At 35.4% G+C, this 142,773-nt stretch overlaps 17 protein-coding genes across 24 annotated transcripts in view; 8 read left to right on the forward strand and 9 right to left on the reverse strand.

The window, feature by feature from the left end:
• Nucleotides 1-2,321, reverse strand: part of LOC109711896 (probable phospholipid hydroperoxide glutathione peroxidase) — a 4,883-nt gene extending 2,562 nt beyond the window's left edge. For all 3 annotated transcript variants that reach the window (XR_002216715.1, XR_002216714.1, XM_020235250.1), the window contains exons 1-3: nucleotides 1,938-2,321; nucleotides 281-357; nucleotides 76-137 (exon numbers count right to left, since the gene is read on the reverse strand). Coding sequence is in view for 1 of the 3 variants with exons in the window: in XM_020235250.1 (XP_020090839.1) it covers nucleotides 76-137; nucleotides 281-357; nucleotides 1,938-2,210 (412 nt within the window). In the remaining 2 variants the exon portion in view is untranslated. The remainder of the gene's footprint in view (nucleotides 1-75; nucleotides 138-280; nucleotides 358-1,937) is intronic.
• LOC109711349 (pentatricopeptide repeat-containing protein At4g30700-like) lies at nucleotides 3,651-6,139 on the forward strand. Its single transcript, XM_020234348.1, has one exon. The coding sequence runs from the start codon at nucleotides 3,686-3,688 to the stop codon at nucleotides 5,978-5,980; it is 2,295 nt and encodes a 764-aa protein (XP_020089937.1). The 5' UTR covers nucleotides 3,651-3,685; the 3' UTR covers nucleotides 5,981-6,139.
• LOC109711342 (hydroxycinnamoyltransferase 4-like) lies at nucleotides 9,646-11,226 on the reverse strand. The gene has a single exon (XM_020234340.1). The coding sequence runs from the start codon at nucleotides 11,148-11,150 to the stop codon at nucleotides 9,822-9,824; it is 1,329 nt and encodes a 442-aa protein (XP_020089929.1). The 5' UTR covers nucleotides 11,151-11,226; the 3' UTR covers nucleotides 9,646-9,821.
• Nucleotides 26,488-28,120, forward strand: LOC109712002 (hydroxycinnamoyltransferase 4-like). Its single transcript, XM_020235408.1, has one exon. It carries the CDS (start codon nucleotides 26,599-26,601, stop codon nucleotides 27,925-27,927), a length of 1,329 nt encoding a protein of 442 aa, XP_020090997.1. The 5' UTR covers nucleotides 26,488-26,598; the 3' UTR covers nucleotides 27,928-28,120.
• On the reverse strand, nucleotides 37,001-45,294 carry LOC109712000. 5 transcript variants are annotated; one of them, XM_020235405.1, is made up of 10 exons: nucleotides 45,165-45,294; nucleotides 43,314-43,411; nucleotides 43,071-43,187; nucleotides 42,679-42,987; nucleotides 42,187-42,282; nucleotides 41,845-41,904; nucleotides 41,638-41,707; nucleotides 40,230-41,155; nucleotides 38,850-40,061; nucleotides 37,002-38,710 (listed from the first exon to the last, which is right to left on the reverse strand). In XM_020235405.1, exons 2-10 carry the CDS (start codon nucleotides 43,399-43,401, stop codon nucleotides 37,047-37,049), a joined length of 4,542 nt encoding a protein of 1,513 aa, XP_020090994.1. In that variant the 5' UTR covers nucleotides 43,402-43,411; nucleotides 45,165-45,294; the 3' UTR covers nucleotides 37,002-37,046. The 5 variants fall into 5 exon arrangements, with proteins under 5 accessions (XP_020090993.1, XP_020090994.1, XP_020090990.1 ...); XM_020235401.1 differs by having other exon boundaries at nucleotides 41,269-41,707; XM_020235404.1 differs by lacking the exon at nucleotides 43,071-43,187 and having other exon boundaries at nucleotides 37,001-38,710; nucleotides 41,269-41,707.
• Nucleotides 58,049-59,838, forward strand: LOC109712001 (hydroxycinnamoyltransferase 4-like). Its single transcript, XM_020235407.1, has 2 exons — nucleotides 58,049-58,519; nucleotides 58,708-59,838. Exons 1-2 carry the CDS (start codon nucleotides 58,112-58,114, stop codon nucleotides 59,632-59,634), a joined length of 1,335 nt encoding a protein of 444 aa, XP_020090996.1. The 5' UTR covers nucleotides 58,049-58,111; the 3' UTR covers nucleotides 59,635-59,838.
• On the forward strand, nucleotides 65,544-69,984 carry LOC109711416 (hydroxycinnamoyltransferase 4-like). The gene is made up of 2 exons (XM_020234431.1): nucleotides 65,544-66,077; nucleotides 68,966-69,984. Exons 1-2 carry the CDS (start codon nucleotides 65,673-65,675, stop codon nucleotides 69,911-69,913), a joined length of 1,353 nt encoding a protein of 450 aa, XP_020090020.1. The 5' UTR covers nucleotides 65,544-65,672; the 3' UTR covers nucleotides 69,914-69,984.
• LOC109711887 (hydroxycinnamoyltransferase 1-like) lies at nucleotides 79,001-84,116 on the forward strand. Its single transcript, XM_020235239.1, has 4 exons — nucleotides 79,001-79,030; nucleotides 79,427-79,839; nucleotides 82,790-83,271; nucleotides 83,469-84,116. The coding sequence occupies exons 2-4, from the start codon at nucleotides 79,429-79,431 to the stop codon at nucleotides 83,878-83,880; spliced, it is 1,305 nt and encodes a 434-aa protein (XP_020090828.1). The 5' UTR covers nucleotides 79,001-79,030; nucleotides 79,427-79,428; the 3' UTR covers nucleotides 83,881-84,116.
• On the forward strand, nucleotides 84,363-85,258 carry LOC109711888. The gene has a single exon (XM_020235240.1). The coding sequence runs from the start codon at nucleotides 84,678-84,680 to the stop codon at nucleotides 85,053-85,055; it is 378 nt and encodes a 125-aa protein (XP_020090829.1). The 5' UTR covers nucleotides 84,363-84,677; the 3' UTR covers nucleotides 85,056-85,258.
• Nucleotides 86,295-87,169, reverse strand: LOC109711889 (hydrophobic protein OSR8-like). Its single transcript, XM_020235241.1, has 2 exons — nucleotides 86,921-87,169; nucleotides 86,295-86,827 (listed from the first exon to the last, which is right to left on the reverse strand). Exons 1-2 carry the CDS (start codon nucleotides 87,005-87,007, stop codon nucleotides 86,693-86,695), a joined length of 222 nt encoding a protein of 73 aa, XP_020090830.1. The 5' UTR covers nucleotides 87,008-87,169; the 3' UTR covers nucleotides 86,295-86,692.
• On the reverse strand, nucleotides 87,896-95,695 carry LOC109711886 (serine carboxypeptidase 24). Its single transcript, XM_020235238.1, has 9 exons — nucleotides 95,339-95,695; nucleotides 90,537-90,644; nucleotides 90,269-90,364; nucleotides 90,070-90,162; nucleotides 89,445-89,530; nucleotides 88,761-89,182; nucleotides 88,578-88,673; nucleotides 88,358-88,463; nucleotides 87,896-88,269 (listed from the first exon to the last, which is right to left on the reverse strand). Exons 1-9 carry the CDS (start codon nucleotides 95,649-95,651, stop codon nucleotides 88,126-88,128), a joined length of 1,464 nt encoding a protein of 487 aa, XP_020090827.1. The 5' UTR covers nucleotides 95,652-95,695; the 3' UTR covers nucleotides 87,896-88,125.
• On the reverse strand, nucleotides 99,415-101,433 carry LOC109711771 (pentatricopeptide repeat-containing protein At3g25210, mitochondrial-like). Its single transcript, XM_020234989.1, has 2 exons — nucleotides 100,120-101,433; nucleotides 99,415-99,842 (listed from the first exon to the last, which is right to left on the reverse strand). Exon 1 carries the CDS (start codon nucleotides 101,343-101,345, stop codon nucleotides 100,167-100,169), a length of 1,179 nt encoding a protein of 392 aa, XP_020090578.1. The 5' UTR covers nucleotides 101,346-101,433; the 3' UTR covers nucleotides 99,415-99,842; nucleotides 100,120-100,166.
• On the reverse strand, nucleotides 103,954-107,400 carry LOC109711772 (cytochrome c oxidase copper chaperone 1-like). Of its 2 annotated transcripts, none has more exons than XM_020234990.1 (3): nucleotides 107,311-107,400; nucleotides 104,534-104,769; nucleotides 103,954-104,455 (listed from the first exon to the last, which is right to left on the reverse strand). In XM_020234990.1, the coding sequence occupies exons 2-3, from the start codon at nucleotides 104,591-104,593 to the stop codon at nucleotides 104,180-104,182; spliced, it is 336 nt and encodes a 111-aa protein (XP_020090579.1). In that variant the 5' UTR covers nucleotides 104,594-104,769; nucleotides 107,311-107,400; the 3' UTR covers nucleotides 103,954-104,179. The 2 variants fall into 2 exon arrangements, with proteins under 2 accessions (XP_020090579.1, XP_020090580.1); XM_020234991.1 differs by having other exon boundaries at nucleotides 104,534-104,668; nucleotides 107,311-107,371.
• Nucleotides 107,922-114,786, reverse strand: LOC109711509 (leucine aminopeptidase 2, chloroplastic-like). The gene is made up of 10 exons (XM_020234594.1): nucleotides 114,440-114,786; nucleotides 112,673-113,090; nucleotides 111,700-111,894; nucleotides 111,349-111,574; nucleotides 110,937-111,063; nucleotides 110,456-110,551; nucleotides 109,480-109,557; nucleotides 109,046-109,106; nucleotides 108,506-108,693; nucleotides 107,922-108,392 (listed from the first exon to the last, which is right to left on the reverse strand). The coding sequence occupies exons 1-10, from the start codon at nucleotides 114,692-114,694 to the stop codon at nucleotides 108,264-108,266; spliced, it is 1,773 nt and encodes a 590-aa protein (XP_020090183.1). The 5' UTR covers nucleotides 114,695-114,786; the 3' UTR covers nucleotides 107,922-108,263.
• On the reverse strand, nucleotides 115,260-118,158 carry LOC109711508 (cytochrome b561, DM13 and DOMON domain-containing protein At5g54830-like). The gene has a single exon (XM_020234593.1). The coding sequence runs from the start codon at nucleotides 118,112-118,114 to the stop codon at nucleotides 116,303-116,305; it is 1,812 nt and encodes a 603-aa protein (XP_020090182.1). The 5' UTR covers nucleotides 118,115-118,158; the 3' UTR covers nucleotides 115,260-116,302.
• LOC109711220 (protein POLAR LOCALIZATION DURING ASYMMETRIC DIVISION AND REDISTRIBUTION-like) lies at nucleotides 124,238-128,195 on the forward strand. The gene is made up of 4 exons (XM_020234156.1): nucleotides 124,238-124,684; nucleotides 125,145-125,599; nucleotides 127,224-127,522; nucleotides 127,800-128,195. The coding sequence occupies exons 1-4, from the start codon at nucleotides 124,252-124,254 to the stop codon at nucleotides 127,801-127,803; spliced, it is 1,191 nt and encodes a 396-aa protein (XP_020089745.1). The 5' UTR covers nucleotides 124,238-124,251; the 3' UTR covers nucleotides 127,804-128,195.
• The window catches only part of LOC109711599 (transcription factor bHLH66-like), a 4,693-nt gene continuing 1,817 nt past the window's right edge, over nucleotides 139,898-142,773 (forward strand). The window contains exons 1-6 of the mRNA XM_020234737.1: nucleotides 139,898-140,465; nucleotides 140,573-140,650; nucleotides 140,811-140,973; nucleotides 141,123-141,188; nucleotides 142,288-142,353; nucleotides 142,693-142,761. Coding sequence (XP_020090326.1) covers nucleotides 140,005-140,465; nucleotides 140,573-140,650; nucleotides 140,811-140,973; nucleotides 141,123-141,188; nucleotides 142,288-142,353; nucleotides 142,693-142,761 — 903 coding nt within the window. The 5' untranslated portion in view covers nucleotides 139,898-140,004. The remainder of the gene's footprint in view (nucleotides 140,466-140,572; nucleotides 140,651-140,810; nucleotides 140,974-141,122; nucleotides 141,189-142,287; nucleotides 142,354-142,692; nucleotides 142,762-142,773) is intronic.

Genomic DNA, 142,773 nt, shown 5'->3' on the forward strand with positions numbered 1-142,773 from the left:
TTACCAAACATTTAGCAGCAATATAATCCAGAAAACAAATTAAAACGCCCTAATTGCAGAGAAGTTAAACACTACCTTGACTCTTGTACTTCTCATAGAGGTGAGAGAGCTCAGTGTAATTTGATGACGTCAACCCACTGTAATTCAAACAAATGCTTATGTCAGATAAAAGGCACCAAGATAAGAACTATATTGCTAAAGTAGATAATATATCAAAGCCTTCCATGCCGTATTAAGAAATACTAGCAAGCATAGGTAACATTTCAAGAGATAAAATTACCACTTTGAAGCAACATTTACAATCAACAAAGCTTTGCCCTTGAATTTGCTGAGAGAAACATCTTTTCCATCAATATCCTGAAAGTAGACAGGAAAATCTTAAGGAAAACAAACTCAGAAATTAAACATAATTCTCCCGTCATGGAAATCAAAACATCCCGACACATAAAAACCCACGAAGCACAAGAGAACAATGTGGCGTACCACACACTACCACTCTTGAAATCATAAAATGTTCCTGGGTCCTCAATTAGGGGCTGCGAGTGAGTAATGTCAAAGAAGCAAAAATGTGCTTACATCTTTCAAAAATCAAAATGGGATTTCAAAGTCGGCAAAGTGTTCTCTCTAGCAGCTAGGCAAGTTTCAAACTATTTTCTCCTAATTTAGCCTACTTAATCGTAACAATTGTCTTGTTAAAGTACAGCTGCATCAACCTTTGCTCACATACACACAAGAAAGAAACAAGGAAAAAAAAAAAAAAAAAAAAAAAAAAAAAAAACACTTCTTACTACCATGATGAGTGATGAGCGTGTTTGGTTCGCAATTGGAACTAAGATCAGAAACGGAATTGGAATGTTTAGGAATCAAACTGTGAATGACTGATTTCGTCCACGCAATTATTCGACAAGTCGAATAGGAACAGGAATGAATAGTTACCATTCCAATTTGGAATGAGAACGCACTTGCGTCATCTTGACCATAATACAACTAAGGGATTAAACAATTCCATTCAATGAAGCTGGAATGGCACTTCCTTTTGACCAAACAGCAAAATGTTTCACTCTGGTTTAAGAAATTCAGGCCATCATGATTTAAATCCATTTAATTTTAAGATTACGTCAAAGATTAATAAACATCTCCAACTATTACACATTACACATCAAAAAATCCAATCCACCAAAACAGTAAAGCTAAAAATGAACAGAACCCTCCTCGCAGAGATAAGCCCCTCAACTTCATATATTCTTTTCATGAATGCTCTCTCAACTTTCTTTTTTTAAAAAAAAAAAATTTGAGTTACTAATATACATTACAACTTTTGTTAAAATTAATAAGCAAAAACGTACAAAACTTATCTAAACTATGGACACAAAACATTTTGTGTCCGTTATTTGACCTTTCAAAATTTTGATTTTATTATCTAACTTTTTAACTTATTTGATTTGAGTCAATCAACGATACTTTGACTTCAAAATTTAAGCTAATGACTTACTTCAACGAATTTATAGTTGCAAGAATTATATAAAATATGTGAACTAAATCAGTAAAGACAAATGACATGTTCAAAATTTAAATTCAAAGTAACATTGACTGACTCAATTAGATATTGGATAGTAAAATTATATTTTTAAAAGGTCGAATAGCAGACTCAAAATAGTCTATAGTTCAGAAGAACTATAAGTTTTGTAAGTTTCTACCAATTTGATTACTCTATTAGCTATTATACGTTAAATATTGTTGCTCATTTGCTAAAAAATTGTTTGAAACCATTAAATCTAACAAAATCACCAGCGAATACCACAAATTTCTCAACTTTATCAACTAAAATCATTCAAATCAGCAAAAAAAAAAAAAAGAAGAAAAAATCAAAATTTGAATAGTGCAAACTAAAAAAATACATAAAATTGAGGGGACCATTCCAGAAACAAAATCCTTACCTTGACGGTGAAATCATAGATACTCTTCTCGGTCGCCGCAGTAGCATAAGCCACACCGGGACTCCTCCACCTCTTCGACACAAATCTGGGGTTCTGTGGCAACAGGGAGGCGGAAACCCGATCCCAAAAGGGAGATCTCGCGAGCCCGGTGGCGAATTTAGCCGAGAGGTGTGGGAACGCCGCAAAATGAGAGCTGGGCCGGGCCCCGCCATGGCCGAAGAGGCTCGCAGCGGAGAAGAAGGTGGCGGAGAAGGCGAGCGTAGACGAAGACATTTGGGGATTTGGATGATTTGGGGAATTAGGGTTTGGATGGGGAAAGCTAAAAGGATTCGAGAGATCGAGAGATCGAGAGAGAGAGAGGGCTTCGGGGGAGTGGATTGGGTTCGAGGGATTCGTTCGTTCGATTTAAATTGGAGGGGGTGTGGGGGGAGTCGGGACACGTGGCACCCCGACAACACGATATCTGTGGAGAGTGGGTGCTAAGGATTGGACAGAAACAAAAAAAAATTAAAAAATAAAAAAATAAATTGAGACCTATTATTCAATTTTTATAGTTAATTAAAATTAAAAATCTTATTAAACTCAATTATTTTATTAAATTATTATTTGACCGAGTAATATTTGCTAACAAGTAATTAATGTTGTTAAATTTGGTGATAATAAATTTTATCCAATTTTTTTATAAAATTTTTTTTATTAAAATTACTTAACTGAACTACTGAAGTGGAGTGGCTATTTCGAAAACCAAACCTAACAAAAAAACGCCAACATGAATCCCAATCTAAAATTCAGGTTCATATTGGGTACAAACCAAATTCATACCTAAATTTAAATTTATAAGATTTTTTATTTTTATAACCGTATTCAAAATTACTTTCGTTTAGAGTGTGTTTGGTTGACCATAAAGCATATCAAAAATTATTTTTCGGCTTGAAAAATTATTTTTCATATGTTTGTTGACCTGTAAAATATTTTTTTCGAAAAACAATTTTTATAGATTTGATAAAAATGGAATGTTTATGCTTTTCATTGATTTTCGGTAAAAAAATAAAAACTCAAGCTACGTAAAATTTTTTATATTTTTTCAGTGAAGCAAATAAATATAGATTTTTTGCTTTCAACTAAACAAATTTTGATGAAAAACTAATTTTTTCTACAAACGAAAGACTACAAAATGTAAAATTTTTATTCCACTAAAAGTTAATTTACGAAAAATTATTTTTCACAATTTTACTATAACTAAACATAAATTATTTTACGAAAAATTAATTTTCATAATTTTACTTATAGCCAAACATTTCTTAGTATCGATAAATCTGTCACGACTATTCGTTTCGTTTATTTTTTATAAAATAAAATTAATTTAAAATATAAAATAATTAAATTTTAAATATAAAATTTTAAATACCAATCGTCAAAGTGCTGTGACTGAAGATATTATGTTGAACGGAACAAAAATTTTATGAACACCGTCCCCAAACTAATAGTTGGGGACGGTGCGAATGGGCGCCACGTGGCCGAATCTATGGATGTTCTTTTCTGCTGCTCTTTTCCTCTCTTTTTAAAAATACGGTAATTTTTTTCCTTTCCATTTGTGGCCGTCGGATGGGCCACATGGCGCCGATCCGCATAATTCCAAACTAATTAGTTTGGTGACCATGCCTATAAAATTTTTGTCCGTTGAACGGGTGCGTATAAATAAGCTGGAGCGAGCCAAAGTTTGAAACATTGAATGGCTCTAAAAGTCGATGGTGAGCTCTTCCCGCCACCAGTCCCTCTCCCGCGCTTTTTCCTCCTCCTCCTACCTCCGCCTCATCTCCGGCGCCACCACCCTCCGCCACCTCGACGAGATCCTCGCCCACTCCGTCGTCTCCGGCCGCCGCCCCTCCGACCTCGTCTCCGCCTCCGCCCTCCTCCGCCGCGCCGCCGACCTCCGCTCCCCCGCCCCCCGCCCCCCCCCCCCCCCCTCCACCCTCCTCTCCCTCCTCCGCCGCTTCCCCCGCCTCCGCCCCAACTCCTTCACCTTCGCCTTCGCCGCCCCCGCCGCCGCCTCCTCCCTCCCCCTCGCCCGCGCCCTCCACGCACGCGCCCTCGCCTCCGGCTTCTCGGCCGACCCCTTCGTCGCCTCCGCCTTCGCCAACCTCTACCTCAACCTCTCCCACCTCTCCGCCGCAGCCAAGGTGTTCGACGCAATTCCCCGCCCGGATACCGTCCTCTGGAACACCCTCTTGTCCGGCCTCGTCCGGAACTCCGCCTTCTCAAAAGCCGTCGATGTGTTCTTCCGAATGGCCGCTTCCGGCGGCGCCCGGTTCGACTCCACCACGCTTGCGGCGGTCCTCCCGGCCTGCGCGGAGCTCCAAGATTTGAGCTTGGGGGTGGGGGTGCATTGCTTGGGTGTGAAATCGGGCTTCGCCGATCACCCCCATGTGGTCACCGGTTTGATCTCCATGTACTCCAAATGCGGAGATGTTCCTGCCGCTACCGTCCTCTTCTATCTGATCGATGAGCCGGATTTGGTCGCTCGCAATGCTATGATATCTGGGTGCTCCTCGAACGGCCTCGTCGTCTCTTCGGCGGGCCTATTCAAGGAGTTGTTGGCTTCGGGTGGGATGCCGAATTCGAGCACTATGGTCGGGTTGATTCCGGTGTTTAATCCCTTCGGGCACGAATTACTTACCCAAACCATTCATGGTCTTGCGATAAAAGCAGGTTTTGATCTGAATTCGTCGGTGTCGACGGCACTTACCACCGTGTATTGTCGGCTGAATGATACGGTTTCTGCGCGGAAGCTGTTCGATGCAATGCCCGCGAAGGGCACGGCGTCGTGGAATGCCATGATATCGGGGTATGCGCAGAGCGGTTTGACGGAGACGGCGATTTCGCTCTTCCGTGAAATGCAGGTGCTCAACGTCCGGCCGAATGCTGTCACGGTGACGAGCATTTTATCGGCTTGTGCGCAGCTCGGAGCGCTCTCTTTGGGGAAATGGGTCCACCGGATAATCACGGAGGAGGATCTTGAGCTTAATGTCTATGTTCTAACTGCCCTAATCGACATGTATGCAAAGTGCGGGCGCATCACTGAGGCACGGAACATATTCGATGAAATGCTCGAAAAGAATGTGGTCTCGTGGAACGCCATGATATTGGGCTACGGCCTCCACGGCCAAGGTCTCGAAGCTCTGAAACTCTTTGATGACATGTTAGCGTCTCACATTGCTCCCAGTTCGGTTACCTTCCTATCGGTCCTCTACGCGTGTAGCCACGGTGGGTTGATTGATGAGGGCCACAGAGTCTTCGAGTCCATGACCTCCGATTACGGGCTCAAGCCGACCCAAGAGCACTACACTTGCATGGTCGACCTCCTGGGCCGAGCCGGTAGGCTAAACGAGGCCTTCGAGTTTATCAACAAATTCCCAGAGAGTTCTAGCCCGGGTGTTTGGGGTGCTCTTCTTAGTGCTTGCATGATTCACAAGGAGACTAACCTCGCGCAATTGGCGTCAACCAAGTTGTTTGAGCTAGAACCGGAAAATTCCGGCTACTATGTTCTTCTCTCCAATATATATTCGGCAAAAAGGAACTACTCAGAAGCAGCTTTAGTGAGAGCAGAAGCTAAAACCAAGAAGACGGCGAAAACACCGGGCTATACTCTTATAGAGATTGGCGACGTGCCGCATATCTTCACCGCGGGCGACCGAACGCACGCGCAATCGACAGCAATATACTCGATGCTCGAGAAAATGACCGTGAAGATGGTCGAGGCCGGGTATCGGGCCGAGACCGACGCGGCTTTGTACGACGTAGAGGAGGAAGAGAAAGAGCACATGGTGAAGGTTCACAGCGAGAAGCTCGCGATCGCGTTCGGGCTTATGAGCACGGAGCCCGGGAGCGAGATTAGGATCATTAAGAACCTTAGGGTTTGCTTGGATTGCCACAATGCTTGTAAGTTCATATCAGAGGTGACACACAGGTTGATAGTTGTTAGGGATGCTACCAGGTTTCACCATTTCAGAGATGGGGTTTGCTCCTGTGGTGATTACTGGTGATTTCCATAACAAATTTTTTGTTTCCAATTAGAGATTATATGTAATCAAATTATAATTTTTCCTTTTTCAATTTGATTTGTTGCTCATGTATGTTGCAAGGAAAGAAAAGTGACAGATACACCAATGGAAATTATATCTGTTATTGAATTTGGATTAAAATCAGTAAGTAAAATTGGAGTTCCTGCTGTCACAAAGGCTCACTAAGAGATGTGTTTGGTTCTTCGGAAAATTGTGAAAAAAAAACTATATTGTAAAAGGAAAAAAGTTTTAATGGAAGACACTTTTTTTCCTAATTTTTGTTTTTCAGATAAAAAAAATTTGAAAGACAAAAATGAGGCCTTTTCATGAAATCTAGAAAGCATAATAGGAATGAAAATGAATATTGGGCCGGGCCATTGGGCCATCAGACCCAACAGTGGCTGATGAAAGAGTGGCTCATGTCAATTTGGCCCATTTAGGAATATCTATATTCCATCATAAATCTCCATATTGCTCATAAAAAGAATATATATATATATATATATATATATATATATATATATATATATATATATATANATATATATATATATATATAGAGTCCGGCTATGGTGCTTGTAAAAGCACAAAACACTTGGTGCTTGTAAATTTTTTACCATTAGATTTATGCCTTTGATCATTTTCAACCGTTAGATTATACTATTCAACCAACCACCCACTCAACCCTAGGGGGCCCACGTCATCCTAACTACACATTCCTTAATCCAATGGCTAAAAATCTACAAGCACCAACAACTTGGTACTTTTAAAAGCATAGGAGCTCAATTATATATATATATATATAGAGAGAAAGAGAGAGAGAGAGAGAGAGAGAGAGAGAGAGAGAGAGAGTCCGGCTACTATACTCTTATTAGTACGATTCCCTTCATACTTCTAAGTCATTTTTGATAATAGAGCTTTTGAATCGACGATTCATATCGTTAAATATTTTCTAGAGCATTTATAACTTTTAAAAATCAAATTTTATAATTTTTTGACATTATTTACCTTATAATCAAAGGATCTAAAAATTGACAATTTTTAACTGTCGGTATGAAATATTTGCTAGTTTAACAGAGTAAAAGAATCGAAATGGTTGAATATTTGATACAAAATTCTATTCATTATCTAGATAAAGATCAATAACTCTAATCTTAAATTGAACGTCCGATCATCCATTTTTAAGACGTCGATCGATTTTGACAATTTATTTTATACCTGCTTGATGACTTTATTATGATTTCGAAAAATTACGAAATTTATTTTTTAAAAGTTTTAAATACTCTAGATTATTTTTAACGGAGTCGATCATCGATTCAAAAACTCCATAATTGCAAACAACTTATAAGTACGAAGAGCTCTGTACTCAAAAGAGTATAGTAGCCCTGCCCTACTCTATATATATATTAAAAAATGTTATTATAATATCAAGGTTAATCATATTGTCTTTATTAGATTCTTTGCCATCTCCTATGATACTTTGAAATTACTTTGCAACATATTTTTTTGTTGTACAACTAGGGGTGAAAGTTGATAGGATATTATCATATCAAACTGAAACCTAATTCAAGCATAGCTGGAGTCAGATGTCAAAATTGGCTATTCGATTGAATTTGGATTCATATACATACAGTAATAATATTAAAAACATTTCAAATTCAAATTAAAATCCGATTTTTCTTAAGATAGTTGGACACGGATTTGGAACCAAGTATCCGCATTCGTATAAGTTGAGCACTCAGAAAAAAAAAAGAAGAAGCAAATATAATGTAAACACAATTCAAAATCTTAGTGTTTCATCTTCAAAATAAAAGTGCTCTGATCAATCAAAATAGCTATGTACTCATTAGAAGAGCTTGGTATAGTAAATTTGTAAACCAAATCAAAGAATTTGTTTAAATTTTTTTTTTTTTTTTGTTAAAGGAAAGCTTTTAACTAATCATATACCTGATGGTTTCTTACTGCAAAGCTTATTTTAAAACTCGAAAAGTTGATACGTATCCTTATTAGTCCCTAATCTGAACTGTACTCAAATACGATTTAATCAAATAAGATTATAAATTTAATTTATATTTAACAAAAGTACGTAAATCGTACTCATGTATTAAATATATATGGGTGCGAATATAATTTTGTTAAATATTTTATGCGGTACGTTGTTCCTCTAGGTACATGCAATGTTGAAAATAATCCCACTTACGTAACCATTGCCTACTACGTACGTATACATATGTGTTACAAGGTCAAAGTAAAAGGTTGGTAGGTGAATGATTGACCAGGACCCTGGTTGGTGGGTGGTTGACGAAACCAAATGTGGCCACCAATTAATACATGGCCAATACCCGAATACATATGCATGTTGATCGAGTCAAAGAGGGTTGGTGAAACCCATTTTGTTTTGATCATATTAATCCTACCTATGATTTGAAGTTTCCAAAAAAAATGAATAAATAAATAAATAAAAGGACAAAATTGCTCGTGAATAGGATCTCCTCGAAGATATATGCTTGATTCATTAACTACCCTGGAGAGTACGTACGCACGAAGGTGGGATCCAACAAGTTTAATTTGTTTTCAAAGAGTTAAGGTAAAGAGCACATTAATTAATTGATTAACTGATTAGTACGAGATTTGGACCTGTGTTAGTTAATTCGTGAATTATTCGCGAATTTTTGAGAAAACAAATTAAACCGCCGAATTCGTATTTTTCCGAAAAATTCAAAAAAAAATACGTTTTTTTGGAAAAAAATACTTATTCGCGAATTATTCGCCCAAAAAAAGGGCCTGCGCCCGGGCACGCGCCAGCGCACGCACCCGGCCCGCGCTTGCGCATGCACCCGGGCCCGCGCTCGCGCCCTGGCCTGCGCTTGCGCTCGCGTTCGTTTCCGTGCCCCTTGCGGCTCGCGCTCGCTTCCGCGGCTCCGTGCCACTTGCAGCTCGCCCAAAACAGAGAGAGGTGAAAAAAAAAACATTTCCAAAATCGTAGCAAAAAAAAAAAAAAAAAAATCTTTTCGAAACGTTTGCTCTCGTCCCCCAAATTTAATCTCATATGTATTATTTTAATCTTTTATTTATTTAATTTATTATTTATTTTGAGGTATAATATAGTTTGCTTTTTTTTTTACTTAATTAGCTTAATTTTATAGTTTTTTTTCTTATATTCTTAAGAAATATGAGTAATTATGCTAATAGCATAAATTTTGAGAAAAAAAAAATTTAATTTAATAGCCGAATTTTTGATCCCGAATTTTTAATTGATGAGCGTATAATATCCGTATAAATCACGTATCGGAATAATTGACGAATCCGTTTTTTAGCCGTATTTTTCAACGAATTTAAAAATTAGAAGACGAATTTTATCCGAATTATACCCGTACCGAATTTTGGCCGAATCCGAATTAACTAACTATGAATTTGGTGCAAGGATCCTTAATTAATTAAGACAAATTAAAGTGCTTAAACAGCAAATGCATTAGTTAATGATTGTGTTGGAACATAAAATTCTATTTTATACACATTAAATTCTTACAGCATGTATATTAACTATATAATTAATAACACGTATGGGAAACCAGCAGGAATTAATCAAGTGTCAAACACTTGATTAATGTGTGCATCACGAAGAGAGAAAATTAAAAGAGGAAGAATTAAAACAAAAAACCTCTCATGTATATATATATAGTTGCATGTTGCATGGCGCCGTGCATGCATATCACGTACACTGGCTAGCAAGCAAGCTTACTACGTACTAGTGGCCGGTAAAATTGTAGAAGAGGCCGGGTACCAATGTAGTGTGGAGCTGCTAATTACATACATGTTCAATTCAATGCAATTCACAGGGATGATCGGCGGGCGCAGGGGATCCGTGCAGGTCCTGGAAGAAGATCTTTTTGAAGGCGGGCAGGGTATCGGGCTCGAGCGAGACGATGACGGCGACGCTGCCGTCATCCTTGCGGGGGCTGTTCATGAGGTAGACGAATCCGCTGTAGTACATGAGCGCCGGGCCCATGAAGGTCGGTTCCCCCCACCCGAAGTCCGCGTCGTACATCGACATCCCCAGCCAGCTGATGACCCGCAGGCTCGACCGCGACACGCCGCTCCTCGGCAGCTTCATCATGTCCGTCGACTCCAGGCAGTCGATCAGCGACCGCGCGTACTCGTCCCCCTGACTCGTCGCCCCACGGATGCGCCGCGCCACGCACGCCAGCGAGGCGCCGCCGCCCACCTCCTCGACCCTCGCGACCACCGACGTGCGGATGACGGCGTTGCCGAAGTAGCTCGGCGGGAGCGGGGGCACCAGCCGGCTGCGCATGTCGATCATCGTGTACAGCCGCGTCTCCTCGTCCGGGGCCAGCCCCCGCGCCGCGCACGCGCACCGCCACACGTGCGCCACGATCGCCCGGAACGCCGACGCGCCCGCGGGCCCGCAGCGCGCCTTGAGCCCGTCGACCTGCCGCTTCGAGAGGGTGAGGATGGCGGCGGCGTAGTCGGATGCCGCGCCGGGCGGCCTCGCGGTCCGGTCGGGCTTGTACTCGACGTGGTCGTAGGCGACGGAGGGAGGCGACCGCGCCCTGAGCAGGGTGCGGTCGAGGAACGGCGGGACGATGGGGTCGGGGGATCCGCGGGCGAGGGCGGCCCACGTCTCCATGAAGTGGCAGGCGCTGCGGGCGTCGAGGACGGCGTGGTGCATGGCCGTCCCCAGCACCACCCCGCCGCAGCGCAGGTAAGTCAGCTGCAGCATCAGCAGCACGCGGGGGTCGCCGGCGGGCGGCACGAACAGGTTCCGCATCTCCTCGGACGGCGCGAAGTCGCTGAGGTCGTCGAGGGTGTAGCGGTCGGAGCGGGCGGTGACGAAGAGGGCGCCCTCCGCGCTGCAGTCTATCTCGATGCGGCCGTCGCCGTCGTTTTCGCGATCTTCCGCGAGGCGGCCCGCGAAGGGGTAGAAGGGGACGAGGACCTTGGACAGCGCGGCCTGCAGCGCCTCGGCGGAGAAGAAGTCCGGGTCGCCGTTCGGGCGGTAGAAGTAGACCGTCGGCGTGTAGCCTCTCCTCGCCGCCAGGTCGAGGTTCGACAGCCAGATCCTGTGCTTCGGCGTCTCCTCATTCGGGACTACCAATTCCGACCTCACAACCTCCACCATGCTGCTGCTCATATCTCTCTCTATGGCTCGATCCTAATTTTATTCGATCTTGTGTTTGCGTAAGCGTGTGAAACTATGAACGAATGAATTATGTGAGCACACCTTTTTTCCTCAGGAATTGGTGGGTATTTATAGTGGTCGGAGAGGGAGGCGTTTGAGTCTTGGTCGATGCGAAGGGGGGAAGTTTCAACGATGGCGTGCAGTGCGGTAGTAGATGCTGATTGGTCCTACAGGTAAGTAATGCGCGTGACAAAAATTATAAAAACATAAAAACAGGAACAGGAAACGAATTGAATAGGTGGGTGGGTTCGCTAAACATTCAATGATATGCATGGTTCTCTCATGACCCATCCAATAGTAGTAATCTATATGACTCATGCTTACGTATGTGGAAGTCGCAGGTGGGGTATGTGAAACAAAGCCTAGAATTAAAGGAATAATTTCATAGATGCCCCTCTAGGAACTATTAATTTCATCAATACCCTTCCAAAATTAATAATATCACAAATGCCCTCCAAAATGTGAAAAATTATCATGAATACCCTCCTCTAGTTAAGATCCATTAAAGCCCATTTGAATCGGAGTTAAATTTTTAAAATACCATTTTTACCCTTTATCTCTTTTTAATAGTAGAAATACTAATAGGTATTTCAAAATAATTTTTGTAAATCTAAATTTGAGTATTTAATATATAAATAGTAAATTAAATTATTAATATATATTAATTAATAAAAAATATATAAAAATTGTATTTTAAATATAGTATGTTTTTATCTGATTTTGGTTTTGTTTTGGTTTTGGGTTTCGGTTCAGATTTGGTTTAAATATAGACCAAAACTATAACTGAATTTACATACGACGGGATTTTATTTTTTGGTACCTATAACTAAAACTATCCCTATTCAGCATTGATTAAACTTATCCCATTTTAAATCGAGTTTAGATAAAATTCCGTATCTATATCAATTCACATTCCTAATTAGTAATAGTAATTTTGAAATAAATTATAGATTTTATTTTTTTCCTATTTAAAAATAAATCACATAATTGTTTTGTCGATTGAAATAAAAAGAGAGTTTTGTTCAAAAGCTAAAATATATTATATTTCAGTTTTTTAATACACTTAATGCAGATAAAATTATCGAGAATAATTTTGATTAAAAAAATTTTTAAGTTTTCAAGATTAAAGAAAGATCGGATAATTCCTTAACATTATTTTCATTTAAATTTTTATATATAGTTATTTATTTGATAAAAAATAAATAGAGCCATTAGATTTGGTAAAATCATCAATAAAACAAAAAAATTTTGATTTTTTCATACACTGAAATTAGGTTTTTTTTTAAAATAAAAAGTTAATGGGATATCAACTAAAAAATGAAAGTTGAGGGCAAAATGCATATAGTTGAGGGGGTTTCCATACATTTTTAGTTAAAAGATATTTGAGGGTAAATAAGTCATTTTAAAAATTAACCCATCTTTAACCATGTAATAACTATAGTAAAACTAACTTAACTAACAGTAGGGGTATTAGTGATAATTTTTTGTGTTTACAGGGATATTGGTGATATTTTAAACTTTATAGGGGCATCTGTGATATTTTAAACTTTGGGAGGGGTATCCATGAAATTGCCCCAGAATTAAATGGGACCAAGTTAATAATGCTAAGAACCTGACATAACTCAAATTCAGGACCTCCTGCCAGATATCATGTGAAACAATTGTTATAATCTAAAAATTTAAACCGTTAAAAAACGATTTTTATATTTTTTTATATTTAATAGGGTACACAGATCATTTATTTACATAGCACAACTTGTTCAAGAACTGAGAAATGGAGCCATTGCTTAATTTCTATATATATTGGCCTTAGAACGAGTCAAAATATAACTGTTGACATGAACTATTTGAAACCGTGCATGTGCGAAGATGGTTCCTCTAACGAGTCAAAAAGAAAAAGAAAAACAAAGCAAAAAAAAGTTTGGTAGTTAATTTGGTGAACCCCACCCATGATGTTAGTTAGAGGGAACACTTTGGTAATGCCGTAGTTCCTTAGCAATTGGCAAATGGTCCAAAGGTAAGGAGTCATGACTGTTCATTAACCGAGGGTTACGCGACGAAAGGATGTGACAAATTTAATAAAACTGATCTTGAATCCAAAAGTTAGGTACATTGATAGATCTGAGCTCGCTAATATATAGTAATTTTTAACTTTGTTATTAGTTATCTAGATGTGGGATTGTATATTCAAAAGCTTTTACTCTTTTGATCCGAGTATTCAAAAGGATTGAGTTAATTGTCAAAGAGTAAGCTAGTTCCACTGAGAAGTCCACATGCATGGATTCAAGTTAGCAACTTGACATTGTATGTAGCCAAGTCCATGTCGGCTCAATGATAGTTAGAGGAAATTAATTAGTATTGTGGCCTTGTGGGTTAGTTACAATGAATATTTAGGACTTCCATCAAACCAGTGGCTTTTGTTTGGTGCACAATTAATGCTTGGAAAGTTGAGCTTGAGCTTAGCCTAGCTAACTTGCTTTCACCCTTGATTAATCTCAATTCATATAATGATGTACACAGGAGTAAAGTATCTGATTATATTATATATAATAATACATATGATGAGAGAATTATTTTGAGTCGCAATAAAAGAACTCCAAGTAAATGATGTTAAGTACTGTTACGACAAACGCACAAACGGAAATGAAATGGTGAACACAAAATAAACAAACCACAGGTAGAAATAAAAGAAAACACATAGATTTACGTGAAAAATTTTTTTTAAGAAAAAAACCACGGGCGAGGAAGAAGAGAACTTTACTATCAAAACGAAAAAGAAAATACAATATTCAGATAGTACAACGAACCACGATCTCACGCCTTTAGGGAAAAAACGAAAAGGAAAACTCTTAACGAGTTTCGAATCCGATCCGTACCGCAGGGGGCGGAGCCCCCTGCACCCCATGACGAATGTTAGTGGTGGGCTACGGGCTCAGGGTTGTTGGCCCGAGCCCTCCGTTACCGACTACAGACATTTATTTTTTCTTTACAAGTTTATTCTCCAATTTAGTCGCACCGCGAAACTGTCAGCGAGTCGAAAAGTCCGAATTTGAATCGATTATTAATTTCGAGTCACATCTAACAAGTACTGTAATAGTATCTTGTTGAATGAGTTTTACCTTAAACAAGGAACCTTTCCATCTACACTCGTTTTAATTTGTAGGTAATTAGTTTGTATACTTTATACAATGCTCGATCGATCGTGGTCAATTGGATTAATTTTTTATTGAAAATTGAATGAGCCAACACGAGCTTAGCTATAGTTCAATCATGTTTTACTTCTTTAATTAAATTATTCTTTGTGGTGTGTAATTAACCTAACCTGCTACCTTAAAACATCCAAGGAGAAGAATCCAGAGTGTGAATGGACCAGGTCAAATTGATGCTGTACTAACTCTAGCCTCTCCCGGGCCTGCTTTATACATTGTATTATTCAACAAAATCTGTGTCTTTGTACATGTTGTCCTAGAATGTTTGAATTTACTTGTGATGAACCCTTTTAAGATGATGAAGCGACTCCAAAATATTTTTTCTTTCTTTCTTAGTCCATTACTTACCCTGGAAATTAGGAACCTTCTTTTAGTAGTTGTCTTGACTAAGGGCCACCACTTTTTCCCCTAGAACTTCTTATAAGGAGTTATTTGAAGGCTTAATAATAATACTATGCTGACCGATCGTCCCTAGAGCAAGTAGCAAAGAGTTTGATAGTTGGTATCCGAGACTCAAGTTCGAATCCTAGCCCATTCACATTTTCAGCTAAGTTTATTTTTAAATGAAATAAACGAAGCAGATAGCGTGCTACCTATCTCTCAAANTTTCAAAAATATAATTATATAATTATATTTTATTAATTTCTATACTGTATTTTAGATTTATTTTTTTTACTTTCATATTTTGCACTATTTTCTTTTCTCATAGATTTTTTTTTTTTTTTTGTCAATCTTTATATTACTGTTAAGTTACTGTTTTAGACAAAATCTAACAAATTTATTAAGTGGCATTGATTATATAGTAAAAAAAATATATAATGAATTTTTATGACAGACTAATTGAAAACTTCTATTAAGTTATTTTTTAATTATTTTTTATACCAAAATAAATTGAATATATCTATGCTTTGCTATTTTAACTAGTAATTTCTAATAGTTTTTATATAAAATTATAGATTTATTATTTTTAGTGTAGGGATTGAAAAAATAGATAGTTTGATGGTGCCTTCGAAAACAAAAAGTAAAAACGTACCAAATTTACACGAACTATAGATCTTTTTGGATCGATAATACCCACACTTCCAATTTATTTGATTTGAGTTACTCAAAGATTATTTGACTTTAAAATTCAAACTAATTACTTGCATCAATAAATTTATAATTGTGAGAATCGTATGAAGGACAGTAATCAAATATGTAAACATATACAACGCATGTAAAATTTAAAATCAAAATATTATTTACTGACTCAAATCAAATAAATTAAAAAGTTAGATAATAGACTTAAAATTTTGAAGAGCAGTTAGTCAATTTAAAATGATTTATAGTTTAGCCAAATTCAATATGTTTCCACCACCACCAAAAAAAAAAACAAAAAAACAAAAAAACAAAACTAGCAAAGGAGTGGTTGGGCAATTGAAGGAGTGGCACATAGTTGGGGTGGGTGGCCAATCACTTCAGTGGGACAAGGACTACTATGGATTGTTCTATAAGCAATGCTTTGGAGATCCTATTTTGGAATATCCTATAATATTACTGATGTAATAGCATACACATATGAAGAGAATAGAGTTTCAAAGCTTAAAATAGGGAAAACTTCAAATACCCCTTTGTGTTTCATTTTTTTTCACTTTAGTATTATATGGTTTAAAGTGTATCAAATTAGTACTCTATAGTTTTGCACTTTTTAACTTTAGTACCCTGTGGTTTCGCACTTTCTCACTTTATTAGTACCCTATGATTTCGCACTTTCTCACTTTAATACCATATGGTTTTTAAACCATAGGTTATTAACTTGATACAAAAATAAAACCATAGAGTAGTAACTTGATACAAAAATAAAATCACAGAGTACTAACTTGATACACTTTAAACCACAGGGTACTAAAGTGAAAAAGTGCAAAACCACAGGGTACTAACTTGATATACTTTAAACCACAGAATACTAAAATAAAAAAGTACGAAACCACATAGGAAATTTTTGAAGTTTTTCCTTTAAAATATAATAATAATATTTAAAATTTATTAATAATATTTGGAACATAATAGAATATAATAGTAATATTATTATGTCATCAGCAATATTATAGGGGACAACTCTTGAGGCACAGATAGAAAGAAGTGGTCTTTTGTGCTTGGTCATAGTTAAATCGTGTTCCAAGCTTCCCTTGCCGCTCTATGTGATCCACCTACTTCCCCAGAAATGACTGCAGAGACAAGTGGCGATCTTAGACTTAGCCGCGTGCCGCGCTCTGTCGATGCGATAAAACACTCAGAAATATCACGGAGGAAGAGAAAAGGACTCGGCCTTTTCAATTTTAGCAATTAAGCGTCAAACTAGAGAGGTACGGAGTTTCTAGCTGGAGTTAACCAATTAATGTTTTGTTTTATTATGCTGTTATTGGATGCCACCAAATTCCTCTCCACCTACCTCAGTTTGATTATTATTATCAGATCTTTAATTGCAAAGCTTGAAAAAGATTTCTACTTTGAACTTTTGACTGCGGAATCGTTGAAAGGTGCTCATGATGATCAATAAAAAAAAAAAAATATTTTTTAAGATAAAAGGTAAATATGCTATTCACTTCACTTATTTTTTAAAAAATAAATTTAAATTGAAATGTGAAGTAACTAAATTTTGAATATGGACCTCGAATATTAACCATCAATCTTTTTGTCACTTACACTAGGAACAAATAGTAAAAAAGAGTTTCAATTTTTTTTATTCTAATAGGCTAAAATGTAAAAAATTTCAACAATATTATTACTGCATGCAATAAGTTTTATACCACCAACAATCCTAATGCAAGTGTCAAAAGAATTTGATGATTAGTAGCCAAGGTCCTAAGTTTTAAGTCCAATCACTTCATATTTTCAGCTATCTTCCATTTAAATATTTAAAAGTTTATAATTAATCTTCTTCATATTTATGTGATTTGTCATTTTGCTCCTTTTTGAAATTGTTCTGTGAGAGTGCCTTATAAAAAATAAATCAATTTGTATAAAAAGCTCATCGGTTTTGTATTTTTATAAAAGTATATATTTTTTTTGATTTTACAGATTAGGTCTATATTTTAGTAAACTGACCAAAAAAATCTTGTTTTTCCTTCTCTCGCCTTTATCTCTTATTCATTTTTTTTCTTCTTCCTCCTCGCTATCAATTTCTTTCTCCTCGCTATCAATTTCTTTTTCTCTTCCTGCTTTCTCTCCATCCTCCTCCTTTTCCATTGCCCCTATGTTGACACCGTGCTCCTCTTTTCTACCTCGACCACACTTTTGTCGACTCTGGCGGCAACAATGTAGGCTCAGATATGGCTCAGATCGCGGAGGGCACAGCAGTGAATAGCAATGGCGATGAAGATATTGCAGGATTTGATGAGGACGGATAGTGAGAGCACATCGAGGCGGGAATGGCTATTGTGGAAGTGGACGAAAGAGGAAAGTGAGGTGGAAGAAAAAAAAGAAGAAAAAAAAAATAAAAAAAATATTTTTTTTCTAAAAGGACAATCATATACGCTGTGGTCGTTACAAAAATGCTAAGAAATAGAGAAAAAAAGAGTTGCATTGTTTGAAATGAAGTTGCGTTGTTTGAGAGTAATTAAAGTTGCACTATTTATAAGTTATAACTATTTGAAACTAAATTATATCACATAAAATAAAAGTTGTAACTAAGACTAAGTTGTACTATTTAAGATTTTAATTGCACCGTTATTTGAGACTAAATTGCATTCTCTCAAATAATGCAACTTAAGTTTCAAACAGTGCATTGATCTTATATTTTTATTGTTCAACTTAATTAGTCTCATAGTCTCAAAGAATACAATTTCGTCTCAAATATTACAACCTTCTTTTCTTTTTTTTCCCTCTACTTTTTGACTTTTTCTATAGCAACCGCTGCACATGATTGTCTTTTTAGAAGATAAAATTTGTAATATTTCTTTATTATTTTTTTCCTTTTTTTCCCTTCTTTTTTCTTCTTCTCTCTGCATCAATTTTTGCTACAGTGCCCTCTCCTGTGCCCTTGTCCTGACGTGCTCTTCCTTCTCGTTGTTCTCAAATTTTACGCCTCACTCATCATCATCGTCGTTGCTGTGCACGGCCACGCTCTTTGCCATAGCTTCACCTCCGCAAACTGTACCATATTCGAGTCGGTATTGCCGTCGTCGAATGTCGACGAAAGTATAAGCGAGATAGAAAAGAGGAGCACAGCGTCGATGTTGGGATGGTGGAGGAGGAAGAGGAGGAGGAGGAGGAGGAGGAGGAGCAGCAGCGAGAGAAAATATGAGGAGAAAGAGACAAAAAGATGAAAAGGAGGGAGCTAGACTAAAGAGCCGAAAAAATAAACAAGAAAGAAAGGAAAGAGAAAGAGAAATGAGAATATTTTGGTCGGACTAAAAATTTCAATCTAATCTGTGAAATTTAAGAAAGTGGCATAATTTTGTAAAAATGTACAATTGATGAACTTTTTATGCAAATTAGCCTAAAAAATTAGTATCGTCTTTTTATAAAAGCGGAATATATATTTTGGCCATGTTTGTCCATCTTTACGTGATGGGAAACAAATTAACATATATATATATATATATATATATATATATATATATATATATATATATATATATATATATATATATATATATATATATATAGTGGGTCAACTATGCTTTCGAAAGTATCGGGACTTTCGTACTTGTAAGTTATTTTCGATGATAGGACATCCGATTTGACGATCGGCTCCATTAGGTATAATCTACTCTATTGGAACTATTTAGAAACCAAATTTTATAATTTTTTGACATCATTTACTCAACGATCAAAAGGTCCCAAAAATGACTATTTTAATGGCCGATGTGGCACGTTTTTAAGTTCAACAATGTAGAAATATCCAAATTATATGAAAATTTAATAGAAAATTCTACTTAACGTCAATAGTAAGATCAATATTTTCAATTTGAAATTTGAGTCATTTATCATTATTTTTTATTAGATTTTTATTTTCAGCCGTTCATTTTGAGGTTACTCGTTCACTAGGCAAATTGAGTTAAAAAATTATGAAATTTGGTTTCTAGATAGTTCCAATAGCGTAAATCATGTCTAACGAAACCGATCGCCAAATCGGACGTCCCATCATCGAAAACAACTTACAAGTACGGAGGCCCCCGTACTTTCGAAAGCATCAGGAGACATTCTATCACTACAGTATTATATACTATACCGATATATAATCTATGTTATTGTAGAGATGAGAGAGAGAGAGAAGAGAGAGAGATTTGAGAGAGAGAGAGGTGATATCTGAGATGACCGAGGAAGAGTGAGCTAACGTTAGGCTTACTATAAATCATATCATCTCAACACCCACCAGTACCGACGTCCATGCGCTACACTATGGTGTTGGCGTTTATCGATCTTACGGGCGTTCAAAATCAACCGATCCCACACGTTAAAATTGATTAGGGTAGTTTAAAGTTTTTATGAAGTAAATTAGATTGATTTCGGCCTAGTTTACTTTATTGATCAAACGTATTTCAAAGATTGTCAATTTATCAATGGCTATTATGAACCGATGTTGGAGTTTAACGGTTTGTTAAAAGAATCTAAATTTCTATCACATATTCTGATAGAAAATACTTTAAAACGTATTATAGATTAAGGTTAACATTTTTTGGATCTTGCATTTATTTAAAGTCCTATGCTCAAATTTTAAAGATTATTTATTTTCAGTGCATTTTGATTATATTTCTTTACTAAGTAAACGATATCGAAAAAAAACTAAAATTTTATTCCTAAGAAATTCATATACCTTAGATCAGTATTTAACGCGTGTGCGATCCGGTTGATTTGAACGCGGCTAGATCAGAAACAAACACGTATAGTACCGGAGAGCTCTGGTACTATAGATAAGATATAGTAGTATAATTCTATATATATATACGTATATATTATATATATATATATCCTCTTTATTATATCATGTTTCGTATTTGAATTTAAATTTATCCAATTTATATTATTTTCTTTAACACGAAATATACTTAGTCCTTATAAGTATTGTGAGGGTAGGCTGGCAACACCACGTTAGGTCGCATTATATTATCATATCTAGATAAATTATTCCTTTTTATAGTAAAATAAACCCTTTGAAAAAGCTATGTATGTACATATACACACGCATGGAATATATATATTTCCCATCAATGAATCCCATCAAACAACATATATACACTATATTATTAAAGTTAGGTGAGATTTCGTGAATCTCGTGTAATTTTGAAAAGTTTAATTATACAAATTAAGTGGAGTTACACGCATATCTTGTGCTATACAACAAACAAGGATATTTACGTTGACTTATAATAATTGATAATAATTAATCAACTTATATAGAAAATAAATTCATTGAGAATTAATTTGTGGGAATTTTGATGGAGATGTATCCCTCCCTTCTGTTAATTAACTGAGAATTTCAAAAGAACACATCTCTCACTCAAACGTGGTTTGTAAAAATTGTTTGTTTTTTTCTTTTTTTTAGGGCAATAGTTGAATAATTAGCACAACATCATGTGAATACAAAATATTCTAAGCTAACGATTATATGAGACACAATGTGAAGCATCTTTGGTAGGTAAATATCAATTTATACGAGGAAAAAAAAAACTATCCTATGATCGAATCACTGCATATTCAAACTTAAACGTTATTATCACACCGCACTACAACAAAACAGAGCTATAGCGACACTTTTTTGGGACACTTTAGTACAAGTGTTCCAAATATATTTAAAAATTTTTAAAATTTTTAAAAAAATTTACAAAGCCCAAATAAACAACTCAATTACAAAAAAAAAAAAAGAAAAAAAAAATCGGCCCTCACTAAACCCGTTACGCTGTTCGTATTACCCTGGGTCGTATCCCTCTTTCTCCCGTCACCACCTCTTCTCCCCTCACCTAGGTCGTATCCCTGTTTCTCCCCTCACCACCTCTTCTCACCTCTTCTCCCCTCACCAAACCCATCGAAACCCTAAAAATCGGCCCTCGCGCTCCTCCTCCTCCGCCGTAGCACCCGACGCCACGATCGCCGGGGGAGTTGGCACCAAACGTCGAGGCAGCGGCGGTGGTGTTGGGGGAGGAATCNTCTCATCGATTTAATGTATATGAGATTAGTTTAAATAAAGTTTAATACTAGACTAGATGTTTAAATAAATAAAATATTATATTTTGAATGACAATGGGACACTTATAAAGTGTCACTATATAAAAAATATATATATTTTTTATAAAAATTAGGGACACTTATTTGTGTCACTAAAACCAAAAAAAAGTGTCACTAAACAGCAGCACTTATTTTGGGATATACCGACACTTTATTATGTGTCGCTATATACCCTAGGGACTGCACATATAGCGACACTATTTTTAGTGTCGGTATTTTTGCTAGCAGCACTTTTTTTAAGTTTTAGGGACACTTAAAAGTGTCGCTATAAACCGTTTTTGTTGTAGTGCCGCTAGAAAATTTTTTAAAATATGACTAACGAATTCGAGCTAAGTTGTTCGTCAAAACTTATGGATTTACACATTGTTGAACATAAAAATTAAAAATATCATTCTTTATGATCAGCTTAAACTTTTGGGCAAAAATAATTATGCTACATTATTTCAATGGTATATATTAGAGCAAAAGATCCTGAATTAATTTGAATTCTATCTGGCTCCTAGCATTAATTATTTATTTTTTCTCTCATTTATTAAGTTCACGTCTTAACCATTGTTTCGCATTATTTTACACACATAACAAATATTAGTTTTCAATTTTACATAATATTAAAAACTTAGCCACAAATTAGATAAGCTTGATTTTTTTTTTTACTCTTATGAGTGGTGATTCATGAACTCTAATTGCTTGATATGAAATCTATAGATGAGATATAAAATGCTGCCCAAGTAACACATTCCACCTTAATTTTTGTTTCCATGATTTCTCACTTTTGCATTCATCTCTTTTTGAAAGTTTTTTTTTTCCTTTTTTTTTGAGAGACAATGTATTATATATGCTATATATGCATTTCGTTTATTTTTAAAAAATGAATTTAACCGAAAATGTAAAGCAACTAAATTTCAAATTTAAAATCTCAAATAATCTTTTGCCACTTAATTGTGCTACGAAAAGTCGATATCTCTTTTCGAAAGCTAGTTGGAATATTGACTACAAAAGCCACTTTTTCAAAAAAAAAAATATTTTTTTAAATTGCTGGTCGTTCGCTTATCCAATGATTTCCAAAGAACCACTAATATATATAATAATAATAAATCATCCCATTGAAGCTAACGGTTTGAACTTATCTCAGTTTTTTCCTCAAAAATATGAATTTTAAAACCATGGAATTTCAATCATCAACCTTTAGCAGAAAGATTAGAAGTGGCAGTTTTATCCTCAGTAATTGTACTCCAATATGGATTTATAGATTAACCTTGCTAAATGAATTAAGGATGTAACAAGTGAATCTATATAAATCTATATACCAATAAAAGAATCACTCCATTTTAAAAAAATAGAAAATATAAATAATATGTAAGATGTGTGTACTATTGCTTAAGTACAGCTGGTTGAGTCAAGGAACCTCTTAATCCGAATTTTAATTACTAGCTTCATACAATTTATAATTGAAATGCTAAGAACGGCCTGTAACGCCTGTTGAATAACTACCTAGAAATGTTATTAGAAAACTCTGTAATGATTGCGCACAGCAGATTTAGAAGCTTCAAATTAGAAATTCTATTTAAACTAAGCAGTAAAATCTCAATTTAGTTTTCTATGATACCAGAGTTACATATTATCTATTTGTTAAATTCTCTATTAAGATTGATTATCCCGTAATCCCATATGTTCATAATACAACCAAAATTAGAGCAAAAGAACTAACATAACAAGAAACTTAAACCCAATTCTTTTGTTTTGTGCACGTCCACACTCCACTGCAACCTTAAAAAAGGAGAATAAATCAGATGCGTGTACGCATTTACCATCATAAAATTATCTATTACATAAAGATTCCTCAAAATTTTAAACTTTTATCTTTGTCTATTCTTATAATTACAGAAATAACACCATATTAAAAACTTTAAAGCATACTCCTGTAGGAAATTATTACGACAAACGCATAAACGAAAACAAAAATGACGAATATGAAATAATCAAACCATAAGCAGAAATAAAAGAGAACACACAGATTTACGTAAAAAAATTTTTATAGGAGAAAAATCACAGACGAGAGAGAAGAGAACTTCACTATCGAAAAAGGGAAAATACAGTTCAGAGAAGACAACCAACTTCAATCTGTCGCCTCTAGAGCAAAAACGACAAAAAAAAAAAAATCTTAATAGGCCCGAGCTCTCCGCTACTGACCAGGCCCGAGCTCTCTGCTACCGACCACAGACATTCATTTTTCCTCCGCAACTTATTTTTCAATTTAGTCGCACTGCGAAACTGTCGGCGAGTCGAAATCCCGAATTGAAGTTGATTATCAATTTCGAGTCACATCTAACAGAAACTAATAATTCTTTTATTGTTTATTCATAATTAACTGCAAATTAGGTGTATTTATATGAAAAGTTAGATTTTCTAAGATTACATCTGAAAAAACAATTGGAAATCAACTAATCCTGTTTGGAATAAAATATATATTTGTACTTTATTTTTGAATGGTAGTGTCTTTTAAGTTATGACATGGTGTACCTTTGATGTGTTCTTAGTTTAGGGATGTGCTCTTTTGTAATTAGTATATATGCCCATTCATAATAGCTAGGGTGTGTGAAACAGTCTCTCAATGTATTTTTATTTTTCTTAAATTATTGAGATCTCAAATAAAAAGCAATCCCTAGCTACCCCCCCGAAAAAAAGGAAAAAAATATAATTAAAAAAAAAAGATTGAGTAATAAAGTATTTTGATAGACCATCCAACCCCACCAAACCAAAAGCTAACCCAAATCAATTTGACTACATAATCAAATTAAAAAGGTACTTTGTTTGATCTAATTAACATTAATTAAAGCATGCAGGAGCCATTTGTCAATTTCCAGGAAACTACTCCATTAATTACCAAAAAAAAAAACATGTCCTTAATTTAATTGTGTTTTTTTAAGGTAATTAATGCGTTTTCCTAAGAAGGGGCCCTTAATTAAGTTCCACAGGAACCATCTTGGTACATGCACAAATTCGAACAGTCCATGTCAACAGTTGCTTTATGACTCGACTTAGTTCCCGGTCAATATATACTGAAGGGGATGTGTCTGTACTAAAGTAGTGTGGGGCCTGTTTAGACTTTAGATTACACGGTTGTGAAACTTTATAAAATTTAGGTTAAATTACAAAAAAAAATTTCCGTTGATACTTTTTTTTTTTTTTTTCTGTCATTCAAAAACATACATTTTGTTCCTTTAAAAAATAAAAAATACTCACTTTATATAACTCTCGTCGTCAGTATTCTGTTACAGTTCTGCTTATATCCTATTTTTTATACCCAAAATATTTCTAAAATCTTTCTCATTCCTCATCCTCGGTCACGCCGCCTTGCCCTCCTCCGCCTCACCCTCGCCCACCTCTCGGTTCATGCCCACACACATGCTCTCTTCCGCCTCCGCTGCCTCACCCTCGCTCGCCTCTCAGTCCATACCCATAAACACGTTCTCGTCCGCCTCCGCTGCCTCACCCTCGCCCACCTTTCCGTCTACGCCCACTCTGAAAAAGACGAAAAGTAATTTAATCATTTTGTCACAGTGTATTCCTCTGTGAATAATTTTTATTTTTTAAAGGGATAAAGTATCGATTTTTGAATAACATGAAAAGAAAGTAAACAAACGGGTATTGACGGGAGATCTAGTTTTCTATAATTAGTCTAAAATTTATATTCTATTTGTGATTTAACTCTGAATGATAGCTAGATGCTCCAAATTCGAAGACTAGACTATTAAACATATCTCAAATATAAATATAAGCTGGTCAATGGAGTTAGCATTTCCAGAGATTAGATTAGATTTTTGTTTTAACCTACTTGTGAAATGAGTAGTGCTATACAAACACATAATGTTGTTTAATATTAATTTAACAGTGTCAAAGTAGAAGATTCTAAATTTGAGTTATTTCAGTCTGCTAACATTATTACTTTTTTCCTATTTATACTATAAATCATTCTCTAGCTAGCGGCATAAATTTTTAGGAAAAAAATGATTATTTTATATAATTTAATAAATGTACCCTGTAATTATAATCAGAGTGTTGCTTGTTAAACAATGATGCTAATTATTTAATATTTAATTGGCTGTATATTAAATTATTGTTTAAGTTTGAGCTTATCATTTGTCAATTTAAATTTGATTCAAAGTAGAACTGTAGTAGAATTCTATGTTAGTTTGAAGGTACGGATATAAATTTTATCTTTAAGACGTTCAATTAGAGTAGTATTCTTTTCTTGCTCCCATGCATCCAGTTTATATATATTTTTCTCTCTTTTCTTTCTGTCTTATTTTTCTATAAAAATTTTTATGCATTATCACAGAGAGAAATAAGCATGATTTATAATTTCCTATTATAAATTTAATATCATAACCCAAATAGTCAGTGTCAGATCCTTAACATCGTGAGAAATGCTAAGTTTACACCCAATTTTGAATTGTAATATATACAATCCTTCATCCTCGACTCGGTTTGCATAAACCCCTCTTGGGTTTACCCAATCCATTTTGAGTTTTAAGCAATGCTCTCTCTACAACTTTTTTTTTTTTTGTTGTAATCTTATAACATTCTTTTATTAAAGTAAAACAGTATCATCCACTCTCCATTGTATATGGACTATACCAAATTTCAAAATATAATAGATGACCATTGAAACAATCATCCATGGGAACTACCCCACAAAATTTGTCCCATTTATAGTGGACCAACCATATTATTTTGGTAACGCGCATTACTCACCTGTAGGACCAATCAGCATCTACCACTGTGCACTGCACACCATGGTTGAAACTTTCCCCCTCTCATCGACCAGGACTCAAACGCCTCCCTCTCCAACCACTATAAATACCCACCAATTCCTGAGGAAATTAAAAAGGTGTGCTCACATTCATTCGTTCATAGTTTCACACGCTTACGCAAACACAAGATCGATCGAATTAAATTGGGATCGAGCCATAGAGAGAGATATGAGCAGCAGCATGGTGGAGGTTGTGAGGTCGGAATTGGTAGTCCCGAATGAGGAGACGCCGAAGCACAGGATCTGGCTGTCGAACCTCGACCTGGCGGCGAGGAGAGGCTACACGCCGACGGTCTACTTCTACCGCCCGAACGGCGACCCGGACTTCTTCTCCGCCGAGGCGCTGAAGGCCGCGCTGTCCAAGGTCCTCGTCCCCTTCTACCCCTTCGCGGGCCGCCTCGCGGAAGATCGCGAAAACGACGGCGACGGCCGCATCGAGATCGACTGCAGCGCGGAGGGCGCCCTCTTCGTCACCGCCCGCTCCGACCGCTACACCCTCGACGACCTCAGCGACTTCGCGCCGTCCGAGGAGATGCGGAACCTGTTCGTGCCGCCCGCCGGCGACCCCCGCGTGCTGCTGATGCTGCAGCTGACTTACCTGCGCTGCGGCGGGGTGGTGCTGGGGACGGCCATGCACCACGCCGTCGTCGACGCCCGCAGCGCCTGCCACTTCATGGAGACGTGGGCCGCCCTCGCCCGCGGATCCCCCGACCCCATCGTCCCGCCGTTCCTCGACCGCACCCTGCTCAGGGCGCGGTCGCCTCCCTCCGTCGCCTACGACCACGTCGAGTACAAGCCCGACCGGACCGCGAGGCCGCCCGGCGCGGCATCCGACTACGCCGCCGCCATCCTCACCCTCTCGAAGCGGCAGGTCGACGGGCTCAAGGCGCGCTGCGGGCCCGCGGGCGCGTCGGCGTTCCGGGCGATCGTGGCGCACGTGTGGCGGTGCGCGTGCGCGGCGCGGGGGCTGGCCCCGGACGAGGAGACGAGGCTGTACACGATGATCGACATGCGCAGCCGGCTGGTGCCCCCGCTCCCGCCGAGCTACTTCGGCAACGCCGTCATCCGCACGTCGGTGGTCGCGAGGGTCGAGGAGGTGGGCGGCGGCGCCTCGCTGGCGTGCGTGGCGCGGCGCATCCGCGGGGCGACGAGTCAGGGGGACGAGTACGCGCGGTCGCTGATCGACTGCCTGGAGTCGACGGACATGATGAAGCTGCCGAGGAGCGGCGTGTCGCGGTCGAGCCTGCGGGTCATCAGCTGGCTGGGGATGTCGATGTACGACGCGGACTTCGGGTGGGGGGAACCGACCTTCATGGGCCCGGCGCTCATGTACTACAGCGGATTCGTCTACCTCATGAACAGCCCCCGCAAGGACGACGGCAGCGTTGCCGTCATCGTCTCGCTCGAGCCCGACACCCTGCCCGCCTTCAAGAAGATCTTCTTCCAGGACCTGCACGGATCGCCTGCGCCCGCCGATCATCCCTGTGAATTGCATTGAATGAATTGAATTGAATTGAATTAACCAACCAGTAATTAGTACATATATATATATATATAACGTACTACATTGGTACCCTCTTCTACAATTTTACCACTAGTACGTAGCTTGCTTGCTAGCCAGTGTACGTGATATGCATGCACGGCGCCATGCAACATGCAACTATATATACATGAGAGGTTTTTTGTTTTAATCTTTCCTCTTTTTTTTTTTTCTCTCTTCATGATGCACAAATTAATCAAAGTGTTGGACACTTGATTCCTGCTGGTTTCCCATACGTGTTATTATACAGTTAATATGTACAAGAATTTAATGTACGTGTATATATAGAATTATTTGTATGTTCCAACACAATCATTAACTAATACATTTGCTGTTTAAATATTATGTCTTAATTAATTAAGGATCCACGCACCTATATATACTTGTCCTAATCAATCAATTAATAAATCAATTAAATAATGTGCCTTGAACTCTCACTCATCTACGTACGTACGTGCTCTGCTGGGTAGTTAATGAATCAAGCATATATCTTAGATGAGATCCTATTCACGAATAATTTTTTCTTTTTTTTTCCATTTTGGGAAACTTTCAAATTATAAGTAGGTGGGATTGGGAACACCGAACCCAACAAAATGGGTTTCACCTACTCTCTTTGACTCGATCAATATATATATATATATATATATATATATATTGGAATACTACCAATAGCACCAAATTATTCGTGCTATTAAGTTTTCGGTCCTTAGATAAAGAAATGTACCGCTAGAATGATGTGGATCCTTTAGAATTGAGTAAGTTGTTGGTTAAATAGTCTAATTTAACTAGTGAAAGTAGTCAAAGATTAAATGTAACGGTGGAAAACTCGATAGCACCTAGCGCTTGGTGCTATAGATAGTATTTTAGTCGGACTCTTTATATATATAACTAGGCTGGAAAACTAAATAGCACAAAACTATTGGTGTTATTGATTTTTTAGCCCTTGGATTGATAAATGGATGGTTAGGATGATGTGGGCTCCCTAGGGTTGAGTGATCGAGTGCTTGGTTGAATAGTATAATCTAACAGATAAAAATAATCAAAGGGTTAAATTTAATGATAGAAAACTCAATAGTACCAAATATTTGGTGCAACCTATTGCACCCCAATCGGACACTATATATATATATATATATTCGGGTCTCGTCATACTTTGTCAACCACGAACCAACCTGGTCAATCCTTCACCTACTCTTGCTTTCAAGTTTCAACTTGGAATATATATAGTAATATAGGCATCAATGACGTAATTAGAAAAATAAAATAAAATGAAATAAAATATTTGACAATAATTATATTTGCATCTGTATTTAATGTACGAAACGAATTTCGATACTGATATTAAGCAAATATTAAATTTTTGTAATTAATCTTATTTGATGAAAAACGAATTTGAATACAGTTCAAATTAGGGACGAATAAGGATATAAATCAAAATTTAATTTCACATTTAAAACTAGCTATAGCAAGAAATTTTTAGTTTAATTAGTAATCACCATATATAGTAGCATCCGTGGCAACTATATATCAACTTGTGTGTCACCAATTACTAACTTACTAGGATTGTGACATGAATATTTTATCTCGAATATACTTTAATTTACTAAAGAAGTTGTAGTATTTGATAGATAAGAAATATGATTAAACATCTGCAATTGAATAACTTATTCTACTTTCTATATTATTTTTCGAAATAAAATAAATTATTTATCTTGTAGATATGTTATTCTATTAAATCATGAATGACAATACTTTTTAAAAAAACAAAAGTAAATTTTTTTATATCCGATCATACAAAATTTTATGCTAAATTAATAAATTATTCAAAAATAACTTATTCTGACATGCAAATAGAACCTAGATCGTTCTTAGTTATCAGAATCCGAGCTCTGTGCTTATAAGACCGCTTCGATCGATCCTTCTACGTCATTAAATACTTAATCTAATGAACATCCGCTTAATTAAGCATCCATTAATTTATTGATGAATTTTTCATCAATTAATTTATGTGTCACATCATACTCTATCTTATCAATCCCTTTTTTGAAAACAAAATAATTAACTTGTTAAACTCTCACCAAAGTACTCTCCCGGGTGGTTAATGGGACCTATATTTCACAAGCAATTAATTTTGCCCGTTTTTCAAAATTTTTGGGGGAAGCATTAAATCGTTGGTGGGAACAAGAGAAAATGGCTCGTGCCTAAAAAGTCCAAACGTGTCGTTAATATGTTCAAGCTCATTGACTCGACCCACCCACCAAATTATACTTCACCAACCTCTAGGGATGCAAATGGATCCGGATTGATAGAGCTCCTGTCTCGATTCATTCTTAATGGAGCAGTGAATAGAAACAAATAAACAAATTCGGGACGAGAAACGAGGCAATTTTTATGATCCGAGACGAATTTGGCATCAAAAACAAAAAAAATTTTGACCCGCCTCGAATCCACCCTGAATCCGTCCCGAAAATTATTTATATTTTTTTAAAAAATTTCTAAAGAAATAATGTATTTACAAAAAAGTTTAAAATACAAATAAATTAGTGTTCTCATTTTTTATGTATTTGAAACTTTTGAATTTTGCTTCGAATTGTAATTTATATTTTTAATTTTTATAATTAATGTTGTTAATTATATATATAATATTATAAAAATTATTAATTTATATTTTACAAAATATTAATAATATTATAACTTTATAAAAAATATTAGTTGGCGGGACAGATTCGGAGCGCCAGCGGAATGCGGGTTACGAGACAAGACGAATTATGGAATATATTTTTTAACCTGTCACGATCGAATTCGGGGGAAGAGGCGGGGCGGGATTTTGATAGTCGGGATGAGAGGCGGGGCAGGGCTTCTGCCTCCGATCCGCCCCGTTTGCATCCCAGCACCTACCTCTTATTTTGACTTTGTAATGTAGGAAACAGGAGCTTAATTTGGAAATTTTGGCTAGTTCAAAAAGTGCACTGGTAAATTATGATGAATTAATGATCTAACCATGGAAAGCCATTCTTGCTTGCGCCACCCAAGTTGAAGATGTACTCAGTTTTTGATATAAATACTTGGTTAATTTTATACAGCTCCATGTGAACATATCGAATAACATATATATATCCTTACAAAATTTAAATTTTAAGATTTATCTCTTCAAAAGTCTAATAATATTTATATTTGCCTCTCCGATTTATTACTATATGCTCACTTTTTATGTTTTAACAGAAGATAATTAAAAATGTCAATTTTGTCATCACAAATATGTTCTTCGAAAAGCCCCAACTGATAAAATAGTATAGAAATGTCATCTAAAAAAAATTCAATGATCATCTTCTTTCTTTATAAAAACTAATCCAATCCACAAATATTGCAATCTATTCTATACCTTTTCTCTCATCCTTTTGCTTCATTACCTATCTAATACTTTGTTCTCGAAGAAGGGGGAGTGTCACAGGCGATTTCTCGACGCTCAATATGGGTGAAGCAATATACATTGTGGATGAATGAGGGCGAAAAAATTCTAGTTATGGATTTGAAATGTGCATTAAGAGAGAGAGAGAGAAAGAAGAAGAGGAAGAAGATTTTTTGTTGCTAGGGTTTTCATTGAGAAAAAAATATACAGTGGGATAAAAAAGTCAATTACCTCATTCATTAATCAAGGTTAAGTATTTTATCTATAATTAGCTATATTTTTCTAACGGATATTACCATTAGGGGTATATTTAAAATCATTAGGACATTTTGAGAAATAAATCTGAAAACTTAAACTTTGTAGAGATATATCTACTATTCAATATATTTATAGAGAGTTGTATGAATTAAATTATCCCTAAATACTTTATGGTATAGTAAAAATATACATAGCTTTTTTAAACTATGAACCATTTTGAATTCAGCTACCTAATATTTTTATTTTTATTTTTTTACTTACCGTCCAGCCTTTTAACTTATTTGATTTGAATCAGTCAATAATATTTTGACTTCAAAATTTAAGTTAATTATTTGCTTTAATAAATTTATAGTTACGAGAACTGCATGAAGTATGCTAACTAAATCTGTAAAAATAAAATAACGTTTTCAAAATTTAAAGTTAAAGTGTCGCAGTGACTCAAATCAGACAAATTGAAAATTTGAATATTAAAATCAAAATTTTGAAAAATTTGCAAGCCAATTCAAAATGATTCATAGTTCAGACAAATTATATATGCTTTTACCTTTTGATATTAGTATGCGGAAAAAGCACATGATATTAGTAGGCCTTTTCATTCGTTAGAACTCCCAAATAGTCAAAAGCCCATGTAAAATGGGTTAAATTAAGCCCTTACAAATTAGGATAAAACTGCACCAAAGCATGGTTCCTAAACTATTAAAAGTATCATATTTTAATTTCAAATTTCAATGGCTTACTATAACAGAATTAGATTATAGAGACACATATTTTGGACACTTTTGTGTAAGTGTTCCATTTATACCAAAACTTAAAAAAAATCTACTAATGACTAAATATAAAGCCAAATCAAACAATAAATAAAATGTTACTCTACTCAACCCACCCCACCCAGCCCATTCAGCCCGATTACAAACAGAAAAGAAAAAAAAAAGAAAAATCGATTATCATCTCCCTTTTCTCCTCACTCAATCCACTGAAATTCTAGACAAAGAGCCCTTCCCTCTCCTCCTCCTTCGCCACCGCAGCCAACGAGGTAGAGTTCTGCGGTTGATAAATGTTTAAATAAGTGTTGGTAAATTAACAGCACTATGTTTAGGTTATACCAACGCTTTTAACTGTCACGATACACCTAGCGACCCCATATATAGCAACACTTTTTAAAAGTGTCGGTAATTTAGCCAGCAATAATTTTTTTTTTTTACCTATACCGACATTTAAAAGTGTCGTTATACGCCATTTTGTTGCAGTGACTTTTTAAAAGACCTACATTTTTGTAATTGTTGTAATCATGTTTAATCATTAGATTTTATTCCGAATATCATTGTTATATTATTATGTAGAGTGTAAGATTTACGCCTATTATCTAGGTGTACTGATAGCATTTCTCATACATAATTTAGGCATATTACTCGGCCGAACTAATCGGATTTACGGGTTTGGGTGCGTGTGTTTGGGTTAAAGGCCTACGGGCTGGGCCGACGGGCCCTCTTGCTCTCTTAAAAAAAATAGAAAAGTCTACTCGAATCATGTTATCTGGCATGATCCAGTGATCTATCTATTCACTTAACTTATTTATAATAGTGTGGAAAGTGTGGAAATGCATTCATTTCCACTTAACTTACATCATGACCACTTATTAAGCATATAGAATACACCAAGTTCCTACATAGAGTATGTATGGATCGTAAGCGCTAACCAACTATTTCAAAAACACGTGCTAATAGAAAATGCGCATCCATCGCATTTAAAGATTCAGCCATAGCGCTCCCGTGCTTCAATTTGACTCGATTCACCTGAACGTTGGATCGATTGTCGGGCCTCTTACCGTTAGATCTCTTGTAGACTGCACCTCCACTCAACTTATTCTCACTCAACTCAACTTATTAATCTCCCGAACTTATTATCACGGGGCAGAATAAGTGATATGGCATGCATGATCCAATGATCTATCTATTCACTGAACTTATTTATAATTGTGCGTAAATGCATTCATTTCCACTTAACTTACATCATGACCACTTATTAAGCATATAGAATACACAAAGTTCCTACATAGAGCACAAATAGGATTCACATATTCAAATCTATGCAATTAAATTATATCTATTCTAATTTAATTAAGATTTAACTCGATTTGCAATAACTATAAATTAAGTTAAATCCTAACAGTAATATTATATTCTATTTTTAGTATTGACTTGAAAATTTTCATGTAAATCATGGTTGTATAATCGAAAAGTTATAACGGACTGCACTTAGCATAGTTGGCTAAGAGTTTAATGATTGATACACGAGATTTCAGATTATAAATCTAATTGATTTGCATTTCTAGTTGATCATTTGAAAATATGAACAAATTAGATTACATGCTATCTTTTTTTTCTCTCAAAATATAAAAATAAAAATCTAGCTATCCAAACTTGATTGTTATCATTACAAAATTTTTAACTTTTAGTAAAATAAGTTAAAATTTAGAAACTAAAGCATAGTTTTCTTCGAATAATCATTAGAGTTTGGTCTAGCTAGTAATAATGCCTTCCATGTTCTTGTTGGGGTCCATCAGCTGTAACCAGGTCCAGGAATAAGATATTATACTTAAAAAGTAAAAAAATTTATAAAAATTATCTAAATTATGAATTATTTTGAATTGACTGTTTAGTTTTTAAATATTTTAATTTTACTATATAATTTTTTCAATTTGTTTGATTTGAATCCGTCAACAGTATTTTGACTTTAAAAACGAACTCTCCGTGATTTTTTTTCTCATATTTTGTTTTTTTCTTACGGACATTTTAGTTTAGGAACATTCTTAGTTGATGTGTAGATTCAGAGAACCACTTGATCATATCCTTCGTTTTTTTCCTTAGGTTTGAGAATTGTCACCCACAATTTTTCCATTTAGTTTTGAAATTATATATATATATATTTTATTTCCATACAAATGTGCTGCACTTTTTTCTTCAAAATTGTTTATTTTGTTAATCAAGCTTTATTTTTTTAATAAAGGCTTAATTGTATTATATTACACTATAATTTATAGATTATTTTCTAATTTCTATGCTGTACTCTTTTTAAAAAAATTTCAAAAGCACTACTCAGCTATCGTTTTTTTTCTTTTCCATCCCCGCACTATAATATACAAAAGATATTATAAAGTACTGATTAAAAGTGGTAGAATATATATTCAGCTCATTTTGATATAAAAAATAAAAAAATATAAATAATAATAAAAGAATAAGTAAAAATGACTTAATAGAAGTTTTCAATAAATCTATCATGGAAATTATTTTACATTATTTCTACTATTTAACCAATGCATTTTAATAAGTTGTGAGATGTGTTTAAAATAATGGATTTATTAACAATAACATAGCGATTAGTAAGAAGAAAAGTTATTTGATAATATCTTTGAGAAAAGAAAATAGCATAAGAAAAAAAAATAAAAATAAATTTATATTATAGTGTAAAGATTAATAAAACATAATAACACAATAATATCTTTGAAAAAATGTAAATTAATAAATAAAAAAAATTAAAATATAGTACAATAGAGTATAATTAAAACAACAACAACTTTGTGTGAAATGATAGCATGATATATGGAAGAGAAAGAAATTGATCACATGCCCACTGCGCAGGAGGAATAATGGTAGTAACAAGAATCTCCTCAAAAGTTAATAATTTGCACATTAATTATAAATTGAGTTCATAAAAAATAATATTAATTACAAATAAATAATCTTTGGTTATCAAATTTTTAATTTTTAAATTAATACTATTCTAAGTACCACTACTAAAATACTCTAGATATTCAAGAACCAAAAAATATAAGAAAAGTACTATTTATTTATTGTCAAAAGTATTCTGATTGTGTTCAATTGAAATTTATCTTATATGAAATGTAATATCGCACACATAATTAAATTGGGTTAATTATATACAGGTCCCCGCAAACATAGTGAATTTCAAATATATTCCTGTAAGTTTAATTTTCATAAGTTATTTTTGCAAAATTTCTAATATTTTCATATATATCCCTACGGTTTGAATTCGTTAGAAACTTTTGACATTTTTACCCGAATTAATTTTTGACATTTTTATCACTATTATATTATACTGTTATAACTTTTGAAGAGACATATTTGTGATGGCAAAATTGAAAATATAAATAGTTTTCTAATAGTTCTCTAATGATAACAAATCAGATGAACATATCAGAAAATATTAAGACTTTTATAGGAATAAATTATGAAAGTTGAACTTTACAGAAATATACACTACAATAAAAACGGTGTATAACGACATTTTTAAATATCGGTACAAGTCAAAAAAAGTGCTGCTGGCTAAATTACCGATACTTTTTAAAAGTATTACTACATGTAGAGTCGCTGTAGGTAGGGTCACCTTGATATTTGGCACTCACTCCTCCAGCGACCTGTGGCAGAGGGCTACGTGGCGATCGTAGCCCTCTACGGTCCCTACAAAATCTTCGTGGCCGAAGTCCAGCTGCCGGAACCCTATTTCTCATCGGCTGCACAGCGGAGAAGGAGAAGGGGAGATAGTGATTTTTTTTTTCTTTCTTCTTTTTTTATTTGTAATCGGATCGAGTGGGCTGGGTGTAGTTAGTTAAGTAGATAAACTTTTTATTTTTTATTGGATTGAACTTTATATTCAAGCCTTAATAGAATTTTTTAAAAAATTTAGGCATAAATAAGACACTTGTATAAAAATATTTTAAAAACTAGTATTTAACCCGTGCTATGCACGGATAATATAATAATATAAAATAACATAAGTTATTATGTGATGATAAAAAAAATTATTCTAAATAATATTATATTTTTTAAAATAATAAAAAAATATACTATTGATCTTAATTATAGTACATATAAAAATACAAAAGCTAGAAGAAAAAAATTATAGATCAAAATAAATACTCAAATAAAAAGTAAATTTTAACCATGTTCTATAATCTATGAATTAACCTGCAAAATAATTTATAATTATAAATTGATGTGCAAAACAAAATGATAATTAAAATTGATATTCAAAATTACAAATGACATTAGTATTTAAGCATATAATGAGATCAACTAAACTTTCATATTTGACACAAATTAGAGTAAGCACACGTATATGAGAGACAAACAAATTTTCAAGATTCAAAAATATATAGATGTTGGTATTCTAGAAAATATAAAGAAAAAAAACTTTGTTGCATGAAGATAAAAAGTACCTGCTCCAATAACAATATAGATAAATTGTTAGATAAGTAAAACGCTAAATATCATAATATTAGTGTATTTTTTCAGAAAAAATATCTAAACTTATTTAAAAAATAAAATGACAGAATTGAATTGTTGAATAATTGTAAAATTTGAAATAACATGAAGAAAAATAAACCGCTCACCTATTTTAAATTTTGAAACACTTCTTTAAAAACCACATTACTTGTGGTTTTGGATAACAAACCATCTTTATCACAAATTAGAATATTCAATCCGTCCTTGTTTCGAACTCTAGATATTGCAACATATAACTGACCATGACTGAATATCGGTCTAGGAAGATATAAGCCAACATATGATAACGATTGACCTTGACTCTTGTTTATTGTCATAGCAAAACAAACAGCCAACGGAAATTGCCTTCGTTGCATTTTAAAAGGTAACTTGGAGTCTGATGGAGTAATCACCATACGGGGTATAAACACCTTCTCCCCAATATTGCTCCCAGAGATCACTTTTGCTTCTAGTATATGTTTTCCCAATTGAGTGATCATTAATCTGGTTCCATTGCATAAACCTAAAGACTTGTCTATGTTTCTCAATAACATCACAGGAGCAGCTTGCTTCAATTTGATCATGTGATTAGGAACTCCTGAACATTTAATACTGTTTAAGAAATCAGGTGTATATACATCTTCAGGACCATCTAGGCCCACATCTGTCTTACAAACACTGTCAGAGCTCAAATAAATTTTTTCTTCACCATGAAGCAATGAAAGCATGTATTCATTCACAGCATCCACAATTTCAAGAGTAGGAGCAAGAATCGCTCTTTCTTGTAGGTATTGCAAATCATGAATATTGCTTAACAATGAAGGATACGTACAATCCACTATTGATGCAATTGGATTTGTTGATTCCTTTATGAGAAATTCATCAGGTATTTCTATAATTTCTTCACCATCATTCTCCTCACCGGCTTCTCCATCTCCAACACTTAGTATCCACTTTGAGAACTCTCTCATCTCTTCTAGATTGTAATTAGATGAGCCTGTCTCTAGCCTCATATTTTTTGTTAAAGTAAGAACCTTAACAAAACTCCAAAGATAAGAAGAATTAATAGTTGCAAAAATAATATCTTGTCTTGTCCCTTTAGGAATAACCGGAAGAATTTGCCTGAAATCACCTCCAAAAACGACGACTTTACCCCCAAATGGTTGCTCACAACTTGATGAATTAGAAAACCGTAGAATATCTCTTAATGTCCTGTCAAGAGCTTCAAAACAAAACCTGTGTGCCATTGGAGCCTCATCCCATATGATAAGCTTCGTATGAATTAACAACTCTGCCAGATCACTACCCTGTTTTATATTACAGGTCGATTCCTCAGTTATTGCTAGTGGGATCCCAAATCTAGAGTGAGCTGTTCTTCCCCCCGGAAGTAGAAGTGATGCTATTCCGCTAGAAGCAACATTAAGAACAATTTGACCCTTAGACCTTATGGCTGCAGATAAAGTTCGCCATATGAAAGTTTTTCCTGTTCCACCATAACCATACAGAAAGAAAACACCTCCCTCATTCTTTGACACAGCACTAATTATTGTCTCATAGACACTTTTTTGTTCATCAGTAAGAGATGACATCAAGGTTTTGTGCTCTCTTGTCATGTAATTCCTATCATAACAAAGTTCATCTTGAAGAAGCTTGTTTCTGGCTCCAAGTAAAAGATGTTCATTAGGTAAAGGCATCGGAGGAAATTCTGCAAGACTTTTTCCGTTGCTACGCAACAACTTATCAATCTCAGCAAGAGTCAAAATTTTCAACTCATCATCTTTTAACTGCAAAGCTACAAATATAAAAATTAAATGCTATAATTAGTTATAAATTCTAACTAACATATAATAGTTTATATATATAATATAAGTAACTCAAAGAATTGCAAAATCAATTCATTCAAATATTAGTATTAAGTGTAAGAATGTTACTATTGTGCTGAAGTAGAGTCCTCTGTTTGTGCAAGATATCATCAGCTAAATGATGCCAAATAGTGTCCCAAATAAATTCTGGTCTAGATAGACAATTTGAGAATAACATAGTTGCAAAAAGTCTTCTTAAGTAATGAGCCGAACCCCATGAACTTGCTTCTTTAATACCATCTATATACTCTTTGTCATCATCCAACAACCCCAACGCATAGCAAGCATCTTTGTACGAAGGGTATAGAACACCATTCACAGTTTTGATGTCTTCATAACTTTTAGGGCATTTGCAAAAGTTCAACAAAATTCGCATGTAATGTAATTCACCACTTCCTGGTGGAATATAATATAGTCTTCCAATTGAGAAGCCGCGTTTCCTTGGACGCCAACTGCGAAGATCTTTTTTCCATACAAATTTGGTGGGAAATTCTCCATAAGTCAAATTTCTAGCCTCCTCAAAATTCTTATTAGCTTCCATCCAAGCCAAAAACATAGTTTGATTATTTCCAGTTCTTCCTACAATAGAATCAATAGGCTCATCATCATCAAAGACAACAGTTTGCTCATTTTGGAGATGGAAAGATAACCTCTCAACTGGTGGTTCTCTATAATTGATATCAAAGCCAAAGATCCTCCATACAGCCTCACATGGAGATACATACCTACAGTCATAGTACATCTTGATTTCATCTTGCAAGTGTTCAGATTCACTTGTACTCTGATAGAATGCTGCAGTAACACGATCATGTCCTTTATTGACATATTTGAATAGATATTTTATGGACCTTGATTGATTGCACCATTCCACGTTGATGTGAGCTTGATACTTTATTAGAAGCAATGGATTATATGGTACTACAAATCTATTATCCAAAAGGACATCATTCTTTTCAACGGTCGAACCATCATCTCTACGCTTGTAGATGGGGTAGCCATCATCATCGATAACTGTTCCACTATTAAACCTTTTAGGAAAATATTTGGAACACTTCCCATCCTTCATACAGGGAGAGCTTTTATGAGATATCCCACAAGGACCATGTATCATAAAGTTTTGAACAGCTTCGTACAAAACTGGATGCTTGTGTTTATTAGGAATTTCAGCAGAGATAATTTTATCAATATCATCACCAGTTGGGTATTTATCTTCGGCATTCAAAAATAATAAAATATGAGCATGCGGTAGACCACGCTTTTGAAACTCTATAGTGTAGACAACTGCAGTAAAAAAAAAATCATTACTATCATATAAATATTATTTATATAATATACTTGACTACAATATGAAAAACAAAAGTGACTAAACAATGAGATGAAAATATCCAAATGAATAAACAATGAGATGAAAAAAAAAATATTGAAAACAATATTTGGCTGAAGACTTACCAGCTTTTACCTTGCCAAAAAATTGCTTTTTCTTCAAATCTCTAATCAATTCATCGAGTTTTATTTTAAAAATTCTGCACATTATATCTGGACGATCTTCAGGTTTTAGCCCTCTATCAACAGTAAATTTTGTCATTTCTGGCCATTTTGGATTGCATGTGAAAGTAATAAGGAGATCCGGATAACCCGCCCACTTACATATAGCCATTGCATCTTGATAGTTCTGGATCATATAACGTGCACCTCCGGTGAATGAAGATGGAAGGATGGTGCGTTTTCCTAGCGAAGATGCACTTGTTTCACCCCTTAAGAAAGCTTCTGATAGACCCTTGTATATTTCTACTCTTAGATTCTTCTGATGAGATCTTATATAAGATAATCTCTGTGATTCTATCATAGTATATGCATCAACCACAAATTGTTGAAATAATCTTTTTGATGATAATATTGTTGCAGCTTCTCCAGCTCTATCTTGGATTCTAAATGCAAAGTATTCTCTCATTGTCACTCTCCTCCGCTTTTTGGATGAAAAAAAATTTGATCCTCTAATCTGAATGTCATCTCCATATCCATCTTCACCATAAGGAAATAACAAAGGATACTGCATTGGAAGATAGGATGGATGTAGTTCATGTATTCGTTGTAATAAGCCTGTTTGAGTTTCGACTACAATATCTCTTTCAACAGTGTTTTTTTCAATATCTCCAACAATAAGAGCCGCCACTTCAGATGAGGTTGGAAGATTGTATCTTCTTCCATCAGTTCCTCTTTTTCTTAATAGTCTCAATTTCAAGTCTTGATAATCTTCTGCTACAAATCTATCTCTTGCCATTCTGAATGATTTGGCTAAACAATTGCAATCATCTAGCATACTTTTGAGCTCGTTAACAATTGTGGGGTCAAATTCATCAGAACTTCTACTTGAACTGCAAAATTATTTTAAAAAATCACTATCAGGATTATACAAAATATGCATGCTTTTCATAATATTTATAATTAAACAGCGTATTTTCATATTATAGAGATGATACTTTCATACCTTATGGCACTTATTCTATTTAAAACTTCATTATCTGTATCATAAATGTAGAGCTGCGAAAATCTTGGACGCGAGCCTTGAGTTGGAAGCAAACTTCCAATCATATGACAATTTTGGCCATGTAGTTTAAATACGTATGGCCCCCCTCCTTGATTTATTGTAGAGTCAATTTGTCCTCCCATTGACGTAAATGAGAACATCATATTGTAAGATCTGATCTTTTTTAAAAAGTGATTGCTTCTGGAGTCCTTGTTATGCAATAAATTATTGAGTGTAGAAGGTGGATCTTTGAGCAATGGCAGTTCAACTTTTCCTTGCATGCAACATATAGAATATCTCGGCCTAGTTAATCTCTTATCCTTCTCCAACCTTTCTTCATACCAGAACAATGCACCGCAAAATTCACATGCATAAGTAGAATCTCCCAAATTCCAATAATCTAATAAGATGTTAAGTATAAAAAAATATTAGACACGGGGGAGTGTTGGGAAGTACCTTCTTTTATATATGAAGCATTAGAGCAATAACGTTTAGAAACTATAGACCAGAATAGCAGGGAAAAAGTTAAGTTAATACCTGTTGCATCCAAATTGTACTGTGACTCTTTTTCATCAACATCAACATCAACATCAATATCTGTAATTTTAAAATAACTTGAAATTATAAAATGAATACAATAATTAAAGTTTGAAAATATATTTTGATAAAAATAAAAATTTACAATTGATGTTATTATATACTCATGTAATTTAATGTACACGATTTTCTTTTTTCTTATCTTTAGAATAAATTTGAAGGTTGACAATAAGTGAAATAATTGTTTGTTTGTTCTGTTTTTTCATTTTGGCAAAAAGTGAGTGAATATATATAATAAGAAACAAATATTATAAAAGTTAGTTATAGTTAATAAATTCTCACATGTAGCATGCTTTTGCATCTTAGCGCGCTTTTCTCTCATAATTAAACTTCTCTTCAATCGCGCATTCTTTTTCTGCATATAATCGATAGAGGAACCTACAAAGAAATAGTATCCAACAAAAAAATGACACCAATCTTTTTTATTGAAAGTAAATCATATAAAAAAATATGTGAAAATTAATAATTCACTAACATCATAATTATAACAGGTACTTGATCTTAAAAATCAAATATAACATCAAATATACAATAAAGAATAGGTCCTAACATCAAATATCAAATACTTCAATTACTATATATCAATGGTATATGTTCACCACTGTATATCCATTTTGTTTATTGGAAATTAATATAGGAAAAAGACATATAACTTTATCATTATGCCACCCTACTTTAAGAAAGATTAAACAAAATATAAAATAATTATCTACATAATAAATCTAGGGATGTATAATTTGAATATGATAACTTTATTATTATCGAAGAAAATACCTTCGTCAACAATGTGGTTGGCACAGAATCCAAGATGATTAGGACCTCTAGTATTAGCACCATCGTTTAGATGTTTGTCAACCATTGAAAATTCCTCATCCTTATTAGCATTCCATGAAAGTGACTCTAATACGTTTCTATCTTGAATGATATGCTCTCCAACTCGGATTTGGTGAGGGAAATATATGTTTGAGATATTCACATAATCTGGATGAATGATGGATGAAAAAGAAGGGTCGGTAATTGATGTCCTTTCGAAATGATAGGTAGATCGTTTATCACCATCAGAAAAGCAAAGCACAGAATTAGCTGAAAGACAAAACCATATAAGTAAGCATTTTGCAGCAGTAACCATAGTAATTATATCCAAACTAACGAATAAAGATACTCACAATTTGAAATATCACTCAGAGGAGTTCTTGACATGCTATTATTGCTCACCATATGGCTCAAATTACTCTCAAGATTTTGAGAACCATTAGAATTCAAGACAGGTACTGGAATTAGATCTTGAACAAAGAAAGGTAGATAAAAATGTAAACTTAAGTTGAGAAAAAAAATTATATTGGTTGTAAATAAAATTCAATAAATGGTAAATTATACATAAAAGAAACCAAAACTTATTAAGAGCTTACTTTCACATGGATATGAGGTTTTCATTTTCTTTCCACGCATGATCATTGCCCTTCTAATCCTTGCTTGTTTCTTTTCATTGTGATCCATGTAGCATGTCCTTTTAAATATAAGTGGAAGTAGTTATGCACTTACTACGAATATAAATATGCACACATACACACACACACACACACACACACACACTATATATATATATATATATATATATATAATCACATCCAAACCAATCTTTTGGTAGTATCTCATAAGGCGGACTAAAATATTCATACACCCACTGCTCCTGAACAACAAATTTGGGTAATAATTTGCAACAAAAGAAGATACTTTTCAGCTCCAAGTATATTATCTGCGTATAAATCGTCCAAAACATTAAAAAATTAGCTAAAACGAAGAACACTTGGATAATCTACCACTGCTTAAACCCAAAGATTTCAATATGTTTGAGTTTGCACCAGAAATTTAATCAGAAAAAAATTAAAAATATGAGAAGATAAAAATCTGACTAAAAGATTAAAATTTTGTCTTAAAAATTAGCTAATATCGCCATAAAAAGACAAAATTTTAAACTCAAGTAGCAAAATATGAGAATGATCCCTAAATCACAACCATAAAATTTAGTTTAAAAAAAAAAAAAAGATTATAGTTTCTTAGGGGCTGTTTGGTTTGACTTAAAATTGCTAAAAAAACTTTTCCGTAGAAAAAAATTTTTCGTGGAAAATTTGTTTTACGATATTTAGTGTTTGGTTTGTAAGAAAAGAAAACTATTTTTCAGTTATAGTTGTTTGGTTGAATGTTTGAAAAGAAAAAGTATATTTTGTTATTATTATTATTATTATTATGTAGAGTCTGGCTACTATGCTATTAATAGCACAAAGCACTTGGTGCTACCAAGTTTTCCGCCGTTAGATCTACCATTTTGATCATTTTCACCCGTTAGATCATACTATTGAACCAACCACACACTCAACTCTAAAGGGCCCACATCATCGTAATCACACATCTCTTAATCCAATGCCTAAAAACTTGGTAGCACCAATGACTTGGTGCTATTAATAGCGTAGTAGCCTAGTTCTTATTATGTATTCTATATATTATTTATTTATAATTTATATTAATTATTAGGCTATATATATTATTATTATAATTTATATTTATGAATTAAATATATTAAAATTATATAATATGATAATATGATAAGTATTTAATATAATNAAGAATAGCATTAAATGTAAATTTCAGTACCTGTATATAATGTGAAGAGTCCGCGCGTCATCTATTAACTTAAGTTTTCGGATTGAGGTTAATTAATTGAGGTTAATGATTAAATTATGTAGCATTAATCTAATTAACATGTATATATATATGCGTACTCAAGAGCTGGGGTATCCTGATCAATGTAAGTTACTAAAACTGCTAAGGTTGCATCCCAACAACCAATGGCTCTTTTAATTAGTTTCTTGCTAGCTAGGGAATATATATATATATATATATATATATATATATATATATATTAAAGTAGAATATATTATATATTAAAAAAAAGAATGGGGAGAGAGAGAGGTCCACCTCCATGGACACCTCTCTCTCTCTCTCGCTCTCTCGGTCAGACAGCACGCCTTCTCCTCCCAAAGGCCGCGATTTTTGGGGCGTAAGTTTTCGTTTTAAAACGAAAACACCTCTTTTCATCATTATTCGTAAAATTAATTTTTCGAGAAAAATTTTTTACGGTCAAACAAACGCAGGATTTTTAATTTTCCATCAAAAATGTTTTTTCAAGGTTGTTTTACAACGAAACAAACGCATTCTTAGTGAAAAAAAAAATAATGAGAAAACCAAGAAGGGATACGCACCCGATCGAAGGGGAGAGTAATCGAATACGGCGAAGTCGACGGCGAAATCGGGTTCTAGGGTTTTGTTCACGCTCGCGCGCGATCGAGGAGAGAGAGAGACAGGAGCGAAGAAGAGAGCCAACGTAGAGAGAGAGAGAAAGGGGGAGAGAGAGAGGAGCGAAGAAAAGCGGCAACGTAGAGAGAGAAAGAGAGAAAGGGGGGCCTCGGGCCTGCTGCGTGCTGCTCGCAGGACGGGGGCCGCGCACTGGCCGAGCAGGCCTTGCGGGCCTCTGCTTGCGGAGCGCAGGCAGCCGGCCGCATGGGCCACGCAGGCCGCGCACAGGCCGCAGAACGTGCGTAGGAGGCAGGCCCCGCGAGTCGTGCGGGCCGTGTCGGTGACGCAGGCCGTGCACAGGCCGCGCGACGTGTGTAGGCTGCGGGCGCTGCAAGGCGCGCGGGCCACGGGCGCGCGACGTGCGCAGACCGCGGGCCCCTAGAGACACGCGTGCCACGCGCAGGCCGCAGGCCGCTGGTAGGATACGGGACGTAGACCCCCATGCTAGTCGGACAGGCCTTGGGGCCTCACGCTAACCGCAAGAGCGGGATTTTTTTAAAGCCTAATTAAAATAATTAATAATTAATTAATCAATTACCACCTATTTTAATTTTTTTTTATTCAATGATATTGGATGCTTCTCATCGTACCTTTTTATCTCTCTCTCTCTCGTGCTCACTCCTTCTCTCTCTTCATCCCAACCCCCCTCTCTCTCACCTCTCTCACTGCTGTGTGAGTGCGCTCGATCGCATTGTTCGGAGAGAGAGAGATTAGGGTTCTGGATCGACTCGTGGGCTGCGAAGGTGAGATCGCGTACTCCTGATCGAGTATTTTGTAGCTGCTTGGTTTCGATTTTGTCACTTTTTGAGCTATTTTGGACTGGATCTAGGGTTGTCGGCGTCGATAAAAGACTGTAGAAGCTGCATTTTGTCAGAGTCGCGAAGAATGTTTCAGTTGATTGGGAATTTGTTCTATTTTTTCTAATCATGGAGTGCTTTAGCTGCATCCTTGTGGGCCTCACGCTAGCCGCGCGCAGGCCGCGGACCGCATGGGCCACGCAGGCCGACCACAGGCGGCGCGACTTGCGCAGGCCGCGGGCCCTGCGAGCCACGCGGGCCACGCGCAGACCACGAGCCCCTTGCAGGCCGCGGGCCGCAGGCCTGGAGCTGGCCGGGTCGCTATCGGGCCCGCAGCCCGCGCGAGCCTTGTAAAATTTCTTTTTGGTCTTCTTCTTTTTGTTTTTTGCATAAATTTTTTTTTTATAAAATCGATAATTGATTATTATGCATTTTCAATGGTTCAATATGCTTTTGTGACAGATTATCATGCTAAATATCAAAAAAAGGAATTACTAATGATTAAAATATCCCAAATATGACCAAAAAAAATAAAACAAATATCCAACCAAAATACAATTAAACAAATATTCAAAATGGCTATTCCTTAAATCCTCAATCTCCCATATAAGCATCAAAATTATTTAGTCTTTTTCCTTCTTGATAAATATTTTTTGCTTGTTGCTTGACATCTGATGCTCTTCTTGCGTAAAGTCATTCGCTGCAGTGGTAGAGTTTTTGCGCTTTAATGGAGTCAGTGTGTTCGGTGATGTAATATCTGCTTCTTCATTATCGCACGTTACAGAATTAGACTCCTATAATGACAAACATATAAAAATTTATGTTAAAAAATTAAATCATATCAAATTAATCTACTTTTAATATATATATATATGCTATTAAAAAATATATAGATCGACTTGAATTGTAGCATCATATTTAAATTTACATTTGCCAATTACCTCAATTAAAATTGACTTCTTCAAAAATTCATCAATCAGAGTTTTATCGCAGCTCAGTTTGTTTACCGTGTACACAGGCTTAGGATGATTAATATTATTGTCTTTAATCCTTATCTTGAATAGCATTAATTTTCCCAGAAACTCATCAAGCTTTTCAGGTACCTGACTCATGTCACCAGTCTGAGTAAAAATATTTACTATTAGTATATATAAAAATAAGAAACAGAATATTTATATTTATGATAAATAATACGCACTTACCAATAAAACTTGTTGGTGTAATTGAGCGGCAGTACTTTGCAGAAACTGGACAACTTCACGATCAAATAAAATCAAAGAAGCACTCCCAGACTCGTCTATCACCCTAAGTTGGACTTTGAAACTACATGCATATTACAGGTTGCAGTTAGAAAAATATCACATTAAATCATACACGTCGGGTGCAGAAGTAAAAATTCTCACCTTAGTCCAACACAAGTTACCATTCTCTCACAAAATTCACAATAGAATTCAGTTCCATCAGGAATCACCTTTTTGCTACACTTTTTGCAAGAATTGTAGTACCAGCCACGCTCAGTCTCAACACTTAGAATAGTTGCTAGAGTTACACATACACAAGACTAAAAAAATAATATATATTCGGTATTAAGAATAAGAGAATAAAATATATTAAAACTGATAAATATGGATAAGATATTTACACTTCTTTACCTGTTGGCATTCTTGAATTTCAGCCAAAGTTTTCCTTTGAGATACTTTTAGGAAGTCATCCGTTAGAGAAATAGTGGATTGAGTTGAAATTTCACTAACCACCATAGATTGACTTAGTTCTCCGCTTACAATCCTAAATTTTATATTTTAATGTAAGTGAACAATATATATAAAAAAAATAATAAGATTGTTGGTTAACTTACTTATTTTTGAACTCTAATATTTCTGATATATCAGTGTTGATCATCATCTTGGTTGCATAAAGAGAATTTGATATACTGCGTGTACCTATGTTGCCCATAGATATACAATAATTAATATAATTACTAAGAATTTTACAATATCCAATGTTTGAATAAATTAGATACCTGCAAAGTCTTTTATCTTGCACCATTGCATTATAATTATGACAGGGCCTTCATCCTCTACTTGTTTATAATTATGAAGTTCTTCAGCAAACTTTCCCCATAATGTGCAACCCAGCTTTTTGTTGCTATAAGTTTTACAAAAAAAAAAAATACTAAATGACCAAAAAACAAATTAAAAGAAACATTATACTACAAATAATTTTTATATTATATTTGAGGGCAATTTAGATTAAAAAAGCAACAGTCTGGAACCCCTATGAAACCCTAGGGGTGTACTCTGTTTGGTTTGGTTCGTTTTTTAGGAGATTCTCGAACCGAACAAATTTTTTTTTATTTGACAAAAAACCAGAACCAAACCCAAACTGATTTATTCTCTGAACTGATCAAAACCAAACCAAAGTAATTCGGTTCGGTTTGGTTTCACAGGTAGTTTTAGAAGTTCCGTTTTTCTTATGAATTAATTAATAATTTAAGAATCAAAGTTGAATCATTATGAAAGTTACACAAAATCTGATCATGAACGTAGAATTTTGAAAAGTGTGTTGGTATGTGATAAGATTTGATCATAAATATAGAATTTCAAAACATGGTTTAGAAAAATAGTGCGAGATTTAATATTATATAATCGGAAGGTATTATGTGATTGAATATTATATAAGTTGTGGATATTACATGTGAGAAAAGAAAATTTTAAAATATGCAAATATTATTTGTGATAAAATATGATATTAAGTGGGCCGTAAAAAAATATGAACTAACGCTTTTCTAAGTAGTATAGATAAGCAGCTAGCTGAAAAAAAACATATAAACTTTGAAAAGATATATTTATAATTATGAACACTTACCTGTCATCCTCAAGTAGTATCGTAATCTTTTTTGTTCTTTTACCGTCCTTGTAGTTTTCTTCCATTCTACTCATTCCAGAAAGTTTCCCAATGACATCTGCGATAATATAATAATAAAATGTAAGAATCAATATAGCAGATACTCATATTAAAATTAAATTTTAAAAATTAAATATTTGATGCATGTAATAACTCCTACCTACTAAATATTTGTCATCAGCGACATTAGCAAGTATTTCATCAAAAGGAGTAAATATAAATCCATACTTTGATACGGTCAAAATATTTTCCATCTCACGTACAACCGTAGAATATTGAAAATTGATTTTGTAAGGATGATTAGTGGTCCTGTAGGAGCCGCTGCTCTGCCCCACTCCAAACTGGTTGATCACATAAATTTTTCCTTCCGTAAAAAGGCCTTTAAATTTATTCAGAAAAGCTTTTCTTATCGTTGCATGTATTCTATCTCCCTAAAATAGAAAATAAACAATTATGTAGTATCTTTAAAAAAAAAAAAAACAAAGCAAATATATATTAAATTTGAAAATGAAATCGTATCTTACATTTTGATCAGAAAGAACTAACTCTAAACTATTCACGATCTCTGGGCGATGAAATTCAGGCATAGTATACAAACAAATAACTCTAACTTTGATCTTCCATTTGTCTTCAAGAGGAGTGATGTCACGTATTGAATCATAACCGAGTGTCATATCCTGAGAAAAATAAAACATCCAAGAAAAAAATTAATACATCATATTTAAATAATAAAATAAAAAAATATATGTTCTATTTTAAAGCATCAATATTTAAGAACTAAAAAATTATAAAAGTGACAGTAGAGAAAAAAAAAATTATGAATGACAGTAGAGAAAAAAAAATTACGAAGTAAAAATTATATCTATATTACTTATAAATTCTTACGAATGACAGTAGAGAAAAAAAAAATATTACGAAGTAAAAATTACATCTATACTACTTATAAATTATTTCGCAAACAATAATTTCAAAGCAACCAATCATTTCAAATAATTCGCAACAGATTTTTCGCAACCACGCAACAGATTATTGCGTACGATACAAAATTTGAGTTTAACCGTTGAGATTGACACGTGGCAAATATATAGAAAGCCACGTGAATTTGAGAAATTATCTGCCAATACGAAATTTGAGTAAATTATTACTTAATTAATTGCGAATTATTATTTAAAGTCTAAATTTCGTATTGGCAGGTAACGACCAAACTCAAATTTTGTATTGCGAAATTTGCGAAATTTGAGTTTAACCAAAAATTTTAACTAACAATACGAAATTTGAATTTACGAACTTTGAGTTTGGTCGTTATCTAGTTTCAAAGCAACAAACCATTTCATATAATTCGCAACAGATTTTTCACAACCAATAAATTTAAATAATTAATATCTAGTTTGATCGTTATCTGCCAATACAAAATTTAGATTTTAAATAATAATTCGCAATCCAAAAATTTTAACTAACAATACGAAATTTGAGTCCAAAAATTTTAACTAACAATACGAAATTTGAGTTTACGAAATTTGAGTTTGATCGTTATCTAGTTTCAAAGCAAACCAACCATTTCATATAATTCGCAACAGATTTTTCACAACCAATAAATTTAAATAATTCATTATCCGCAAATACGAAATTTGAGTTTGACCTTTTTTTCGCAACCAATCATTTCAAAACAGATTTTTCGCAACCACGCAACAGATTATTGCGTACGATACGAAATTTGAGTTTGACCGTTGAGATTGACACGTGGCAAATATATAGAAAGCCACGTGAATTTGAGTAATTATCTGCCAATACGAAATTTGAGTAAATTATTACTTAATTAATTGCGAATTATTATTTAAAGACTAAATTTCGTATTGGCAGATAACGATCAAACTCAAATTTGCAATTAATTAAGTAATAAATTCGCAATTAATTAAGTAATAATTTAAATATCCATATTTGAGATTGACACGTGGCAAGCATATAAAAAGCCACGTGTTAGCTAATTAGCAATTAATTAAGTAATAAATTTGCAATTAATTAAGTAAGTAATAATTTAAATATCCATATTTGAGATTGACACGTGGCAAGCCCCAATGCGAAATTTGAGTAAATTATTACTTAATTAATTGCGAATTATTATTTAAAGTCTAAATTCCGTATTGGCAGATAACGATCAAACTCAAATTTGCAATTAATTAAGTAATAAATTCGCAATTAATTAAGTAATAATTAAAATATCCATATTTGAGATTGACACGTGGCAAGCAATTAGAAAGCACGTGGCAAGCATATAGAAAGCCACGTGTTAGCTAATTAGCAATTAATGCAATTAATTAAGTAATAAATTTGCAATTAATTAAGTAAGTAATAATTTAAATATCCATATTTGAGATTGACACGTGGCAAGCAATTAGAAAGCCACGTGTCAGCTTCTCACGTAGGGTTCATTAAGGGTTCTATTTTTATATATAGTAATAGATATGTCCCTATAGTTTAATTATGTTGTAGTGATATTTATAATTCATAATACTTGTGGGAACCCCTATATAATTAACCCAATTAAATAATAGGCATGGCTCAATAACTTTATTAAATAATATGATAAAAAAGATAAAGAAACGGCTTTAGTGGATCATTTGAATTATACTATGTGTGTTAACAGGCGATAAGGTAATTAATGGATGGGTGTGAAAAATTAAAAAAATAACCTTTCGATTTTTTTTTTTTTTTAAGTAGTACATGATCTCTTTTTTCTGGGAAAAGAAAAAGCTGTACTTATATGAGTTGGCTTTTAGAAAGTGCAATAATTTCTCCGCATAATTTTTCTCGTGTTAATCTTGTGAAATTAGTGAAGATATACCTACGTTACGGCGCATCAATTTTATAAAAATAAATAAAGCTAAATAAATAAGATATTAAAAAAAATTAAAGAACAAAAAAGAATACAGATAAAAAAAATGAAGAAGTGACGGTTGTAATTAGGGCTGGCAAACGAGCGAGCCGGCTCGCGTTCGACTCGTGTTCGGCTCGATATTCGGCTCGCTCGAACTCGACTCGAAATTAAATGAGCCGAGCTTGAACAAAATAAAAGGCTCGAAATTCATTTCAAGCCGAGCTTGAGTATTACTCGGCTCGTTCGAATTAGGCTCGAAAAGCTCGAAAAGCTCGAAAATATATATATATATAGGCCGGGGCTACTATACTCTTATGAGTATAGACCCCCTTGTACTCATAAATTTTTGACCGTTGATTGATGGGATGTGTGGTTAGGATGATGGTGGTCCCCACTTAGAATGATAGTGGTCCCCTAGGGTTGAGTGGGTAGTTGGTTAAATAGTATGATCTAACGGATGAAAATGATTAATGGAAAAATTTAAGGGCTCGAAAATTTATGAGTATAAAGGAGCCAATACTCATAAAAGTATATGTACGGGCTCTATATATATATATAAATATTTATAAATATAATGTATTTTAATTATATATAGGCTTTATTTATTGGGCCATTATTGTTGGCCCATAAAAGAAACCCAATAAGTACAAACGTGCCATTGAGCCCAACTCTAAATTTACATAACACACTCTCTCTTTCAGCTTTCACTGTTGCACATAACCCTAAACATGATAACATTCAATTTCAAATCCTACTTTTTTTCCTCTCTCTCTCTCTCTCAGACCCTCATCGAGTCAGGAAGTACCCTAGCTCACATTTTATAAATTATTTTGTATTTTGAACTATTGAACATATTGCCATCAAATTGTAGGTAATGTTCTATAAAAATTAAACTATTGATTATATAATGTCGAGAATTTCAATCGGCTCGTTTAGAGCTCGAGCTCAGCTCGACTCGAAATTAGGCTCGCTCGAGCTCGGCTCGAATTAATTTCAAGCCGAGCTTGAGCCTAGATTTAGGCTCGAAATTAATTTCAAGCCGAATTTGAGCTGACATAAGCTCGCTCGAGCTCGGCTCGTTTCCACTCCTAGTTGTAATACAAGCATAAGAATAAAAATATAAAAAAATAAAAAAAATAAAAAATTTATAAGAATAATAAATTATTTATATTTATGATAACCGTAAAAGCTAAGGATTAAAATATTATATGCCTCATAGTTCGAACCAAAAATTACAACTAATTAAAATCTGAGCTCTGAAGTGTCACGTACCTTATAGTTTGAGTAAGAAAATATAACCTATTAAAATTCGATGATTAAAATGTCACGGTCTTATAATTGAGGCCCAAAAGCGCAATTTATTCTTTTTATACTTTAACTTTATTCTAGATGTAGAAAGAGTTGAGCATAGATCAATTTTGTTCATCAGTAATTTTATTCGAAGAAGGAATATGTTAAATTATCTAATAAATTTTTAAATGATTAATTGTTAAAGTTAAAAGTCGACCAATTATATTTTCAATATTTCAAAATATTTTAATGTGAAATTGATCGTTCATCAGACTATAAATATAGTATTAAAATTTGATATTAAAATTAAAGTAAAAACATATAAATTTTTTTCTAAAACACGAACCATTTTGAATGAGCTAGCCAACCTTTCAAAATTTTAATTTTACTATCTAATTTTTTTATATGTTAGATTTGAGTAAATTAATGATACTTTGACTTTAAAGTTTAAATACGTCATTTAGGTTTACAGATTTAGTTAGCATATTTTATATAATTTTTGTAACTAAATTTATTAAAATAACTAATTAAATTAAACTCATCAACCTCTCCTTTATTTTTTTATTTTAAAACTAAAATTTATATTTAATAAACAAAATTAAACTATTTAAAAATTATGTATATATAATTATACATTTTAAACTTTTATAATAAAAAATTAGATTAGATTAAAATAATAAATTCGATTCTTTAGTTCAAATCTATAGAGAAATTGAGAAATAAAAATAAAAATAAAAATAAAAATAAAAATAAACCTACACCTTACCCCCACTCCCCTACCGCTTTAGGCCCTGCATCCACCCCCAACACGCAACCCCACCCCCAACACGCAACCCCTCCCGCACCCCTTCCTCACCCCGGCACGTTCGCCACGTGGATCCCAAATTTTTTTTTCATTATATCTAATAAATAGATTGTGAAGTACCTAATTTTTATTTTTTCTTAGCTACCGTTTGATTCGGGGTTAAAAAAAAAATAGTTATTTCAGAGATAGAATTAAGTTCAGGATTAAGATAGGGTTAGAATAATTTTATATTTAGTTGGGAGTTGGAGTTAATCCAGAATAATGAAAAATAGTGTTTGGTTGGAATAGGTGGGATAAGAAGAATAGTGGGTTATTATGAATTAAAAATAGTATTTGGTTGGGGTTAGGTGGAATTAGCTAATCCGGAATAGCCCATTTGAGGTGGGATTAGCTAATCCCAGATGGGATTAGCTAATCCCACCTATTTTTTGAGCGGCGAGTGACAAAAAATTATACGTTGAGGAGCAGCGAATGGCGTTGGAAGGCTCTGAGCGGCGAGTGACAAAAAAGGAGAGAGAAAAAAGAAAACATAAAATTATGCGTTGAGAGATCCATAACTGCTCTATAAGTGAGGTAAAGAAAGAGGAAGCGACACCTTGTTGGTTCAGGAGATAAAAAAAAAAAAAAAGATGGGAGGGAAAAAAGTAGAGACAAAGAGGGTTGAAAAGATGGTTGTGCGAGAGAAAATAGTTACACTAAAATTGAAGAGAATAAAAAAATAAAATATAATAGTGGATTCCACCACCCTCAAATAAAGATGGCACACCCACGTAGATTTAGCCATTAGAATTTATGTATAGGTATAAATATCGAATAGCAGATATATTTCTGTAAAGTTTAATTTTGTAGTTTTATCCCTGCAAAAGTCCTAATATTTTCAATATGACTGTACTGGTAGAATCCGTTTAAAAAAATATAATTAATCATAAGTAAAATACTTAACCCTGATAATCTTTTTACCCCGCTTATATTATTAGATAAAATACGTCTTTCGGAGGATTCTTCATAATTCTAACAGTTGAGGTTTTTGAAGCTAGGAATATATTTGTAAGGGCAAAAATATTATTTTACTTGTCTACTGCTAAAAAATAAATGTTGCTCTAACAGTAACAAACTAAAAGGACAAATATGAATATTACTGAATTTTTGCAACTTTGCAGAAATATATTTACTTTTCGATATATTTATAGAAAGCTGTAGGCAGTTAACCCTGAAACTAATATCTTTAATTTTTTTTATTTTTTAAGATTAAATAATTTAATTTAGTTAAATTATAGAATTAATTCATCTAATAAATATGTTCGAATCCTAGAATTGGATATTAATTTATTTTCATAAGAAATTAGCGAAATGTCAAATCTACGATCTGACATCTCACAATGTTGTACTTTATGATTTCACCAAAAAAAGATGAACACGTATTTCTCTATACTTTTGTCTCAATTTTTTTTTGATCTAGTGACATTATTACACGAATCTCAATGCCTAACGAGCTCTTATACGGCCAGAATTAGTGGCTGGCCTAGAGTAAATTCGGGTTTCTAATAATAATCCGACCCAATAACTGTAGCCCGTTAGCCCAATTGGCTGTCCCGGCCAACACTACTAGCAATCCATTCTTTTCTAACAATAAGGGCCCGTTTGTTTTGGTGTAAGTGGAGTGATGGAACTCAAATTCCATCACTTTCGTTATTTGTTTTGATGTAAGTGAAAAATATAATATAACTCAAGTTACGTTAGAGCTCCACTTCACCTACTCTCGACTTCCTCCTCTAAAGTGCCGAACTCGACTTTCACTACACTCAACCTTCTCTAAAAAATTTATTAAACAGTAAAACCTAAATTCTACTTCCTTTATAATGGGTTAGAATTACCTTATTTATAATAAATTAGGATTATCTTTAAATAATAATAAAAAAATTAATTATATAATAGATTAAATTTTATAATGGTAAATTTATTACTATATTTAAGAGATAATGAGATCCACTTACTTACATCAAAACAAACAACGGAACTTAAAAAACTAATTTTATCAGCACCAAGTTACATAAAAACAAACAACAGAAGTGATTGAATTTAACTTTCAGGCGGTACGAATTACGTCAAAACAAACAACAAAAAAATAATCACACTTCAGAAAAACTCAAACACCACTACACTTGACTTACGTTGAATCTACAAATACGTCAATCCAAACGCCCCCTAAATATTACCGTAAATATTGTGACATGTGACAAACTATTGTGATAAAATATACTTTACAACAATTTAATTCTTGATACAATAGATTAAATTAACATAATAAAAGAATTTATTATAGTTAATTCTTATCCTTTCTCACTTTTTATGAAACTGTTATCAAGAATTAAAAAGCATCTAATTAATCAACACCTAATTATTGCACAATTAATAATCTCAGACGATTATTTCGGAACAGTTGAAACAGTATCTAACCAATTTGAATGGTACAGAAATATTCATTTTCGTTCTGGGTGGGTATGAAATAGGACAATAGTAGTTACTACTATGATTAATAATGCCGAGCTGCGTAAAATATTACCAAAAATTTTCTTATAAATATTTATTTTTTATTTTTTTATTTTTAAAAATTTATAGTTTACCTTCTTAGTATTTCAAGTTATTATATTAAACCCCTTTTAGTCAGTGATCACTATTTTATTAATTTCTTATAATTTATATCATATTTTTTTTCAAAATAATAAAAATATATTAAAAATTATTTTTTATAAAAAATAAGAATAATTTAGTCATTTTATCTTCTCCATTAATACCGTACTTCTCTAAATATATTTCTAAAATTTTAAAGAGGTAACATATAGATTTTTGAAAGTTAAAAAGAGAAAAAAAAAAAGCATATATTTATAGAAATATTTTATATAATTTAGCCTTTAAAAAAAAAGAATCTGGAGCTCATGATTCAAACTTTTTTTTTTAGAGAGAAAAAATTGAATATGGAGGTCATGATTCAACCATTTTTTTTTTTTTTTGAGAGAGAGAGAGAAATTTTTTTTTACGCTAAATTATAAAAAACTTAAATTTTTAAAAAATTTACGCTAAATTATAAATTTTTTTTATAAATACTCGTATTTTTACTTCCCGGCTCTAACATTCAAAAATCAATATTTTACTCTCTCAACATTCCAAATTATTGTATTTAGTCAGTCTCCGTTATGGTTCCATCACTATTTCACATTTTTTTTATAATTTATTGTAATAACACCTTTAAAAATTACAGAAAAATATTAAAAAAAAAAATTTAGAAAAAATAAGGGCAAGTTAGTTATTTGCTATCTCCATCAACGCCGTATCTTTTTAAAAATATTTTTAAAATTTTAAGATGAACAAAATATATTTTTTTTAAAGTTAGAGAGTAAAAATGGAAAGAGGGATATTTAAGTCAGTGTTTTTTTTTTAATTTATTTTTTTTCTTATAAATACAAATAGTATTAATTTCTCTAATTTCCTCACAATAATTGCTTAGTCCTGGAGCTGTAATACATAATTGGACAAAAATTTTTATGGACATTGTGTCCATAAAGGGTGATTTGAGGACGCCCGGATTGGTGCCGCGTGGCATCTCCCCCCCCGCCCCCCTCGCGCCCTGGGCTGGTGCTTCCTTTTTGGAAGCACACTGTGATTTTTTTCGGGGTGCATCCGGTGGCACATTTGTTGCTCAATTTATTTTTTATTTTTAATTATAATTTAATATAATAGAGATATATACTATAAAAGAATTTTGAACCCTGAATTCTAAATTTTTTTACATATATTTCTAAAATATCATAATATAGATATATGTTATATTAAATTATAATTTAAAAATAAAAAAAAATTTTAAAGTAAAAAATAGTGCACCGGGTACACCAAAAAAATTCTGCTGCGCCCATTGTTGGAAGAGCAGCAGGAGCGATGGGCCCCGCATGGCTTGGGTGCCTCACGGCGCCCATCCGGAAGTGGCTCGAAACACGTGGCGCTCATCTAGAATATCCCAAATTAATTTTTACGGACACAATGTCCATAAAATTTTTGCCCTACATAATTACTGGGACTGTACTACATAACTAGCTAGCTCCTTCTACACGCTTCCTACTTTTTTAGTGTTATTTATGTTTGTATGAGTGAGTGAGAGAGAGAGAGAGAGAGAGAGAGAGAGAGAGAATGGTGGAGATAGTTGAATCTTGCATGGTTGTGCCGAGCGAGGCGACCCCAAAACACAAACTATGGCTCTCCAACCTCGACATTGTGGCCACGAGGGGACACGTGCCGACCCTTCACGTATACCAGTCGACCACCGACTACTCCACCTTCTTCTGCGTCGAGACCGTAAAGGCGGCTCTCGCCAAGACGCTCGCTATCTACTATCCGCTCGCGGGAAAGCTCGCGGTCGACGAGAGCGGCCGAATGGAGGTTCACTGCACCGGAGAGGGCGCGCTCTTCGTCGTGGCCAAGTCCGACGGCTACACGATCGACGACGTCACCGACGTCGTGCCGACAGTCGAGATGCGGAGGATGTTCGTGCCCTCCGCCGCGTCTTCGGAGCCGCCGTGCATCGTGCTCATGGTCCAGGTAGTCAGGCAGTGTTTTAAAAATCAGATCGAACCGACCAGTTGAACGAGTTGGATCATGACCTACCTAGTGGCATCATAAAATAATGTTGATCCGTTTAAACCGACTGTTCAACTGATAATTTCAGTTTTAGTCGGACTCGTTTTCTCGATTATGATCCTTAATTTCTCTCTTCTTTGAACGACCAGGTTACATTTCTGCGGTGCGGCGGGGTGATATTAGGCGTCGCCAACCACCACGGGGTCGCCGACGGCCGCTCCGCTTTCCAGTTCATCAAAACATGGTCGGCAGTCTGCCGCGGCCTCGACGCGCCGCCGTCGTCGCCGCCTCCGTCGTTCGACCGCACCATCCTCTCCGCTCGCTCTCCGCCGTCGTCGGTCGGCCCCTACGAACACCCCGACTACGCCGTCCCGAACTCCTCCCCCGCCGCCGACGCCGACGCCAACGCCGATGCCGCTCCTTTCGTCGTCGAGCTCTTCACGCTCTCCAAGGCCCAGCTCGACTCCCTCAAGCTCCGCTACGGCGGCGGCGGCAACCCCTCGAGCATATCCACCTTCCGCGCCGTCGCCACGCACGCGTGGCGGTGCGCGTGCATCGCGCGCGCGCTCCGGCCCGGGGAGACGACCGAGCTCCACACTATCGTGACCGTCTGCGACCGCCTGAATCCGCCGCTGCCGCCGCACTTCTTCGGGAACGCGACCGTGCGCGTCAAAGTGTCAGCGCCAGCTGAAGAGCTCATATCGAACCCTAGTAAATCCGGAGCCGAGCAGATCCGGAGCGTGATCAATCAGGTGGACGACGAGTACGTGAGATCGGTTATCGATCGCGCAGCGGTGACGGGCGCGTCGGGCCATCAGAAGAAGGGCAGCAGCAGTCATCAGCTCCGGCAGACCGACCTGCGGCTGGCGAGCTGGCTGGGCCTGCCGATCTACGACGCGGATTTCGGGTGGGGGGAGCCGAGATGCGTCTTGCGGGCGCATGTGTTCGGCAGTGGCCACGGATATATGGTGAGGAGGCGCGGAAAAGATGGCGGGGTCGGGTTGACAATGGCGCTGGAGCCGGAGAACATGGAGAAGTTCAAGCAGTTGTTCTACGAGGAGGTCGAAATTAATTAATTAGAAGTTGATTTGATTAGGCTTTAATTCCATCTAATTTGTGCTGGAGCTAGCTAGCTAGTGAGTGATCTTTTATTAAGAGTGAATTAATTAGGTTATTTCCTTTTGTTGCGTTAATTAATTACTATGTACTAATGGTCTCTTCTACGTTGAGTAAATCATGTGGTGAGTGTACGTGCGTACGTGCATCATCATGTTTGATTACAGCGTTATTTAATGAGTTTATTTCCTAAATTATAAATTTATTTCTACGTACTTTACTTTTTATATCTTATTTTCGTAAAAATCCGAACGTTTTCAAATATATTCCTCTGATTTATTATCGTCAAAATAGTATTGTGATCTTTTTGCAATCACAAATATGTCCATCCAAAAATCCTAATTATTAATTAAACAGGGAGAAAAAAAGTTAATTCACCTTATTAATTAGTTAGGATTAAATATTTTAGCTGTGGTTAATTAATTTTTCTAACAGATTGTAACGGCAGCATAGTTAGTTAATTCGAATTCGGCAAAAAATCGGTATAGATATAATTCGAATAAAATTTGTATTTCAATTTTTAAATTCGCTGAAAAATACAGCTTAAAAAAAAAGAATTCGCCAATTATTTGAATATGCAATTTATACCGATATTATATGTCCACCAATTAACAATCCGGGATAAAAAATTCTGCTATTAAACTAAACTTTTTTTCTCTAGATTTATGCTACTGGCATATATAGTTATAGATTCTTTAAAATATGAAAAAAGAGGAACAAAATAAAGTAGATTAAGTAAAAATAATAATAACAAATTTTATTGTCGTCCCTATTTTTATCTTTTTCATGATACACATATTTTAGAAGTTTATGAAGTTTTTCAAAAATTCACGAATAATTCGGCAATAATTCAAAAAAAAATTATTCAAATAATTTACACGTTTTCTTGGCCGAATAGTTCGACGTATGCGAATTATTCGCCAATAATAAATTTAACTAAAAAATTCACATGTTATTCCGATTTTTTGGGAATAAATCGTATGTAGACAGTTTTATCAGGATTTTCAATAATTTGCGAATTAACTTACTATGAACAGTAGGGATATATTTGAAAACATCAAAATTTTTACATGAACAATATATGAAAGTTGAACTTTGTAGAAATATATTTATAATTTATTATATTTATAGAGATATGTATGAAATTAGTTCTTGTTTAATTGTTGCGACTCTTGCCGTTGTTTTGGCATATTTTGGGGTGTTTTGTGTGAACTTGTGATCAAGGATTAAAGTGCCTATCGGCACGGGCCGTATCTACCGTGCCGTACTATACCAATAAGATATCGACACGAAACAATCCGTACCGTGCCGTACCATACCAATAAGATATCGACATGAAACAACCCGTGCCGATGGCACAGTTTCAAATCCTCTATTTTTTAAATTTGTAAGTAATTTTTTAAATAAAGTTCAAAATATTTGATAAAAATATATAGTAAACAGTTAGAATCTTTTGTTGCAAAAAAAAAAAAAAAAAATTTCATGAAATTATGTGTTGGCACACATGAATTTTTTGTGACCGGCATGTATCGGCACAGTCCGACACGTACGTGTCGTACCGTGCCAATAAATTTTCGATACGATCCCGTGGTACTGCATTTAAATCCTTGCTTGTGATAATAAGGAAATGGGTGGTGATGAAAAAACCTATTAAAAAGCTCTATATATTATGGGCCTCTAATTGAAGCTGGTGTAAAATTTTCGGCTTGTGTGTGTGTGTGTCCATATTTATACCGAGAGAGACATTCATACTTGCTCTCATCTGCCTAAATTCATATACAATTAATAATATAAATTCACTAAGACTAACAATATTTTAATGAGATTAGATATAATTTAAATTTAACTTAATAGAATAATCCGAATAGAATAGACCAAAATCTTACGGTTATAGAATTCAATGCATATCTAACACACAGTTTCGTGTCAATTTATATTAGTAAAATTATTAGGGCCCTCCTTGTTTTGGAGGAATTCTATAATGTCACACTTGCACCATGTTATCAATAACAAGTCAATCATATTTCTTCTTTTCAAATAAAAATATAATATAAAATATTTTTTTATAATCATAATGGGACATATATTTTTAAAAGGAAAAGATTTGATTAATTTGTTACGTCATATTATTAATATATCTGGCGCATTCTAGTATTTTTTCCTTGTTTTGACATTATTTTATGTCTTGTCATTTCATAACAACGAAGGTTTTTGTCCACCGGGTATGACCATTACTCTTACACACAGTTTATTCAATGAAACACAACAAATAAATATAGAATAATAATATATGTAAATGTGATTCATAAAAGTCTCTACATGATGGATCTTATTTCTACATTTACTTCACGGTATTTATTTAAATTATATTAATTAATATATTTAACAGTATAATTTAATAATAATAATTAAATTTAATAATTTAGTAATAATTTACTATTAATATTACAAAATAAGATAAATTAACAGCGTAAATTAATGAATGCCGCTGAAAGTTTCAGTATTCTATAAAAAATAATACTAAATGTAACAAAATAGCAGCGCTTATTTCTAAATGCCACAATATTTATTTTGCAATATTTAATTAAATCATACTAATTAATATATTTACCAGTATTACTTGATAATTGTTACTATATGTAATAATTTAACAGTAATTTATTATTAATATTATAAAATAGAATAAATTAGTATCGTAAATTAGTAAACGCCGTCTAAATATAATAAAATAGCTGCACTTATATTGCTAAATGTCGTCACTAATCAATATATAATTATTATTATATCCCGTTTCTACTTAAAATTAAAAATTTTTGAAATTAAAATTTAAAAATTCAAAACTTATAATTTTAAAAATTAAACTTATAATTTAAATTTTAAAAGTTTAAAATTTTAATTTTTAATTTTAAAATTTAAAATTTTAAAATTATAAATTTATTTCAAATGTAAAATTTAAAACTTAAAATTACAAATTTTGAAACTTAAAATTTGATATTTAAAACTGAAAAATTTAAATTTAGTATATAAATTTAGAATTTAAAATTTAAAATTTAGAATTTTAAAATTTTAAAATTGAAGACTTAAAATTTAAAAAATTCAAATATATATAACTTATTATCCCTAGCGCAAGTGGCAAAGTGCTTGGTGATTGATGCCCAAAGTTTCAAATTCGAATTCTAGTTGGTTCATATTTCTAGCAAAGTTTATTTCTAAAAGTAATAAATGAAGTGGATAACTTGCTATATTTTTCTTGAAAAAATTTTAAAATATGTGCTGCTAATAAATAATTTAAAATTAATATTTAATCCCTTTTAGCGGCATATTTCTAATGACACTAATTGATTTATATTAGCGGCATTCATTATAATTTTAGTAATATTTGCATAAGCAACATTTAGTGTCATATATTGTTAAAATTTTTAACGGCATTCGTTGATCTTTTAGCAGCGTAAATAAATATTACTAATAATTAATTTTCTAGTAGTGAATCTTACGTACACATAGTTTATTCAGTAAACCACAACAAATAAATATATAATATATGTAAACGTGATTCATACAAATAATTTAAAAGTCTCTGCATAATGGATCTTATCAGCTGCACAGTAGTCATGCCTTTTTAATATAAAAATAGTTTTGAATACTTAAAAATGTAAGATTTATACCAATTTTTATGCCATACAAGTATGTCTCATTCTACTTTACTTTGTGTTTGAGTATTCACATTTGTATAAATCAATAGAAAGGAACGAGAGAGACCGGAAATAGATTAAGCTCGCACTCATATGCATAATGGATATAAAAAGTACGAAAAATTGATATTTCAGGTAGAAAATAAGAAAATTTAGCTCATTACATAATATAAAAATTTAAACTGCTCAAATTAAATTTAAATTTTAAATTTTAAATTTTATTTAAAAAAGTTGAAGTTTAATTTTAAATTTTAAATTTTAAAGTTGAAATTTGCAATTTAAAATTCATTTAAAATTTGAAATTTAAATTTTGATATTTGAAGTAGAAATTTGAAATTTGAAATATAAAATATAAAATATAAAATATAAAATATAAGGTTTTGATTATAAATTAAAATTACTATTTAAAATTTGACTTCAAAATTAAAATTAAAATTTAAAAATTAAATTTTAACTGCTTTTAATTTTGGAAACTTTAAAATTAGAAAACTAATTCTACGCTTTATAAAAAAAAAAAAAAAAAAAAAAAAACTTTTGACCCTAAAAATAGTTTTCAAAATTTAGGCTACACATAGGGGTGTAAAATGGGTCGGGCGGCACGTGCGCTGCCCGTAGCACGGCATGGGTACTATCGCACCTGTACCGGGCCGGCCTGGCCCAAGACTTTGGGCCGTGCTGGTCCGCTCCTTTGTGCCCCGACGACTCGGCACGGCATGACCCGAAACGGGTCTGGGCTGTGCCAGGCTGAGGGGAGGCGGGCGGCCCGGCACGGCACGGTCCGTTTGGGCCGCGCAAGGCGGGCCAGCACGGCCCGGACCCCTGAGGCCCAAGGCATGCCTTGGGCCTTGGGGCCTATGCGTCTTCTCGGCCGGCTCCTCCGTTAAATTTTTTTTTTCAAAAAAATAATACAAATTTATTAATTTTTAAAAATTAAATATTTATTATATTATAATTATTTTTATAAAATTTTAAATAATTTAATCAAATTTAAACTAATTTTTTTAAAAAAAAATTAAAAATAAATATTTTAAGAGGCGGCTCGAAGCACGGCCCGGCCCGGCACAGCCCGAAATTGAAACCAAGCCGGGCTGGACCGACCTAGCCCGAAAAATATCGATCGTGCCAGCCCGGCACGATCCACATTACACCCCCTAGCTGCATATGCACCCATTAGCGCTGAGTAGAACAGTGCTCAAGCCTCTTTATTAATTGTATATAGTTCCTTATAAACATATAGAATAAAAAAGATATTTTTACAAAATTTAATATTTTATTTTTTTCCTATAAAAATTTTATTATTTTTAAATATATCCTTATTTTTAGAATTCGTTAGAAAAATATAGTTAATCGTGAGTAAACTACTTAGTCTTGGTTAGCGAATAAGTTAAATTGAACTTTTTACTTTCTTGTATTATTGGATAAAATAATTTTTTTGAAAATATTTCTAGACTTTTGAAGGGATATATTTGTAAGGATGAAAATATTATTTCACTTAACTGTTGTTAAGAAATAAATAGTGCTCTAATGCTAACAAACCGGAGAAATAAATATGAATATCGCTGAACTTTTATAATAATGAAAATAAAAAATTAAACTTCATAGAAACATATTTGCTATTCAATATATTTACATAAAGCTGTATGCAATTGACTCTTATTAATCGGCTCTCTCTGGATGATGATTTGAGAGAAATAGTGAGAGAGAGATAAAAATTAAACATAAATTTTATATAAATATATTTACTATTTAATATATTTATAGAATGCTGTATGCAATTAACTCTTATTAATTGACTCTCCTTCGATGATTCAAGAGAGGTAGTGAGAGAGAGAGAGATAAAAATTAAAAATAAACTTTATATGAATATATTTACTATTATATTTACTTGAAGCTGTATGTAATTAACTCTTATTAATTGGCCCTCTCTCCATGATTCGAGAGAGAGAGAGAGAGTGAAAAAGAGGTAAAAATAAAAATAAATTTTATATAAATATATTTATTATTCAATATATTTATAGAAAACTGTATGCAATTAACTCTTATTAATTGACTCTCTTTCGATGATTCGAGAGAGATAGTAAGAGAGAGACATAAAAATAAAAATAAACTTCATATGAATATATTTATTATTTAATATATTTAGATGAAACTGCATGTAATTAACTCTTATTAATCGGCCTCTCTCAATAATTCGAGGGAGATAATGTGAGAGATGAAAATAATAAATAAATTTTATATAATTATATTTACTATTCAATAATGGACTCTCTCTGAGAGAGAGAGAGAGAGAGAGAGAGAGAGAGAGGATGGTGGAGATATTGGAGTCGTGCATGGTTGTGCCGAGCAAGGAGACCCCGCAACACAAATTATGGCTTTCCAATCTCGACGTAGTGGCCATGAGGGGACACACGCCGGTGCTCCACGTGTACCGGCGCACGGGCGTCTCCCCGTCCTTCGCCGTCGATACCGTCAAGTCCGCTCTCGCCGAGGCGCTCGCCGTCTACTATCCGCTCGCGGGGAAGCTCGCGGTCGACGAGAACGGCCGGATAGAGGCCGATTGCACCGGAGAGGGGGCGCTCTTCGTCGCCGCCAAATCCGACGAGTACGCGGTCGACGACGTCGACGGCGTCGTGCCCACGGCCGAGATGAGGAGGCTGTTCGTGCCCGCCGTCGAGTCCCATGAACTGCCGTGCACCGTACTTGCCATTCAGGTTAGGGCATACTCGGATAATTATAAAGAATGTTATAAAAAAAAAAAAAAACTAATATATACTGATGGATTCAAGCTTAGTATACATACGCTTTTTTCAATTTGATGGGTTTTATTAGACATGTCATATACCTGGATTCATATGGATTTGAACGGAGGTTAAAGACAACTTAATCTTTACACCCTGTTTGATTAGGATATAAGGAGGGAAAAAGATCTTTTTTTTTCTTTTGTATCCAAACGAAAAAAAAGGAGAGGTTGTTTTTTTTTTTTTTTTTTGAGAAAGAAAAAAAGAGAGGTTGCTGTTCCCACTCCTAGGTGGAACAAGCTCAGAAACAAGTTTGTTCTTTTGTTCCTGAGCTTATTCCAACCCAGAAAGAGACGGAGAGACGCTGCGGCGAAGTTGCCATTGGGGGAGAGCCGAGGAAGAGGATCTGAGAAGTTTTTTTTATTTATTTATTTTTCCATGTGGGGATGAGTGGTATTTTTTAAAAATGGAAATTTGGGTGAGTAGTATTTTTGATATTTTAAAAATATAATTATTCACTATTTCTTTTATTCTTCTTAATCATTCAATCATTTTTTTATTTTTACTTATTTTAAAATTATCATTCAAACAAAAAATTACTCTAATTTCTGTTTGTATCTGAATTTATATTTATTTCTGAAATAAGTAGTTTTTATTTATACCCGAATCAAACGGAGCCATAACCATTATAGAGTTATAATTCATTTTGATTGTAAGGGTAGATGTGTTCTTTGTAGTTAGACTTTCTTATTGTTTTTAGAAATTTATTTCATAAGGTTTTAATGAGCAATATAAATCACTAACTATAGTACTGTATTTTTACTTTAGTGTGTAGGTGGCATTGAAGTGACTAATATTATTAAAATATAATGTGAAATTTTTTCTATACCAAAGTACCTAACACATTGAAAGTTGCTTTTCTAATAAATAAAGATAAAGATTGGATTGTCACCACATTAGGAGCACATGCGCCGCCTATATAGAAAATTGGACGATATATTAGTCCATAGTGTGTGGGGACAATTGATGGGAAAGAACAAATATATTTTAAATAGAAAGTGGTGTGCAACCTCATTATTGTTGTTTAATTTATTGTTATTATTATTGTTTTATGTTCTTTATGAAAGGCCAGTGCCAGTGTTTGATTCCTAGCTAGTACAAGGAAATTTATAAAAATAAATATCATATTCTAGTAAAATCATAAAATAACCTCATAATTAAACAAATTTGTTATGTTGAGCAAGATATTAGTCAATTTATATATATATTTATAAAGCTTGCTTTCAAAAAGTTAATATCACCAAACATGCCCTTACTTGTATTAAGTATTAATTACCCATAAAAATTATATAATTTTTACCAAAATCCCAGATCTTGTATTGAGCAAAATGTAGTTTATTTATTTATTTTTAAATTATATAGTTTTAGCTTCGGTTCAGCTGAATTAATTCTGGGTTTGCCCTGCATAAGAGAAGCTCCTCTTTTAGAATTTGCCTTTTTTACCTGCTACATAACTACTGTTTTAACTATAGCAACATGAGCAACACTAGCTCAACTTTATGATTAAGAGTTGTGAGATTACAATTCTTTTTTATTATAAAATTAGTAGTGTAGAGTTACAATACTATCGAAAGCATAAAGTAGTTGGCGCTTCTAATTTTTTAACCCTTTGATCAAAAATTTTACGGTTGGACTGATAGCGGTCCCCTTAGGTATCGTTTGGTTCGGGGATAACCAAAAAATGATTATTCCAGGGATAGGTATAAATTGAGGTATAAGCAGGGATTAGATTAATTTTGCGTTTGGATGAAAATTAGGTTATTCTTAGGAATAAAAAAATAGTGTTTGGTTAGATAAGATGGAATAAGAAAGATAGTAGATTTTTATAAATAAAAAATAATGACATTACCATCTTATTATATTTGAATTTGAATTTTTAAATTTTTAAATTTAAAATTTTAACTTTGAAATTTAAAATTAAAATTAAAATTAAAATTTAAAATCTCAAATATTAAATTCAGAATTTTAAATTTAAATTCAAACTTTAAATTTAAGTTCAAATTTTAAATTAAAAAATATAAAATATAAATTTAATTTTAAAAATTTAAAATATCAAATTATAATATTTAAATTTAAAATTTAGAATTTAAAATTGTAAACTTTAATTTTGAGATAACAAATTATAATTTTAAATTTTAAATTTTAATTTTAAAAAAGAATAGGGGTGAAACAATTAATAAAAATAATTTATTATACATAAATTTATAAATTTTAAAATTCTGCTTAAACTTAAATTTAATAAAAAATTTATTGTAATATTTAAATAAATTTATTATAAAATTTATTATAATATTAAATATAAATAATATTTATTAATATATACATTAATAATTTTATAATAAAAATAATGTATTATAATATATAACATATTATATTTATATAATTTAGTTTAATTCAATTTATAATTTTAATTAAGTTTGAAATTAAGCATTGGAATAGCGCTATTCCACCAAAATGGTGGAATAGCAAATCTCTTGCTATTCCAGGATAACCGGGAATAGTAAGGTTTGACCGGAATATTTTATCCCGATAATAAATCTTTTTGTTTGGCAGAATAGCGGGGATAACGAAAGTTATCCCCGCTTATCCCCTGAACCAAACAGGGCCTTAGGGTTGAGTAGTCCCCCTAAGGTTGAATGGTTTTCATTGGTTAATAATATTAATCAAATAATTAGAAATCATCAATAGAGTTAATCTAAGGGATAAAAAATCGAAAGTACAACCACTTTATGCTTCCGATAGTATAGTAACTCTACTCAAATTAGTATATTTCTAACAAGTTTGAATCAATATATAAACAGGTGACGTTCTTGAGATGCGGTGGCATGATCTTAGGCACGGCGATACACCATGCGGTCGCGGACGGCCGCTGCTTTTTTGAGTTCATCAAGATGATGTCGGACATCGCCCGACAGGTCGACGGCACGCAACCGGCTTCTCTCTCACTCGACCGCAGCCTCCTCCGCGCTCTCCCGACTCCGAAGGTCACCTTCGACCACCCCGAATACTCTCCGGTCTCCTCTGACGACGACAACAATGCTCCCGCGGCGCCATTCGTCGTCGCATTATTCGAGCTCTCCAAAGACCAGCTCCGATTCCTGAAGCTTCGCTGCAGCGGTGACCGGAACCCCCCCACCGCCGTGTCCACATTCCAAGCCGTCGCCGCACACGCGTGGCGGTGCGCGTGCATCGCCCGCGGGCTTTTGCCGAGCCAAGAGACCCGCCTCCATACGATCACCGACGTGCACGGCCGCCTGAAGCCGCCGCTCCCGCCGCGTTACCTGGGTAACGCGGCGGTGCGCATATCTGTGACTACAAAAGTAGAAAAACTTATATCGCACTCTATTAGATATGGTGCAGAGCACATTAGAAGAGTGCTCAACAACATAGGGGACGAGTACGTGAGATCGGTCGTCGACTACGTAGAAGTTACGGGCATTTCGCGGTTACCGGCCAGCGGCAAGCTCCTGCGCACCGACCTGCGGATCGTAAGCTGGCTCAGTTTGCAGTCGTACGCCGGAGACTTTGGGTGGGGGGAGCCGATCTACGTCGCGCGGCCGCATTTCTCCGGCGGCGGACACGGATATCTTGTAAGAAGCCCTAGAAAGGATGGAGGGGTGGGATTGACACTAGCACTGGAAGTAGATAGCATGGAAAGATTTAAGCAGCTGTTTTATGATGAGATCAATGAGAAAGCATTTTCAAAGTGTTTGCGAAGAAACCCAAGAGGAAGTGCCTCTTCACTGTAGTTATATATATATCGTTGTTTAATTAGGCTTCGTTTGGGGTTGCTGGGAGATTGCGTTACGTGCGGTGAGAAACGACGATGGAAAAATATATATTTTGTTTGTTTGCGTATGTAATATTGCATTTTTTTGCGGTCTCATCGGAGAACGCAGAATCATATCCCTATATATTTTTTCTCAACTCTATTCTATCTAATAGCGTTAGAGAGAGCTCAATACCAAACTAAATCTTAATGTGCTGTACTATTTTAAGTTTGATGAACTAATTAACTTGCATCAATGTAGAAGGGAGTGCTATGTTGTTGACTAAATAAAGGAATATTATTTTTCATAATAGCCAAAAAATTTGTCTCATTATATTATATACCACAAAAAAAAAAAAAAATTTCAAGATGTTTTTTTTTAATATTTAACGATGTTTAAAACTGTCCCAATATAGTTTAATATGTCATATTTAAAAATGTCGGTTAAAACGTCGGCGAATAAAGAGTCGCTGCGTCTATACCGATGCTTATTGCAAGCGTCGGTAAAATACATTCTGACGTTTTAAAGTGTTGGAAAACTAAAAATAATAATAAAATTTATCATTTAATAAATTAGTTTGATACAATAGAAGGTTCATACGACGAAGTTTCTTAAAATATCAATATTTTCCATATTGTAGGAAAATTTGGAAATGCTTTGTTGTCTTAAAAACGTCCTTATATTAAAACTTTCTTGTAACGTGATCGCACTTGTGGCAATAAAAGCATGCATTTTAATTACAGTAACTGCAACGAAAAAGTGTGGTGGATGAATATTTTAAAAAACAACATGTTGTATTTTTTTATTTTCCCGAAAAAGATGAACATATATTTCTGTATGCTTTGGCCTCAATTTTTTGCCACCTAGTAAGTAGTAACATTATTAGACGGATCTCAATGCCTAACGGACCCTTAGGTTAGTATAATTGGCCCTTACCGGGCCTAGAGTACAATCCGACCCAATAAAAATAGGCCGAAAAGGTTGACACTACCATTTCTTAGGTAGCCCGTTAGCCCAATTATCTGCCCCGGCCCACATTACTAGCAATTCATTCTTTTCCAACAATAAATATTGTCATAAATATTCTCACAAACTGTTGTAATAAAATATACTAGTGTAGTGACTCGCGCGTCACAGCAGATAGATACTGTTAAAATAAAAATCTGTAAAGAATAAAATATCAGTTTAGTATAAAAAATAGTAAATAAAGTTTATATTATAGACAAACAATTTTAAAAAATAAAACTGTAATAAAAAATATTTAATCGTTTCGATAAAACTATTCAATCTTGTTCAAGAGAAGTCGCATATCATGCAAATGGATGATTAAAATTATTTCCATAACACAATAATCAAATAAAAAAAAAGAAAATGGGAAAAAAAAAAAGACCTCACTCTTTTCCAAATTAAGGCGCTGGGTATATATAGGATTTAGCCATGAAGATAAATAACCTGCACGATGCAATATATAGATAATTGAAATATAGATATTCCATAATTATTGAGAATAGGATAGCTGGTGATGGCGTCGCGAGTCGTCCTTGTCAAGGACGTATGAGAAGCAGCAAATGGGGGCCGGAGGCTCCGAACAGCGAGCGATAAAAAAAGGGAGAGAAAGAAAAAAATCTAAACTCATACGTTGAAAGATTCATAACCGCTTTGCTTTGTAAATGAGATAAGGAAAGAGGAAAAGACACCTTTGTTGGTTCAACGGAAAAAAAAAAAAGAGATGAGAGGAAAAAAAGAAGAAAGAAAAAGGGTTGAAAAAAATGGTTGTGAGAGAAAAAATAATTTTACTAAAACAAAAAGAATAAAAAAATAAAAAATAATAGTGGGTTTCATCACTCTCAAATGAAGGTGGTACATTCATGTGGATTTAGTCATGAGAATTCATGTATAGAATATAGACTATAACATAATAATCAAATGAGAAAAAAAAAAGTTCCACTCGTTTTCAAATTAAGGGGTGGGTATATATAAAATTTTGCCATAAAAATTAATATATAGGTATAAATTTTATAATAGTTTAATTTTTCGATACAATGGATTAAATTAATGTAATAAAATAAAATTATGATAGTGTAATTCTTATCTTTTTTTTTAAGGAAAACACGCCATAAGGCGAATTTATTTATCAATCGAGGGTACAACTTGAGAGAATTCATCTACAGAGGACTAAAAAAAAATTTGTTGCTAGTGAGTCCCCAGTTGGTCAATCGATCTGCAACTACAACATTTTAGAATATCTTGAAGACCATCCATAGCTAAATTGCTTAGAACTTTCTAGAAAAATCCGAAGATCCATGATTCTTGTCCGAGCTTCATCTGTTAGCGAATCTAAATGATAGCTCCTAAGGTGCAAGCCTTTGATGATCGGTGCTGAATCTGAGTAAATATGAAAAGTTTCTCCCGAATGCCTTGCAACAAAAGATTTGTCGCTCGGGAAATTGCTCCAATTTCCGCAGAGCAAGCGTCATGGACATCCTTCAGTATATCGGATATGCACATAATGATTCCATGCTGATTGGCGATCAGGTATTCTACACCACCTGTAGTGCCACCTTTCCAACTCTCATCCACCCATACATGTAAGGAAAAGGTCGGCGGTTCTTAAATCAGAGTTGGGTCCTGAATGTTAATCCTCATCATGTTCTCTTTAGAATAGAAGGTCGTCCAGCTGCGAGCCAGTGAAATGATAGTAGTGATAGAAAAATTTTTTCCTTCAAAAACCATCTCATTCCTTTCTTTCCATAAGCTCTATAATTGATAAACACAAAAAGCCTTATGAGTCGCCATGGCTTTATTAGTTAGGATAAAGAAAATCCAAAAGAACAGGCCTATCCACATTACCAGTTATAAGGCCTATACTGGATACGAACCGGACACGTCGTGTCTGCTCACAATTAAAAAATAAATGCACCAACGTCTCATGCTCTTGTAGGCAAAGCAGGCAAAGTCCATCAAAGTTAGGTAGTCTCGAGGCTAGCGCGGCGCCAACTGGTAATGCCTGCTATTAGTCTCCAAAAAAATACTTTAGCTCGGGACATCACATTCTTTATACTCCAAACTTTTTCCAAGATTGTATGCTGACTTTCATGTGGCTGATGCAATTGGTTCTGATCCAGACCATTGTTTAAATGATTGATAGCGGATCGCAGGGTGAAGCAGCCAGATTCGGATAATTTCCATCGTAGCTGTTCAGAATTTCGGATCACAGCACTCGTCATAAAATTATGCATTTGTAACATAGAGCGCCAAATAGGTGAAGCTACAGATTTGCTCTGAGCCGACCAAAAATTGAGATTGTTAGCCCGGTTGTACTTGTTCGTCAAAACCTGTGCCGATAAGGATGTTGGCCTAGTGAGGAGCGACCACACCAATTTGCATACTAGGGCTCGATTAAGTGTTGACTGCGATGGTATACCAATCCCCCCAAGTTCTCTGTTTGTAGAAAGCTTTGTCCACGTCTTTGGGTAATAGTGGCGACCTCCTGGTTTGAAACCCCAACAGAAATCTCGAAAAATTTTATCCATTTGGTGAAAAAATTTTGCAGGAAGTAGAATGAAACAAATGGAGTATCTAGGTACCGCCAGGAGCACCGATTGTATAAGAGTGAGATGCCCCGCATGCGATAGATTTCTCGCTTTCCATCCAGCTAATCTGCTTTGTAATTTATCGATGATGAACCTTCGCCTCCGTTTGGTTGGGGTTAAGGGGTGGAATAACCTCTTAACCCCCATTTTATTCCCAAACACTTCTAAAAATGGGTGGGGTACCCCAGCTAACCCCACATCAAATGGGTTATCCCGGGTTAGCTAACCCCACCTAACCCCACCAAACCCTAACCAAACACTATTTTCTATTCATAATAACCCACTATCCTTACTATCCCACCTACTCCAATCAAACATTATTTTTTACTATCCTGGACTAACTCCAACCCCCAACCAAACAAAAAAATACTCTAATCCAACCTTAACTCTAAACTTAACTCTATTTTTGGAATAACTAACTTTTTCTTAATTCCGAATCAAACGGTAGCGAAGGTGTTAGTTAGGAACCGTTCTAAAAAGTAAGCTACCGTTTGGTTGGGGGTTAAGGGGTGGAATAACCTCTTAACCCCCAATTTATACCCAAACACCACTCTTTACTAACCCGGGTTAGTGGGGTTTACTAATCCCACTCCCCCTCCCAACTTTAACCCCGCATGCATCCCGCGCGAGCCCTCACCTTTTTCTTCTTTATCAATCATTAACCCTACTCCCCCTCCCAACTTTAACCCCGCACGCATCCCGAGCCCTCATCTTTTTCTTCTTTATCAATCATTATCTTCTTATCCCACCTACTCGAACCAAATATTTTTTTTCACTATCCTATACTAACTCCAACCTCCAACCAAACACAAAAAAATTTTAACCCCACTTTAATCCTGAACTTAACCCTATTTCTGAAATAGTTATTTTTTTCTTAACCCCGAACCAAACGGAGGTTAAGGGATTACCTAAGTATCGTACCTGTCCTTGGTGTGCTGTGATGTAATTCTTACCTTGAACCTTTGAATTATTTTTTTTTTTTTGCTCCTTCCGGAGCGTACCTAGTGCGAAACTGTTTACCGTGTCTACATCAGAATGGTCCTCAAAAGAAAAAGCGTCTCAAAATTGTGGAAGAAGAAGTCTAATCAACATCTAATTATTGCACAATAATCATTATTCACTGGAATAATTAAATATTGGCACCTAACTAATTAGGTAGTACAACAAACGTGCCCAAAGAAAAAGACATCTCTATCCACCTATTCTTACCATTATTCCTCGTAATCTTGCTACATGACGTCAATTGTTTTTTTGATTTTTCTCATAATCTTGAGCCGGATTGTTGAGTGTAGGCACTAATCCTAACTGCTCAAATTCTTCACATTTATAATAATAATAATAATAATAGGGGCAATTTCACAACTAACCCTCTTAAATATATAAATATCGTAAATAGCTCTACAAAATTAAAAATATTATATATATAGAACTAGGTTGATATATTATTAATAGCACCAAGTCATTAGTATTACCAAGTTTTTGGCCATTGGATTAAGAGATGTGCGGTTACGATGATGTCGGCCTCCTAGGATTGAGTGGGTGGTTGGTTGAATAGTATGATCTAACGGATGAAAATGATCAAAATGATAGATCTAACGGTGGAAAACTTGATAGCACCAAGTACTTCGCGCTATTAATAGCATAGTAGCCAGATTATATATATATATATATATATATATATATATAGAGAGAGAGAGAGAGAGAGAGAGAGAGAGAGAACTAGGCTGGAATACTATTAATAACACTAATGACTTGGTGTTATTAAGTTTTCTGCTCTTGGATTAAAAGATGTGCGATTAGGATGATGTGGGCTCCGTAGAGTTGAGTGGGGGTTGGTTAAATAGTATAATCGAACGTATGAAAATGATAAAAGAGATAAATCTAACGGCAGAAAACTTGATAGTACCAAATATTTTATACTATTGATAGTATCTCAGCCGGACTATATATATATATATATATATATATACCCCCTTCAAATATAGAAAATCATCACAAATATTCTTTCTTCTAACGGGCGTTGATATTAAGTTATAAAATGACTAATTTATTCTTGATTGGGTTGTTCTTTTGACAGCAACTAATGAAGGAGTAATTTCATGAATACCCTTTCTAAATTTTAAAAATAATATTTTTACCACTAATTATTGGTGGATAAAATATGTAGAAACCCTCACCTATAGGTCACTTTGAAATAGACCCTCTTAACTTCAATTTTTTAACATTCAGAGCCCTTAAACTTTTAGTTTTTTTTTTTTTTTTGTGTTTTACTTAGTCAAAAGGTTTTCAATTGAGATCCCTCGTACATGAATTTGATAAAATTTTTAACTAGTTAGAAAAAAAACACTCAATGCAAAAATAAAAAATCACTTAGGTTGAAAGGATGTATATATAGAGAGAGAGAAAGAGAGAGAGAGAGTCCGGCTGCTATACTCCTATAAATACGATCGTTTTCGTACTCATAAGTCGTTTTCAATGATAGAGCTTCCGAATCAACGATCTATACCGTTAAATATTATCTAGAAACAATTAAATTTTTAAATTTTTTAATATTATTTACCTTACGATCAAAAGATATCAAAATTGACAATTTCTAACGGTTGGTATAAAATACTTGCTAGTTTAACAATGTAAAAGAATCGGAATCGATTGAATTTTTGATAAAAAATTCTATTCATTATCTAGATAAAAATTAATAACTCCGATATGAAATTAAAGAATCCGATCATCCATTTTTAGAACGTTGTTTGATTTTGACTGTTCATTTTATGCCCGCTTTAATAGACTTTATTATGATTTCAAAAAATTATAGTTTTTTTTAAAAATTTCAAATACTCTAAATCATATTTAATGGACTAGATCGTCGATTCGAAAGTTCTATTATCGAAAATAACTTTTGAGTACGAAAGGCTCTATACTCTTAAGGGTATAGTAGCCCTATTTTAATAGAGTCTAACTACTATACTTATGAGTATAGACCATTTTGTTCTCATAAAAGTAAAGCATCCCTATATATATATATATATATATATGTATATATATATATATATATATATGTATATATATATATATATAAAATTAAAAGTTAGGATCATGTTGTAGTAGACTAATGGATAAGAGGGTCTTCATACAATGTTACTTTTGCTGACAATAAATGTTCAATTAAAAAACTGTTGCTTGAGTGGGTCATATGAAAAATGCTCTAATATCAAGACTTTTAATATCAAAATATTTTTAGTATGACTTATATGAGTTATTTAAATAAAATTCAAAAAAAATTAAATCTTGAATAATTGATGTTGAATACTACAATGGACAATTGCATGACAACTATATTATATAATTTAAAAGCAAAAAATCATAACAAAATTTAATTATTATACTTAATAGACTATAGATCTTTAATTGTAAAATATTAAAGAAAATGCTAAATTATTATGTGATTGAAAGGTTAAGAATTGACCATATAATTAATCTTAAATTATTACACTTAGTTAAATTAGTAAAAAAGAGTAAAATTGGTATTTACATAATATTAGATGACTCTTTAACGGAATGTTAATCTTAAGAATATTTGTGAATATTTTTTGCGTTTTAGAGCGGTATTACTGATATTTTATAATTTAAGATNGATGACTCTTTAACGGAATGTTAATCTTAAGAATATTTGTGAATATTTTTTGCGTTTTAGAGCGGTATTACTGATATTTTATAATTTAGAGGGGCATTTATAAAAGTATTGATTAAATTATCCCAAATAATAAATAATAGAGAATTAATCTTTTAAACACTTATATATGAACTTCTATTATTCTGAAACTTTTCCTGGAGGACGATCCCACACAAAGAAATATCTCGGCCAATTATTTCAGCACAGTTAAAACAGAATATAATTCAATTTGAATCGTACAGAAAAAAAATTCATTTTCGTTCCGGGTAGGCAGGGAATAGGACAACATTGGACACTCCATCACATGAGCAATTATTAGGTGTGACTCGAAATTAATAATCGATTTTAGTTTAAAATTTCAACTTGTCGGTGATTTCTAGTGCAACTAATTTGAAAAGTAAATTGTGGAGAAAAAATGAATATCTGTAGTGGGTAGTAGACGGATCGGATCGGATCCAAAATGCATTAAGAATTTTCCCTTCTAATTTTTTGCCCTAGAGGCGACAAATCGTGATTGGTTGTATTCAAACATTATATTTCTTTTTTATAGTAATGTTCTCTCCTTACTCGTCCGTAATTTTTTCCTGCAAAGAGTTTTTCACGTAAATCAGTGTGTTTTCTTTTATTTCTGCTTATAGTTTGATTATTTCGTGTTTGTCATTTTCGTTTTTGTTTGTGGTTTTATTGTAACAGTAATAATGCCAAGCTTTGGTCCAAAATGTTACTAGTGACTAAACTCCCAAGCTCTTGATAGGGATGTCAATGGGTCGGGTTTGGGTCGGACTTTCAAAAACCCAAATCCAAACCCGAAAACCAAATTAAAATTCGAACCCAAATCCGAATCAGGCGGGTTTTAAAAATTCATATCCATATCCGAACATGACCAAAAATTCAAAACCCGAATCTTATCGTATTTCAAAATATATTATAGTAAAATCAAAATTTTCAAAATAAAATTTTTAAATGAGTGAGCCGGCTCGTGTTCAGCTCACGGTCAAATTGATATTTGGCTCGCTCAGGCTAAGCTTGAATTAAAAAGAAAGCTTGAAATTCATTTCAAGCCAAACTTGAGTATTACCCGACTCGCTCGAATTATACTACGCCCGTTTATCCAAGAGCCCATATTGTGCGTTGTCTTATCAATTTTTCTTTTCTAATACTATGAGCCCAAAAAATTTTTAAACTCTAGAATATTCCAGCAGTGGGCCCTCATCTTTTCAATAAAATACTACACTACAATAAAAATAGTATATAACGATACTTTTAAATATCAGTATATGTCAAAAAAAATATTGCTGGCTAAATTACCGATACTTTTTAAAAGTGTTGCTATATGTGAAGTCGCTATACGTGGAGCCGACTTGATATTTGGCACCTACTCCTCAAGCGACCTGTGGCGGAGGAAAACGTACGTGGCGATCGTAACCCTCTACGGTTCTTACGAGATCCTTATGGCCAAACTCAAGCTGCTGGAACCCTACCTCGTCGGCTACGACGACGGAGGAGGAGAGAGAGAGATTGTGATTATTATTATTATTATTTTATTTGTAAGCAGTCTGAGTGGGCTGAATGAGATTGGTTGAGTAGAGAAACTTTTTATTTTTAATTGAATTGAGCTTTATATTTTTTACAGTATTTTTAATTGAATTGAACTTTGGGATATACTAATTATAGTATTTTTCATAATAAAGAAACATAGAACATTTACTTTTTTTTTCTACAGAGAAATAGAAAAGTATCTGAGAGAGTGCCTATATATTAATCCTTTTCCTTTCTCTCTTCCCCTCACAGTAGTCTCGTACCCTCTCCTTTTCTCACTCACTCTCTTGGGAGGTACATATTGTTTTCTACATAATTTCTCTCCTCTCACTCTTTTCCATTCTCTATTTTCTTTAACATTTGTGTTGTTATAATTAATACCTAGTGTAATTTTTTTAAAAAAAAACTTTCTTGGATTTGCATTTAATTTCCTTCTTTTTACAAACAAAACTCAGAGATTTTTCCGAACAACTTGTAATATAAAAAGTTACCGCGCTTTCAAAGCAGAAACAAAAGTAGGACTATATATGTTTTTTTTCTTTTTGGTTGCACCAAAAGTTTTTGAGAATTTTTTAAGTTTTAAAAAGCAGAAGCAAAAATAGAGCCAAATAAAAATGTAAAATGGTCTCTTTCGTTCTTTGCTTTCTCTTATATTTGACGATCGATATTGCGAGTTGCGGCATGCAGCAGCAATGAACATCAGAGTGCGGCAGTCGGCGATGGTGAGGCCGTCGGAGCCGACGCCGCAGCGGCGGCTGTGGAACTCGAACCTGGACCTAGTGGTGGTGCGGTGGCACACGCCGAGCGTGTACTTCTACCGCAGAGCAAGAATTCTCAATAACTTCTTTGATGCGGCGGTGCTCGAGGCGGCGCTGGCGCGGGTGCTGGTGCAATTCTACCCGGTGGCGGGGCGGCTCGCGCGTGACGAGGACGGGCGAATTGAGATCGACTGCAATGCCGAGGGGGTGCTCTTTGTTGTCGCTGAGGCCGACTGCACCGTCGACGACTTCGGAGACTTCGCGCCCACCCCGGAGATGAAGCGGCTCATCCCCAGTGTGGAGTACACCGACGATGTCTCCTCCTTTCCGCTCCTCGTGCTTCAGGTAGGGGTGCAATTCAGCTTGCCATTCGTAAGCCAGCTCATGTTCGGCTCGAAATGAGCTCGAGATCGAATCGTTCGTTTAGTAAACATCGAACACGAGCTGGAGCGTTCTCGTTCCCGTTCGGCTCAATAATAGCTCGAACAAATAAATTTTATATTTATATATATAAATAAATAATTATATATATATATAATATAGATTTTTATTATTTGATTTTTATTTCAATCTATATATAATTTCTAACTCAATTATAAAAAAAATTCATTTATATCTAAAGGTTTAATCATACATTACATCAAAGTTAAATAGATAAAGTCTCCTATATTTATTTTTTATATATAATTTTTAATTTTTTTAATTTATTGTTTATAAGTCAGCTCGTGTTCGTCTAACAAGAATGGAATTTTTTGGCTCGATATTTTAACCAGCTAGCTCGTGTTCGGCTCATTTATAGTCGGCTCCAGCTCATCTGTATTTGGCTCGTTGACACCTCTAGCTTCGCGTAAATAAAGTTCTAGCTCTATGTAAATAAAGTTCGAGAAATATATGCTAAGTCTAGGAACAAAAACAAGTTTGTAATCTAGAAAATTAATAGTTATTTCGAATTTTCATAAAATTCTCTAGCTGAATTGATAATTATTTCGAAATTTCATACATATTCCAAATAATGATAATGTAAAAAAAATAATTAATATAGTGTGAATCTCAAATCCTATTCATTCAATGACTATTAATATTTTTGTTTATTTTTGTCAATTTTTTAATACTAAAAACTTTAAAAAAGTATTTAAACTCTTGGAGAGTAGGTACAGAATATACATTTTATAAATGAAAATGACTATTTATACATCATAAACTCTTGGATACAGAAATTCACAATTTTTTTTAAGATTTCAATACTAATAATAATAATAAAAATAAAATAAGTGAGTAAATATAAGTCAAAAAAATTAGAATGTTAACTTTACATCTGTAATAAAGGTGCACAGATAGCGTTACTTCTCTACAAATAGAATGTAATATCTTAATAATATTTTAATTTTTAATATAAAAAAATAATGCAGCCAATTTAGCGTTAGAGTCTTTTAAAAAATGCTACTCAATTAAACTGAGTCGAAATTTTGGTCAAGTTCAATAACTTCACAATTGGTGCGAGAAATTTTTAAACAACTATAATTTTTCTTTTAGCGTGAAACCTGAGTTCGGAAAACACTTTTCAAAATCTACGTGTCATATTGTAAAGTTATTTTGACTAAGTTTGAGAAGCAAATTCAATTGTTTCAGTCTCTTTTTTATATTTTTAATTTATTTTCAAAGTATTTTGTAATTTTTCTATTTTAAGTCCAACTATTTAACTATTTATAATTTGATTAGATTTAAAAATATATTAGAATTTACTATCATCATTAAATAGGATTCTAAGTATTGTCTATATATAGGCGATTCGATTAATATAATTAAAATTTAATAATTAATTAATAATATTTTCATCTTTATCGAAAAAAAGAAAAAAAAATCTTCTTGTAAAACGGTTTTAGAAATTAAGCTAAAAGACATATATAGTTGTGAAGCACGTGGGGTTTGGTAGCTGGTACCAGTATTTATATATCTTTCGAAAATTTAAACATAGTTTATTTGATAATAATATTTTGCCTAAATTACAGAAAATTTTTCTGTCAAAATTTAATTTTTCATTTTCTTTCCTATCATTTAAAAATCTACACTTTGTCCCATTGTAAAATAAAAAATATTCACAAGGAGTACTGTGTGAACTGTAATGATAAAATAACTATTTTGCCCCTCACCATTTTGCCCATCAGGCTGAGAGCATTTTTGGCATAAAAAAATATATAATAATATTTTACAAACGAAACCCTAACGGATTACTAACGGCAGCGGGTAAAGTTAATATTTTTTATTTTACAAGAGGGCAAAGTGTAGATTTTTAAATGACAGTGAAAAAAGTGAAAAATCTAATTTTGACAGAAAAATTTTCTGTAATTTAGCCTAATATTTTTATTGGTTTTTGAAAGTTTCTTCCAACATATTCTTTTCCGCAAGGATTTATTAATAAAATTGAGTTTGAGAAGAATATTTTATATATTAAAAGATAAATTTAATTTTTTTTAATAATAGTAAGAGATATCTGAACAAAAGCCTCAATTTAGAAATCATATCTAATATATCATTCAAAACTTCAAAAAAAAATTAAATTTAAAAAGAAAACATTTGTTAAACTTTTTTTTATTAGTTTTTAAGTGAAAAATAAATACAGGTAATGATAATCTATAGTTATTTCCATCGTTCGTTTTTATTAGATGCATCTCCGCTCGCTATTATTAGAGATGTCAACGGGTCGGATTCGGGATGGATTTTTAAAAATCAGAACCCGAACCCGACTCTGAACCCAAGACCCGAACCCGAACCCGAACCCGAACCCGACGGATTTTAAAAATCCATATCCAAACCCGAACCCGACCAAAAATCCGAAACCCGAACCCGAACCCGAAAATTTGAACCCGAAATAATTATTTCTTTTTTCAATATTTCAAAATCTATTATATTAAATCTAAATTTTTAAAATACAAATTCAAATATAACATCAAATTTATATATATATATATATATTATATAATACAAAATAAATTCAGGTTCGGGTCGGGTTCGGATTCAGGTCGGATATAATCAAAATCCATATCCGAATCCATATTCGTCGGGTTTCTATTTTTTATATCCATATCTGAATCCATACCATATCCATCGAATATATCCGTTTCATTCAGGTTCGGGTTCCGATAAAATTTCGGGTATCCATACCCATTGACATCCCTAGCTATTATTGTCACATCGTGAAAGTAAAGAGATGTGCCCAGCAACATATTTTTTTCGCACGAGATAGCTACAGCTGAAAGCAGAAGTGTTGGACATTGATAGTGAAATCCGGAAACAGGTGACCTACTTCCAATGCGGGGGCGTCGCGCTAGGGGTGGGGATGCAGCACTACGTCGCGGACGGGTACACCGGAATCAACTTCATCAACTCGTGGGCCAACCTCGCCCGCGGCCTCCCGCCGACCATCCGCCCCTTCATCGACCGCACACTCCTCCGCGCCCGCAACCCCCCGACCCCCTCGTTTCCCCACGTCGAGTACCACCCCCCTCCCTCCATATCCACCGAGGTAATCTCACCGTCTCCCACGTCCAACAAGGCCACAGCCACCGTCGTTCGCATGTTCAAGCTCACTCCGACCCACATCGATGAACTCCGGGCTAGGGTGCCCCCTGGATCGCCGAAATTCAGTTTGTATGCTCTCGTCGCTGGGCACGTGTGGCGGTGTGCGTGCCTCGCGCGGGGACTACCGGCGGACCAGCTCACCAAACTGTACATTGCTGTGGACGGACGACAGCGTCTGAAGCCGCCACTGCCCGATGGGTAAAGAGAACCGTTGTTCTCTAAAATCTTAAACCGTTAAAGATGACAATTTAGCATTTACTAGTATGAAATGCACTGGCGTTACCAACTTCCTTTTTTGTTGAAAGATGTGAACTAGTCAATTGTTTTTTTTTTTTCTTCCGAATGTTTAAGCAGTCGGAGAACGGTAGCTTAATTAATGCTTTTATCTTCAACAGATACATCGGGAACGTTATTTTGACGGCAACTCCGATCGCCACAGCAGACGAGGTCATCGCAGGGGTGCCCGAGGCCGCCGCTAAGGTCCAGGGCATGCTGGCGAGGATGGACGACAAGTACATGACGTCGGCGCTGGACTACCTGGAGCTGCAGCCGGATTTATCAGCGCTGGCAAAGGGACCGCACACGTTCCGGTGCCCGAACCTCGGGTTGACCAGCTGGGCACGGTTGCCGATACACGACGCCGACTTTGGGTGGGGCCGGCCGGCGTTCATGGGGCCCGGCGGGATCGCCTACGAGGGACTGGCGTACGTGCTTCCGAGCCCGACTGGCGACCGGAGCCAGTCGATCGCCATATCATTGCAGGCGGAGCACATGGACGAGTTCGGCAAGCTCATTTACCAGATTTGAAACAGCCGGACACGCCGAAGGAATTGGTCGACCATGGTGACTCCCATCTCATCATGAGATGTATCCTTTTTTTTTTTCTTTTTTTTTTTGTATCTTTCAGTCGGTGATGAATATTGTATAGTACACGGCAACGGTAATAATAGTAACTAAATGAGTATCTGAGTGTCCTCTTTTGTGTTAGGGCCATGTTATTTTCTCTGAAAACGGAAAACTAGGCCCCTATATTATCAAAAGTACGGATACCTCCATATTTATAAATTATTTTTGATGATGGGATATTCGATTTAACGATCGGTTCCATTAGACATAATCTACGCTATTGAAACTATATAAAAACTAAATTTCATAATTTTTTGACTTTACTTGCCTAGTGACCAAGTAACCTAAAAATGAACTGCTCACATGACCAGATCTGGTCGCCTCACAAGGCACGAACTCGGACAGGCAGTGGCCAAAACCGACCTGAGATTTAAAGAACTCGGGCCACCACGCTAGGCCCACACAAAAAAAGATCACTTGGCTCCTGCTGTTGTTGGACTAAAAAGAGATGAGATGAAAGGAGATAGAACATATATGCTTCTGCGTTTTCGCAAGGGATCATAAATATATCATATCATCTCTCACATCGTCTTTTCTCTGAGATGTGGCATATTTTGTCCGCAATCCCAAAGGGATCCTTTTGTTGCATTTGTTAGGCCCACCCCACCATTCCAGGGTACAGGGGCCCGTCTGATGAACCAAATCGAGATCAGAAAAAGGAGCCGAAAGAAAAAAAAAAAGAGGAAAACGGAGGAGCGATGGAGTCGGGGGGCGACGAGTGGTTGGCCGCCGACAAGGTGGAGCATGCGGTGGCGTGCTTCGCGATCGCGCTCGTCGCCTCCGCCCTGGCCGCGCGGAGCCGCCGCCCCATCCTCCGCCGCCGGAGCGCCGCCCTCGGCTCCGCCGCCGCCTTCCTCGCCGGCTCCGCCAAGGAGGCCGCCGACGCCCTCGGCCTCTGGGGCTCCGCCGGCGCCTCCGCCAAGGACGCCGCCGCCGACCTCCTCGGCCTCGCCCTCGCCCGCCTCGCCCTCGCCGCCTCCCGCAGCATCCCCTCCTCCTCCGAGCGCAAGCGAGGGGTCTCCACCTCCTCCTCCTCCTCCGGCGACGAGCGCGAGCAAGGGGTCTCCATGGTGTAGATAGGGGGGGCAGATACTACGTGGAAGATCCAAAAACATCGAGAGGATGATCCAATATCCAATCCGATTTTGATTTCTGAATACGTCGGATATTTAGTTTGTAAGTTTTTAGTGTCCTTAACACTAAGAGGGCTTAAATATGATTCTTGTTGAAAAAAATTCGGTCCCATAGGTACAAATTAATGTTCTCTGTTGTTGCGATTCTTCTAGTTTTATGCGTATATGAAGTTTCTTTATAACTCCATAGAATGAAATGAAACTTTGGATGGAAAACCAAGCATTTGCCATGATTAAGGGCTACATGGCCGTGCTATAGAGTGAAGTAGGATGATGCAGCTTGATGAAATGATAATTGAATAATGCTATTAGGAAATAGATCAAAAGCAATCATTTAAACTTACAAAGGATTTCTCTTGAAAAGAAGAAGAAAAATGGCGAGGTTGCTGGGATTAAAGTGGTAAGAGAGCAGAATGAAAAGCAAAACACATACATTGGAAGGAGAAAGTCGTCGACTAAGGCAATCACAGTTACATATCGTGATGGAGTGTTCGATTATCGCAAGTTTTCTCATCTAAATCAAAATTATGCAGTACTAGGGTTCGCTGAAATTGCAACTGGAACCAGGACTTCGGTTTCTGTCATTATACAAAATCCTACATTCTTTCGCTATTTCGAACTTCACTGTACATAGAATTGAACTACAAAGCTACTATCCCTAGCTTCACTTTCAGTTTAATCAATCACACCTACGACTTATTCCTGTCATAACTTACCAAAACACCACCTAAGAAGCTAATTTCCTCAATTTCAGTTTACTACAAGGATACAATTACCTATGCGAAGAACACAGAATCCTAATCTCCCAAATTCCATTTCAACTTCAAAGCTCATTGTCATATATGAGAGGATAGGAGTATACCTGCTGCGCTTGGCTTCAAAAATAGCTTCTTTACTCAGCACATAGACATTTCAAAGATCAAAAAGTTCACAGCTTTTACTGTGAACTTTTGGCCTTCAAATTTAGAAATTCCAACTCGGAGTTTCTGACTCACAAGAAAGCTGTTGGTTGGAGCTCCATGAATTGCGAAGCTTTACCACTCAACCAACATTTATGACCAAAAGCTCCGACCAAATCAGACACATCCTAAGAACTCAGGTTACTATACAACTACCATTGTTATGCATCTATCCACACTCTGAAAACTTAGAGAGCATTTACAACATGGCTACACAATTGAATGAAGATAAAACTCGCAAACTTCATTAACTTATCGGCACCGCAATCACATAAATTATTGGCTTCATAGATCCTCTGTTTCTAATTTTGCATCTAAAGAAACCCATCTGATGTACCAATATATTCTAGCTCTACAATGTTCATCATCTAATTATCGCTTGAAGTTTACATGAACATGCAAACATGATGAAAGATCCAAGTAAACATAATACAAGATCATCCGCTACCAAATCAAGTAGATCAAATGACAAAATAAGCATGACTCAATTGAAAATTTCATCATGTCCATCACAGATTCGCCATTAATCCCATAAACAGAAGCATGATCGAGAACAACAAATTGACAAGATAGGAAAAGAGGGAACGGAGGCGACGAACCCTAATTGCTGATGATGATGAGCTAGGCGACGGGTTGGTAGTAGTCGTACTCCCTGCGGAAGCGATCGGGATCGACGGCGACGATGACGTAGACGGCGTAGATCATGCCGGGGATGTAGCCGAGGATGGTGAGCACCAAGCAGATCAAAAACTCAAGCTGCAGTCATGGAGAGCGAAGAGATCGTTAGGGTTGGGTTAGGGTTTTGCGATGGATCGGAGAGGAAAGAGGGGGAGAGGGGGAGAGGCGTACGGTGCAACAGCCATGGCGGAGGCAGACGCCGAGTGGGGGTAGGAGGATGGCGCATAGGATCTCGAGGAAGATGGCGCACGCGCCCATGGCTACGGCTTCTTCTTCTTTAAGCTTCTTCGGTGCGTTAATGGCCGAGGGATTCGTCGTCGGGTGTTTTGGGGAGGCGATCGGGGGATGTGGGAACGAAGGGGACGGTCATGCGAAGTGTGATAAGCAGCGGTGCGATCTATGCGTGACGCGTGTCCATTGAGAGCTGTAAAAATATATATATATATATATATATATATATATATATATATATATAATAATAAACTAATATTATAATAATAATAATAATAAAGTATGCAGACCCATCTAGATCATCTGCTGTACTAGTCTAAATTTATTATTTATTTATTATTATTATTATTATTATTTAGGAAAAAAAGGGTTGAATTTGGATTTGCCTTTTTATACAACAAAATAATTTCTCGGAATTCTAAACTTAGGTGCTTTCCGACGAGCAAAATACAAGAGAGCTAGGATCATATCGTGTTCGGACCTGGTAAAGATGAGTTAAACACAAACTAACTCAAACAAATTGTAAGCTGATCTATTGAATTCATCACAAGTTCGAGCCGATTACAAGCTATTGACGCTTTCAACTTTTTGCCCTTAAATGCATTTGAATTTAAGCTTTTGGCTGCTAAATCAATGTGTCTCAAAAGTCAATATATATTAGAATCCAGCTACTATATTCTTCTAAGTATAGATTTTTCTGTACTCGTAAGTTTTCGACCGTTAGATTCATCTTTTTGATCATTTTTATATGTTAAATTATACTGTTCAACCAATCATCCATTCAACCTTAGGAACCACTATTATTCTAATCGAAAATTACTATCATCTTATCCGTATATTTTGTCATGCAACGGTCAAAAACTTATGAGTAAGAAAAGAAAAAAAAAAACTTCTGAAACTAGACTTTAAGAGAAAGAGCCAAAAGAAATGAACGAATAATTTGCTTTCAAATGTTCAACGCATTATTTCCAGCAGAGAATTTTCTAGTGCCAATGAATCACTCTCCCTTCATGATACATTTTTTATTTTCGACCTACTTCCTAATCCTAAGTTCATCTATCCACCATCACTCTCTCCCTCCTCATTTTCTTTTCTGAAATTGCTTCAAATTTCACAAACAGAAACAACATTTTATGCTGCAGGTCTTAAGATTTTGGTAATGGTTCTCCTGCTAAAAATGACTGGAACAGCTCGAATGCTCGTCGCGGCTGAAACAACGGCACCTCGTGCCCTGCTCCTCTCACCGACGCGAACGTCAACCCCTCGTATACCTCCGACCATCCTCCGACCTACGATTTTTGTTCTATTACGTCAGAAAATGATCGTATCATGTTATCATGCAAAATGTAGTGTTTTACGAATTTTATTGCGACTTACTTGTCGGCCCGAGTACCATGGATACCAAGGGATCTTCACCTTCAGATGGAGATGGCCGATCGAGAACCTTGTCGCCGTCACCGGTACCACTGAATCAGTGTCCCCACTGCGTGCATATCACCACACAACTTCATTAAATTTTGTCAATAGCTCCATTCAGAGAAAAGCTGTTTCAGAAACCAGGTGAAATAAGTGCCGACGAACGACAATTACGGCTTACCTAAACACCCATATCCTCAGACCTGCGCCGATCAGCTCCTTGTACGTCGGCAGCATGGAGATCTGAGAATCACGCCACGTCTTTATGAGTACGTCGCTGTTTACGTAATCAGAAACGGAAACGAAACAGTCACAACTAGATCGAAATAATCAAACACGGACGAATCGATTGTCACATTCGCACCTGCAGGCCGTCCATCTGTAAGGAATTCTCGTGATATTCGCATGCATCACTCTCTGCACGTCGGGACGGTTGTAGTACTTCTCGGCGTAAGTTTCAGTGCAGGGGTCGTAGCCCGAATAGGAGCGGCGGCGGAGTAAGGTGTTCTTGAGCCGCATGAGGGGGCGGTGGCGTGCAGAGGAATTGGAGGTGGCAGCAGCAGCAGCACAGGAGGGAGTGTAGATGCTGTACTGGTCGATGTCCCCGAACTCGTGGTTCATGGCGTAGTTGACAGCACCGTCGCAGGGGCGGGACGTCTTGACGGCGGAGAAGTTGCAGGAGGAGAGAATGGAGCGGTAGGTGCTGTCGGAGATCATGGCGTGGGTCCACCAGTAGGAAACAGTGCCGATGCTGTCGTAGTAGTTGTCCGTCACCGCGTTGCCGACCTACGCGACAGATAATCAATCCTACAGGCACTTCAATTGCGAATTCTAAATTGTTGAGTGCAATCTACAACGCCCGAAAGTTCTAAATGTGAAAAATCTTGTATAACAAATAATAACTACAAAATTGAGAGAAATTATATATTGTCCTTTATCCTAAACGTATGCGCGGAATCATCGAAAAGATAGATAATTTATAACAAGAAAAAGGAAATCCAAGCTACAATTGATCGCAAGATGAATAAACTTCCGAGTAAATACTCACGAGAAATCCCTTGAGGTTGATGAAGGGCTTTGATATAGCTTTGTTGTAGTCGACTATTTTCTTTGCCAACTGAGGCACATAGTGCCCTACAAAAAAAGAAACATCTATAACAAAAAAAAGGGCAATAAATGAAATATCGAAACTAAAACATACAGAAATCGCAGCGAAGGTCGTCAGTGCTTGCCAATTACAAGCTAGAAGCTGCTAAAATAGATTTTAATTTCGATTTTTCATCCTAGTCTCTGAACTCTGAATTTTCACCTAACTATATATAACTTGCTCTTTTAGATTCTTCACTTAAGTGAATTCACTTCTATATCGATTCTGAGTGCGATACCGTTGAAATCTCTAACATCTTGAACACGTAAATTGAAAATTAAACAGAAATTATCGACGCAAATGAACACATTGCAGTAAAAAAAAAAAGAAAAAAGTTCAGAAACTAGTTTCGACAATGCATTTTACGACAGAACATATTACCGCACCAGAACACTAATACAATGACAACAAGGGAATATATTCCTGAGTGGTTCACTAGTCCACAATGTTTTTCAATCAAGGTACTCAAACTCGGGACTTTTCACTGCCACATAATTGTAGTAAACTCGAACTCTCGAAGCCGTACCTGCATAGCTCTCCCCTGCAATGTAGAAATCTCGATGTTTATATTGCGGAAATCTCGAATACCAACCAACCAAAAAATGCAAAGCATCCTGAGCTGCAAAAGAATATCATAAAATGATCACTTTGATTCTAAAATAAACAGAAACAAGGCTATAGAATCTCATTTAACTAACTATGTCAACTTCGATTTTACAGCGTACCGGTTCGTTTATCCCCAGAGGTTTTTAGATCAGAGCTGGTGTTTGTGTACGAGAATCCGACGCCGGCGGGTGATTCAAGAAAAAGAAGGTTTGCTTCTGCAACAATGAATCATATCATTCTTAGCGCGTAGAACGCATAACAATAGTACTAGGAATATTGTTCTATAACTAGAATAGTAGGTTTCGAATTTGCAAACCGATATTCATGCAGAATACGGAGTATAAAACTGGTGCTCCGAATCACATAAGCCCGGTCATTATTATTTACCTCGATTCCACGAGTATTTGTTTAGGTACAGTGACGAGCCATTTCGTTTGATCCTGAACGGTCCGACCTCCTCCGATGCTCCGTAAGCCACCGAAGAGCAGCCCGGACCTGCACAAAAGAGCAACAACAACAAGCGATCACAAATTGCTCCAATATGCGCTTCTGGGCCGTAAAAATAAAAATTTCAAATATGAAATCTCCTGCTTCTAGCACGAAGATGCGCGCTTAGTTGTGATTCATTGGAAAGGATAATTAGTGCTTCTTCAAATAATTCTCGAGTAATGCTATGCTTATGTGAATGTCTACGCAATATTATGAATTGTTTGCAAGCATAGTATTATTCAAACAGTACTTCTATAGGCACGCCAAATAAGCCAAACCAAAATAGTACTAGATTCATAATAAAATTGAATTTATTATACATATGAACGAAATATGTGTGAGCCATCGGATCGGATTTTAAGGATCCGAACACCAAATTTTTATTTTCAATGGTCAATCAAACGCTCTATATATATTGCACACAAATATAAAAATAACACAATTTAGAATATCATTTTAATAGAAAATTATCATATTATTTATGTAGAATTAGTTTGAGCTACCCATTTGGCACCCTACTATATATATACTATACTTCTCTTAGTTTTCACTAGGGCTGTCAACGAGCAGAATGCAAGCGAGTTGGGGCGTGTTCATATTCGTTCGTATGTTATATGCGCCGAATACGAGCTAGCTTACGAACAATAAGTTAAATTATCTAAAAAATTAAGAAAAAATTAAAAATTAGAATCTTAATTTAATAATTAAAATTTATAAAATATAATTTTTTTTTATATTTGGGTTGGTCTAAAATTAAAGTAGTATAAATTTGTAATATACAGCTGTCAGCTGAAGACGAGTTAGCTCACGAACAGCTAGCTGAATTGCCCAGCCTAATTTCCACCCAATTTTTTGTTCTTTTTCTTTTTCTTTTTATCTCCTAATAACTCTTTACCAAGTAGAAACTAATAAGAATATAAAAAACCATAAAATCCAAATCCAAATCTCTCTCTCTCTCTCTCTCTCTCTCTCTCTCTCTCTCTCTCTCTCTCCTTCCACAAACACACACACACACAAACAGAGACAAAGAGGCAAATAATTAAAAGTTGGAGGCGCTTTTTAAAATGCGCCCTGCTTTTCTCCTCCCAACTCGCTGCGCGTGCCTTACTTCACATCAGGGTTTACCTCCACCCACTCTCTCTCTCTCTTTCTCCCTCTCTCTCTCTCTCTTGTAACCAAGTCAAACCATCCATATGTTAGACAGAGAAACAAGTGAACTCACATAGTCACATGTTATGTCAAGGGAACAGAGAGAAACAAAACAAATCTAGAGAGAGAGAGAGAGAGAGCACTGATGGCATGCTCCCAGCCCTTTGGCACAGACTGCAAACCCACTAAAAGAGAGGAAAACAGAAAGGTTGAGAAACTACTACTGCCTGAATCCAGCTCACCATTTATCACCGTGGACTGTCCAGTGATCTGCTCTTACAATCTTGTTCATTTCTTTCTTATAAGTACCACCGCATGGTAGATTTAACCTTTTTTTTTCTAAAAACTTAATTTTTTTTAAAGAAATAATAGTAATTTCATGCTAATTTGGCGCGTAAATCAAAAGCGCCAAAATTGCAGACTTAGAATCTTACTTTTACTCTTCAAATGTAGTCGAACTGTAAAGTTCTTCTCTCTTTTGAGGGTGTAATTTAAGTACAATCCCATGGTCGAGGATTTTTGAACACGAAAGTGATTTTGCTGCACATCGGCGGAGGGATTGCCAGAAAAGATGGGAGGGAGACTCAGAGAGAGACAGATGAGTGGATGGTCCACAGCTGACATGGTGGACTAAGTCCAAACAAGATTGCTCATGCCTGTGAGGCAGAAAAAGTAGCTGGTGGTGTGTTGTTTGTAGTTACTTTTTTTTTCCTTTTTTTTCTCTCTCTTTTTTCTTCTTTTTTTTTTTTTGTTTGGTGAAATCCACAGGGTGATGATTACAAAGGATGCAGCAAAAAGAATAAAAATGGAGAGCCACAGCTTTTTAGATCTCTTTGTATAGCCTGACTCAGTCACATGAACCAACCAACTTTGGTGCCACACACACCTAAACAAACACATTAATAAGATTATCCTTAACGTAAAAAGTATAAAATTTATCTAAATTATACACCATTTTGAATTAGTTGTTTAATTTTTTAAAATTTTAATTTTACTGACTAATCTTTTAATTTTATTGAATTTGAGTCGGTCAACAGCACTTTAATTTTAAAATTTAAGTTAATTACTTTACGAGAATTACGTGAAATATCAACTTTTGAAGTCAAAGTATTATTGGCTGACTCAAATCGAACAAATTGCAAAATTGAATAGCAAAATCAAATTTTTTATTAGTTGGATATAGTGAATTCAAAATGGTGTACGGTTTAGATAACGTTTGGATGTTTTTACCAATCCTTAATAAGACCATAAGATCTTTCACACAGTGTCTCTTTGTGTATTCTTTTGACCTTTTAACTAGTGCAGTAAAAAAAGATTTGAGGGCCCTATTTTATATTGTCTTGTCCTTTTTTACTACTTAGATCCTTGTTGTTTTTATTTAAAAAAGTACTTGCTATGGTACTATTGGTTAATTTAGGGTTGGATGTGGTCCTTCTTTTTTTTTCTTTTTTTAAATTAACAATAAAACAACTAAACAGGTTAAAATTTATTCACATGTTAATAGTGGAGCTGGGGATTATTAAGACTTTATTAACATTATATATAGAGAGAGTTGAACTGAAATATTATCAATAGCATTTGGACTCTTTTGCTATCGATTTTTTAGCCGTTAGATCTACACTTTAATCAATTCCACCCTTTAAATCATATTATTCAACCAACCAGTCACTTAACCTTAGGGGGACCACTATCATCATAATCCTACAATTTTTCATATAATAGTTAAAAACTCGATAGCAAAAGAGCCCAAATACTATTAATAGTATTCCAGCCCAATTCTCTCTCTCTCTCTCTCTCTCTCTCTCTTCTCTCTCTCTCTCTCTCTCTCTCTCTCTCTCTCTCTCTATATATATATATATGTGTGTGTGTGTGTAGAGTCCGGCTACTACACTATTAATAACACCAAGCGCTTGGTGCTATTGAATTTTCTACCGTTAGATCTATTTCTTTGACGATTTTTATCCGTTAAATCATACTATTCAACCAATCACTCACTCAACCTTAGTGGATTGCTATCATTCTAACCTCACATTCCTTCAGAGTCACTCTTTAAGTTTCTCAATTCTAAAAAATTACGAGTTCTAATTCTGCATTTATCGTTTAATGGCATTCGGATGAAACATCAAATACATTTCTAAACTATTTCCATCTAATTGATCATTAAGCACTTAATTCATTGTTCCAAACTTAAATCTATATATGGTCAGTGTTATTCTTATTGATATCCTTTAACTCCTAAATTAAAAGCTTCTCTTAGTTTCCCCAAAGGACAAAAAGTTATTCAAAAGGGACATCAATGATCCTAACATGTTCATCACTGTTTGTGTTGACTAAGAGCTGTGCAAAAATATTTGCAAATTTCAAAGCACTACTACCAACTTTGGCAAATTATATCCTCAGAATAAAGTATTTATATAGTTTTTTTCCCTAGTTAACCTAGAATAATAGTACATTGGATACAATGCACCTATTATTATTAATTATTATTATTAGATTTTTTTCTTTGCATATAAATCACCTAAATTTCTTAATATAAAAGCTAGCAAATATATCTATAAATATTGTCAAAAAAATACTAATTATCTGGTCATTTATTTGAAAACCAATACAAGAATTTTATATAAACATCCAAATAGTAGTGTAATGTTATAGTTAGTAAATGTGAGAGATCTAGTGAAATGCATAACTCATGATAAATAATTTGAGGGACTCATACGTAATACTACAACAATATAGGGACATATTCCTAAAAAAGGGAAAAGCCAATATTACAGTAGGTGGGGACCCACCACCACTGCCACGTAGACTATCTAATTTTGTGCCACGTGGCCTTCCCGCGTTATGCATTTACTGTGGGTAGGTAATGTGTACCTAAACATAGATTTTGCTCAATTACCTCATCATTTTCGAATCAATGTCGCTCACTAATTTAATTCCAAAAATTTTACAAAAATTACAATAAAAACAAAAGGAAAAAAAGTTGGATTGACTACACAATTATTATCTAAAATATCAATTTAATAAGCATAAATGATGAATAAAAAATACGTAAAATTTATCAGTTAAAATAAATATTATTCATTAAAGAGTATTAGAGATGATGACTAAAACTTGAAACTAAGTCTAAAGAATTCATTATCTAATTATAAAAATAAAGCTCAGAAATATATTTAATTAGTAACAACTAGCTACAACTATAGCAAAAATTAGATTAAAGGTTTAATTAATTTCTTTGCATAATATTTTTCAACCTTATGAAAATGATAACACCAAGCAAATTAAACAAACCCTCTTGAAAAATGAAAAGCACACTCCCTTTTAGCTTTATATTCAAAGTAACACACACACACATCACTGTGGAATAATATATGAAATAATTATCTTTTAAAAATTTTGAACTTTAGATTCAACTTCTAAGATATTAAACCGAAAGAGAATGATATTTTAATAATTTATATTCAACAAATATGTCGATATATGTGCATATTAAAAAAAAAGAAAAAGAAAAAGAAAAAAGAAAAAAAAGAACAACAATGTTACGAGGGACTAACCTCCATTGAGCCAAAGAACGAGGGGCTTCACAGAAGAGTCCACGGTGGCCTCCGTGAGCCAATAGAAGAGGGCCCTGCCGTGGACCCGGTCCACGGTGACGTACCCGGAGAACTGGTCAAAGCCCACCGGGGGTTGACCGGGGAGAGCCCTTATACGATCCCGATCAGCTTCTGAGCATCGCTCTCCACGAGTGTCCCCCACAACAACACCAACAATGGCGACTAACAGGAGCAGTAACCAAAACCAGAGGAGGAAGAAGATGAAAGGAGAGTGCATGGTGGTGTAGTGGGGTGGTCTTTTTTGTGTACCCATTAATTATTCTCACACAAGATACGTATATATATATATATATATAGTTTGTAGCTCTACGTATATATATATATATAGGGTTCTTTTTGTTATCTAAAAATGGAGCGAGCAACAATGTGATGGGTAAGCAAAGTAGAGGTGTGGAGAATCTATACCATTGCCATTAATATTTGACTTCAAATCAATTATTATATATATATATACTATACTTATACTATATATATATATATACTAGCCTAGGGAGTGGAAATAAATGCAATCGCAACATGCATTCTCCACTCACTCTCTCCTACTCTCCTCTCTCTCTTACATAGTCAGTGTGTGTATAATGTACATTGATACGTGTGCACAGTGGTATACCATGCAGGGGACTTGAGAAAGCTGGTTTTGGTCTGAAGAAGAGAAAGAAGTGACCTTGATTAGATCATGTGACAAAACGGAGGTTTCTTGGAGGAAACTAGGCCATAATTCACTAGTAGAGATCACTGTATTTTACAGCTACGTAACCTGAACTTATTGTATCATATAACTTATATTTATATTATATATAATTATATATCATCAATATATATATATTAATATACTGATTAAAATCGCGCTTGTCGCTACAAAGTTTGTATCTATGGATTTTAAAGCAAGTTGCAGTGGAAAGGTCAGGAAATGGGACAAGTAGTGGACCCATTTATTTGTACCTAGAGATATAATTATTTATTTTAATTATATCTTAAACAAACTGTTATGATTTGCGTGGGGTATTATCACTTTAGTTTAATATTAAGTGCGCATGATGTGTACTCTATCTACAATTTCAAACAAAGCCAAGAGATGATTAAGGCTTATTCTTTAAACTGTGATTGTTAGGATTATAGTCATATTTATTGTCACACAAAACAGCTTTTTCTAACTAATATTCAACCACCATGCATATCTTTTTGACAAATTGTACTTAACCTGCAACACAGCAATACAAAAAGATGTGGGTTAGGCCAATTGAATAGGACCTAACTTTTGAATTCTTTTCTCAGAAAGAAGAAAGAACAAACATGTTTTTCTAATTAATGACCCAAAATATTAAATACCTTATCCATTATTGGCATGAGAGGCACTAGCTTGTGGGTCAAAACAATGCCTCTCCTCTTTTTCCCTATTTAATGAGTTGGATGGTGTTTCAAACATGTTATGGGCCCTCATAAATAAATGTTGTTCCTCTTCTATAATCTAATGTTTTGACCACTTGACCCAAAAAAAAATAATAATGTATATACTATTTATCATATTTATAGGGATCTGTATGAAATTAACCCTTTTATATACTATGTGTGCAACCTCTTGACAAATTTAGCCTTTGCCCCTTAGTGAGAGGCAGAAAATAATAATTATGGTGTTACCCTTTAATGTACTGTTTTACTTGTTACTTCGTCACAATTCACATGGGCCAAAGTTTCCAAAACTGCTCATCTACAATGATATTTATATATAGGTGCCTTAAAAAGAGTGAACCATTTGTCATAGAACAATCCACCATTTTCACTAGGGAGGTATATATATATCATGTAATTTATATGTACAGGATTAACCCTAGCTAGCTAGGAACCAAACAATGTGTTTTATATTAAATTGAATGCTATTTTGTTTATTATTTAGCTTAGCCTTTGTTATCTACTTATTGTGCTTTTAGTTCAATGCACAAACTGTTGGATTTAGTAAATTTATTGATTTGTTTAAGTAAAATTGCTCAAATTAGAAGAAGCAAAAGTTGAGAAAAATATCAACAAAAATAGGGGGTGATGATGTTAGCGTATCCAAAATTAATAACGAGCAACAAATTCCTTATAGATAAAAAAATATTTTTTCAGACAAAATTATTTTTTTGAAATATTTTTTGAAAAAACCATACTTTTTCTTTTTCGTTGTTCAAATAGAGGACAGGTTGGATATTAATTGCGCGACATTGACAAGTGAGAGCCCTAATAACAAACCACAGCTACTTAAAGCCATTCTCATTAATTTTCATACATAGGTATATTAAAAAAAAAAAAAAAACTTTCTATTAAGGTTCACCATTCAAGGCTCTTTGAAATGCGTGCGAAACCCCACAACAAAGGTCTCCTCTCCTCTCCTCTCTATGCTCTCATTAATTATCATACGACATAAATGAGCACGAGGTGTAGGGGAGAGAGAGAGAGAGAGAGAGAGGAGGAGAGAGAAAATGAATAAATATTAAATAAATATTTTGCATGGTTTTATCCCTAGAGGATAGGGTAGCTACAGTGGGGTGGTATATAAATGGATATATTATTTTTGCCGACATGAATTATTAATATTTGTATGTTTAGAAGATGACGAAGTGGTTTGTTTCTGTCACCTTTCTTATGTACGTACGTATGGAGGGGAATAAATACCATGCATGCAGAGCCCAAAGTGTGGTTAATTATATGCATATATATTAATCTATGAGCATATGATTATTTTAGAAGTTTTAGGTTTAGGGTATGAACAAAACTGATGAGTTTGCATGTGACTAACTCCATTATTTTAGATTAGGGGTTTTAGGTTTAGGGTATAAACAAAACTGATGAGTTTGTATGCGACTAACTCGGGCTCGACTCGTCACGAACTCGACCGGTTCGGCACGAGCGAAAGCTTTCTAATTCATGAATTATAGAATTATGAAATTTGTATGGGTTAACTGCACCGCTGGTCCCCAATCTTTATTCAAAAGCATTGTAATCTCTTCGTTTTTTTTAATTCATTTTTTTTTGTCTCTTTAATATTTTTTAAATTTGTTGTTTTTCTCTCCGGTATGAGTTGAACTATTCAAATTTTGAGTAATAACAAAGAGAAAAGATAATTTAGAAAAATTTTAATTTTAAGTAATAAAAATTTAAATTTAAAAAATAGATTAGCCCATGGCCCGGTCCAGCCCATGATACAGGTCTTATTAGTGGACTCCATCCGACCCGAGCCATCCAAACCCGTCCCGTCCCGGGCCGGGCCGGGTCGGATCGGGCAAAACGATCCTAGCTTGACCCTCGTCATAGTATAATTAGTAGAATCACATAGATTATTTCACCCTTTAAGATTGGATGAAAACTAAAAGAAAAATATGCAAATTATATTTCACTCCTAATCTGGACTATCGGATCAAACCCGGCCCGATTCTATAAATGAGTGATCCAAGCCCGATTTAAACCAAATTGAGTTCCAGTTCGGATCAGTTTACGCTAAACTATTCTGATTTAAATTGAACTAGAGTAGTATTAAAAGTTCCTAAGCCCTTAATAATTACACATCAATCGATGAGCAACAGCCATTAAACATAATTTATAAGTTCTTTAACTACCTAAAAACCAAAATTTCAAGTTTTTTGACATTATATACGCGATCAAGTGATCTTAATACACTTTATATTGAATAATAGATTAAATAATATCCAAAAATTACGAAATATAGTTTTAAGAAAGTTCTCGCGCCGTATATCATGTTTAACGGCGCCAATCATCAATTTAGATACTCTATCATTGGATGTTCAGTATGAAAATACGAAGGATCTGGTGCTTCCAAAAGTATTCTAGCTTTAACTCTTCTAACGACCTGAACATTTTAAAATATATCATCCGACGGAAAAAGAAGCTTAAATATACACCCTAATTTTGCAATCCTTGGTCAATTAAGAAAAGCTGTAATTGAAGTTCCACAAATCTCATTTCAACTCCTAACTACTAAGTTTTAATCATGAAAAGTATCAAGCTTTTCCAACACTCTGTTTAAGAAGAACACAACAAAAGTTGCACCACATTCATTTGATTTGAGGTATTCTCAGAAGTGCACAGTAAAAGAGAAGAAGAATATAAAGTTAACAAGCCAAAGAAGCCAAAGACATGCACAAATCAAACAAAATTTGCTACTATCTCAACTACACATAATTCTTCTCATGGATTCTATACATTAAACACAATTCACATGATTGGCGCATTATTAAACACCTACCTCTCGATTTCTGAGTCCAGCAATATCCGATGGCGCACGCTACAACATGCCCTACATAGAACCATTCTTTGAAAATATGCAACTGCTTCGGAACAATTCGCGTGCAGCAACGGCAGATGCTCAGTGCCGTTGATGGGGGTGAAATTAAGTGCACTGCAGCATCACTTGCTCAAAAAGATTCAGTTCGTTTCGCGCATTGCAACTCTGCCATGATCAATTGTTCAATGAAAGAGCACTCATTCAGTGGTCATCCAACAGGTGAAAAGTTTTGATTTTACTATCAAACCTCATAGTGTTTTTGAAATAACTAGCTAAACCTCACCAGTTTTGATCTACTATCCAATTTTACAGCATAGGTAACATTTTCGACAAAATATTTGATAATCTCTAACACTATGTTCTGGAAATATAACAGGTACCGTATGGTTAGATACTAAATTTCAGAACTACTACAAAACTTACATAAAGTGCAGGTTTTTACCGAAATAAAGATCGACTCCGTCAATGAATCGGCCGAAGCAGCGCGCATCAATCCTGAGCATTGGCATCATTCGAGCAGGTTCGATCAGCAATCACAGGCTGGCAAATCCAGTGGAGCCCCTCCAGCAAGTCCGAGTACGTCCTCCGATCCATCGCCCCTCTCCTCCTCGACAATTCGTCGAGCAGCTGGAATGCGTCGTCGGCCCGCCCGCCCCTGCACATCTCCTCCAGCAGCGTGCGGTACGTCAGCAAATCCGGCGCCCTCCCGTTCCCCAACATGTCGAGCACGACCTCCACGGCCTCCTCGAACCTCCGCTCCAGCGCGAGGCTCGACACCGCGGCCATGTACACGGAGGCGGTGGGCACCAGGGCCTTGCCCCTCATCTCCCTGAGAAAGGCCATGGCTTTGTCGACCCGGCCCTTCTCGCAGAGGGCCTTGACGACGTAGCCGTAGGAGAACTCGTTGGGGTCGCAGCCGTAGAGGGGCATCTCGCTGAAGACGCGGAGGGCGCCGTCGATGTCGAGGCAGCGGGCGTGGGCCTTGATGATGAGGTTGAGGGCGAGGGAGTCGGGGACGACGCCGGAGGCCTTCATGTGGCGGGCGAGGGAGCGCACGGCGTGGAGGTAGGCGTGGGCGGCTGGGGGGCGGCCGATGCGGCGGAGGAGGGCGGAGAGGAGGAGGTTGTAGGTGTCGAGGGAGGGGCGGTGGCCGGGGGAGCGGCGGAGCTTGTTGAAGAGGTCGAAGGCGCGGGGGAGGAGGCGGGGGCGGGAGCAGCAGAAGCGGACGGCGGCGTTGAAGAGGGGGAGGTCGACGGGGCAGGCGCCGGAGAGGACGTCGGAGACGAGGGTTTCGGCGGCGGCGAGGCGGCCGGAGGAGGCGGCGACGGAGAGGGCGGCGAGGTAGGCCTCCGGCGGGTGGCGGTAGCCGGGGCGGAGCGAGGCCCAGCGGAAGAGGTCGAGTGCGAGGTCGGGGTCGGCGGCGGCGCGCACCGCCGCCGCGACGTCGGCGCCGGTGAACCCCGGGCGGAGGCGTTCCACCCAGTTCGCGAACTGCTGCTCCAGCGGGGTGAGCCCGCGAGGACCAGCGCTAGGGTTTGGGTCAGGGTTCGGAGCTGGGGACGAGGAGGAGGAGGAGGAGGAGGAGGAGAGGGGGCGATTAGGGTTAGGGTTGAGGAGGAGGGAACGGGGAGAGGGGAGAGAGAGGAGGCGCTTGGGTGCGAGTCTCATTTCCTACTAAAACTGGAAAACGAGGAGGGGAAAGAGAAATGGCGATCGAGCTCACCATCATCAATTCATCATCATCATATTCATGCGAAACAAAGAAGAGAATGGTTAATTTGCACCGCGAGTAACTTTTCAACTGAATTTTTCATTTCGGTCCTTAAAATTTTACATTTCACAATCAAAATCTCTCTCTCTCTCTCTCTCTATTTTACCGCAATTTTGCCGCAGGAAGAAGCTGCTGCATAAAACTTCGACGAAGTGAAGTGCTGCTTTTAATTTCACGCATTATTTCGTACAAAATTACTTTCAGAAATAATGTTACAAAGAAGCTCAATGATCTGCATCATATAAATAAATTTCTGCGTGTTAAAAATAACTTCAGATATATCAGTTAAAACATCAATATGACTTTTAAATTTGGCCCTAAAGATAACATCTGGCCATGTTTATTCATACAAATCCCAAAAAGAAACAGTCCAAGAACTCATGATCCAGTTAAATGAAGCTCCAGTTCCAGTGTAAGTCACGATCTATTAGTCCCTTCAAAAATTTATTTATCTTTTGCCTTCAAGATTACTGTCAAACTTTAAACCCCTCGGCGCGGAGGCACTGTTTATGGGCTTCAATCCACTTCCCGCAGGCAGCCTCGCCGTGCTCCACGATGCATTCGTCTCTCAGCTTCTTCGTATCTGGGCAGGCGCAGCATATCTTCTTTTTAGGCTTTGATTCCGGGGGCGGATTAGGTGAGGTCAGAGCCTCGCTTGCAGCTGGGGGTTGGGGCAATTTCAATGGCAACGGCATCCCGACCTCTACGTTGCTCGTCTTTGCCATTTGTTCCGAAGTAAGGAAGTGAACTGCAAAACATTCAAGACAGAGTTAAACCATAATGCACCTTGCCTGATTTTCCGAACTCGTAATTTTCGGGTTATCACCGTAGGAGAGAGGTCATCGTAGTTGCCGTAGGATGCAGATTTAAGTGAGAAAATTTTCATGACGGAATATGTTCCACAAATGGCATCCCAAATCCAAAAAAGGAAACTTCACAATTTAATAACTAAATAGTCCACCTAAAGTACAAGAATGACAACGCGATTATGACCAAATCATCCACATACAATTACTCAGTCGAATAACATCTCCGACGAAGAATACACCTAATAATAGGTTTCTGTAAAATAGAAAGGGAAAACTGAATCATTTCCTGGAATAACAGATCATAATTTAGGGTATAGAAAGGTAGCGCGCAAATGTGAGGATTTGTAAATTTACTAAACAGACCGAAGCATTTCCTTTTAAAACAAGCCATGGACGAGGGAACACGAATCCAATAACAGAAGAACACATGGTCTTGGTTAGTTTTGGAAAAGTAACAAATTATGATTATAATAGAGACAAATACAAATCACCATAGCCCGCTAGTTCAACTATAACAGAGTCTAACAGGAAAGCACGACTAATTACATATTCCAATTATTTTTATAAAAAATTTTCGAAAAAAAAAACACAAAGTCTAGCTTATCCACAGGTACGCAGGGAAAGTTTTTTAGCCGTTGTCTATAGTACCATACAACTTCCATGAACGGTTATACATATAGATATAGAATGAAATTTTTATAAGTATTTCTTGTTTGTTCCCTGTAAACCAGGCAGGCGGCAAGCAAAATGCTTGACAAAGAAAAAAGTGGCAAGAAAAGAATGAGAGTGCATAAGCATAATTAGGACAAGATAATGACAAAAGGATGACAAGCACTTGCCTTTGAACATCAACACGGATATGAAAGTTTCAAGAACGGGAAGGCATTTTTGAAGGTCCAAAAACAGTAAGACCTTTCACATTGACACAGCAGCAGGAGATGCGCGTGACTATGCAATTAAGATATGATAAAGCTGATCCGACACAAGCTAAGTAACAGCGAAACATGATAATTTTCATGAAACAAANGGCGACGGAGAGGGCGGCGAGGTAGGCCTCCGGCGGGTGGCGGTAGCCGGGGCGGAGCGAGGCCCAGCGGAAGAGGTCGAGTGCGAGGTCGGGGTCGGCGGCGGCGCGCACCGCCGCCGCGACGTCGGCGCCGGTGAACCCCGGGCGGAGGCGTTCCACCCAGTTCGCGAACTGCTGCTCCAGCGGGGTGAGCCCGCGAGGACCAGCGCTAGGGTTTGGGTCAGGGTTCGGAGCTGGGGACGAGGAGGAGGAGGAGGAGAGGGGGCGATTAGGGTTGGGGTTGAGGAGGAGGGAACGGGGAGAGGGGAGAGAGAGGAGGCGCTTGGGTGCGAGTCTCATTTCCTACTAAAACTGGAAAACGAGGAGGGGAAAGAGAAATGGCGATCGAGCTCACCATCTCATGCGAAACAAAGAAGAGAATGGTTAATTTGCACCGCGAGTAACTTTTCAACTGAATTTTTCATTTTGGTCCTTTAAATTTTACATTTCACAATCAAAATCTCTCTCTCTCTCTCTCTCTCTCTCTCTTTTTTACCACAATTTTGCCGCAGGAAGAAGCTGCCGCATAAAACTTCGACGAAGTGAAGTGCTTCTTTTAATTTCACGCATTATTTCGTACAAAATTACTTTCAGAAATAATGTTACAAAGAAGCTCAATGATCTGCATCATATAAATAAATTTCTTCTCAGTTAAAAGTAACTTAAGATAAATCAGTTAAAACATCAAGATGACTTTTAACTTTGACCCTAAAGATAACATCTGGCCATGTTTATTCATGCGAATCCCAAAAAGAAACAGTGCATGATTCAGTTAAATGAAGCTCCAGTTCCTGTGTAAGTCACGATCTATTAGTCCCTTCAAAAATTTATTTATCTTTTGCCGTCAAGATTACTGTCAAACTTTAAACCCCTCGGCGCGGAGGCACTGTTTATGGGCTTCAATCCACTTCCCGCAGGCAGCCTCGCCGTGCTCCACGATGCATTCGTCTCTCAGCTTCTTCGTATCTGGGCAGGCGCAGCATATCTTCTTCTTAGGCTTTGATTCCGGGGGCGGATTAGGCGAGGTCAGAGCCTCGCTTGCAGCTGGGGGTTGGGGCGATTTCGACGGCAACGGCATCCCGACCTCTACATTGCTCATCTTAGCCATTTGTTCCGAAATAAGAAAAGTAAACTGCAAAACATTCAAGACAGAGTTAAACCATAATGCACCTTGCCTGATTTTCCGAACTCGTAATTTTCGGGTTATCACCGTAGGAGAGAGGTCGTCGTAGTTGCCGTAGGATGCAGATTTAAGTGAGAAAACTTTCATGATGGAATATGTTCCACAAATGGCATCCCAAATCCAAAAAAGGAAACTTCACAATTTAATAACTAAATAGTCCACCTAAAGTACAAGAATGACAACGCGATTACAACCAAATCATCCACATACAATTACTCAGTCGAATAATATCTCCGACGAAGAATACACCTAATAATAGGTTTCTGTAAAATACAAAGGGAAAACTGAATCATTTCCTGGAATAACAGATCATAATTTAGGGTATAGAAAGGTAGCGCGCAAATGTGAGGATTTGTAAATTTACTAAACAGACCGAAGCATTTCCTTTTAAAACAAGCCATGGACGAGGGAACACGAATCCAATAACAGAAGAACACATGGTCTTGGTTAGTTTTGGAAAAGTAACAAATTATGATTATAATAGAGACAAAAAAAATTACCATAGCCCACTAGTTCAACTATAACAGAGTCTAACAGGAAAGCACGACTAATTACATATTCCAATTATTTTTATAAAAAATTTTCGAAAAAAAAAACACAAAGTCTAGCTTATCCACAGGTACGCAGGGAAAGTTTTTTAGCCGTTGTCTATAGTACCATACAACTTCCATGAACGGTTATACATATAGATATAGAATGAAATTTTTATAAGTATTTCTTGTTTGTTCCCTGTAAACCAGGCAGGCGGCAAGCAAAATGCTTGACAAAGAAAAAAGTGGCAAGAAAAGAATGAGAGTGCATAAGCATAATTAGGACAAGATAATGACAAAAGGATGACAAGCACTTGCCTTTGAACATCAACACGGATATGAAAGTTTCACTAACGGGAAGGCATTTTTGAAGGTCCAAAAACAGTAAGACCTTTCACATTGACACAGCAGCAGGAGATGCGCGTGACTATGCAATTAAGATATGATAAAGCTGATCCGACACAAACTAAGTAACAGCGAAACATGATAATTTTCATGAAACAAAACTTAGTAGGCCCATTAAAGCTTATCTAATATTGGTAAATTTCCTTAGGACTTACTGAGCTTTTATGACTATGAAAAACAATCAGGTTAAAGAAGCAAACAGTTACTGCATATCAATCTAGATTTCTTATAAACTAAAATTACTTTAAAGACAACTGCTTTCACCCTTATTGAAAAAATAAAAAATAAAATAAAAAATCCACAGAATGATTTTACCATCATGACTACTAATAATTTCACACAAATGGCATTTGGTTCTATGTTTGCAGGGGCCAAATGAATGATTAGTCCAAAAGAACACTCCGATAGTCTGTTTAAAAAGATTCACAAATGGCCATACGCGGGGCACCCAAAGGAACACCTTCAAAGCCGCAAACATGATTCCAAATGAACCGATGGTAATTAGAAAGAGCAAACTGATTTATCCTCTATATACCAGAAAATTTTGGCTACCTAGTTTTAGCCCAAAATTAATGCCCTGATCCTTTCCTCCCTATTATCTAGCCATATAACAATTTCTAGGACCAAAAACTTGCTGTCAGAAGATATATCTGTTACCTCTCATTGTTCCCAGAATCCAAACTACATAAAGTGCACAATTCCAACTTTTAGGACATTACAAATTTTTAAGCGTTTGTGATGGCAATAATGTTAGCCAATCAATTTTAATCTTATGAGGTAGATTTTTTTTTCCCCCTAAAAGACTAACTTTACAAGTTCCATTTTGGTCCATCAAATTGAGTTACATCTTTACGAGGAACAGAGTAATATCACAACTTACAACTGCACGGTGAGTTTGATAACGCGCGCCACTTTTCTAACTTTTCCATTTCACTAACCGCAATCAAGAACTCAATGCGGTACCTTGTTTACGGCAATCCTTTTCTTCTCAGAAAACACTAACAATTACCAAACCTATCTCGCACCCTAAAAACTTTAAAGAAAAATCTTCCAACATTAAAATGTTTTAGTAAATAAACCATTGTTCTCTCAAAGCTTAAACTTTCATTGAACGGTATTTTTCATATTTATATCCAACACTGCCCCTCACATCTAGATATGAAATTTTTTGATAGGCTCAAGACATGAACTTCAATTAAATAAGACAAAAGCTAAGTAACTCTAGGAGCCTTGCGACGCTCGGAACTCAGGACAACATGCTCCGATACCATGTTAAAAATTGTAAAACAACCGTTGTTCTTAAGCTTCTAGAGAATGATATTTTTAACATTATATTCAACAAAGAGAACATCCAATTATTTTGACACCAAATCGTCGTCTTCAACCAATCCGTCGTCTATAGAATATGTGCAATTTAAAAAATTTTATTCAGCAGTAAGGGAAAATTCAATAACCCTTCAAATGATCTCAACTTTGCCTCTTTCCACATTAAAACTCTCACCTTTTTTTCTATTTCTACTAATTCAGAAATATGAAGTTGCCACACACAGACATTTCAACAAACACCTGATATGCCCATCTCACGAACCCCGACTGAACACAAAAAAACATTTTTTTCTAAAAAAAAATCCATGACCAATCCATATAACCTATTCATCTCAAAGAGAACGATCGATCATAAACCAATTCCTTCAATTTTTTAACAGGATTTTTTTTTTCAGCGATCAAAAATGCTTACTTCGACACGAAACTAACAATTAATATACGGAAAAAGAAAGAGGACTAGGAAAAATGAATTAATAGTTTAAAATCAGATCGAAAGAATTTTTTTTTAAAAAAAAAGGAGGAAAAAAAATTAAAAAAATTTACCTGGGAAACTTCGATTCTTCGAGAAGTAGCCCCACAATCGCCGATGTAGTCCTCGCGCCTCTGGAAGCTTCTAAAATACTCGGGAAACAAATTGGTGACACACACGGTTCAATTTGGTTTTTTTTTATTCCGAACCAGATGAACCGGGTTGGGCTAAATATTTACTGTTCCTGGTGCAAGAAAACACTGGAGAGTGCTTTTTTTTTGGGGTGGGGTTCTAAATTATTCATTTGCACCTGGTCCACGCAATAACCTCCTAAGCATGGGTGAAAAATGTAAAGAGGCCCCTCAATTATGGGACGTTCTAAGATACTTCCCTTCACCCTAGTATTTTTTATTGATTGAGTTCCATTAAATTTAATAATTTTAATCACTTATTAGCAAATAAAACTAGGTTAGTTAACGATTAATAACTCATAGAGTGATTAAATTTGGTAATATTTTTAATTTAAATAAAAATTAGAAGTTGAGGGACCTCAACTATAAATAAAAAGAGTTGAGGGCTTTCTCAGAATAGTTTATAGTTGAGGAATTTTACATTGTTTACTGAGAGCCCTTTTTTCTTTTTTGAGACTATTTTTGGGCACAGATAAAAATATGACAGCTACAGGTAAAATAACCAAATTCCTAGTAAAAGTTTCTTTAGTAGAGAGTACATTTTCGCATTGACATTAAACACACAACAATCCACAAAAGAGATACAAAAAAACAAAAAAGAATACATTTTTCTATTTAAAATATGAAATGTTCATTGTTGTAAAGTGGATTTGTAACTTCTAAAGCTGCTGCTATTAAGTTATTGCCAATTCCTTCGATTTCGTATAATACGACGATCGCCGACATATCCCTTCTGAAATTGTCTCGACTTACTCTCGGAAGAGATTTTATACCCAGAAGAAACCGATTCGCCATTTGCAGAGTGTTGGATTGATTAAACAAAACTCCAACTTGATCTAAGAAGAGTTTTTCAGAACCCATTCTACCAAAGTCGACACTCCGAACCCTGTCGCAGCGCGCTTCTTATCATTCCACACTGGCCCCGCCATATCGATATGCAGCCACTGGACCTTCTCATCGACGAACTGCAAATGTAGGAGCAAATTCAGGTTTAGTTCAATAACTGCTATTTCATCTGTATGAAAAATTCCTACATGATTAATAAAACAAAAGGAAGGAAATGAAAAGGATGGCAAACCTGCTTCAGGAAAAGTGCAGCAGTGATAGCACCGCCTTGACGACCTCCGGTGTTGACCATGTCAGCTACGCCTGATTTCATCGACTCCCAATAGCTTTCCTCCAGCGGCATTCTCCAGAGCTTTTCGCCGGAGATCTCTGATGCTGCTACAATCTCCTTGGCTAGATCATCATTGGGTGTGAAAAAACCTACATAAATAAAGAAAACCTTTGTCTTAATGTTCAGAAAAGGAGCGCTTCGGTACGATTCTGATTTATGGGGGGAAAAACAATAAAAAGAGGAAAGATTTTTCTAGGTTATACTGCAAAAGAAAAGCACTGTAGAAGAGAAAACAACTCTAAGAACGCAAGGGACCATGCCGACACATTTTGACATAGATTTTTTTTCTTTCCTTTTCTTTCTTTTTTTTTTTTGAGTAACAAACTAACAATCTATTCTAATAATTCTGAAATGCGTTTTTATAACAGCTTTTGTACTAGATGGAATTACTTGTTAATTCAAATAAAATTTCTCAGAGTTGTTGAGGATCGATAAGTTTACCTGCAATACTTGGCCCGAGAGCAACAATGCAAGCTCCAGTTAGTGTTGCCAGATCAACAATCTGCATGTAATAGTAGATGAAATATCAAAATAACAGAATCAAAAATAATGAAAAGTAATGTAAACAAATCGTAACAATGAAACAGAGTATGGTATAAATAGCGTCATTGAAGGAATATGATAGTAAGATATGGATGTATTATTGTTCTCATTGAAATTATGTTGAGGCGTACTTGATTATCTTTTCGGCAAACTCACTCATGTTTTGAAGGCAAAAAAGAGTTTGCTTCTATGTCGTGAAATTTTGGTCTTCATGCCACACTAGTAATTGATGTTGGTAACCAAAACTGATGCAAATAAAGATCTACCGAAAGATCAAGAAAAACGGCATTTAAATGAAACATAAAAAAAACAACTCAACAATACGCCATTACCTTTTCAACACCTTGGTTACAAGCATATATCAAAGCATCAGCGAGTGTAAGCCTTCCCTCCGCATCAGTGTTATTCACCTGAAAGACAACAAAAAAAAGAAAAGGTTCACACGTGCTACATGGACCCATAATTGGAAATTAACATAATAAGAGCAGGTCCGTAGCGAATGCGTAAGGGGCACTCCTGCAAATGCTGAAGATATAACAACAACTATCCCTACTACTTTGGGTTATTTAAGCTGCATAAACAAAAGATAAAGAATGAGGTATACTTTCTATTGATAGAATATTAAAGGGAAAACTTCAAAAACTCCCCTTGTGGTTTTGTAGTTTCTCACTTTGCCGCCCTGTGGTTTCGTTTTTATCTTTTCGGTTGTTTTTTCGTTAATATTTCATTAAATTATATACAAAAAACTTCAGATACCCATCTAGATTTATCAAATATTCACTTTAGTACCCTTTAATTTTAAATTTATCACTAATTTAAGAAAAAAAAAATAATGAAATTGATAAGAAAAAGAGAAAAAAGAAACCACAGGGGGGCAAATTGATACATTTTAAACCACAGGGGGGCAAAGTGAGAAACTACGAAACCATAGGGGGGGTTTTTGAAGTTTTCCCAATATTAAACTAGTAAAATGTGATAAATTCTTCGAAGGGCGATAAAAGAAGCCATCAATAAAGTAGATCATGAAAAGCTCTGATGGACCAAAAGAGTAGATGCTGTTTCAACTACTAACATATTTATAACAAGAAAAAAAATGAAGTCACAGAAAAAGTCCCGCAAAAAAGAAAAGAAAAGGAAAAAGAAAGATCTTACACTACGTTCCCAAATGTTCTGGAAGATAATCAAACTACTTCAAATTGGAATTATCGTTCTTTCTTCATTTTTGAGATTAAAATATTCCAGTAAATGGCAAGATTAGGAAAAAGTTCTCTTCCATGCCTGAGTAATTAATTACAGGAAACTAATTACCTCAATTGTTTTTCCATTTGAAGCTGTGACAATGTCACCTGGTCTCATGCCTGTGCCACTGATCATATTTTCACAGGCAGCAACAATAAAATGAACCTGGAAGCAGAGAAGTAACTAAGAGTACTTAGAAAAGGAAAAAAAAAATTGACACTGTTAAATATAAAAATGTTTAAACACCGTTCTCTAACAGCTTAAGCTTTTAGAGTACAACGATTGTTTCACATGGTATCAGAGCAGGAGGTCCTGAGTTCGAGTCACGCCAGGCTCCTAGCATATTAATTTCCTCCCATTTAATTCAAGCCCACGTCATGGACCGATTAAAAAAAGTTTCGAGCCCAGACGTGAGGGGGAGTGTTAAATAAAAAAATGTTTAAACACCGTTCTCTAACAGCTTAAGCTTTTAGAGTACAACGGTTGTTTCACAGACACCAATTCGTTGATATTTGCGAAATGCAATTCCACCAAATATATAAGAAATTACCTCTACTCCTGGAGGTTTGATTTGACCAATGGCTTTTGCCGCACCAAAAGTAGCTGCAGAACCTCCCATATCAAACTTCATCAACTCTATCATAGAGCCTGGCCCAGCCTTTATGTTGTAACCACCACTACAGGATCAAAAATGAAATAACTATTTAATAATTCACACAAATAATTTGCTGTTTAACTAACATAGAAGGCAAACTGAATTAGTACGAGCAAAAAGTCTGGTGAGTAAATGACATAATATTTATGGTGACTAATCATCAGTTAGAAGTGGGGCTGAAAAATTGGACCAGGTTCAGTTCATCAAGTCAGCGTGATTCCAGTCCAAATCATTATGAATGAGCACTGCACATTTTTTTCATACCACTCAAACAGTAAGTTCTGTGATCAACAAAATGAGAAATCACCTATCGAAGGTTAATCCCTTCCCAACTATAGCTAATTTTCTCTTCACATCACCATTTGGGGGTGTATAACGTAAGTGGATAAAGTGAGGGGGGTTTGAAGATGCTGCAGCAACGGCTAAGTATGATCCCATCTTTAATTCTTTACATTGCTCGGCATCTAATATTGTTGCAGTGAAAACATCACTGTACGTTGATGCAACTTTTGAAGCCTCTTCAGCGAGAGCACCTGAAAGGCAAGTCAGGTTTTTACGAGAAAATTCACAAATTTCTGCTGAAAAAATAACAAATTAGGAAGGGAAAAAGGATGCTGCATAATTACACCACAGTAAGTACAGAAGAAAGTTTGCTAACCAGGAGTTAGCACATTTGCAGGTGCATTAACAAGCTCTTTTCCAAAAATTACTCCAGTACAAACATCACTTGCATACTTGAGCTTCTGGTCCAGCTCTGGTCCGCTACCCAGGCCAATAATATCTACAGCTTTAAGTTGTATCTTTTTGGACTCTGATTTAAACCTGCTATCTTCATGCACACCTAGCACAGTTCCTGCAAAATATTACTACATGAGATGTCTAAAGGTGATCCGATGCCCCATCCAGTAAATACTGAACACATTATTTCACCAGCTATATTCATTCTGCTTCCATATATTTCAGAAAAGGCCTTTAAAGTAGAGTTTTCTCGCGGACTTAAAAGCCTGGACCACACCTGAATTTAACTTGGGTAGGATAGGGGAATGTTTTATAGGGTAAAATGTACAGGTACTCCCTGAACTATCCTGATATTGTCTTAGAACCTGAACTTCTCCCTCAAATACTTTAGCCCCTGAACTTTCTCATATTATGCAATTCTATCCCTAGCCACTAAAATATCTGATAAAAAGTGAACTTTTCATATAAATGGCTTTTATAACCCTGTTGCAAATACCCTGAAACAAGAAAACCATTTTACAGTACGGATAAGATGGTCGTTTGAAGAAAAATACTATCATTTTATGTCATGGATGGAATTGCAATAAATGAGAAATTGCAAGGCTAAAGTGTTTAAGTGAAAATGTTCAGGAACCAAGTCGCAATGTCGGGATTATATTGGGACTATCCTTATACTCTATTTTTTATTACCTAATCTGACCCAAATGGCCATACTCAACCTGGGCACAACCCATTTCAGAAGGTGCAAAGTTATGGATTTTTTTCACAAAATCCTTTCCATTCTAGGTACCTCATTAATACTCAAACCCGACCAAGCCCAACCCATAGCACTTCTTCTACCTTCCAATCATGATGCCGGGTAATTTACTAGGTAAAGGTTATATAGAACATACCAGAAGCGATGGCTGAAGCAGCATTTAGCTTGGACTCTTGCGATACTCCATTTGCAGATGCAAAAACAATAGCAACATTACTTGCTTGAGCTGTCTTCGCCACTGCTGCAACAGCCTCGCCAATGCCCTGATAAGCTGTTGTACTGGATGGCGAATGCTGGCCTAACCCAACTAGACCTATTCTCTTAAAGCCCAAGCCTGGCAAGCGGAGAACCGTTGACTGTCCAGATTTCCCAGTAAAGTCCTCCTCTGCAGAAGCTTCTGCCAAAAGGCCGCCGAGCTTCTCGTCCAATCTTTTTAAGGTCAAATTCTCAAATTTTGAATTTGAATCTTTTGACATATCTTTCTCCGAGACGGCTACCGCAAGAATATCTCCTTTCCATTCTGCAAAATCTATCTCTTTTGCTGAAAAGGTGATCTGCATAAGATTTTCGAAGAGTTTCAAGTTAATTTTCTGGCATCCTCCAAGACAAAGAAGATCCAAAGTGTGATTGTCCAAGACCATGCGAAGCATAAATTATTTTGTTAGTGCAGGGAGAATTTGCCTATGGCACACATGCTACAAGACCTAACATTTTCTAAAGTCTATGGTTGGTTTTGCTATCTAATATACCATAAAAAAGAATACTGTTAAGATCATTCTTCAAATGTATGTACACCATAACTCAAGTCCACAAAATCATCATTGATCCAATAGGCAAAATGTACATCAAGCAGACCAAATAGCAATAATATTAATCTGTACAATAATTTAAAACAAAAGATACAGGTAATAAATAAAAATAGAGAACAACTCATCATATTTCTTAATAGCCACATCCAAAAAAGAGGAAAATGAAATCTTTCTAATGAAATACCCCAAGAAAAAAAGGACAATTTCCCCTAGAACCCATAAGTCTAATGTGTTCCTTGGTAAGACATTTCATCAAACCATTAGCGTCCAAGACAACACCACCACATCACATGCAAAAACCAACATGATGGAGTAGGCAAGAAAACAACCTGAGGGGCCTCAACAACGTTGGGCTTTACAAGACCGAGAGTGGAAATGAATGGAAATGAAGAATAACTTAGCATATTTCCTAATATCGACATCTAAAAATGAGGAAAAAAGCGATCTTTCCAGGAAAATTTATAAATAAAAAAAATCTCAAATTTGCCTAAAGACTAAAAATCATAAGCCTAATGTGTTCCTCGGTGAGACATTTCACTATTTAGTTAGCATCCAAGAGACCAAGACACATCACCAATATTATCCACAAAGCATCAACGTGGCAGTGAACAGGGAAACGACCTCAACTGCGTTGGGCTTCGCAAGGCCGGTGGCGGAAATGAATGGAAACATAGAACAACTCCTCCTATTTCTTAATACACACACACCCAGAAAACAAGAAAAGATGTAATTTTTCCAAGGAAAAAACAAGCAAACTCAAATTTCGTTCTTCAGTGAGACATTTCATCAAACAGTTAGTGTCCAAGTCACACCAGCACATACACACCCACAAAACACCAACCTGGGGAATGGGCAAGAGAACGACCTGAGGGGCCTCAACTGCGTTGGGCTTAGCGAGGGCGGTAGGAAGTGAATGGAAACAGAGAACAATTCCTCCTATTTCTTACTACACACACCCAGGAAAACAGAAAAGATGCAATTTTTTCCCTATATTTTCGTTCTTCAGCGAGACATTTCATCAAACAGTTAGCAAGTCACACCACCACGTACACACCCACAAAACACCAACGTGAGGAACGGGCAAGGAAACGAACCTGAGGGGCCTCAACGGCGTTGGGCTTCGTGAGCCCGAGAGCGGCGCGTGCGGCGGCGGCGGAGTGGCCCATCCGAACGGCGGCGCCGCGGCGGAGGCGGCCGGGGAGGAGGAGGGCGGAGGAGATTGGGCAGCGGAGCGCGGCGGCGGCGACGCGGTGGGCGGCGGCGGAGGAGGCGAGGGAGGAGTAGCAGAGGCGCGAGGCGAGCACGGTGACCGTTGAAGCAGCAGCGGTGGGAGCGATGGCACCCGCCATGGTTGGGGGCTCCCGCTATTTATTTCTCTCGCTCGTTATCATCACCACCTCGTCGAATCCGCCCCGTCCACCATTTCTAGTTGGGAAAAAACTTATCGAGACCACCCTCAACTATACGGAATTATGAAATTAGGCCCTCAACTTTTCTTTTGTGTTAATTACATATTTATCGCTAAAAAGAAATAAAATTACATACTCGTCCATACAAAATTTTAGTCATTTGCACTCAAACTTTGCCATTTGAACTTTTCCCAGAAGTTAGTAACTTTCGCCTTTAAAATAGTATATATTTGTGTGTGTGGACACAGGAGCCAACTTTAACTTCCTAGTAAGAAAAAGTTTCAAGAATTTTTATTCGTCGAATGTTTAAACCAGTATAATTTGGAATAAAGAAGTTGATCCAAGAACAAGATAGAACAGTCATCAGATGTGCTCGCAGGTGAACATACTTAAATCTTTGAGTTCTTTTGAACTTGATAGCATTTGATTTTGTTTTGGGCATAAAAGCACATTTTACCGTCACGCAAAAGCGAAGGAAAATTCTATTTCATTCATTCAAAAGAGAGAGAAAAAGAAAAGGACATAATTCTGAATAATACAGATACAAACTCTTATAAGGAATTTAACATTCTTGGCTTCTACAAGGATTACTGTTCTCTCAACTATATGAAGGAAAAAAGAAAATGTACAAACTGTCATATGTGACCTTCAGGTAGCCTAAGAACTTCAACATCAAATGATGATGAAACAATTTACCAACATTTGACATGCCACATACCTCAAGGAAACTGAATATCTGAACCCAAAAAAAATGATAATAACATGTCATAAGAAAGCATAAAGAACGAAAAAGTAATGCTTATAATCCACATAACCACGCGGCCGCAAACTAATACCAGAGTTTAATAAGTGAAGAATAGCAGCATGTACCATACGATTTTCGTATATATAAAAGGCCCACATCAGTTGTAACCCACAGGTACGAGAGTGCGCCGACACCGTGGCTCACCAGAATACATTTGACAACCGTTTCGCTCGCTCTGCATCCTTTTAGTTTGTTTCGATCTGCCTTGTCACTTCAAGCGAATCAAGGTACATAAGGTACCCTTATCGGCCAATCAATCATGCATTACATGGCATATTAATTGTCGAACATAGCGCACTAGACCGAAATTTTCTGGCTCCAAATCAGGCCAACAATGTCATTCGCGAAAGATTGCATAGTTAAAGTCTTATGATGTAATCGAACCGGACAAACTTTGACTTCAGGGAGTACGAATGCAGAGCGCTATTAGGAACAACTAGAACCTTTCAACATTGCAGAAAATAACAGCGAAAGGAAATAGATCAGAAGCGATAATTCGAGGAGGAGGAGAAACAGGCAGAAGCTCTCACCTCGGGTTAATATACGTTCATCGAAATTAGTCGCGATCACAATGCGGGTTCAAGTTGTTAGATCCAATCCACAAAATGAACAGCGATCTATGTTATCTACACGAAGCATTGATGGTAATGCATGCGATACTGTCGGTACAACTTCTCACAATAGAACTCATTCAGAGGTGTGTTGATAGTTTACGTAAGGATACACAAAACAGCAGATTATATCTATCTGCTTGGATGTTCAAGCTGCACTTCTGTTCTTCCAAACGGATCAGGATCGGGTCCTAAAACTGTTTTGTGAGGACGCAACAGATTGACTATATCATCATCATCCTCAGCGTCCCCTAATCTCCAAGCTCCTCTCGAATAATTACTATCCCTTCTCCTCCGTTTCAATTCTAGGTGTTCCAAGTGCAAAACAACCGAAACGCCTATCAAAATCCACAGCACTAGAGCCCACGTGAGCCGTTCAGCGAGTTCACTATCGTGCCTGTCCCCAAAATGCTTCAGTCCACTAAAGAGCGCAGCTACTCCAACTATAATCGCACTCCGTCCTGATAAACTATGAGTGTTCTCCCAGATTCTTCTTCTCATTGAAGCAGGCTCGTTATTTGGTCGGAAATATGCATTTATTGGCTGAACAACAACCAGTATTATCGCGGCCACGCCAAATTTAGTATGCATGGAGCTAATAAAAATTCCCCCAAGCTCCGCAGCTGCGAGAAAAATTGAGAAAACCACGACAGCTAATCCGGTGTACTGCAAAAATACATGTACTCGGTACCACTTATCGCCGTTCAAATGTTTTAGGAACCTCGCGGTCAATATCCCTGTAGGAAATATAACACCCCAGGAAACAAACATCATAAATCCATGAATAGCTAAAACCTGCCTCAAATCCTTCTCCGCCTCCGCCAATCCTCTAAGCAGCATAATGCGCTCAGGGCTATCACTCATAACCGAATGCATGTTCCCTGAACTCAAATGGGTCTCCGACCAGCGGTCCCCCATCGCCCAAATCACCTTCAAAGGCTTCGTCGGATCAATCACATTCTCGCACTCTACCTTCCCGCTACACGAAGGCGATAACGGTCGGGTAAACTCGAACAAAATCGCGCCATTTTCCGATCTGCATTGAACATGTGTTAAGTTCTCTAAGGTTAAATGCAGATTCGACGGGCCGCGGCCGTTGATGTAGTACGAGCTCACTCGGCCTTTCCCCTCGTGATCTATCCAACCTACATAGGCATAACTATTAACCATCCGATCGCCGAGCCCAATCGCGAGGTACCCGCTTCTCCTCTCGCCCCGAGCCGCGATTGAGATGGACCCATTAGACAATTTCCAAAAGAAGGTAACTTCCATATCATCCAACCCCACACTATTGTTATACCTATAGGTAAAATCCCCATCTTCGATCAAAAACCTTGGTGTTACACCCTTTTCGAGAGGCTTCTCCTCCGCTTCGAGTGGTTCAGGACATTCGTCGAACACCTCAGACGCATTGAGGATGATGCGCCCGAAGGAGATTCCATGATCATCGGGGAGGTAATAGGGGCGCCGCATCGGGCCCGAAGCCCACGCCACGGACACGGCAGCGACGGGGGGCGAGAGGGGGAGGCGGAAGCGGAAGTAGGAGACGCCGGCGCGCCGGCGCGCGCACACCAACCGCGCGTTCTCGGAGCGGTTGCGCGCGGCGCCGAGGGAGCAGGGGGCGTGGGCGGTGGCGAAGAAGTCGGCGACGAAGGGGGCGCCGCGGGGCGAGAACCCGGCGACGACTACGTCGTCGGCGAGGAGCGGGGGCGCGGCGGCCCATCCGAGGGCGAGGTAGTGGTCGAGGGGGACCGCGGCTTCGAGGGCGATCTCCATGGATCGGAGCTCGGGGACGAGGGTCCAGTGGAGGCGGAAGGTGGGGGAGAGGAGTCGGCAGCTGGAGAGCGGAGAGGGAGGAGTCGGCGCCGAGCTCGTTGAAGCGGAGAAGAGGAGGAGGAGGAGGAGGAGGAGGAGGAGGGGGAGTGGCGTAGGAGACGACGCCATTAGAGGGCTCGTGGAGAAGCTCGGGGACGACGAAGAGGATGGAGACGTAGTTAATACTTGTCTATGGAAGTTACATGTCACGGTTATATTACATATCCATGGTAAAAATGTATAGAGACCCCTCAACTATAGAATATTGTGAATTTAACCTCTCAACTATTTTGTTCAGGTCAACGCAATTGTTGCTTTAGATTTTTTTTCTAATTTAATAAATATATTAATTGTTATCAATTAATCGCTTTAATTACTTGCTAAAAGTTAATTAAATCTATTAAATATGATGCTATTATTAATAAATGGTAAAAAAAAGATTACAAAAATGTGAATTTGAGGTGTTACTTTGAAAAAGTCCTATAGTTGAGGGGTTTCCCATTCTCTTTCTACATATATCAATTTTTTTTAGCTTGTATGTCACTGTTGTGTGTGGGCCCACATGTCAGTGTGAGGGAAAGGTGATATGTAACCGTTGTACGGGAGATGAGAATAATGTGAGGCACATTTTACATTTGGCGCGAGTGTGTTGCGATCTGGGGACGGTTGAAACTTTCCAAACTGATGGAGATGGTATCTGAGGGGTTGATGAATAAAAAATAATGTTGCAGTTTGTCTACAGTCCTGTGTGCAGTAAATTTCTGATATGCATGTTTGCGATTTAGATTTAGACCGTCTGTATAATAATTACAATTATTCGACCCGCTGACAATAATAACTCGTTAGACTAAATCACCGGTTCAAAATATTTAAGCCCGGTTATTATTAAGACCAGAATTACTAGGTGTGAGATTTTAGAGATGGCTCCAAACTCCCCCCTGTTCTCGTCGGATCCGTCCAAATCAGATCATAGATTCTAGAGGTGGATTCTAGAGGTGACTCCCACTAAATCCGTTGGTGTAACACTTTATCTCGTATAGCACTTAATTCTCACACTTCCAGCTGGTATTCGACTCTGATACCAATTGCAACGATCTCGACCCACTAACAATAATAACTCGTTGGGCCAAACCATCGGTCCAAAATGCTTAAGTTCAGTTATTATTACTACGTGTAGGTGTCATATATTCTAAATAGAATCATTTTTTCATCCGACATGAAACTATTGGGGCGTTACAATTTCTGTATCAGAATAATTTTATACACATTTCAGTATTTATTAGCAGCGTAATCATCCTGTGTACAGAAACCAGCACACTCTATGTAATCTCCTTTGGGGGACAAGGAAATGAAAATGGCTTGGTTCAAAAAATTCTTTACAGACTTTTAATATGTTGGTGATTCTTCGTCATGCTTTGAATTATGTGCAATAATCAATAGTGTACAATAAGAGGTTTTTTTTTGTGATTATAAGCTAGAAGTATATTTTTAGTCCCTTAGAACAACTACGTTCTGTGTGCGATATAATTTATTCCATTCAACAAACGTATAAGTATATTATACCAATTAGGACTTCAATTGTGTTGGTTTAAATGGGCCAGTATCCTGCCCTGTGGCGGGAGGTCATGTGGGCCGAGTCATGTTCGAAATGGCGTGAGGCTGGATTGGGCCAAGTCATGTTCGAAGTGGCGTGAGGCCAGATGGGCCGAGTCACAATCGAGACCCGTGGGCGCTGTTTCTGTACACTTTAAGTGAATTGGTTGTGTATTTCTAACAGCTCGAGCTTTTGGGATTAATAGTTAGCGCCAACGATCCGACAAGTGGTATCAGAGCCAGAGGTCACGGGTTCGATTCCTGCATGCTGCAAATGTGTCCAGGTGCTGGAGGGACGGGCGCTGTTGCTGTACACTTTAAGTGAATTGATTGCGTATTTCTAACAGCTCGAGCTGGGATTAATGGTTAGCACCAACGATCCGACAAATTGTACTCATTATCTACCACTTACTGCATACTCGGGTATATAGCTTAACAATGATATTTCGTATTCCCTTTTCTACATTATGAATACTCAGGTAGATGATTTGATAAGAGCATTTTAACCTATTTTCGCAACTAGATTAGTGTATCTGAATATGGATGCGGATACGGCTCAAGTCAGATAAAACAAATAATAATAATAATAATAACTCACATTAGATAAAACTCCGACTCGAAAGTGTGATCAAATGGTTATTATTAGGGTTTAGAAATGGGTAGCACAAATGTAGTTCAAAAAGCTAGAACGTGAAAAAAAAAAGAAAGTAGAAACTCTATTTTTAATTACATCAATGTACAACTCAACTATATTACAGGTAATATATCCTTGCGGCAATAGAACAATAGCTATCAAAAACAAAAAAAAAAAAAAAAAAAAAAAAGAGTCTTAGGATTTAGGAGAATGTTTCAAAAAAGAAGGGTGCTCTGAGGCAGTTGTTGTTACAGGTTAGATCGTTAAGGGGTCTTTGGAAAGAGTATCGCGTTTTGTAATTTGAACCCGTTTTAGATGTTTTTGTGTACTCCTCTTTGTTTCTTGTTTTCTATTTTTTTATCTTCTTTGCTTTCTCAAAGGTCTGGTTGTCTTAATTTATAGTCGAATTCATCTCCTTAATGAATAAAACGATAACATGCTATCAATTTCCTTAAAAGAGATATATATAGAGAGCGATGTAGATTGTAAGCATTAATCAACTATTCTAAAAATATGTACGGATAGAAATGACGCATTCATCATAATTAAAGGCTTAATCAGAATGCTCACGGACTTCAATACGATTCAACCAATCTGAACATTAGACTATTGTTGGGTCTCTTACTCTTAGGTCTATTATGAACCGTAACTCAATTTATTGGACTCACCAAACTCAATTTATTAGTCTTCTGGGTCTATTATTACAGGGCAGAAAATTAAAGCCAACAAAAGATCGAGAGAGAGAGAGAGAGAGAGAGAGAGAGAATCTAGCAAGCATGGTAAAAACATGTATTCGTCATTTTTTCCTTAAAATATTCCTGCTTACCATTGACTGTTCCTAACGCAAATGGTAAAGAATTTGATGGTTGGTATTCGAGGTCCCAAGTTCGAATCCTTGCTGATTCATATTTCAAACTAAGTTTATTTCTAAACAAATAAAAGCATCCTTCAATATATAATAGAGACATAAAGTACATTCAACACAAATTGGGAAAACAAAAAAGGGAAAACTTCAAAACCCCTCATGTGGTTTCGTACTTTTTCATTTTAGTATCCTGTTGTTTAAAGTATATCAAGTTAGTACCATATGATTTAAAGTGTATCGAGTTAGTACTCTATGGTTTTATTTTTGTATCAAGTTAGTATTTTGTGATTTTATTTTTGTATCAAGTTAGTACCCTATGGTTTTTAAAACCATAGGGTACTAAAGTGATAAAGTGCGAAACTATAAGGTACTAACTTGATACACTTTAAACCATAGGGTACTAAAATGAAAAAGTGCAAAACCACAAGGTACTAACTTGATACACTTTAAACCATAAGGTATTAAAGTGAGAAAAAGTGAAACCACAAGAGGGATATTTGAAGTTTTCCCAAAAAAAAACTGTTTGATAAATTATCAATATCGATACCTCTAGCAAAGAACAAAATCGCTTTTATTTACTTTTAGATTTATTAAAAATACAATTTAGATATATACTTAGGGCATGTTTGTTTCGTGCTATGACTGCTATCTTTTCAAGATATCTAATAATTCAATCGGAATGAAAAAAACGACGATATTTTGCTAAATTCACTAAGTAATCTTATCAGTAATTTTAGATTCACTTGAGAAGAAGATTCATCTCACAGTAGTAATCTTATTTTCTTGTGATGGGGTAAGTATGTTATATTAATTATTTGAAGTAATCTTAAGTTTTCTAATCCAATCTGTTATTTATCTTCCTGCCCCATTAGAGATCCTCGATCTTCCGACTCTTCTCTCGACCTAGAGCATACTGCCATGATCATTTCCATCAATCGGGCGTCCTTTGCCATTTCTGAGGTCTCCTTGCTCTTGAGCGAGGTTCATGAGGTAGTTTTTTTTGCCCTTTTCTTCGCCCCGATCTCAAATCCAAACTCTATTTTTTTTATTTTGGATAGATTTATTGTACAACCAGGGCTAAATCTTTCTAGTTTATTAATACAGTGAAATATTGTTTAAATAGACTACTTATTGCTCTATTTGCTTTGATTTTGAATGGATTTATTGTTTAAATGAGTTTTTTGTTCTATTAGCTTTGATTTCAGATAGATTTATTGGTTAATTAGTTTAGATTTTGTATGGATTTGTTGTCCAAATGATTTTGTTAAAAAAATAGATGGACTATTTAAATTAAATGAGAATAAATATCTGTACGGTCCACGCCCGACACGGTCCATGCAACAATTTGACCTTTTTTACACCCATGCATGATTGGTTGATATAATTGGGCTTTTTTTTTTTTTTCCAATATTTGAGCTCAACACATTTATTGAGCACAAGTGAGCATATTAACTTGCATATATATACATGTATTTATGCATCTGATATATAACAATAAGTTGGTCTCAGTAAAATAAATGAGTCACGCTTTACTTGTGAATTCCCACGCTCATGTATTTAACATATACAACACCTGCATGCATCTGCCAAAATTTATTTTCCAATTTCTACAAAACCTTTTAGAGGTCAAAATATTAATTAAATGCAAATGGAACATTCAAATTGGGTTGTAAAAAAGGGTGCTTATGCCCATTTTTCGAAAGTAGATATAAGTAGAATCGAAATTTGTATAAATTATAGGTTGATATCATAATAAAATTAGTTATTTCTAACATAGATGCTGATAACTAAACATGGACAGTAAAAGTTATGTTATCAAAGAGTTTATGCGTACTATCAGATAATACGTCGCTGATATCATTTGAGAAAAATTAATCACTCTAGTCTAAATTTTACATCCATCTATTTTTACGAATGAGCACAGTATTATTCATTAACTATCTGATGTTTTAAAAATTATAAAAGCCGAAAAAACTGCTCAAATTTCTCATAATTTTCTCTTTCTTTCTGAAATTGGTTTAAATGCTACAACTAACCAAGATTCCCCTAATTCAAATTTTGTGGGCCATTAATGTAATTAATTATAGGTGGATGTATAGCATTAATTTGAATAAGTTACTATTCTTTTTCAATTTCCCTGGTAAGTTAATGCAATTAATTATACTAGATAGTGTAAGTTCGAATATGTTTCTTTTTTTTAATCCCTGGATTACGCAAACCCCACACGTAATCAACTCCTAAAAATAAATTAAGGCATAAAAATTGGAAAAGTAGAAATTTTTTGTATATTTTTACATGAACCGAATTTCCCGCGCTCTAACCACGACCGTTGAGCAGAAGCAAAGCATGTAGCACGCAATCGAAATTACTGCCTGCACCCGGTGTATCTATTCACCTCATGGACCATATCTAATTTTGAAATTTAATTCTATAAATGTGATATATATATATAAATAAATTGGCAATTCCATGTGACACATTTGGAGTGAACCTATCAACTAATCGAACTCTTTCAAAAAGTATTTTTAATAAATTTACAATATATAATGACAATATTATAAAATCTGTAGTAATACTTACGAAAAGGTTATAAAATTTATAAAATTTTTAACTAAGTAATTAAGTGGTCTGAAAAATTAATGATAAATTCATTACTACTCTTTGATTTGTGAAAAATAGATTTTTAAAGTTTATATTTTCATTTATATATATATATATATATAGTTTTTTTAATGTTGTAAAATATATAGAGCAAATTAGAATATTTTTAGGAGGCGGTGTATGAGATGTACTTGTACACCAGGTGCAGGCAAAAGTTTCTCAATAAATGCGTGTGTTTCCCGGGAACCCGCAGGGAGCAATATATGCGCGCAGTGGGACCCACCACCCCATTTCAAATCGGAATACATGCGTACAAGCCCATGCATATAAATATCTACACTCTGGATTGATCTCACCGTTCATTAGCGTAGAATTAATCCACACCGTCCAATGTAGACGGTGAAGATTCATTCCGAAGAGAATGAGCGACGGATCAAATAAGTTCGTACAAATTTCTACAAACGTAGTTGTAGCAAATCCACGCCCATTCAAACCGCCCCCATCTCACACTCTCTCTTTCTCTCTCTAGGGCTCGTATATATAAATGGTCGGAGTGAGCTTTAAGAATACGCCATGGATGTTGATGATGATGCGATAATGGAGAGTGAGAGGAGGAGGAGAAGAGGATCAGAGCTCGTTCTCGCCTCTCCATCTCCCTCCTCCAAATACTCTCCTCGGTCGCTTCTCTCGCGCCTCCTCCTCCTCCTCCCCCTCCGCCGCGCGTCTCCTTCGTCGGCGGCGGCGGGGATCGGCGGCGGCGGTGGTGGTGGAAGCGAGGGTTTCGGGTGCCGGGTGCGGATCCCGGGGTATTGCTCCGGTGGGAAGGAGACGAGGGAGAAGGGAAATGGTGAGGGCGATGGTGGTGATGATGATGATGAGGAGGAGGAGGAAGGAGAAGGGGGAGTGGAGGTGAGGGTTCCGTGTGATCGGGATCGAGCGGCGGAGATTGAGGGAGGTGGGGTTGGTTCCGGCGAGAGTCGTAGTAAAGAGATCTCCATCTCCTCAGGTGAGAGGCGATTTGATTTCTCCTCTATTTGTGCCCATTTTGTGCTTGATTTTAGGGAAAATATACTCCAAATCAAATCACCATTAAGAGTTTATGAAGTTTAAATTTACTTTACGAACGATCAATTTAGTCTAAATTTTTTTAGAATAAATCAATGATTTATTTCAAAGTATAGCTTAAATTTTCGTTTTGAAGTTCTTTAATCCCCCCGACTCGTAGTACGCATTATTCAAACGGACAATATATTGAAAGATGATGAGGTACATCATTTATTAATCTTCTACTTCAATTATAACTTATAAGTTATAACCTTGTTGGAGGCGACTGCTTAAACCTTTAATCTTATTGTTGTATTAAATTTTCAACTTTTCTGTTTAAGATTATGTCGACGATAAACAAGTACTCTTTAGTTACTTTTTGCTAAAGAAAATGCTGTGTTAACGATCTCTTTGATATCCAGGACATAAACCAGAAGATGTTTGTTTGACTCTTGGTATCGGTGTAAGTCTGGTCTTTCTTCTTACGAAGAGCGCGACCGAACTAAATAAGATAACAGAATTACGAAGGCAGATCGAAATGCTGCTTGTGGACATTAAGAATCAGATGCGAAAGAAGAATGTTTCCTTCAGCATCGAGGAGTCGAATAATGCGCCTATGACTGGGTCGAGTAGTTTTGGAAATATTAACAGAGGCGATTCTGTAGATTACCAAGAGAACGGATCATCCCGCTGTTTGGAATCAGTACACTGTGCCTTTAATCCTAGTACAAATCCAAATTGTGGTAGTATTAGAGTAAACCAAAGTAGCATTGGAATGGATCAGATAGAAGCAGAGCTTGAAGTTGAACTAGAACTCCTACAATTCAGTCTGAATGCCAAAAATTCAGTGCAGCTTCCACCACATGGAGAATCGGAGGTAAAACCCTCTTCTAGAGCTTTATGTTTTTATATGTAGTAGGTTAACTGGTTGAAATCGGCTAAAATGCAAGGAAACTCTAAGTATTCCAGTTTTCCCTTTCCCACCTTGAAGATTGAAAGTAATATATAGCCCCATTAAACTGTAATTTTGCATCACTTTGCCTCTTTTTGTCAATGTTGTTCAGGCAATATGTATCAAATTTCTTGTATCTCAATCGGCTATAATGTAGGTACTTTTAATGTTTCATAAGGGTGATGCGAAAATTGTGATGCTTATAGAAGGGTTTCCTGCAATTTAGCCTTGAAAATATATAGCATTTGCAATATGAATAGTTATCTGTTCTTTTTAGGAACCCTTTTTTTTTCTAGGAAAAGGTTCTTTTTAGAAACCTTAGGTTACGCCGGTACCTAGAATTCTAGTTACAGCAGAGCTTAGCTTTGTTTTGCTCTAGCAATTGTTACTTTGTCTTCTAGCACTTAAAGGATGCCAAATGTTTTTCTTCCATGGATTTTGATCTGTACATCATGCCCTGGATTAAACTCTGGTGCACAATTGTTGTCCCTTGAATCAAATTCTGGCTAGCAAGCTCACTCAATTTCCAGAGGATCAAAATCTACTTTTGAGCTTTACATAGTACCTTTCGCAAAAACCCATTTCGTTGGTTTGATTAAATTCAGATTTGGTAATTGTGTCAAATAGCTTATTATGTTTGGGTTTGGGATTTTTGGTGCATCTGAGCCTTGATGAATTCATTCGGTAATGAAGTATGCTTCTCCTAATAAAGGCCACATGGCCCACATCTAATTTGAGAATAATTGCGCATTTAGAAGTAGAGAAGCAACTTAAGCACTCTTTCCTTGGTCATAAGTTTAGGAGTTAACTGCATTATAAGATTAGTTCATGGACTGTGCTTGGATGGAGTAAAGGTTATTGTCCTTGTGTTATACTAAATGTTATTTCTTCAAATTGCACAATTATCTATATAATTCACTTTGGATATTCTTGAAGTGATTAAAACTTCCGCTTAGAAGTAGCGTTTCCTGATTAAGTACCACACAGCAAATACAGAGGTTATGCTTATATTGATGAACCTTATTTCAATGCTCAACCTATTTGAGGTTAAATAAACATCATCTATTAATATCTTAAGAATGCACTCAAGGTGTATATTCTACACACTGAGAAAGCTAAAATTATCTTGAAACATGCAACCAAAACCGTGTTTTAATTCCAGAACAAAACTGTTTTTTAATTCCAGATATGGAACTAAATGAACTCCGTCCTAGCTCTTAACTTTTGTAAGTGCAATATTAAGACTTCTATTCATAGAATATATATATACACCCTTCAAGAATGTGTGAATTGGCTTGATTTTGATGTTCTGATGGTTAGTCTGGTTTTGTTGGGATTTACCTTGTCATAAATTCATTTTCCATGGGCACTGAACTCTCGCATGAAGTATCCTAGTACACCATTTCTGGCCACATTTTGTTAGGGAATGGGCACAATTCACAGGAAAAAGTTAGGGTTAAGCATTGGCAATGGGGCCAATCAAAACCAGTAGTTAGTTAAGACCGCTCGATATTTATATTCATCACCACATTCTTTTTCTCTTTTACAGCCGGAAAATGGAAAGAGCAATCTTTCTGAAAGCTTATCTTGGAGTTGCGGAGACGACAGTGAGGTTAAAGAACAAAAAGCAGAAGAAAAAGAAAGCATTCCTAATTGTGGAGTTTCTGCACATGAGCTAGAGAGGAGATTGCATGAGCTACTAGAAACAAGGCAGCAAGAACGAATAAGAGAGCTCGAGTCAGCTTTGGCTTGTGCCGAAAATAATCTCCGTGAGAAAGAAAGAGAAATATACTGGTGGAGGGACACTGCGAGGCTGGTCTCACAACACAAGGATGAAGCACTTTTAAGGTTGGCATTTCTTGTTTGTTTGGCACGCTTGGTACCTCTGCACAAGTATTATCTATTAAATTCCTCTACAACTTGTTGTAGCATTAGTAGAAGCTTCAAATTGGAACTTCTGCTTTTGGGCCTAAACAATCAGTTTCATAAAGCTTTTGCTTTTTGGAATAGAGAAGCAGATGAAGATGCCAGGCCAACCAAGCGCTTGTATTACTATACTTGGCTCTTGCATTCAGCCATTCACAACAAGTTAACTTGCTTCATTTTGATCGAAACCATGAATTAGGTAATGCTCAGGAAGGAGCTTACTATCTCAAAATGCTAGAAAGAAAAATCAGCTTGAAGCATTAGAAGTTATCAATACCAACTCAATTTCCATGGCTCATGGGAGGATTATCTTGGGCGTAAGATCAAAAGGCAAAACAAGTAACTGGCGAAGGTAAATATGCAATGCATTTCTACTGTGTAGCGAAATCCTTTTGTTTAGTTTTGTTTATTGGGGAGGGTAAGATTCCATGAGGTCTATGCAAAGTAAGCAGTACCATTTGGCATTCTAGTGTTCTTTTTCCTGTTTAATTATAAAGTAATCTTTGTTGATTTGGTGCATTGTCTCATGCTTCCTCATTGAAAATCTAGCATTGAACAACGTTAGTCGCCGTTATTAAGCTTGGCTAGTTTTCCATACTCTATGTGTTGATATTAATGTAAAAGCTGTTAGGACTTTCTGAATATCTCTACTGCCCCACTACTGTAGAAGCTCTTGGCATGCCATTCTTCACAAAGATATATGAGAAGTTTAAACTATATGCATATGAAAGGAGGTGTTTGTTCCACACCAAAGTGGAAAAAGATGTTTGAGTTATTGACGAATGTCATAGAATGATATAATCTTCTAGTTTCTGCTAGCTAGATCTTAGCTTTTGTGGAAGTGCTGTTTAAATAAAACCGCTAGAAGAAATCGTAAGAGTTCTTTTATTAGATCTATAATAGCTTTCTGATTGAATTCAAAGTCTCATTTTCATCTGTTTGTCGCAGCTAGAAGTTTTAGACTTCTTATAGTACTAGAAATTTGAGAGGCACAGATCATGCAATGAGTCTTTTATTACCTTATCTATGTATTGAAAATTGAAAGGCACAAATCATGCTGTTTTCGAAGAAAATTCTTTGAATTGTAATAATGTTGCTAGTTGACTTGTCCCTTACTAAATACTGGTCCCATAAATGTGGAAGTCCTAGTGCATGTGACATTAATGTAATGATAAGCCTAATTGAAGTCAAAATAGGAACTTTTTTCTTTTTAACTCTAAGAAATGTAAGTTAAAAACCTCTAGGTATTTAAAAGAAGGGTAAATGACAAGTATGGTCCTCAAACTATGAGAGGCGGGTGACGCTTTGGTCCTTAAACTTTGATTATCGTAATTTCTAGCTTGAATTTTTAAAATTATTGTAATTTGGTCCCACAACCCAATTTAGTTGACTAAATATTAACTCATTGTTGATGCAAAATGATAATTGTAGAGTATGCATGCCCATTTGAAACTAAAAATTGGGCTCTATTCACTCTCACATTGCACATCAAACTCATCAACTACACACTTGTGCTACATTTTATGGTGCCATATTATATAATTGTTTTCCTAATTGGTTGTAGATGATCTAAAGAGATCCTAGTTGGGTGCTAACATTGATTGGTACATTTAGAGAGTAACGCATATAATTTTGTTTTATCTTCCATGGAAAAAGAATCTTTTGGTAGAGCTAATCCTCGGGCAATCGATCTCTTCTTTTTAAACCCAAAAAAGTGGGTCTCGCAATAAGTGAACTACTTTAGGCCTTTTCTACTGTTAGAGGCTCATTATTCGTTACTTTTGGATTAACCAATCCACCACTTGAATAATAGATAAAAAAATGTTGAAATTTTTTTAAAATGTGGTTTCATAAAATTTATTTTATTTACTGCTGATTATATTTAATAGTATTGATCGCCGATTCGGATACCCAGAAACAACAATAGCTTGATATTTTTTTAGAAGCATTGTAGCGGACTCCCTTTATATAATTTTACATATTTTTAAGGGTGTATCAGCAAAAACGAACTTCTTTCTTTTTAACTATTTATGCCATACTTTATTTGTCCCAAACAGGTTGGTAGAGAAGAATAAAAATAAAAATAAAAATTATTATTTATTATTTATTATTATTTATTATTTTTGTTATTTTTAACACATTTGATGTGGAATAAGGAATCCTCTATTGCAAAAACGTGCAACCATTAATGACACAAGATCCAACAGTTTCACATGCTCCACAACCCCCCCACCAAATGTTGGGGACATTTTGTGGTCCCCATTAATTGGGCCCCACCATTCTCGTACTGCTCAATCACAAACAAGGAGCCATGTTTTATTTGTTTAGGTTAAAAATAGGGGAAACTTCAAATACCATCCCTATGATTTCACGTTTTCTCATTTCAGTATTCTGTGATTTAAAATGTATCAATTTAGTGCCATGTGGTTTCATTTTTATCTTTTTATTATCGATTCCACTAATTTTTGCATTAAATCAGTGACAAAGTTAAAAATAAGGATACTAAAGTGAATATTCGATAAACCTAGGTGGGGTATCTGAAGTTTTTTATATATAATTTAACGATATATTAATGAAAAAGCTGACGAAAAAATAAAAATGAAATCACAGGACACTAACTTGATACACTTTAAACCACGGGGTACTAAAATGAAAAAGTGCAAAATCACATGGGTGGTATTTGAAGTTTGCCCTTAAAAATATATTGAGCGTATCTGAACTATAGTCCATTTTGAATCAACTACCTAATATTCAAAATTTGGATTTTACTATCAAAAGCGTTTGTTTGAATTAGTTAATGGTACTTTTGACTTCAAAGTTTAAACTAATTATTAATTTTAATCGGTTTATAGTTGTGGGGAGTGTATAAAGCATACTAACTATGTCTATAAAAATAAATAAAATATTCAAATTTTGACGTCAAATGCCGCTGGCTGACTTAAATCAAACAAATTTTAGATATTAAAATTAAAATTTTAAAAGATTGGATAGCAGACTCAGAATAGTACATAGTTTAGATGAGTTTGATATGATTTTATCATTTATTTAATTATTTATTTAATTATTTACTTTTGTTGTAAAAGATTCAGAGTTTGTCTCGATAATTGTTGAACTTTAAATAGACAAACAGTTCCTGGCATAAATGGTAAAAGGCTTGATGGTTAGTATCCGAGATCTTTAATTTCATAGAGTAGTTGTTTAATATTTTTAGTCGAGTTCATCTCAAAAGAAAAATGAACCAAGGAGAAACATTTTTCAGTAAAAAAAACTTTAAACAGGTTCTTAACTTTAGACTTTGTTTGGTCTTATTAATATTTTTTAAAATATAAATTGTGTGCAAATAAATAGTAAAATATAAATTGTTTGGTTTTATATTTCTAGCTGAGTTCATCTCAAAAAAAAATAAAAATAAATGAAGTGGGTATATTTTTCACTAAAAAAAAACTTTAAATAGGTTCTTAAGTTTAGACTTTGTTAGGTCTTATTAATATTTTCTAAAATATAAATTGTATGCAACAAATGGTAAAATATAAATTGTTTGGTTTTATATTTCTATCTGAGTTCATCTCAGAAAAAAAATTAATAAATAAATGAAAGGCGTATATTTTTCACTAAAAAAAAATTTAAATAGGTTCTTAAGTTTAGACTTTGTTAGGCCTTATTAATATTTTCTAAATTATAAATTGTATGAAATAAATGGTAAAATACTTGCAGTCTATATTCGCGGAATTTATCAATAATAAAAAGTTAAAAAAAATTGAGTAATGCCATTTTTTTTCCACTTTTTTAGATTAAAAAAAAAAAAAAAACTCTCTTTGGTCAACAGCCGGATTGCATTGTAAAATAACCAAAATAGTAAAACCAAAAAAAAGTAGATATTTTAATATATCCAATTACATAAAAATTTTATTTATGAAAAAAAATAATTGTGCCAAACAAGGTTTAGATTTTATTTTTGATTTTTTGGCTCCAAAATAATGTGTTTACAAGAAGCTTTTTGAAGATAATGTGAATCTAAGAATTAACCAACTATCTTAAAAGTACGGACCGATAAGAAGAACGCATCTATCGTACTTACGAGTTTAACTACAACACTTATGGACTTCGATCTTAACTCAATCTATCTCGACGTTAGATTTATTGTCAAGTCTCTTACTATTAGGTCTATTGTGGACTGCAGGACCACTCGACTTATTAGAATCATTCAACTCAGCTTATTACTTTATGGGTCTATTTTTACGAAACAGAAAATTAGACTTATTTTAACCAATATTAATTAGCCGACAGATAATCAAAGGATTTTTATTCAGCTAATGCTTTCAATTATAAAATTATGATGGTTTTATAAGATTATCACACATCTAGATTAGTTTAACTAATCTACATGAATTATTGATCAAGGTTGACAATTAATTACTTAAGAACTTAAAAGAGATTTGCATCATGATTCTCCCTTTATTACTTTTTCTTCTTTTTTTTTTTTTGCTTTAGTTTTTGTGGGCCCCAACACAAAGTTAAAATTGTTCCTTTACAAAGTATTGGAGTATATAACCAAGTAGTTAACACACACACACACACACACACACACACACACACACACACACACAACAAAAAAGAAGAGCTACCCTTGCTCACTAAACTATCCATATAATGACAAAAAAGCTCCTATTTTCTTTTTCTCTTTCTTTTTTTTTTTATTCTGTTTTTAGCATTAAAGTTTCCTATGGAGAAAAATTACTCCTCTTTAATAAATGTAAGAAACTGTACTTTCACAAAATATATATAAAAATTCAGATTTTATAGGTGTCTGAAATTTATGAGAGAAATTTTTAAACAGATCAGATTCATTACATCTGATAAAATTCTAAAATTACTCTACATTTAAATCTCTTAGCAACTGAATGAAGATCACATAAGCCAAAAAAATATATATATAGTTGTATTGAGCTCATGAAGATAACTAACAAAACAAAACTACCACATGATTTCCATTAATTGCAACATGTCTTGTATATAACTAATATTAATGATAATAATAATAATAATAATTAGGGCAACAAAGAGATTGAACATGAGTAGTTAATGCAATTCATTAGTACTTAAAACTCACCACTCCTCCCCCATTTCCCTCAACTTTTGAATTCTTTAATAAGGTTTTTTTTTAAAAAAAATTGAATGGAGATCCCCTCAACTATAGCCTCTTTTAACTTCTATTTTTCCATTAAAATAATTCCAGTTAGTTAAGTCCATAATTGTATTGAGTTTAATGACTCTATTAGTTATTAATTAGCTGTTAATTGTGCTAGTTTTATTTACTTAAAGAGTGATTAAAAATTTTACATTTCTCAAGTTAAATAATTAAAATTTAGGGGCGTCAAAACAAAAACTAAACAAAAGTTTAGGAGTTCATTTCTAATTTTTTTTAATTTAATCTATTCTACTAATTGGTTAAGTCAAAAAAAATATTAAATTTAATGATTTGGTTAATTATTAGCTGATAATTCTATAATTTTATTTGCGATTATTACAAATACTGAATTTGATGAATTCATCTATAAATCTGGTAAAGTTTTTACTTTGAGGGGGACATTTTGAAATGTCATATAGTTCAGGGTTCCCCACACATTTTTACCATGCTTTGATTAAACATTTCACTCTTTATGTTTATCCCATTGAAGTATAAACCCTATCACAAGAATCCTCTTTATCTTTTGACTAATAAATATTAAAATATTAGTTTAAGCAATTTGCATGATTCCAATATGTGAAGGTTTTCTAGTAATAATAGTAGAAGTAGCCATTCTTTTTTTTTCTTAGTAAAATTATTTTTTAAAAAATAATTCATCAACATGTCGATATAAAATCTAACAAACAAAATTACTATATTGTATATACTTTGGAAAAAAAATAAAAAAAACAGCCTTTTTTTTCAAAACTCAAAACTACAAAAAATACTTTTTGGAATATTTTTCAGAAAACCAAACACCCGCGCTGTGTCCTCTTCTTTATTTAAAGCTATCCAAATCTTTTTTTCTTTTTCTTTTTTTTTGAGAGAGAAATATCCAAATCTCTTATAAAGATTATACTCGCTATCGTGTCAATAAATTAAAGCTTCTTCTAAGTAGATAAGAAAAGGATTTAATGAAGCTGTAAAAAAGGATTGGATCTTTTTCCCAACACAAATGAGATTTGGATCCTATACTTTCAAAAAAATATATATATATTAATAAAAATTGTGAGGAATAAATGGACATGGAATCATGTGCATTCACCACACTTGAAAAGAATTGTGGTGGAGGATTTGCTTGGTAATTAATAGATAGGGATAATTGTCTATATACCCCTCAAAACTTTAAAAATATCTAATTTAATCTTCTTTTTTTTTGTTTCCAATATACCATTCGTATGTTCCTCCGTTATTCAAAAATACTCCCGCAGTTACCATCCGTTAAGTTATCTCGGATTGAACGTGAGTTAAATGTGTATCAAAGTTTAAAAAATTAAAATATATTTTTGTCCTTAAGTTAAGAGCAAATAAGAAAAGTTGTTGATAGTAAAAGGTATATTTGAAAAGAACAAAAATCAAAATATTTTTTTTACCCCTAACTTAAGGGTAAATAAAAAAAATTGGTGATGATAAAATGGTATATTTAAAAGGGCAAAATAGTAATTTTATAGAGATAATGGCTATTGCTAACAGTTCACTAACAAAACTTAACTCAGGGGTATATTTAAAACAACTGAAACGTAAGAAGAGTATTTTTAATACTTATCTTCTAAGAGATGTAAATGAAAAAATCGAAAATTTTTCACAGGTATATAAACAATTACTCCTAATAATGTGAATTTGGAAAAGATAGTAGGAACCAAGAAAAAGAACATGTTAGTGGGTAATGAAAAATGCAATATAAACCAAATAATTCATGAGAAAAAGAAAAATTTATTACCCATATCCAATGCATTTGTAAATATCGATATCATTTTATATTTCAGTCGTCCTCATCATTTAAAAATCAGAGTGAATTTAGAATTCGGATGTGTTTGGTTCCTTGTAAAATCATCCCGAATTAGAAGATCATAGTTTTCAACAGTGTAGATAGTTGGTAGGAAGCAGTGCATATTAGTTGGATAGATAGATGCACAGATGTAAAGCACAATTTCTCCTAATATAGGGTCGCTTGAGTTGTCAGACCATTGACACTAATCATTAATCCTAAAAACTCAAGTTGTTAAAAATATACAAAGCGTACAAACACAATACCTAAAAGTCTTGATTGCGACTCAACCCAACCAACCTCACACCACTTCAAATATGACTCGGCTCAACCCGACTTTTCGCTATTTCGAACGTGATTCAGCCCAATCTAACCTCCCGTCACATGACAAAATATTAGTCCTTTTAAACCAACATGAATCTCACTAACTTACAAAGATTTTGTTAAACATAAAATATACAACTAGATTTTTTTTTTTTTTAAGAGAATGCTTTTTGGATTTGCTTTCTCAAAAAAGCAAAGTTGCAAAAAAAAAGGAAAAGAAGAAGAAGAAGAAGAAGAAGAAGAAGAAACCTTGGACATGTAAGTATCTTGATATAATCCTGTGCGCAGAAATTTCTACGCACAGGAGCGAAGGGAATCTGAGCCTCTTCTTGGACTAGTTACAATGTACAATCATATAGCTAAATATACATGCATTAGTGAGCCATTAAAGAAACTTAATCCAAGGAGAGATTAATGATGCATTCCAATCAAACAAGTTGATTTGCATTACCTTGATATTGGATGTTGACCAAATCATAGTACAAAGATTATCTCTTTTTTTTCATTATCCTTGACTTTGGGGTAAGTACATTCTCTTAACTTACCTCTTCTTTATGATGTGGAATCATATTAGGTTCATGCACAATGGAGCTCTATAAAACATAGGCACTTTTTTTTTTTTTTTTTTTTTACTACTACAAGTATTGATTCTAGCTATATCTTCAGTTATAAGAGAGAACCCAAGTTTAGGATTGGATTAAGAAAAGTTACTACTCGCTGACGAGTCACGAGGCATTCAACACATACGCAGCAGTCTATTTACCATCTATTTTATTTTATATTTTATAAAAAAGTTAGAAAAAAAAAATTTTGATAACTGATTACTCTAAAAGCTTTACGACTATAAAGAATAATATTTTTTTTTTATATTTCATATTCAACATTAAATGGATGGATATAATTTATGGGCACGTAACTTTTTTTTTCATTGTTTTGTAAATATAATATTATATTTATTTACAGAGTTGAGCTATTATATTAGTAAACTGGAGAAATTTAAGGGTTCAAAAGTTGAAAGTATATATTTTCAATAATTTGCATGATTACAAGATTGGGCATTTGACCTTTTATTCTTTATGTACCGTTTGGTTCGAGTATAAGTAAGAACTAGCTATTACAGGAATAGGTACAAGTATGGGGATAAGAAAAATAGTGTTTGGATGAAAATTGGGTTGTTCCGGAGGATAAGAACAATTTTAGATAGTTTTATATAGAAAATGAAGATGTTGGTGGGGATAACCGAAAACTACTATTTTCGGCTAAAAAATTAGCGTTTGGATATAAAGAGGGATAAGGGCCTATTCCTATCCCTATCCCCTAACCAAACGCTACCATAATATAAGATTTTTTTTTTTTTTTTTTTTTTTTTGGGTTACTTTGCACCAATCCATTGTGATTCTAAATTAGGTGCTATTGGCTAATTAAGTAAAAAATTAGATTGTTTTTGGAACCCTGCAGTGCTTTTTGGATGAAGTAATTTTATATTTTAACTAAAAGTGGCATGACAAAGAATGCCATCAAAGNTGGTTAAGTTCCGTGCGGTATTATTTCTTAATATTATATACGGCCGTAAACTTTAGGTTAGATTCAACTTTGATGGCATTCTTTGTCATGCCACTTTTAGTTAAAATATAAAATTACTTCATCCAAAAAGCACTGCAGGGTTACTTTGCACCAATCCATTGTGATTCTAAATTAGGTGCTATTGGCTAATTAAGTAAAAAATTAGATTGTTTTTGGAACCCTGCAGTGCTTTTTGGATGAAGTAATTTTATATTTTAACTAAAAGTGGCATGACAAAGAATGCCATCAAAGTTGAATCTAACCTAAAGTTTACGGCCGTATATATATAATATTAAGAAATAATACCGTACGTAACTTAACCATTATGCTCTAGCCCAAATGGCTAAGAATTTTGGAGGCATCTCTAAATTTCAAGATACTGCACAATATTATATCGTCACAGAAAATTACTATCAATAATTTCGAATGTCTTTGCATATCTCTCTCTATGATCTACTTCACCCCCCGGGTTAGGATTTGCAAAACGACATAACACTTATTTCTTTATCTCAACCCTTGAGTTAGAGTCTCTGCTCTATCTCAACTCTCGGATAAGAACTCTTTTTTCTTATTTTATACATATGAATATGTCTTTTATCTCCGCTAATACCCATTCTTTATGTTGTGGTATTGATCTATAATCTATCACAGCCCATGAGTTAGTATTTCTAATCTATTTTAGCCCTCGGATTATAGGCAGAAACTTCTTTATCGATTAGTTTGAGTAAAAATTATTATTTCACCACTATTTGTTTGAATGTTTTTCAAGTTAATTATATATTATAACATCTCCTCTTAATTTTTAGATTGAAAATAACTTTTAGTTACATTAAAATTTAGGTGACAAGTATTATTTCACCGCTATTTGTTTGATGATTTCTGAACACCACCGGTCGGAGTGAAGTATTGCAAAGCAATTAACGAAAAGTAGAAAAGTAGGTATTTACGACTTGAAATCACTTCACTTTTCTTCATTCTGCGACAAAAACTCACAATTTCCCTAATTAAAAATAATTTACAGAATAAATCGTAAAAATAAAATGCAACTGGTACACCTACAAAGGACCGTTACACCCTCGAAATTTAAAAAATCTTTTGAGTTCGAGTTTTTAGCATTTAAAAAAAAATAATAAAAAGTGCAATAAAATTAGGAGCTGATTGATTCCTCCAAAAAGCATATATTTTTTTTTTCAGACCAAAAACTTCATTGAAAATCTCTTTTTCAGTTTTTTTTAGTTCTAAAAAAACCTAGATTTTTTGGAAAGTTCCTTTTCAAATTTTATAAAAAAACTAATCCTGTAAACGAAAATATTAATTTGCTAGAAAGTTTGAAAATTATATTTTTTTAAAAGCTAGTTTTGCTTAAATTCAAACCGACGAAAAATTAGGAAAAAAAAATTTTATAAAGGAAATTTTTTTGGAAAATTTTTTTCCATGCTTTTCCAATGAACAAAATATAAGCCACAGTATTTGTGTACGTTCTGGAGTACCCGTAGCATAACTCTCGGATGCTCGCACGTGCGAGCAAACCTGAAGTCGCACGAATGTGTTTTGTTTCTCTGTTCTCAACTAAAACTCATTTGAATTTAATTATCTAATTTTTTTAAAAAAAATTAATTTTACTGTCTAATTTTTGCAACTTATTAGTAAAAACTTACCGTACTTATCTGACTATAAATCATTTTGATTTGACTGCTTAATCTTTTAAAATTTTAATTTTACTGTTTCATATTTTAATATATTTAATTTGAGACAGTTAACGGCACCTAAACTTCAAAAGTTTAGTTTACCATTTATCTTTAGAGATTTAATTAATATATTTCATATAATTTTCACAACTATAAATTTTTTTTAAATAAGTAATTAGCTTAAATTCGTTGACTGGCTCAAATCAAACAGGTTAAAAGTAGGACGGTAAAATCAAAATATTAAAAGTATCGATAGTCGATTCAAAATAGTTCATAATTAATTCAGGTATGTTTTATACGTTTTTACTTAATATATTCGATTAGAGCCAATTAGTGGCTCTTTAATTTTAAAATCTGAATGCTTTATTTATTTTTACTGGTTTAATTAGTATTTTTTATACAATTTATATAATTACAAATTTATTAAAATTAAATAATTATTTTAAATTTTATATTTAAATAGTTACTAATTATTTAAATTAAATAAATTACAAATTTACATGCTAAAATTAAAACATAATAATAAAAGGCATGATGAATGAAATTAAAACATCTAACGGTTCGGATAAAATTTATATTTTTTTAAAAAAAAAAATCGGACGGATGTGATGTTTCGGCTCTCTCTCTCACTCGTGGGCCCCACCCACTCTTTGTTCGAAAGCTACCCCTAAACCCCGTTCTTACTTAACACCCATTACTTAACACAGTAGTGAACTTATTTCCTAGACCTGGTTTACCACATCATCCATGCACCCCTCACCCTACCTCTAGCAATCACAATTGTCAATTAGAAAATACTACTCTTATATGTACACCTATCATATTATTGCTAAACTCGGTCCACCACATAGCTCATGTACAAAAATTTAGGATAAACTTTAAATACCATTTCTGTGGTTTCGCACTTTCTCATTTTAATACTCTGTGGTTTAAAGTGTATCAAGTTAGTATCATGTGTTTTCATTTTTATCTTATCGTCGGCATTTTTATTAATATTTCGTTAAATTATATACAAAAAACTTCAGATACTTTACCTAAATTTATCGAATATTCACTTCAGTACCCTTTAGTTTTAACTTTGTCACTGATTTAATGAAAAAAATTAGTGGAATTGATAATAAAAAAATAAAAATGAAACCATATGCCACTAAATTGATATACTTTAAACCACAGGAAACTAAAGTGAGAAAGTGTGAAACCACATAAATGGTATTTGAAATTTTTTCAAAAATTTAAAGAAACAAAAATTTATAACTTTTATGTCACAAAAATTTCTAAACCTCCTATATTACTGAAAAAATATAATAAAAGTATATTAATATAATATTTTATTAATTTTTTTTAATAATATTACGTGTTCAGATAAAATTTCAGTAAATAGTATTATAGAGGATATTCATTGTGACAAAAATAATCTTTGTAATAAATATACTGTATTGAATTTATATCAAAATAATTTTATTGAACCATAAAAGAAGACAAATGAAATAATTAATAATTTAATATTTTTAAATTTTTTTTTTATAATAAGAGAATAATTGTTATTTGGTTACCTTTTGTATAGAGGTGGATAGATGTACATGGTGGGGCTGTAGAGAGGCTGACGTGGTAGACCGGGTGCACGCAATATCTGTGGACCAAGCCTGTAAAAAGGTAAAAAAAGGATAAGAACACTTTACCACCACAATGCACAGTGATCACCCTCCGAAGCCAATATAAATATACGAAGCTTACGAATTCCCCTCTTCCTCTTCTCAGGGCTCTCCACACCAACCCAAACACCAAGCTAGAAACCCTAACCCTAACCCTAACCCTAACCCTAGAATTGAGAACGATGCAACCTACCAGTAGAGAAATGCAGGGCATGGCGGAGTCCCTCGCCGGAGGCGGAGGCGGGGGAGGCGGGCACGACGACTTCTTCGACCAGATGCTCTCCACCCTCCCCTCCGCCTCTGCCGCCTACGACGAGAGCTCGCTCCTCGCTTCGCGGCTGCGGCAGCACCAGATCAGCGGCGGAGGGGGGGGCGGAGGGGGAGGGGGATCGCCGAAGCCGATGATGCTGCAGCTCAACAACAACAACAACAGCAACAACAACCATCTCCACCACCACGGCCACCCGATGATCCTCTCCCCGATGGGGCGATCGCCGAGCTCCGGCGGAGGCGGCGGAGGCGGCGCCGCCGCCGCCGATTCGGGGCTCCTCCCTCTCCCGCTAACCCTAGGGAGCGGCGGCGGCGGCGGCGGCGCAGGATCTCGCGACGACGCGACGCCCCCTTCAAATCCCGATCCCCGCCGGTACGTTTCCGCTAACAATTCTCTCCGCCCTTTTTCAATTTTCAAATTTTTGAATTTGAATTTTTGTATTTTTTTTATTTTTTGATCTAACTAACTATAACTATTAGGGAGGTGAGGCGTGCTGTACAACGGATACGGTGTGATCGCTTCAGCGTGCGGCGCCGCCAACATTTCACCACCCCCAGGTTTCCTTTTTCTTTTTCTTTTTCTTTTTTTACTTTTGAAAAAAAAAAAGTCAAAATTAAATCAAAAAAAATCCTCCTCTCTAACTCCAAAACATAATTAAAAACAAAAATTTTTCCCATTACCATTTTCTCTTTTTTTTTTTTTTTTGTGGACAAACAGGGTGGGCGATGGCGCCAGAGCTACGGAGGAGCGCCGCGAGCGGACTGCGGGCGGCGCCGCCGCAGGCCGCCGCGTCGTCGGCAGCGGCGCGGCGGCGCCGCCGCGCCAGCGCGTGAGGGCGCGGCGCGGACAGCCACCGACCCTCACAGCATCGGCTGAACGAGTAAGCTCTTTTTTTTCTTTTTTTTTCTTTTTTTACTTCCAATTATTTTATATTGAAAAATAAAGTGAAAAAATTAAGAAAATTTTTAATTATGACTTTCTTATTAGTATTGTTTTTGTTTTGATCTTCGTTTGTTTCCGTGCGTACAGCTTCGCAGGGAGAGAATCGCGGAGCGAATGAAGGCCCTTCAAGAATTAGTCCCTAACGCCAACAAGGTATTAACACAATTTATTTATAAAAAATTGAAAAATAACACTATAAATAAATCACAATTGTATTTTTTTTCCCCAAATTTATTATTATTATTTGATAGAGGGGGTAGTTCGGTCATTTACGAGGTAAGGGGGAAGCTTAGGGCTCTCTGGAGCCGTGGAGAGGCACCTGGGATAAGGACGTGGGGGGACACCTGTTGTAGTGTTTATTGTGGAGGAATTAAGGAAAAAATTTAATTTTTTTTAAAAAAGAGTGATTAATTTTAACAAGTGTGATTATTTAGCAGTAATAGTAGTAGTAGCAGCAGTAGTAGTATCGTGGGATGCGCTTTGGAGTGTTCTTTAGATGACATACCCCTGCTTAAAGGCTGTGTCGGCACGGAGCACGAGATCCCCCGACCCTAAACTCGGCCACTGTCTTGGGAATCGCACCATAAGTGGAGAGGTCGTGTCGGCGCCGGCACGCCCCGACGCGCATTTCGCACTGCGGTGGTGCTGTTCGAAAGCAGAAAGTCGGAAAGTAAAAACAGTTCACACCAGTGGAGTTGAACGATCGATATTTCTATACAATTATAAGTAAATATTCGGGGGATGGTCTCACGAACGCTTACGATTTTCTCAAAGTCAACGAGTTTAGACTCTGAAATCTACCGAAACAATAACAATAGTATTGCTGTAAAAGACACAATGCATGCATTTTAAAAATGTCATTATTGATATAAAGATACAATTTTGAGAGATTTAAAGCATTTTTAGTGGAAACAGTGTTAGAGGCCTAGTTATGTTATCTAAAATTGCTTCATTATTTGGAAATTACGTGATCGTTGCCGATAGTTCTGAGTTCTCATGTGAGCTTAAATTTAGCTTTTACTACAAATCATGAGTTCATGGGTATTTGGAGCTCGTACCTCCGACTTCGGATTAGTATTTATAAATAAATACTGAGAAGATTTGAATTAAGAGATCTACGAACGAATCAAAATACCAAAAGTAATTATATTGTTGAAAAGCATTATAATTTAGTCTAAATTTTGGTTTGATCTAATTTTTGAGAATGGACCCAGTATTATCTTTTTAGTTTTGCTGTATGTTTGACTGACAGACGGATAAAGCGTCGATGCTGGACGAGATCATCGACTACGTGAAGTTCCTTCAGCTCCAGGTCAAGGTAAAACTAAATCTCCCCCAAATACTTTGCCTATTAATTACAAATTTCATAACATTTTTTTTTTTTTTTATACAAGAGCTAACTTAATAGTTTTCTAGTTATTGTTTTCAAATATTAGAAGACATATAAGGGACTGTTTGAATACCTTATGATATTTTTGTTGAGCAATTGTATATTACAATTACAATATGTTCCTGATAAATTCCAGCATTTTTTGTGCTTTTTCATTTTTACAATAAATTCATAGAATTCAAATAGTCATTTGAATAAGGGATGTAGTCGTATCATAAATTTTGTAAATAATTTATGAGCTATTTATATATAATTTAAAAAATGCAGGTTTTGAGCATGAGCCGATTAGGCGGAGCCGCGGCCGTGGCCCCTCTCGTCGCCAATATGTCCTCTGAGGTACCGCTCAAC

This window comes from Ananas comosus, linkage group 6, assembly GCF_001540865.1.
Source record: "Ananas comosus cultivar F153 linkage group 6, ASM154086v1, whole genome shotgun sequence".
NCBI lineage: Eukaryota > Viridiplantae > Streptophyta > Magnoliopsida > Poales > Bromeliaceae > Ananas > Ananas comosus.

What these genes read in the sequence shown, in the direction of transcription:
- LOC109711349 (XM_020234348.1), top strand. Translation starts at nt 3,686, where the DNA reads ATGGTGAGCTCTTCCCGCCACCAGTCCCTCTCCCGCGCTTTTTCCTCC.
- LOC109711342 (XM_020234340.1), bottom strand. Translation starts at nt 11,150, where the DNA reads ATGAGCAGCAGCATGGTGGAGGTTGTGAGGTCGGAATTGGTAGTCCCG.
- LOC109712002 (XM_020235408.1), top strand. Translation starts at nt 26,599, where the DNA reads ATGAGCAGCAGCATGGTGGAGGTTGTGAGGTCGGAATTGGTAGTCCCG.
- LOC109712000 (XM_020235401.1), bottom strand. Translation starts at nt 43,401, where the DNA reads ATGGATCACAATGAAAAGAAACAAGCAAGGATTAGAAGGGCAATGATC. An exon ending in TCTGAGTGATATTTCAAATT is followed by an intron (nt 42,988 to 43,070) that starts GTGAGTATCTTT and finishes TTTGTCTTTCAG; the next exon opens with CTAATTCTGTGCTTTGCTTT. An exon ending in CAACCACATTGTTGACGAAG is followed by an intron (nt 42,283 to 42,678) that starts GTATTTTCTTCG and finishes ATTTCTTTGTAG; the next exon opens with GTTCCTCTATCGATTATATG.
- LOC109712001 (XM_020235407.1), top strand. Translation starts at nt 58,112, where the DNA reads ATGGTGGAGATAGTTGAATCTTGCATGGTTGTGCCGAGCGAGGCGACC. An exon ending in GCATCGTGCTCATGGTCCAG is followed by an intron (nt 58,520 to 58,707) that starts GTAGTCAGGCAG and finishes TTGAACGACCAG; the next exon opens with GTTACATTTCTGCGGTGCGG.
- LOC109711416 (XM_020234431.1), top strand. Translation starts at nt 65,673, where the DNA reads ATGGTGGAGATATTGGAGTCGTGCATGGTTGTGCCGAGCAAGGAGACC. An exon ending in GCACCGTACTTGCCATTCAG is followed by an intron (nt 66,078 to 68,965) that starts GTTAGGGCATAC and finishes ATATATAAACAG; the next exon opens with GTGACGTTCTTGAGATGCGG.
- LOC109711887 (XM_020235239.1), top strand. Translation starts at nt 79,429, where the DNA reads ATGAACATCAGAGTGCGGCAGTCGGCGATGGTGAGGCCGTCGGAGCCG. An exon ending in TTCCGCTCCTCGTGCTTCAG is followed by an intron (nt 79,840 to 82,789) that starts GTAGGGGTGCAA and finishes ATCCGGAAACAG; the next exon opens with GTGACCTACTTCCAATGCGG. An exon ending in AAGCCGCCACTGCCCGATGG is followed by an intron (nt 83,272 to 83,468) that starts GTAAAGAGAACC and finishes TATCTTCAACAG; the next exon opens with ATACATCGGGAACGTTATTT.
- LOC109711888 (XM_020235240.1), top strand. Translation starts at nt 84,678, where the DNA reads ATGGAGTCGGGGGGCGACGAGTGGTTGGCCGCCGACAAGGTGGAGCAT.
- LOC109711889 (XM_020235241.1), bottom strand. Translation starts at nt 87,007, where the DNA reads ATGGGCGCGTGCGCCATCTTCCTCGAGATCCTATGCGCCATCCTCCTA. An exon ending in TCCGCCATGGCTGTTGCACC is followed by an intron (nt 86,828 to 86,920) that starts GTACGCCTCTCC and finishes CCATGACTGCAG; the next exon opens with CTTGAGTTTTTGATCTGCTT.
- LOC109711886 (XM_020235238.1), bottom strand. Translation starts at nt 95,651, where the DNA reads ATGGGTACACAAAAAAGACCACCCCACTACACCACCATGCACTCTCCT. An exon ending in TCAACCTCAAGGGATTTCTC is followed by an intron (nt 89,183 to 89,444) that starts GTGAGTATTTAC and finishes TCTGTCGCGTAG; the next exon opens with GTCGGCAACGCGGTGACGGA. An exon ending in CTGAGGATATGGGTGTTTAG is followed by an intron (nt 88,464 to 88,577) that starts GTAAGCCGTAAT and finishes ATATGCACGCAG; the next exon opens with TGGGGACACTGATTCAGTGG.
- LOC109711771 (XM_020234989.1), bottom strand. Translation starts at nt 101,345, where the DNA reads ATGAGACTCGCACCCAAGCGCCTCCTCTCTCTCCCCTCTCCCCGTTCC.
- LOC109711772 (XM_020234990.1), bottom strand. Translation starts at nt 104,593, where the DNA reads ATGAAAGTTTTCTCACTTAAATCTGCATCCTACGGCAACTACGACGAC. An exon ending in ACGACGACCTCTCTCCTACG is followed by an intron (nt 104,456 to 104,533) that starts GTGATAACCCGA and finishes AATGTTTTGCAG; the next exon opens with TTTACTTTTCTTATTTCGGA.
- LOC109711509 (XM_020234594.1), bottom strand. Translation starts at nt 114,694, where the DNA reads ATGGCGGGTGCCATCGCTCCCACCGCTGCTGCTTCAACGGTCACCGTG. An exon ending in TGCTTCAGCCATCGCTTCTG is followed by an intron (nt 111,895 to 112,672) that starts GTATGTTCTATA and finishes AATATTTTGCAG; the next exon opens with GAACTGTGCTAGGTGTGCAT. An exon ending in AAGGGATTAACCTTCGATAG is followed by an intron (nt 111,064 to 111,348) that starts GTGATTTCTCAT and finishes TTGATCCTGTAG; the next exon opens with TGGTGGTTACAACATAAAGG.
- LOC109711508 (XM_020234593.1), bottom strand. Translation starts at nt 118,114, where the DNA reads ATGGCGTCGTCTCCTACGCCACTCCCCCTCCTCCTCCTCCTCCTCCTC.
- LOC109711220 (XM_020234156.1), top strand. Translation starts at nt 124,252, where the DNA reads ATGGATGTTGATGATGATGCGATAATGGAGAGTGAGAGGAGGAGGAGA. An exon ending in AGAGATCTCCATCTCCTCAG is followed by an intron (nt 124,685 to 125,144) that starts GTGAGAGGCGAT and finishes TTTGATATCCAG; the next exon opens with GACATAAACCAGAAGATGTT. An exon ending in CACCACATGGAGAATCGGAG is followed by an intron (nt 125,600 to 127,223) that starts GTAAAACCCTCT and finishes TCTCTTTTACAG; the next exon opens with CCGGAAAATGGAAAGAGCAA.